This window comes from Schistocerca serialis, chromosome 2 (assembly GCF_023864345.2).
Source record: "Schistocerca serialis cubense isolate TAMUIC-IGC-003099 chromosome 2, iqSchSeri2.2, whole genome shotgun sequence".
Lineage (NCBI taxonomy): Eukaryota > Metazoa > Arthropoda > Insecta > Orthoptera > Acrididae > Schistocerca > Schistocerca serialis.
In genome coordinates this window covers 83,099,551-83,243,729 of record NC_064639.1, presented here as the reverse complement: position 1 = coordinate 83,243,729, position 144,179 = coordinate 83,099,551, and the positions used below count along the sequence as shown (strand labels likewise).

The 144,179-nt window shown below is 42.5% G+C and overlaps 1 pseudogene; it reads right to left on the bottom strand.

Annotated features, from left to right (window-relative positions):
* Positions 1-26,348: 26,348 nt before the first annotated feature.
* On the bottom strand, positions 26,349-106,904 carry LOC126455740 (dehydrogenase/reductase SDR family member 11-like; annotated as a pseudogene).
* Between the last annotated feature and the right edge of the window lie 37,275 nt (positions 106,905-144,179).

Sequence of the window (144,179 nt, the reverse complement as noted above, 5' to 3'; positions counted from 1 at the left end):
AAGACGGTAAATGTCATCATCTGCAAATAATCTAAGAGGGCTACTCAGATTGTCGTTAATATAGGTCAGGAACAATAGAGGGCCTATAACACTTCTTTGGGGAACGCCGGATATTACTTCTGTTTTACTCGATGACTTTCCGTCTATTTCTACGAAATGTGACCTTTCTGACAGGAAATCACGAATCCAGTCGCACAACACAGGCCATATTTCATAGGCACACAGTTTTGTTAGAAGACGCTTGTGGAGAACGGTGTGTAAAGCCTTCTGGAAATCTAAAAATGTGGAATCAGTCTGAGATCCCCTGTCGATAGCACTCATCATTTCATGAGTAGTTGTGTTTCACAAGAACGATGTTTCCTGAATCCGTGCTGACTATGCGTCAATAGATCGTTCTCTTCGAGGTAATTCATAATGTTCGAACACAGTATATGTTCAAAACCCTACTGCAAATCGACGTTAGTGTTATGGGCCTGTAATTCAGTGGATTACTCCTATTTCCCTTTTTTTGTATTGAGCAATTTTCCAGTCTTTGGGTATGGAATTTTCTGTGAGCCATCGGCTGTGTATAATTGCTCAATATGGAGCTATTGCATCAGCATTCTCTAAAGGTACCTGACTGGTATACAATCTGGGCCGGAGACCTTGCCTTTATTAAGTGATTTAAGCTGCTTTGCTACACCGAGGATATCTACTTCTACGTTTCTCATCTTCGCAGTTATTCTTGATTGGAACTCTGGAATATTTACTTCGTCTTCTTTGGTGAAGGAGTTTCGGAAAACGGTGCCTTAATAACTCCGCTTTAGTGGCACTGTCATCAGGGACCTCACTATTGTTATCGCGCAAAGGAGGTATTGATTGCGTCTTGCCACTGGCGTACTTTATGAATTACCAGAATCTCTTTGGGTTTTATGCCAGATTCCGAGACTGAGTTTCATTGTGGAAATTATTAAAAGCATCTAGCATTGAAGTACGCGCTATATTTCTAACTTATGGAAAACTTTGCCAATCTTGGAGATTTGGCGTTCTTTTAAATTTGGCATGCTTTTCTGGTTGCTTCTGCAACAGCGATCTGACCCGTTTTGTGTGTCATGGGGGATCATTACCATCACTTATTAATCCATGTGGTCTATGTTTCTCAATTACCGTCGATACTATATCTTTGAAATCATTCCACATCTTTTCTATGCTTACGTGATCAGATCGTAAGGAGTTGAGAATGTCTCTTAAAAAGGCGTTAAGAGCATTACTATCAGATTTTTTTAAATAGATGTACTTTGCGATTCATTTTTTTTTGTTAATGGGTGTTATGGTATTCAGCCTTGCAGTAACTGCCAGTATTCGCCATGACACTCCGTATTTGTCCAGGATTATTTGTTGCTACGAGATCAAGTACGCTTTCGCAACCATTTACGCTTCGATTGGTCTCATGAACTAGTTGTACAAAATAATTTTCTGAGAAAGCATTCAGTACAATTTCGGATGACGTTTTATGCCTGCTGCCAGCTTTCAACGTATAATTTTTCCAGCATATCGAGGGTAGATTCAAGTCACCGCCGAATGTAATTGTATGAGTGGGTTACCTATTTGAAATGAGACTTGGCCACCCTCCAAAGGAGTATAAACAGCGGATTCGGTAACTGTGCGAGACTACTAAAGACTTATGACTGTATTTGTACCTCTCTGGAATACCCAGTAACACTAAACTCACTGGCTTGCATATCAGTACACAAATCACTCATATGTGGGACACCCATCTTGTTTAACAGCTACTCCGCCGTCTTCCCATACTCCACTATTTAGTTTTCTAACTCCTTTATTTGGAATAATTCTCCGGCTTCCAACTAAAGGGCTTAATACCCTTAACACGATTACTGTAATCAATCATCTGCGCCTCCACACGATTAATCTGTCTTCTAGATGGTTCTGCCGATTCTAAGATGACCAGCAAGCAGTTTAACACAGAGACAATAGCAGTTATGGTATTGACAGCCTTATTGACCTCGGTGAACTGCGCCGGGCCGAAAGAAGCGGCTGGGCAAACGATCTGCGCAGCATGCGTCTGTAGTCACGTGAACTCCGTTCTATGGACCGCCCACGAACAGCCAGTTCGTATTGTGCTTGCTGTTTCCGGGGGTCGCTCACTCCCGATATATCCCTTGGTCCATACTCGCAACTGTAACATATTACACACAGAGTAAGGCTCTTACAATTGTATTTAAATCTCAATAATTTCTAATTATGTCCATCACCCATTACACCGATGCTCTACCACCAATGAAATGGCAGTGGCATGGCTATTGGAGGAGGACTGTGCTGGAGTTAGTACGGACAAGCCACAATTTTGAAAATGTAATTAAAAGAAGCAAATTCAAAATAATAAGCTTTCTTGCAAGAGCTCCTTTGCAATATTCAAGAGAGCTCAAGTTAATTAGCGGAATAATTAAACACATAAAATAACAATGCAGTTAATCTTACTCAGAACTCAAGGTATTTTTCTCCTACATGAGATTGGTTGAATACGTAAAATTAAATCTCAGTGAAATACTCTTCAGTTACATACTCGACATGTTCAAGAGATTTACACATATTAGATTTCAATCATCCTGACAAAAAGGAAACTTGTTTACTGAAGCAACACGAATAAATTAAATCTTATTTCGACTTGGCAGAAAGCAGACAAGGAACAACCTATTAATCTTAGCCAAGCGGTAAAGCAGAAAACTCAGCGGTGTGACCAAACCAACGTATCTGGGAAACAGCGACGTCAAAACACTACTTCAACACATTCCTGTGCCTCACCACAGCAAAAGAGAAACATTTTGAAGCCACGATTGTCAAGATTTCGATTCCACAGAGCCATTCACTCAGCAGCTGTGCCGCTGCAGCTAGCCGTGACTGTCAGTTTCGTAAGGACCCTTATCGAAAGTCCCCGATGCAGCTCATGCATTGTGTATTCGGTATACAGCCCAGCAGCTCAGCGGAAGAGAGAGAGAGAGAGAGAGAGAGAGAGAGAGAGAGAGTCTTCTAGCCCTGTAATGTTGATTAATGTTGGCCCTCCGTTGACTACTTCCTCCTGGTCGGCGTGCAAGCCTTACTTACCTGAGAGTCAATGAGGCTGCTCATCGATCCTAGTACTAGCCTTGAGACCTCTCTGACATCGACAGTTGCATGTGTTACAGTAACAGCTCGGTTTATACGCCTGTGGAGTGTGTCGATTATCATTTTATTCTTATGCGATTTTACTCTCAGTAGTTTCAGTAGAGAAGACTACCATTTCTTCAGATGAATGGTGTGAGTAAATGATGGCTATTGTGTGTCTTTAAACTTACTGGAGCCGGCCGCTGTGGCCGAGCGGTTCTAGGCCCTTCAGTCAGGAACCGCGCTGCTGCTGCTGTCGCAGGTTCGAATCCTATCTTGGGCATGGATGTGTGTGATGTCCTTAGGTTAGTTAGGTTTAAATAGTTCTAAGTCCAGGGGACTGATGACCTCAGATGTTAAGTCCCATAGTGCTCAGAGCCATTTGAACCATTTGAAACTTACTGGACATTTTCAAGTACATATTGCACGCAGTATGCCCATGGTATGAGCACTTGCAGCTTATCGCCACCGTTCGGACGTTGAGAATGGTCTAATCATGAGCATGAGCGACATGACGGAATCGTAGTGACACACACGGCACAGGCAGCTGGCTGGACGGCAGTGCCTGCAGAACGATTGCTCCGAGACGGACTCAGGAAAATATTGTAGCTGTAAGAACTGCCACGATACCATAAAAAAAAAAAAAAAAAAAAAAAAAAAAAAAAAAAAAAAACGACAGCACGAAAATATTGTAGGATTGTGCGAGTGGTTCCGGTGAACAGGCAGATGACAACAGGTAAAGTGCAGACAGAGGTCACAGATAGAGCGTCACCACGTACCACCAACACAGATTTCTGGAACCTTGGTCGAGACCTCGAGTCGCCAAGTGCTGTAAACAGCTGACACCACAGCTCGGGCAACGGGGCTTGCACGACGTTGAGCCAGAGTCAACTGGAATACTTTGTGGTATTCCATGGTGTTCACAATGACTCTCACTTTTATATGAGGCACTCAGGATGACGTCAGAAACCAGGTGAAAAGAAATAGCAATTCTTGACACTTAACACCAATCCCAGGGATCGTGGTGTGGGGACCTACCCGATTTTACAACACAACTAATTTGGTAATTATGGAACAGAATCAGAATACTGTCAGTATGTGACGAGAACGGTAAAACTCGTTATCACACATGTCCTGATCGAGGTACCAAATGGGGTATTGTAGCAGGACAATGCGAGAAACCAAACAGCAGTTTACACTAGAAACGCCAAATGAAATGTACAGATCCGTGACTGTCTTGATATGTCACCAGCGCAAATGTCTGAATGTAATGGGAAGACGTATACTTTCACAGAACACTGCAACCAGCTATATTCATGGACTGACACAGCTGGTGTGCCAAGATTTGCAAGAAATTCCTTCACATGACAATCAGAGCCAGTTTGAGTCCATGCCACATATACAGAGTATGATACACGAGTAGCGCTGGCAGTCTTTAAAATGAAAGCGTTTTTCGTTGCGGGGAGGTCTTTACACCAATTTCAACCACGAACTTTCTCCTCCAAATGATGAACATAAGGGACAGTGAAATGAAAACGAGACAGATGGGAAAAAAGTAAGTAAACTGCTTACCATTTCAAAGGTAATTGCCATAACTGTTAATACATTAATGGCACTTGGAGACCGGACCGCCAATGCCTTCATAGAGAAATGTTTGGGACTGCCTACGTGCACTTCTTCGTCTGAAGCAAACAGACGGCCAGGATTCGGCTCCCTTCAGGGCTCCAGACACTGTGTCGTGGACGTGTAAGGGCTTCCCAGCGAAACTTCTGCAGTTTAGTCGAAGTAACAGGAAACTCACGATGAACTATTCCTTTGACTGCAGGGGCCCGCTGTTGATTGACTTTCTGAAACACGACGCCAGAATTAACGTCCACCGGGAGGTAGATACTTCGCAAAAATTGAAGCCTGTCATCAACTCCAAACGCCCAGGAATATTGTCACACTGCGTAACTCTATTGCAGAATAATGGCCGACCACATGTCGTCGTTGTAGGTTCGATTACTCTTCAGAAGTTTCACAGGAAGCCCCTACTCATCCTTGGGTGGGCAACTGTGAAACAGTCACCTTAAGGCCTGATCTGATACCGTGTGTTTACCACATCTTCAGTAAACTGAACGGATCCCTTCGCGAAACGAGATCTCAGGCGATGATTCCCTTGTGAAAGCTGCTAAACAGTGGCTCAGACGCACTGCTCCAGTCTTCAGTCGTGCGGTTATACAGGCCTTAGTTCCATGGTTGTGTAATACGACTGAAACGAACGGAGATTATGTCGCAAAATTACATTTTGTCTGTCAAGAATATGTCAAGACGAATAAAACTTTTAGAGGTATGGAAAATAACATGCATGACGAAAAGATACATTATGCATTTATTTTGGAGTGAGCAACGAAAAAATATGGCCACCCTAGGCTACACGGCAAAGAAAGCATGAGAAATTTACACAATAATTTTGTACGAGAGGGTTGCCAACGGGCGGTTCGTAGAAGCGCACTCACTGCGGAATTATTGCTACCCACGGAATTATTGCTACCCACGCGCCTGACGTAACAAGCGAATGTAGACGCAGTCGTGCGGCCGGCTTTTTCAGCGCCCGTGGGTCAGTGTGCCGATAAATCCCGCTCTCTCGTTGACAGTCGCCGTCCATCACTAAGCGAACGTCATTTCGCAGAACGATTGACGTTAATCGCGATCAGCCATAGATAACAGTCACCTGCAGCGATCGCACCCCGGGGGCGAAACGGAACGGCAGCCGCTGCAAAGTTGCTACCCGGAATGTGACCAGCACTGTATGTGTAACTTGTCATTATTCCACTTGTGTACATAGACACGCGTACCGTCAAAATACGCCGACGAAAATGAAAAGTCTAGCTCCATGAAACAGCAGTCGATATTTATCACACTTTGTGGAGGTGTTCGTTACGTAACGACCATTGAATGATTAAACTTTCTCTGCGTTTGAAGGTGATGTCCGTCATCAGTAACAGTACGATGTATGGCAATAAGGGCAGAAGAGGACGGAGAAGTGTTGTTAGGCAGTTTCTGTAATACATTTGTTGCATTTTTCCATGTGTCTTGGTGAAAAACGGCAGTTTTTCGTTCGTATGTCGCACAGCATTTTCTACTTGATCGTTCCAAATTAAGTTATTCGTAGATAATATTCTTCTCGGGTATGCAGCCGGATCATAACGTCTTCATGACACAATATTTCCGCGGTCCATCTGTCCGCCATCTTCAGGTGAGAGTGCTGGTGCACGAACTCGCCGGAACTCACTACCTAGCGCAAGCTGCGGCCTTATATAGGCCAGCAGAAGACCCACAACACGTGCGCGTGAAGGTGCCGTAACTGCCCTCTAGCGCAGTAAGCATACCGCGCCGCCAGTGGTGGAAATAGGCGAAATCGAGATATCGCTGTCAAAAATTAAAAAAATTTTATTCCGACGATCGAAACACAGACCGTTGTTTTTTGATGTAAGATAACACCGAGTCCCAAGTCTTACTTAAAAGATAGCCCTTGTCTCTATTAAGAAGATTGTCAGATAAACGAATCTCTATGGATTCTTTTAAAACACAGTCCCAATAGCGAGATGAAGGGGCAACCATTTGTGTCTTGTCATAGAGCATTCTGTGTCCTTCGGTGAGACAGTGCTCCACCACTGCAGATTTCTCAGGTTGAAGCAGCCGTGTGTGCCGCTGATGCTCAACACATCGGTCCTGAATGGTCCGGATTGTCTGCCCTATATAAGCCTTCCCACAGTGGCAAGGGATCTTGTACACACCGGGTTTCCTCAAACCCAAGTCATCCTTTACAGAGCCAAGGAGCGCTCTAATCTTGGGTGGCGGACGAAAAATAGTTTTGATATGGTATCTTTTCAGAATTCTTTCTATCTTCGAGGAAATGCTCCCAGCAAAAGGCAGAAAGCCCATCGATTTGCAGGTATCTTCTGGTGGTTCAGGCGAAGGTCCATACTGGAAAGCACGACGGATCTGTTTATCTGTATTTGTCCATTAGAGAAGACGAAGATCTGATAGTTCTACCAGCAGACAACGGCAACGCAACGGTTCTTCTGCCACGTGATTACTATCTGGGAAAGATGGATCTCTTACTTAAAGACTCAGCATACAGGACATTGCAGGACGACCCAACTGAACGGATAAAACGGAAGACGCTTTCACTGCTGAAAAAAAGATCTTTACCTGACGACGTTCTTAAAAAACTTCGTCCTGGTGCTGCCGTGCCACCGAGATTATACGGTCTACCCAAGATTCATAAGAAAGGGGTCCCGCTTCGTCCGATCGTGAGTAATTTGGGTGCTCCTACCTACAATCTAGCCAAGTATTTAGCATCTGTTCTTGGCCCACACGTCGGTAAATGCGAACATCACATTTCCAATTCTATGGTGTTTATTCAGAGATTGAAGTCCTTGTCTCTTAGTCCCTCGGATTTACTTGTCAGCTTTGATGTCGTGTCACTTTTTACCCGGGTTCCTCTGGAAGAATCCTTGCAATTAATTGGTGAGAAACTGGATGAGGAAACAATCAGGCTTTGTCGCCACGTGCTGGCGTCGACGTACTTTTTATTTAATGACAAATATTTTGAACAGACTGACGGAGTGGCTATGGGGAGCCCATTGTCCCCAATAGTCGCCAATCTTTTTATGGAAGATTTTGAGGACATGGCTCTGAAGACGGCGTCCTTAAAACCAACTTGTTTTTCGAGGTACGTTGACGACACGATTATGGTGTGGCCTCATGGGAGAGAAGCTCTTGACCGCCTCCTAGATCATTTTAATTCCCTGCATCCTAGCGTCAAGTTTACCATGGAGGTGGAAAGTGATGGGAAGCTTCCGTTTCTGGATGTTCTGGTGTACAGAAAGGATGATGGGACACTGGGACACAGTGTTTATCGAAAGCCTACGCACACGGACCGTTACCTGCATGCTTCTAGCTGTCATCCATCGTTCTAGCGTATGGGGGTCCTGCGGACGTTGGCGAGAAGAGCTTATGCCATTTCAGATGGAGAAAGCTTGACACAAGAATTGGACCATCTTAAGGTTGTGTTCAAGCAGAATGGCTATACAGATAAACAGATCAGTCGTGCTTTCCAGTATGGACCTTCGCCTGAACCAATAGAAGATACCTGCAAATCGGTGGCCTTTCTGCCTTTTGCTGGGAGCATTTCCTCGAAGATAGGAAGAATTCTGAAAAGATACCATATCAAAAGTATTTTTCGTCCGCCACCCAAGATTAGAGCGCTCCTTGGCTCTGTAAAGGATGACTTGGGTTTGAGGAAGCCCGGTGTGTACAAGATCCCTTGCCACTGTGGGAAGGCTTATATTGGGCAGACAATCCGGACCATTCAGGACCGATGTGTTGAGCATCAGCGGCACACACGGCTGCTTCAACCTGAGAAATCTGCAGTGGCGGAGCACTGTCTCACCGAAGGACACAGAATGCTCTATGATAAGACACAAATGGTTGCCCCTGCATCTCGCTATTGGGACTGTGTTTTAAAAGAATCCATAGAGATTCGTTTATCTGACAATCTTCTTAATAGAGACAAGGGGTATCTTTTAAGTAAGACTTGGGACCCGGTGTTATCTGACACCAAAAAACAACGGTCTGTAGTTCGATCGTCGGAATAAAAATTATTTTAATTTTTGACAGCGATATCTCGATTTCGCCTATCTCCACCACTGGGTGCGCGGTATGTTTACTGTGCTAGAGGGCAGTTACGGCACCTTCTCGCGCACGCGTTGTGGGTCTTCTGCTGGCCTAAATAGGGGCCACAGCTTGCGCTAGGAAGTCAGTTCCGGCGAGTTCGTGCACCAGCACTCTCACCTGAAGATGGCGGCCAGATGGACCACGGAAATATTGTGTCATGAAGACGTTATGATCCGGCTGCATACCCGAAAAGAATATTATCAATTATTACGCCGGGAAAGCCTTCGTAGCCACTTCAGAAGCCTCTACGGGGAGGAGATGGTGGAACGTGTGAAGAAGTTTGATAAACTTCGTAAGAAGAAAGGCAAGTTGCTGAGTGCTCTCGCCTTTTTGCTGAGATGCCGCGATGGAAGAGTAATACCTAAGTTTGCTAGATTTGTGCATTTTATTGATACGAAAACGGCCAACAACATCAAGAAGCGTGCCAGTTTCGCCTTAGTCAAGGAGCGCATTCGCTTCACTCGAAGGCAACTGGATCTCATATCTAAGGATTTACTTTTCTTGCACTTGGAGTTATCGTCGCTGCTGTCGGACGCATCCTGGGAATGGGTGGATAGTTCTTCTTGGGCACTATCAGATTGGACGCATAGGAGCGCCGTCATGAAACAGTCTTCGATGTTTCAACGGCTTACTTCTCAACCCACGACATCTGATGACGACACCCATCGACGGACAGTGTTTAAACCGCACGAGTAAAGAACTGGACGACGCCACGCTGTCAGTGTTGGAGAAAGGTCTGAATTTTGCCCCTACACCGAGGAATGTGCCTATTACCGAAATCATCTGCGCAGTCGAACAAGCAGTGTCCAGCTTTTCGGAGGTCCAAGCTGAAGAGATTAGGCAAGAGGTCACACATACATTGCGGCGGGCGCCGCCTCCACGGAGTAACATCTCCTCTCTCGAAAGGGCAGCCGTCCGGTCCATTACAGAAGACGAAGATCTGATAGTTCTACCAGCAGACAAAGGCAACGTAACGGTTCTTCTGTCACGTGATGACTATCTGGGAAAGATGGATCTCTTACTTAAAGACTCAGCATACAGAACATTGCAGGACGACCCAACTGAACGGATAAAACGGAAGACGCTTTCACTGCTGAAGAAGAGTTCTTTACGTGACGACGTTCTTAAAAAACTTCGTCCTGGTGCTGCCGTGCCACCGAGTTTATACGGTCTACCCAAGATTCTTAAGAAAGGGGTCCCGCTTCGTCCGATCGTGAGTAATTTGGGTGCTCCTACCTACAATCTAGCCAAGTATTTAGCATCTGTTCTTGGCCCTCACGTCGGTAAATGCGAACATCACACATGGACCTTCGCCTGAACCACCAGAAGATACCTGCAAATCGGTGGCCTTTCTGCCTATTGCTGGGAGCATTTCCTCGAAGATAGAAAGAATTCTGAAAAGATACCATATCAAAACTATTTTTCGTCCGCCACCCAAGATTAGAGCGCTCCTTGGCTCTGTAAAGGATGACTTGGGTTTGAGGAAACCCGGTGTGTACAAGATCCCTTGCCACTGTGGGAAGGCTTATATAGGGCAGACAATCCGGACCATTCAGGACCGATGTGTTGAGCATCAGCGGCACACACGGCTGCTTGAACATGAGAAATCTGCAGTGGCGGAGCACTGTCTCACCGAAGGACACAGAATGCTCTATGACAAGACACAAATGGTTGCCCCTGCATCTCGCTATTGGGACTGTGTTTTAAAAGAATCCATATAGATTCGTTTATCTGACAATCTTCTTAATAGAGATAAGGGCTATCATTTAAGTAAGACTAGGGACCCGGTGTTATCTGACATCAAAAATCAACGGTCTGTGTTTCGATCGTCGGAATAAAAATTTTTTTAATTTTTGACAGCGATATCTCGATTTCGCCTATTTCCACCACTGGCGGCGTGGTATGCTTACTGCGCTAGAGGGCAGTTACGGCACCTTCTCGCGCACGCGTTGTGGGTCTTCTGCTGGCCTATATAGGGGCCACAGCTTGCGCTAGGAACTCAGTTCCGGCGAGTTCGTGCACCAGCACTCTCAGCTGAAGATGGCGGCCACATGGACCGCGGAAATATTGTTTCATGAAGACGTTATGATCCGGCTGCATACCCGAGAAGAATATTATCAATTATTACGCCGGGAAAGCCGTCGTAGCCACTAAGTTATTCGTAACTGTAGGCCTAGGTATTTAGTTGCACTGAAGTCCCGAGATTCTGAGTGGTTTATCAGCCAACCAAAATTTAACGAACTCCTTTTAGAACGCATGTGGATGACCTCACAGTTTGAATCATTCAGATGAAATAGATAGTTTTCGCATCATACTCGTATCTTACCTAAATAGTTTTGCAATTAGTCTGGAACTTCTGATGAAATTACTAGACGGTCAGTGAAATCATCATCTTCTGTTTTAGTTGATGACTTTCCAAATTATTTCGAACTGTCACCTCGCTGACGGGAAATTCTCGACAGCCGCAAGTGCTATTTATACTCATGATTTGTATGAAAGAAATGTGAAAGTAGTAACATAATTAAACAGGTAATTAGTTTTTTCGTGATGTTACATTCGAATATTGCTCATTTCCAAACAAATTATAAATGCGTAACTCCCGGGCATATAACCTGGTCTAATTCTAATCGCACCCCAACCTGCACAATATCAGGAATACAACTTGTGGTGTCACCGCCAGACTCCACACTTGCTAGGTTGTAGCCTTTAAATCGGCCGCGGTCTGTTAGTATACGTCGGACCCGCGTGTCGCCACTATCAGTGATTGCAGACCGAGCACCGCCACACGGCAGGTCTAGAGAGACTTCCTTGCACTCGCCCCAGTTGTACAACCGACTTTGCTAGCGATGGTTCACTGACAAAATACGCTCTCATTTGCCGAGACGATAGTTGGCATAGCCTTCAGCTACGTCATTTACTACGACCTAGCAAGGCGCCATTACCTTTTACTATTGATATTATGAATAATGTACCGTCAAGAGCGACGTTCACCATTTATGGATTGAAGTTAAGGATTCCACCAGCCACGTCCGTTTTTTCTAAATTCTAATTTCCTTGACCTGTTCCAGACCTCACGCCAGCATGCGTGAGCTAAAACTCGTGCCTTTCGGCTTCCTCTAGTAACGGTGTTGGCTCTCCTGCCAACCCACAACACAACTTGTACACGGTCTGCTTCTGTCGCTCATTCCTTTTCCATCCGAATTTTGTAGCCCGAACTTATGACTGTCTTGTGTTGGCTGAAGAGCCAACACCGTTTTACGAGGGGAGGCCGAAATGCACGCGTTTTAGCTCACGCCGGCTGGCGTGAGGAGGGAAGTACTATACTGACGTGAGGTCTGGAACATGACAAGGAATTAGAATTCAGAAAGCGCACGTAATTAGTTTGATACTTAACCGTAATCCATTAATGACGAACGTCGCTCGTGACGGTACATGATTCACAATATCTGTTCAGAATACATTCGTAGTAACTGAATATGGCGCCTTGCTAGGTCGTAGCAAATGACGTTGCTGAAGGCTATGCTAAACTGTCGTCTCGACAAACGAGAACGTATGTAGACAGTGAACCATCGCTAGCAAAGTCGGCTGTACAACTGGGGCGAGTGCTAGGGAGTCTCTCTAGACTAGACCAGCCGTGCTCGTTGTGCAATCACAGATAGTGGCGACACGCGGGTCCGACGTATACTAACGGACCGCGGCCGACTTAAAGGCTACCACCTAGCAAGTGTGGTGTCTGGCGGTGAAACCACAGACTGATCACCAGTCAAGCTACAGCAGCTTCAGTGTCAGGACCATTATCAACATTATACTTCTACATTACCATCACCATCACATTCATACATCGCCACATCAACATAACTCGCCCCAATTGATCAAACTTTCAATTTTTTACCAACCTATGACACTACCTGGCGGAATGTTACATATCAATTGTGTTCTACTCGATGATTTACCGTCTATCACTACGAAATGTGACCTCTCTGAGAGGAAATCACGAATCCAGTCACACAACTGAGACGATACTCCATATGCACGCAAATTGATTAATAGTCGCTTGTGAGGAACGGTATCAAAAGCCTTCTGGAAATCTAAGAATATGGAATCGATCTGAGATTCCTTGTCGACAGCACTCATTACTTCATGGGAATAAAGAGGTAGCTGCGTTGCTCAAGAACGTTATTTTCTGAGTCCGTGTTGGTTATGTATCAATAAGTCATTTTCTGCAAGGTGATTCATAATGTTCGAGTACAGTATATGCTCCCAAATACTACTGCAAATAGAGGTCAGTGTTATGGGTCTGTAATTCAATGGGTTACTCCTATTTACTTTCTTGAATATTTGTGTGACCTATGCTACTTTCCAGTCCTTAGGTAAAAACTTTTCGTCGAGTGAGCGGTTGTATATGATTGTTAAGAAAGGCGGTATTGTGTTTCCATACTCTGAAAGGAACCTGATTGGTATACCATCTGGACCAGAAGACCTGCCTTTCTTAAGTGATTCGAGTTGTTTCGCAACACCCAAGCCAGCCAGTCATGCTTTTTTCGTTCCTTCTGCAACAGTGTTCTGACATGTTTTGCGTACCATGGTGGATCAGGCCCGTCTCTTATTTTGTCGGATAGTAACCATTTCGAGTCGTAATGGCGGAAGGAATTTTCAGTGGCAAAGAGAGGACCGGTGGTGTCGTACAGTTCTTGATCACCAGATGTTGCGCCAGTGTTGTGAAATAAATTCCAAACCTCTTTCCAGTGTCTCACGAAACGAGGACATGTGACGCTTATGATGGCGATCTGTGCGTCGCCCAGAGACATTAGCTCGGCATGTGTAGTAGGTCTTCTCACACCGTCATACAACGCAAACATGACGCATCGTTACGTACACACATCCTTTAAAACAACCTATATTCGACAGACACAATTTACACACAAGTTTCACACTTTGCAAAGGAAAGGTGCCACCGCACTTCAAGTAAGAAAAACTTACAAATTAGCAGCTCAGCCTACCCCTCGGGGTCTCCCAGCCAGCCATGCTGTACAGTTTTACTCTTGTCTGTTCCCTGTTTGTAATGTTCATCTTCCACGTTGTAACATCATATAAACAGATACTCTATAAGATTTACTTATATACTCGATGTTAAAATAATTCTCTTTTTCTTCGGGAAATTTTTATCGCTATTGATAACCTACATTTTATATCAACAAATACCGTGCTGCGGTAAGCATAGGATGGGGTTGAAACTCTTGAAACCAGAATCGGGCATGCTGCTGATGTCAGTAGCGAAAGCCGATCTATGGTAAGTGACGGACGGGATTTGAACTCTTGGAACCGCCGGCCGGTGTGGCCGAGCGGTTCTAGGTGCTACAGTCTGGAACCGCGTGACTACTACGGTCGCAGGTTCGAATCCTGCCTCGGGCATGGATGTGTGTGATATCCTTAGGTTAGTTAGGTTTAAGTAGTTCTAAGTTCTAGCGGACTGATGATCTCAGATGTTAAGTCCCACAGTGCTCAGAGCCACCACTCTTGGAACCATTCTAACTGCACATGTCAACAACGTAAGTTGTTCTACGGCATAGAATGGGCGGGATCAAACCTCTTCGCCAGTGACATGTGCAGCAAGCACGAATCTAGTTTCAAGAGACTGAATCCGATCCGTTACTTACCGGTGGTGTCTGTGACAAATGATGACAAGAGCGTTAGAGATTCACATTCTTTTCACTCGTTTTACTAATGTTGATATTTGCTGTATTTCCAGCACATTTAAGTATTTGAAAATAACATAAAATCGAAATTGCAATCGTTGGAAATTGTCATAAACAACACAGTCGACGGTGAGTATGATGTTATTTAAAATATTAAGTGGGCTGTGTTCTTACAACTGCAGCAGAGGAAAATTTGTTTGTTGTAGTATTTTGTATTAGTGCAGTTTGTCAATTGGGAAGCAGAAACAGAGGTAGAATAAACAAACTTTTAGTGTTCACTTTTATTGTTGGTATACTTCAGCAAGTATCCTGATTCTTGCAAAAGGAGACGTAGACCTGTCCAGCGATCGAGATACTGAAACAACAGCGCTACGCAGCTCCTGCGTTCTTTGGAATTGGAATTCTTACTTGCTGCTAGAATTCTGAGAATACTCTTCGTGTCTTACAGGTCCTGTAAATCACGTAGGACACTTCTATTATGTTTCATTCTCCAAAGGAATGTAATAATTCTGGAGAAATTTCTTTTATTCCAGCAGCGTGGTTTAGACTTATGTACTAAAGTACTTGGTTAAATTCTTCCCGCAGTATTGCGCCGACCATTTCAACTTCATCTTCTCACTTTTCTCGTTTCATAACGGAGCTATGTGTCCTTTATGTAACGCTTCTACGTATTCCTTCCACCCTTCAACCATCGTTTCTTTGGTTGTTGTCGGCTTGTCATGGCGGTGCACGATCAGTCTGCCGCTGCTTGTCTTTTCTTTAATTTCTCCCTAGCGACAATTACGTTTCCTGTTGTGATGCAAGGTGTCAACTTTCCAGCTAGCAATATCAGCTTTACTTATTTTCAGTGGTTTTAGGCAGTTGAACTTTCCTTTGTATTTCTATTTACATGATTTTTTTATTGTCTTCTTCCATTATTCAATTTGACAACTGTGTTACAAGGATTTTTAATCGGACTTGTCTTTTTGCTTAATTTTTGCCTTGCAACCTTCAGTAATTCATCTATGAAATAACAGTTCCTCATTTATTATAGACATTATCACTATTTCATTTTACTACTACATAACGCTTTGTTGGAACTCACAACAAGTACTGGTTGTTTGAATTTCTGCATCTCCTACATTACCTAAAACATTTCAATTTCTTCAACTTCATTTTGCCTTTGATGATCAATAGACTGTGATTTAGGACAACATTTGCTAGCTGAAAAATTTTACAGTTTAAAATCAATTTTTAAAACTATATCTTAAAATTATCTGAGTTATGTGTAGATTCTTGTCTCGTTTCCACATACAAAGTATGTTTAGTGATGATTAAGTTGATGTCAGTGCAAAATTCCACCAGATTCTCGTTTCCTTTTCCCTAGTCCATATTGCCCTATCATTTTGTCCTCCCCTTTCGTTTCCTACTATCGAAATAAAGTCCTCCACTTCAAATTTTGGTCTCATACGGTATACTGAATGTTTTGGTTTCTCACTCTACGGAGCTACTAGATTAGTTCATCTGTACTGCCGTGGTCACTGCTGGCTTTGGGTCTACCTTGGCTACCACAATGCGTTCACTCTGCTGTTGATAATAACTCACACTCATGTCTAGTTTCTTATTCACTGTTATATATTCTCCTATCCCTATATGATTATGTTTTGCTAATACTGTAGTCACCTGACAAGGAATCCTGTTCTTCCAACCATCCAGATTCACTCATCCCCTTATATCTCACCTCAACCACCCATTTCTCTTTCCTAGTTCTCTAAGCTACCTTTTCGATTGAGTTATCTAAATGTCCACGCCCCATACCGTAGAAAAATTTTGGAAATTTGCGGCAAATCCTATGAGACGAAACTGATGAGGTCATCGGTCCCTAAGCTCACACATTACTTAATCTAACTTAAACTAACCTACGCTAAGGACTACAAACACACCCATGCCCGAGGGAGGACTCGAACCTCCGACGGGGCATACCGCAGAACGTCAGATTTGTTTCTTCATATGTCAGAATCACTCTGATCAGTACTTATGGGGGATAGCTTTACCTCAGGAACATTCCACTCAACAGGATACCGTAACTGAACAACGCAGGAGAGCTGAAAGGTCTTGAGAAGTACGAAGGCTACAGTTTCCCACAGCTTCCGGCTGTTCGCAATACATCAGCGCCCTCACAAATTCCCAGTCTTTCCATTTCCAATCTCGCCTCTTTCCGAAATGATGTTGAGGTGATGGGGACAACACAAACACTCAGTACCCAGGCGGAAAAAACTTTCGACCCGGTTGGGAATCGAACCGGGAACATCATATTCCACAGCTGGCAACGCAAGCCACTTTTTTTCTTTTTTTTCATTTTGTTCATTGTTGATCGTTGTGTTTGGTCGTTGCGGACGTCACATAACATCCGTACGAGGTCGTTGTTGATCCTTTCACTCAGTTTTTTATTACTGCGGCCAACCAGCTTTCTGACCCAACACGCTGAGCTACCGTGCAAGCGCCACTAGACCACGAGATGTAGACAGGAATAGTGATAGCACTCGTATATGTCAAGCAGAGAGAGTCAATATGTGTGTGTGTGTGTGTGTGTGTGTGTGTGTGTGTGTGTGTGTGTGTGTGTGTGCAGTGGCGTGTACATAGGGGTACGCTGTGTAAAGTGGTAGTGCCGCGCCCGACAAAAGCGCACGCAAAAGTTGTGGATGAGCTCTTGTGCTTCAGACACGTTTGGACTGGACATTAATGTGAACGTTATAAAAGATGCTTCGGGGGGTGCTATCAACAGCAGTAGTTATTTACATCTAAGGGAGTTACACAAATTAAATTCCCGTTAAATTTGCAATTTAATGAAGTTTTGCACTCGTTAAAACATTAACGGTGTTTATGGAAACTTCTGTTGTTTAATGTATATGAAACAATCTCGCCATATTGGATGTACACTGCAACAATTATTTCTGGCAGTCTGTGACGAAAGGAATACGGCAGAGGGTAATATTACGGCCAGGAGGGTCACATGCTCATCAGCAGGGTGTAACCACTGCAACACGGAACTGGTGGAAGTACTTTAGCTACACCGCAACAGCTATCGAACTGTAATTGACGCACGAACTCACCGATCTCACACAGATAAGCTGCAAAACAATGCGCTGTCTCGCTCTATAAAGTCTCCAAACTATCAAATTGTAATTTTGTTTTGCTGTAATGAATCTTCGCCCCCGTTGCTCTTTCTGTAAATAAATGTAATTTCAGTCAAGGCTGTTTTCAGTCAGTGTTGACATTGTTGATACCAATGTTAGTAGTAATCATTGTCATTTACCAACTCCATCTTTCTCTTTCATTTTTATTGTTGTTGTTATTGCATGTGCTTCTTTTACGTACCTTTTGGAGGGATGGGTTTTCATTAACGTGCGGAGTAGTCCCATTAGGCAGATTTACGTATTTGAGTGTGGTATGTAGTAAGCTGTGGCCTTCGCCATTACTTTGCGAGCTCTGACCAATAGAAGCAAGGCTACTCGCTCACGACTGGGAACTTTAAATTTGATAGCTGTCTAACTACAGTAACTATGTTTAGATTGTGTAGATCGTACTATTTCAGAATTTTCAAAGCCATGGGTAGCGTTACGTGCTTTTGTAGAAATAACTCAGCAATATTGCAATTTGTTCCGTCATTATTTTAGAAATTCATTGATGAGATTTTTGCAATTTATATTCATTTGGTGTTTTGTTTACTTAATTCTGACACAGTTATTTTTAGTAACTTTACGAGTGACATGAGTTGTTTTGAGACTAAATAATCAGATAAAACTGTATGGTTCCAGAGACTTTTTAAGTCTCGAACATCAGTCATGTATATATGCAGACTGAAGGGCTCAATGGAAATTTGTACCAAGTGTGGTATTCGAAACCATGTTTCTTACACGTCAGGTAGATGCGCTAAGTACTCCGACACCCTGACACAGCACCTTTCCACTATCTTAGCACGCCTCCTTTCTCAATTCAAATACCCACTCACGCCTCAGCCCTCTTGGTATACGTCCTAAATTCGAACAGCGTTACAGAGAGTCTTCAGCTCTGCCGTATTAGCACCTCAACTTCGAACGAGATCTGGGATCCTGCCCCACATTAAGTGCTTCAGGGTGATGTAGTCGTTAGAACATCTGCCTAATGACCAGGAGACCTGGGTGCGAATTCCACACTTGATACTAATTTTCATTCAGTACTCAATCCTGCATGATGTTGTTGTTGTTGTTGTTGTCTTCAGTCCTGAGACTGGTTTGATGCAGCTCTCCATTCTATTCTATCCTGTGCAAGCTTCTTCATCTCCCAGTACTTACTGCAACCTACTTCTTTCTGAATCTGCTTAGTGTATTTATCTCTTGGTCTCCATCTGCGATTTTTGCCCTCCACGCTGCCCTCCAATGCTAAATTTGTGATCCCTTGATGCCTCATAACATGTCCTACCAACCGGTCCCTTCTTCTTGTCAAGTTGTGCCATAAACTCCTATTCTCCCGAATTCTATTCAATACCTCCTCGTTAGTTATGTGATCTACCCATCTAATCTTCAACATTCTTCTGTAGCACCACATTTCGAAAGCTTCTATTCTCTTCTTGTCCAAACTATTTATCGTCCATGTTTCACTTCCATACATGGCTACACTCCATACAAATACTTTCAGAAACGACTTCCTGACACTTAAATCTATACTCGATATTAACAAATATCTCTTCTTCAGAAACGCTTTCCCTGCCATTGCCAGTCTACATTTTATATCCTCTCTACTTCGACTATCAACAGTTATTTTGCTCTCCAAATACCAACCTCCTTTACTACTTTAAGCGTCTCATTTCATAATCTAATTCCCTCAGCATCACTCGATTTAATTCGACTACATTCCATTATCGTCGATTTGCTTTTGTTGATGTACGTCTTGTATCCTCCTTTCAAGACACTGTCCACTCCGTTCAACTGCTCTTCCAAGTCCTTTGCTGTCTCTGACAGAATTACAATGTCATCAACGAACCTCAACATTTTTATTTCTTCTCCATGGACTTTAATACCTACTCCGAATTTATCTTTTGTTGCCTTTACTGCTTGCTCAATATGCAGATTGAATGACATAGGAGACAGGCTACAACCCTGTCTCACTCCCTCCCAACCGCTACTTCCCTTTCATGCCCCTCGACTCTTATAACTGCCATCTGGTTTCTGTACAAATTGTAAATAGCCGTTTGCTCCCTGTATTTTATCCCTGCCACCTTTAGAATTTGAAAGAGAGTATGCCAGTCAAAATTCCCACCTTTTTGCAGTTTCTTCAGTTTTAATCTACAGTCCATGACCAATAGATTGTGATCAGAGTCCACATCTGCCCCTGGGAACGTCTTACAATTTAAAACATGATTCCTAAATCGCTGTCTTACCATTATATAATCGATCTGATACCTTCTAGTATCTCCAGGATTCTTCCATGTACACAACCTTCTTTTATGATTCTTGAACCAAGTGTTAGTATGATTTAGTTATGCTTTGTGCAAAATTCTACCAGACGGCTTCCTCTTTCTTTTCTTACCCCCAATCCATATTCATCTACTATGTTTCCTTTTCTCCCTTTTCCTACTCTCGAATTCCAGTCACCCATGACTATTAAATTTTCGTCTCCCTTCACTACCTGAATAATTTCTTTTATCTCATCATACATTTCAACAATTTCTTCATCATCTGCAGAGCTATTTGGCATATAAACTTGTACTACTGTAGTAGGCATGGGCTTCGTGTCTATCTTGGCCGCAATAATGCGTTCACTATGCTGTTGGTAGTAGCTTACCTGCACTCCTATTTTTTATTCATTATTAAACCTACTCCTGCATTACCCCTTTTTGATTTTGTATTTATAGCCCTGTATTCACCTGACCAGAAGTCTTGTTCCTCCTGCCACCGAACTTCACTAATTCCCACTATATCTAACTTCAACCTATCCATTTCCCTTTTTAAATTTTATAACCTACCAGCCCGATTAAGGGATCTGACAATCCACGCTCCGATCCGTAGAACTCCATCCTGAATGTGTAAAAATTATCAGAATCAAAGTTTTCTCGATTACATTTTCCCAAAACAATTTTCAGATAACTTCGCGGTCTTAATACCTCAAATTAGATCTCTTGGAACCGATTGCTTCAGAAGACCTGCTCTCAGTGACGTCACGCAGTGCTGCGGACTGCACCCCCACGTTCCGTTGAGCCAGCAGGTCTGCTTCTGCCCACCTCCTGAAGTTAATTAAACCTCTAATTGGCCGCGCTCTCTTGCCCGCCCACTTCCTTGGAAGCTTCTTTGTCCCCTGCGGATGACCCTCCGTTTCACAGCCAATGCTCCGTCCCCCTCCCACATAAGGATCTCCGGCGTTGTCTTCCAATATCACCACTTATAACACGATTGCGCACGTAAACTAAGAAATATGAAAATTATCTGCCGTATTTTAATATTGAAATGGACATCTAATTAGCTGTTTTAGTGGCTTGAAAATATTCCTACGTGTGATGGAAAAAAATGGAAATTTGTGTTAAAGTCTTATGGAACCAAACTGCTGATGTCATCGGTCGCTAAGCTTACATACTATTCAATCTAACTTAAATTAACTTACGCTAAGGACGACACATTCACCCATGGCAGAGGGAGGACTCGAACCTCCGTCGGGGATAGCCTTGCGGGGAACGACAAGACGCCTAAGACCACGCGGCTACCCCGTGTGGCGGCTGTGGGATGCCTGACACGATTAACCCGAATAGCGACACAATTAACGGACCTGGAAGAGGTTTAAATAAGGCTCGATCCCCTGGGAACGAAATACTCCTGCTATATAAAATTGTAAGCATTTGGTACTCGTTACCATTTCTTCATTTCTATCACTCTCAACAGTAGTGGTTGGTAACTGCTCACAACGGCAACATATCACGCTGTAGCAAACATACCAGAAATCTAACTGATTATTATTTAATACGCACATAACCAGCTGGAAATACAACTCAGGTCGGGAATACAAAAACTTAATTTAACCTGAAGTGAACAACTACCAATGAGACCCTCAGAGTAGTTTCTGAAAACTGTTGCAAACAAAAATAAAATCACTCTAAACACTGTGGAAAGAGCGCAGGAAGCCTATGTACACTCTGTGATCAAAATTATCCAGACACATGGCTAAAAATGACTTAGAAGTTCGTGGCACCCTCCACCGGTAATGTTGGAATTCAGTATGGTGTTGGCCCATCCTTAGCCATAATGATAGCTTTCACTCTCGCGGGTATTACTTCAATCAGATGCTGGAAGGTGTCTTGAGGAATGGCAGCTGATTCTTCATGGAGTGCTGCACTAAGGAGAGGTATCAATGTCGCATGGTGAGGCCTGTCACAAAGTCGGCGTTCCAAAACATCTCAAAGGTGTTCTATAGCAGTGGTTCCCAGCAGGTGGTCCGCGGACCTCCAGGGGTCCGCGAGTTATGTCAGAGGGGTCCGCAAGATGCTATTAGAATAAAAAATATATCAAATATATTTCGTATGACAATAAATTTTTTGTTTTGGCCGCTCAATATTTTTTCAATAATGAATATGTCAACGATTTTTCGGTGTACCAAAAATAGAAAACGTATAAAAAGACTCTTAATTTGACCTTTTTAGGTACTTAATATTGTGATATGACAAGGTACGAATCATGCTCGATGAGGGGGTCCTCGAGAAATTTTTGTTGGGAACCCCTGTTCTATAGGATTCAGGTCAGGACTCTGTGCAGGTCAGTCCATAACAGGAATGTTATTGTCGAGTAATCACTCCACCACAGGCCGTGCATTATGAATAGGTGCTCGACGGTGTTGAAAGATTCAATAACCATTCCCGAATTGCTCTTCAACAGTGGGAAGCAAGAAGGTGCTCAAAACATCAATGTAGGCCTGTGCAGTTATAGTGCCACGCAAAACAAGGGGTACAAGTCCCCTCCATAAAGAAGCACGACCACATCATAAAACCACCGCCTTCTAATTTTACTGTTGACACTACTACACACGCCGGCAGATGACGTTCGCCGACCGCGGTGGCCGAGCGGTTCTGGGCGCAACAGTATGGAACCGTGCGACTACTACGGTCGTAGGTTCGAATCCTGCCTCGGGCATGGATGTGTGTGATGTCCTTAGGTTACTTAGGTTTAAGTAGTTCTAAGATCTAGGGGACTGGTGACCACAGCAGTTAAGTCCCACAGTGCTCAGAGCCATTTGAACCATTTTTTATAATCTGATATAGGTATTACTCCCAAGTAAATTATCCACTTCACAAAAACGCCAGCCGTGGGGGCCAAGCGGTTACAGCCACTTCAGTCCGGAACCGCGCTGCTGATACGGGCGCAGGTTCGAATCCTGCCTCGGGAATGGACGTGTGTGCTGTCCTTACGTTAGTTAGGTTTAAGTAGTTCTAAAGCTAGGGGACTGATGACCTCAGATGTTAAGTCCCATAGCGCTCAAAGCCATTTGTGCCTACAAATTTGAAGAAGAATTGAACAAAAGCAAAAATTGACGTAACAAACACAAAACCAGAGATAAATCAGAAGCACAATTGACAAGTGGAAGTTTCTTCCCGAAATGGAAGCAAGACCATACCGATCAAAGTGGTCTGAAGAAAGAAGGAAAGCCTCAAGGAGAAAATGAAGAAATATTGGGAAAATAAGAGGAACCCTAAGAAACATTGAAAATCATTTGATTACCGTTATCCAGAGAGGACATTCGCCAGTAATAATCATAATATTGAAAACAAACTCTAAATTTGAAAACTGTAAAGTAAGTATGCTCATAAACAGTTTTGCACTTTTTTTCCTTATACACATCTCATTGCTGCCAATCTCTCATCATTTATCAATGTTGGTGAATACGTTCAAATGAAAGTTCTAAACGAACTATCCCTTTCAGCTTGCCAAGATATCACTTCGATAATACGCATAAATATTCATTAATGGATTTGACATTTTCCCGTAACATCACTGGAGGCCGCAGGTATTATCCATCAGTGTCATTCGCGAATTTACTAAATGCTGTGTCGGATTTTATGGGAAGTCCTCTGTCGCACTTGTAAGCCTTTTGTGTGAGAAAAGAGTTGGAAATGTATATAGTGTCAGAAATAGAAATCCGCCTCGTTTTTGTTGTAACAGCGGGGAAAACCATTGAAGACTGATGAGTGCTCTTATGTACGAATATTTATCCCCAGTTGTGCTCAATATGTAGCTTCCTATGCTGCAGAAGCATAAGAAAAACAAAAGATTTTGAAGTCCAAACCGCTGAATCAGAAGATGCTGCTTGTTTAAGATGAGGCTCTCCTCTTAGTAGCAGTTCGAAACTGTCAGCTGTCAGTGCTTTGCGGCTACAGGTTGAACTTCACAACCTAAGAAGTTCCTGTAAGAAGTGTCGAGGCTAGCAGGGCTTACTAGCGGGCTGTGGTTGAATTTTCGAGGGTGATGTGGAATTCCACCCTTAGAACAAGTGATCAGCCGTCTTAGCCCCCTCTCTCCTAGCATCTTGGATTCTGACGCCATAGACACTGCCGACATAAAAGACAGACCGTGGCACGCACGTCACGAAGGTAGATCTGAGCAACTGGTAATCATTTGGCATAATTTTCATTTTATTGTACCACATTACAGTGGTAACAAATTATTAATAGGTCTATGGACTTCACATTCTTATGAGACTACTAAACAATACAACTATATAATAGAGGATTCCAGTAGAAGATGCAATTCTCGTTTGTAGATGCACACCCAGTTACGAGTCAACAGGTGTAGAAACGCAGTTTGTTCCTGAGCTGAGCGAGCTAGCAGGGGAGCTCGGCCTACCTTCGTGGCGTATGTGCCTCGGCCTGTCTTTCTCGCAGGCCTCGATCGCACCAGCCTTCTAGAGGATTCTATACTTAGGACTAAATCCCCTCTTCCTCAGTGACATGGGAGATAAACACAGTGGCCATCTTGAAATCTGTATTTAGTTAAACTGGCCTATTTCACACTATTTCTGCAGTGCATAAAAGTCGTTGTTCAAGCATTACGGATAATTATGCGAACAGCATTGATAAGCAGCCATCTCTGAACAGGATCGGGAGTGATAGCAACAGTCCTGTGAAAGAAACACAAAGAAATAATCTTGAGAATTTTTCTGTATTTCTCATGGAAGTAATAGCTCAGTAACTCTACCTGTATTGCTCGTAGTAGTTGCGATAGTTAGTTTATGAGCTTGTCATACTGCTGTAAGTGGAGCACTAAACAGGTGTGTTACGGTATTTGTAACTAGGTCCAGGCGAAGAAGAGCTGCATTGAGGCAACTCGCTGCCGATTTTGCTTTAGGAAGGGCAGTGACATGTTTGTGGAGTGGAACAATGAAAAACGGAGGTATTTCTCGATAGCTCCGGCAACCTGAAGAACAATATTTTCGGCCACACTCCTGTTATTGTGAGGGATAAAAACTTTAAATGAAAGTTAAGCGTGTATAAATTTTTTATTCCCCATCTGATCTCTTAAACAGCTTCCAACATGTATTTGTAAATACACTAATATTAATGTTTTACCTACATCGATAAAATACGCAGGATAACGGATGCAACTACAGGTTTGTTAGATATTACTTATTGCTTCCATACTGATAAGTTACATTTAGTTTGGACATGAACCATCACATGAAAGGTTTTTCTTCTTTCTTTACAAGGGAGTGTCAAAATTTAATTCACGAAAAAGTCCCTCGGTATCGACTTCTGCTTGGACCTGCCATGGTCTTTCTTCTTTTGAAAACAGTGACAGTTTCCCATTCTTCTGTGTCAGAGTAAAAATTTTTAATAACTGTTTGACATGGGTGAGGATCAGACACCTTGAAGAGAGAGCATTTCGAGATCTTACCGCCTGCACTGACAATGTTTCAGCAGCGTCTTTAAGTTCACAGTAGTCAGTTGTATGCATCTGAATCGCTGGAACGAGTTCGTAATTTCAGCTGATGGAACTGCTGAGGTATGCACTGCTTCTCACAAAGACCATGTAGCTTCTGGTAATGATGTTGCAAAGATGTATTCCGTGATTTGACATTTGGAACAAGTCCAATGTCATGACACGAAGTACTAAAATCACAAGAGCTCTGAAAACGCATTTTGAAAACAAAATATGTTTAGAACGTTGACATTTTCCACTCTTCATATATTTCTTGTCATAATTTCTCTGGTCTTGAATACCTCTGAAATTGGGAATCACATCCATTTATGTGACTTGTTTCGTAAGTCACTCACATTGGATGGCACCGACATTTCATACATATTTTAATTTTTAATCTTCCACTGTGACAGAAGAACCTTACGATCGTAGACGCAGAACAAAAGACTGATGTTAATGAAGTTTGTTAATATACGAGTTATTAACCCATGATCTTCAGAAAATTGACAGGGCTGCTTCACATGCATAGATTGATTCAGTTTATCTCTGTTGTAGCGTGTGTCACGTTTATTTTCCACTGTGTATTTTTTTACTGTATTACTGATGATGTCACAGGTGTAGTCTCCCGGTTCGAGGCTCTCTGAGCTGTTTCCAATCTGAACATCGCTGTTCATGAAAGCTGAAGGTTTAACAACAAGCTATAATCTGAAGAATTTAGTTACCAAATACTATACAGAGAAAGTGTTTTCGTGGTTATTTACACTTATATTATGCATTCAGATTTTCTATTGCATTTTGCGTCGTATACTAGGGTACTGCTGCTGTAAGAGGATTCGCAGCGTCTTTGGCGAATTTTATGAAGCACTTTAATATTTCGTCAGCAATATAAATCTCCTGTTGGACGAATGATAATATCGTAGACCTGCAACAGAAAAAGGAAAATTATTCGCTGTTATACAAGAACACAGAAGAGAAGACACCCACGTAAACATTTGATAAATCGAAATGCACCAAAGCAAAGACATAACACATTTTCTTAAAGCCATTTTACAGTATGATATTCACCAACTGTAGTAGCAGTGTGCAACTGGACTCAATGACTCTAATATACAAAGATATACATCTAAATTCGTGACAGGTATTTTATTAAGTCGCAGTGCGTTTCGGATACGGTGAGTCCATCATCAGTAGATAATGTTGCTTCGTCTTTAGCCTATGATTCAGTATTTCGTCACTCTACCTTGTTGTCTGTCAGTTACGGGTTTTGTATATTTTGTGTTTGGGAAAGTTAAAATCTTAGAATAAGATTACTCCTAATTAGACCTTGGCCTGAGTCAGTTATAAGATGGCAGGTCATGTCATGTCACTCCCGATGCCGAGACGTTCATATCGTTGTAGCAGTATATTATGTAATAATTTTTTAATATATAAGAGTAATAAAATGTGTTTCTGGCGTTTGTTACTACAACTGTACGCATCATGAAAAATCTGCAGACAGTGTTAGAAAGATTACTGTCGTTTATAAATTTTAATTCTGTTTAAGTCTGTGGAGTGTACACATATTAAGCAAGTTAGTAAATACATAAATATAGTATATACTGTAACTATCAAATATGTCTGTCACAGGCAGTAAGAAATCAAGAAACAGAGCTTTAAAATGCTGCATTAGAAACAAATATGTATTATAGTACGAACACAGATTCCCAAAAGCACTTCCAATTTTGTAAACAACATTTCTGCTTTAAGATGCTATCTGTTGTGTCAGCTGACATACAAGTTTTCAGGGTACAGAGCACTTATTGTTGTTAATTGTCGCTAGACAACTAAATCCGATCCGTTCTCAGGGCATGGTCGCAGCAACCTTGGCTGAAACATCAGTTTGCCTTCCAGCGAGAGCGGCCTGAGCTAGCCATTGCGCGCGCGCTACGCTTACTAGGCCGTTGAGAGCTGTGGGCGCCGCGGAAAGCAAGTTTTCGTGTGTTGTTTTTACAACGCCTGCAGATTGTCGTGTTCCGCGCCTCGAAGCATGGGAGTGAAGGGTGCGCAGAGGAAACCTGCCGCTACGAAGGGTCCTTCGGTTGTGCAACTCACTGTGCCTGCCGACCATGCAAGGAATTCCCGAAAAGACGAGTCGCGGCCTGTCCCCCCTTTGTACGTCAAGTGCAAAGGCGGGTGGACAGCGCTGTTAGACACCATGACGCATTGCGCTAGGAACGAGGTAGTCTACGAGTCTGTCGATACAGACTCGCCGATCTGCGTTCGAGCTGCAAACGTGGCCGACCACAGGGCGATCGAGGTCGCAGTGGCCGACCACATCGTCGACGTGCCGCCGGCGCGCGAGAAGGCACCTTCCGTAGGAAGGACGAAGACGACCGAGGCACTCCTCAGGGGGTTACCTCGGTGCTGCGATGAGGCAGCGGTCCCGTAAGGGCTGCTGCGAGCCGGGTTTGGTAATGGAACCGCAGGGTTGCACAACCGGACCAATAGGAAGAGGGCGCCGCTATATGCCGTGACCGTGCAACGGGTCGACGGTGGGAGCGACATCATCGACTTGCGGGAGTTGCTGGGCTCCGCGGTTACGGCAGAGGCTCTCCCGACCGCCGTGGACCCCCAGCCCCAGTGCTTCAGGTGCCAGGGCGAGGGCCATGTTGCGAAGTATTGCCGCAACGCGGCGCGGTGCGTCAAGTGCTCAGGTGAGCACGACAGCCGCGCCTGCGACCGCGGAAGCAACGCTCTGCCGACTTTTGTCCGGTGTGGCGGGCCCCGCACGTCGCCAGTTGGTGCAGTTGCCCGGCTTTCTCGTGCCGCAGGCGTGCCGAGGGCGGCGAGGCGGCCGCGGCCGCACCGACGCAGCGGCAGAAGCGAAGACGACGTGGGAAACGGCCTAGGGCGCAGAGCAGCCCGGCGCAGCCGAGGGACGGCGCATAGCAGCTCCACCCACCAGGGGCAGGGACGACCGCCCGGAAACGGGCAGTCAGGATGCAGCTCGCGCTCCCGAGAAGAAATGTGACCTCGAACTCGGCACCGCCGTGAAGGAGGCCACTGCAGCCCTCAAAGCCGCCATGGCGGCAGAGAGGGCAGCCTTCGCAGCCGCCGTGGCTGCAGAGCAGGAAGAGGCCTCGAGGCAACTGCGAGCAGTCTTCGCCCGAGGCCTCAGCGCAGCAGTACCTGCGAACACTCTTGCGACCTCGCAGAGGGACGTTCGCGCGCCTGTCCCAGCGGTTGCCCCAGCAGCGCCGCAGGTGAAAGGTGCAAAGAAGAAAACCGCCGCCCCAGCGGAACCGGTGGCGACGCCGACCACTGCGGGAGCGGCCCCCGCAAGGGATCGAGAAGACAACAAGGAATACTCCATCGCACGAGCGCGAGCGAACGGTTTGCATTTGGCTCAAATGTCTCTGAGCACTATGGGACTTAACATCTGTGGTCATCAGTCCCCTAGAACTTAGAATTACTTAAACCTAACTAACCTAAGGACATCACACAACACCCAGTCATCACGAGGCAGAGAAAATGGTGTGAATTTCTCCGACGCAGAATTGGTGCAGTTCTCTGAACAAGCGGAGCTCCTCGAAGCTACAATACAGAAGGCCTGCGCCGTGCAGTAGAGGAGGACCCTGAACGGAGGCAGGTCGCCTGATGAAGCTGTACCAAGTCACTGACGACAAGGCGCAGCAGAGGGCCTAACAGCAACGCATGCGTTGCCGCGCCGAATTCCTTTGTTACAGGGAAGAAGCCACTGCAGCCGGCCCAGGAGACTACAAGCGAGCCCAGCCGTAGCACCAGGACGGACCCAGTTAACGACCACGCAGCACATAGGTAACGATACACGATTCCTCACACTAACCTTACCTCACCTTGCATGTTCTGTCGCACCTAGCAAGTCGCTACTGCCCTTACTACCCGTCCTACTGTCGCAAAGGTTTTATTTCCCTTGGCGCTTGCCTTGGCACTTGCCTTGGCACTTTTTTTCCTCTGCCCTTACAACCGCTACCCTTCAATCGTTTTGGACCACTTCTATTTCCTGAGGGACCATGTTAATGAGTAATCTTACCCAGCCCGCATCCTGTGACGCCTGATTCAAAAACTAACATGTTATACAGAGGTGACAGTAGAACTTTTGGTTCGGTCACCACGTTGGTGAGGGTGTGGACGGGCCCCATCCTGCACCTTCCAGCGGCAGTTATAATACATTGGACAAAAAAAAAAAAAAAGAATGGACGCCCCCAGAAGCCATGGTGACGGTTATACCGAGTAACGCTTCCTACGGCCTCAATAACAGCCTCACTTTCCTTGACATGGATGCATGCACAGATACGATTAGGAAGTGTGTCATAAGGACGTTGTGTCCTCTCCTGAGTCATGCTGGCCCTCAGTGACGGCTCCTTGACACCCTGGAAACTCAAACAGAACGGAGTTTACGACCGATCTGGCCATACACATTCTTTGTCCAGGAGAGATCTAGCTATCTTGCTGGCCACAAGAGTAACTCTGTATAGCCCAAGCAGTTCACAGAATCACTACCAAGTGCGGAAGTACAGTGTCCCATTAAAAAATTACAACAAGATATTGTTGCATGAGTGGTAACGCTTGAGGACGCACGACGTCTGCTACGTACCACTCTGCCGTCAGAGTTTCGTCAACGACGACCAGCCTTGACCTGAACTCACACGCGATGGCTCCTCACACGGAGAGTTTGCTGCAAACCACTTTGCCTCTCCGAAACACCGGAGGAACGGGACCTCTCCCCAGATCGCCGCCATATTCGCCGTCGATGGTCATCCAGGGTCGTGCAGAAATACGTTTCATCCTCAACACTGTGCGACACCATTCGTCAGCACTCCATGCTTTGTAGTCACGGCACCACTCCAAACGCACCCACATGGGTCGTGTTGGTAACTTTATCCTACGCAGGGGATGGCAATTCCCTAGTCTGCTTGCTGCTGGTTTTTGACCGCGGGTGCGAGATTAAACACAATGTTCAGTACTTTCTCTCTGATGACAGGTGAGGATGTGTGCACGATTCGGCGATCCTCCCTTTCCGTGGTCTGTTGTAGAGGCCCGGAACGTTGATAAAAAGTATGCCTGCCCTCATATGTGAGGCAACATCACAAATATACACGTTGCACTATTCGCCCTAGCGGCCAAATGGAGACATTTCGTAATTTTGTGATTCCTGTTTATGTTCTCCAATAGCATGTGAACAGTGCAGGTCTGTGAAGAAACAGCTTTCAGAATAGAGATCATATTACCAGAACTGTGTCACCGTAACTGACGTAGTAGTAACCAATCTAAAAATGGCTCTGAGCACTATGGGACTTAACTTCTGAGGTCATCAGTCCCCTAGAACTTAGAACTACTTAAACCTAACTAACCTAAGGACATCACACACATCCAGGCCCGAGGCAGGATTCGAACCTGCGACCGTAGCAGTCGTGCGGTTCCAGACTGCAGCGTCTAGAACCGCTCGGCCACTCTGGCCGGTCAGTAACCAATCTCTCTGTGTCCAATGTTTGCATTGTTATGAGACATTTCAGCATTTCTGCAAATGATAATGGCACGGAGTAAGGAACAGATCTTACTGAAGCTTCAGGAAGGCGATTTCGGCTGCGGTCGTTAACGAACTTCTCTGAGGCCTATCGAAGCTGTATTGACAGACGAATAGGGAACAGACTATAAAATAATACCAGCAGCGGAGGTGCTTCCTTTCATTATTACAGCCCTGGTAGCTTGCAAAGTTAGCCTTAACTCCTCTCCACTCGAAGTGCGAAGACTTCACAGGAAGAACAACTGTCAAAGAATAAAGACTGTTGTAACATGAACGTGTGAAAGATATTCGTTCTACAAGACTTAGCTTTTCCATAGTACAGCCGAAAGGAAGTTTTCTACTGCTCATGCAACAGAATCAGCATGAAGCAGCAAGCATTTTAACTGAAAGAGCAACAGTAACCATCACCTGGCAGTCCACAAGAAAGAATATCATTTAACGTTGTTACTATCACGTCCCTTCAAGATTGTTTACTTAGCAACAAGAGTTCGCCAGCGTGTCTATCAAACTATATTTTATACAGCCATCCTTTTAGGTTGCGTACTTTTAATATTATTTTTCAGTATTAGCTAGTGTTAAATTCCTGTCCTCTTTTTTTCAGTAAGCCTCGCACTCAAGCAACAATTTCTCATTTTAATTAAAATTGTTGCTGTCTGACTAAGTATCCGTGCTGTTTTTCTGGGACAGTATTTGTCGCACACTGGCGGCTAGCCATCCAGAGAGCACCGCTGGGTGTCCCTGCTGCTCACAAATGCCCATTCAAAAATAGTTCAAAGGCTCTGTGCACTATGGGACCTAACACCTCATGCCATCATTCCCCAGAACTTACAACTACTGAAACCTAAATAACCTAAGGACATCACACAGACAACCATGCCCGAGGCAGGATTCGAACCTACGACCGTAGCGCCTAGAACCACTCGGCCACTACGGCCGGCAATGGCCATTCGCTCCCACATTCTGGCCACCCGCCTGGCAGCTGCTGAGAATATGTGCGATGTCTTTGATGTGAAAGAACTACGGCTCGGACGCAACTACAACCCTGCCTTGCTCAGAGTCAAATCAATGTCCAGAATCCAAATCACAATAACTTTATTTTTAACAAATACGTATAACAATTGTAATGAAGCTGGGGCAAGTAATGCATTTCAATGTCACAGCACTTTCCTTTATTGAGAGTGAGACAGAACTGTATCTCCATCTGTTCTCTTCTCGCACTTCTAAGTCTTGGCCGGTAAGATGAAAAGAGGACGGGAATAATCGAGCATGGACTGAGAACGGCTCAATAATTCATGTAATTCCCGTAAATCCCGAACAGCGTTCATAGAAACACCTACACTAATGAGGCGTAATATTAGAACCTGCTGCTTAGCTGCGTATTGGTCCACCTTTGAAGCCCAATGCAGAAGCCATTTAGCGTTCCATGGAATTTTGAAGTTCTTGGTAGTTTCTGCAGGTATGTGGCGCTACATAGCAACGCACAGGTCAGGCAATTGCCACAAATTACAAACCAACTGTTTCTGGGAACGAATCTGGGCCCAATGTCCTATATGTTTCAGATCAGTTGAAATGGATGATAAAGACAGGGGAGTCATGTGAATGCACTGTAACACCCCTCAGACAACTTTAGCACGGTTCGGGACTTGTGACACGGACAGTTATCCTACTGCCCTGCCAGATGTCACCGCCGTCGAGGAGTACGTCAGGCAAGGAGGGATGCAGGTGATCCACAAAAACGTTCACGCTGTTCACAGCTGTGAAGGTGCCTTCAATAACTTCCACAGTCCCATGGAAGCTGAGATAAATGTCCCTCACAGAACAATACTACCCCAACCGGCCTCTATCCATAGCGAAGAGGTCGTCACGACCAATAACCTAGTGACGCAAAAAATTTTGATTCATCCCACTAGGCTACACTTCTCCATTGATCCAAGGTCCAGTCACGACGATCCAGTGCCCGCTGCAATCGTAATTACTTCGGTTAATGAGGGAATGCCTGGGAGTTGCCTGCTGTTGAGGCTCTTGTTGAAGGATGCAGACACTTGTTCGTGCACCAGCATTGTGCTCCGTCGTCGCATCTGCCACACATCGCGCCTAGCCTGCTTCACGAAGTGGGCAAGCCTCGGGCTTCACCATTCTGTGATGAGGCGTGAGGTCCACCACGTTGCGGCCCATTCGTGGTTCACCGTCGTTCTACCACATTCTGCATCTATGTATGAACTCAGCAAACCACCGTAATATACATTTCCTTTCCTACTTATTTCCTCTCGTTCCACTCGCATAAAGGGTGAGGGAACAACAACTGCCTATAAGCCTCGTTACGACCCTGAATTTCTCTCATTTTATCTTTGTGGCCCTTAAGCAAAATGTACGTTGGTGACAGACTTGATCTGCAGTAGACGAAAACAGGGTCGTCGTACCTCCAGGTATTCCCATTTCAGTTCCGTAATAGTTGCGTGCTGATCGAACCTAAGGGTCACAAATCTAGCATCACGCCCTGAACTGGTACCATGTCTTATTTTAATCCGGCCTGTTGGGCATCCCAAACACTTGAGCAGTAGTCACACTAGCATTCTGTACGCCGTCTGCTTTACAGATGAACAACTTTTCTCAGAATTCTCCAATTGAAATGAAGTCGATTGTTCGTCTTTCCTACTACCAGTCTGAGCTACTGAATCCATTTCAACTCCAACTGCACTGTTACGCCAAGATATTTAATTGATGTGACTGTATTAAGCAGCACATTACTAATGCCGTATTCGCATTTACAGGATTATCCCTGCTATGCATCAGCATTAGAATAAATTTTTCCACATTCAGAGCAAGCTGCCACCCATCACCAACTAGAAATTTTGTCTAAGTCAGATCATTTATTTATGTGGAGATTAAGTGTGGCCCTGTCTTAATTCCCTGGGGAACGCCTATTACTTAAAAATTCTTCGGGGCAGTCACATAACTGTGTACATTGTTGACGAACGTCTGAGCATACGGTTTAGGTTCAATCGGTACCCGAGTGAAACGGTTACCAGAAATCTAGGAAAGAAATCTAGGAATATGCAATCTGCCTCTTGTGCTCCGTCCATGGCTCCTACGATATAATGTGAGAAAGGGGCAAACTGAATTACGTAGAAATGATGCTTTCTAATTCTGTGCTGATTTGTGTCCAGAAGATTTTCTGTTTCAAAAAACTTTATTATGTTCGACCTCCGTATGTTTTCAAGAATTCTGCAGCACATCGATGTCACGTATATTTGTCTGTAATTCTGCTGGTCAGTTTTTTACCTTACGTGAATGCAGGAGTCCCCTGCACTTTTTTTTCCAGTCGCTTTGGACTTTGTCCTCGGAGATAAATTCGCTATAAATGTAAGCTCAGTAAGAGGCCAATACCATGGAGCACTCGCTTTAAAACCGAATCTGAATCTCTTTCAAATTTGTTCAGTTGCTTTCCTACGCCAGGCATGTCTATTTCTACGGTCTTCATGCAGGAGTCTGTGCGACATTCAAATGATGCTGTGTTTGTACGATCCCCCTGAGTGAACGATTTCTTAAAAGCGAAATCTGAAACTTCATCCTTCCTTTTGTTTTCAGCTTCCGCCACACAAAACTGGATGCAGTAAGCACGCCAACATGGAATAGCGACAGCGTTGTCGAGATGCTCCTTTCCAAGCGCCACGACATATCAGAGTTTCTTATTTCTGTAGATTTCCTCAACAGCGGCCCATATTGGCGCTGGAGTGATTCCCCTTTCGCCTCTGGTCCACTTATATAATTTAGTTACCGCATCGCTTGCTCGTAACAACAACGGACGGCACCTATTCTCGCATTGGGCTGTCGTCATATATTTTGACCCATGAGTGCCATTTACTATAGAGATGGCGGACTATGAGGGGCTATCATTCGTTGACATTTTCATGCGGAAGAATCCGTGCTTTATTGTGGATATTGTATCTACAAGATGAAACACACAGCACCGTACCTAATAGTCAGCAGTTGGCACCATCCACTGTAACCTAACATTCCATTCGTAATCGTGATGCCTTTGGTCGGATCCATCTGCGACAAGAAGAGACTATTCGCGAAATTGCGACATATGTGTGTAACCTTCTACAACAAAGGCTGCTGGAAGAAGCTTCAGACGGTCAACATTACCTATCAAGTACTCTTAACCGTGTCCACAACTACCTGCGATATATTATCATTACTTTGAACATATATAGGGTGACAGGTATTGAACTACGTGAAAAACAGAAACGTTAACTATTTACAAACTACGATATGCATACACTTTACTCAACATAGAAACGTCTCTACAAATATTCTGATGTTATGACATGTTCGACATGCCTGCCATCATTGGCGATGATGTGGCGCAACCAAATAGCGAAATTCTGAGTGACCCGCTTATTTGTTGGATCACTGATGTTGTCGAAGACCTCCTGAATGGCTGTTTTCAGCTCATCAGTGGTTTTGGGGTTGTTGCTGTACACCTTATCTTTAATACAGTCCACAATATGGAGTCGCAGAGTCGAATGTGTTCAGATCCGGAGAACATGGCGGCCAATCGAGACCCACGCCAGTGGCCTCTGGGTACTCCAGAGCCAGAATGCGGTCCCCAAAGTGCTCCTCCAGGACATGAAACGTTCTCCCGCTTCGATGGGATCGAGCTCCATCTTGCATGAATCATATCATCTTCTAGAAATTATTATCACCTTGGGTTGTGGGGATGAAGTCATCTTCCAAAATCATCACGTGGGCTTCGATAGTCACCGTAACATCAAGGAATATTGCACCACACAGTCACCAATTCAGGGTGAAGAGACTTCCCGATCGCGGAATGCGGATTCTCAATCCCCCAAATGTGCCAATTTTGCTTATTGACGATCCCATCCAAATGGATGTGGAATTCGCCGCTAAACCAAACCATAAAATTGCCACCATATCCTGCGGCCAATCGCGCCATTTGTTTTCTTCTGTGGATATCATGTTCGATATTAGAAACAAACCTATCCTAGTGCTCCTGGTGTGCTTTCGTTATTACGCATTTAGCGTTATTCCATGTCCCCTTATAGTATTGTTTCTTCTCAATAGTTGGTTTGCTTAAGTATTTTATATTGCATCCTGTTTTTCTTTGACAGCTTTCATTATATCCTCATTCCAAATTTTTAGGCCTTTTCTTACTATAGGCTTTCTCCTGTTTGGGTCTGGGATGTCTTCAAAATTATGAAAGAAAAAGTTCTACATTGATTCACACTGTTGGTTAAGGATTCATTGAGGTGATTTTATCTTGTGAATGTAAATCCCTCCTGTAACCCTTTGTTTATAATATGTGGGCCACAAATTGTTATTGATATTACCAAAAGAGTATTCATGATGAGCAATATGCGATGCAAATCTGGTCTTATTTAATATCTTGCGTCCTGTACAGAAGCAAGAAGAGGAGCATGTTATTTTGCATCTGCCAGGCTTTCGATGCCACTCTTCACCGGAATAATGTGAAAAAAATTTATTCTGTAGTTTAATGTCTATGTGGAACGGTATTTCATATAGTTCAACAGTTGTCACCATGTACTATATCCCGACTAACTGTCAACTAAGAAGAGTGAGTGTGGCTACAAGTACATCGGGCAAACGAAAGACTGTATCAAGTGGGATACATAATCAGTTTACACTTTGATCGGAAGGACAAGTCGACAGCGAAAACATCAGAGGCGGGCACAAGTTCTCCTTTAATAAATGATATTTTGATTTATTTGGATATAAATATGCAATCAGTTGTTTTTTTGGAGTTCTGATACGACTTATTGTACCAAAAGCTAGTTTTCGAGCCACTGCAGGTTCATCACTTGGTGTAAATGTTACACCAACATTATGTCGTACACCAAATGTATCTAGACGCTGTGGTGATAGTGCTGGATAAGTCAACGGAAATTTTGTAATTGGTAACGAAACGCAAAGGCTGTTATGTTATGGGTACTTACAGGGCACTGCATGCTGATATTAAGGGTAAATCCGTTCCCACAATGCACATTATCGAATATACACAGTAGTTAACTACACCTGGTTGATACTTATTCACAGGAGGAAAACGCTGGATGTAACTACAAAGAATATGAAATCGGTAGATGTCTGTCTTTCCTACCCATGGTCTTCGGCGCAAAGGGCTCTGCATGAGAGAATACAAGCACAGATAACATATTTAAGTCAGTTTTCCTAGCTGCAGGTATGTTCTTATATTGGCAATGTACATCTAATATGGATTAAAAAGTCACACAAGAGACAAACAAAGTGAAATATTAAGTATGTAATTAAAGAGCAAATGGGTTATAGTACACCATATTTGTTACGTGACTATGAGAATATAATTTATGCAAGAGGATGAATATTTCTTATCACCTCCATTTCTCTTTAAGTATTAGGCAGGAATTGCCTGTTATGGCACCCATCTCTGTCGGGGTATTCCTCGCTCTCTTCTCCCATGGCACTTATAATTCCTTGTCTTTTAGGGAAGTCTCTCACTCTCCATTCTTTGTTGATGTTCGTTCCATTTTCTTCTGTAACCTCGAATTTTATCATTGAGTCTAAAGATTTGCAGTTCTTCTCTAATATCTTAATTTCTTAGCGTGCCTTCTCTTGTTCAACCTTTAACTCCTCTAAGGAATTTGATTTCTTGTGCCTCAACCCGGCTTTCTTGCTTCTTGGTAATCATCCAGGTCTCACTTCTATAGAGCAGTGTGGGAACTGCAACAGTTTTGTAAAATTTAATTTGAGTGTCTTTCCTGGTTTTGTTTTTTAGGTACCTGTTGACTGTTCCACATACCCAACTGAATTTATTTAGCTTAATTTCAATATCTCTGCTGTAGCCATGTGTCATTTTACATCCAAGGCAACTGAAATGGTTCACTTGTGGTAAAATCTTCTGATCTATCAGTATTTTGGTCCCAATTGGTTCTTTCCCCATGAAGGCCATTGTCTTAGTTTTTTCTTTTGAAAGTTCCATGGTAAATTTTTCACTTATTTGTTTAAGCAAGTAGATTCCTTTCTGCAGGTCATCTTCCTTATCTTCTAGGATCACTGCCTCATCAGCATATAGTAAATCATTTAAAAGAATGTTTCTGTCTAGGTAGATGCCTTTATGAAATACTGATTTCCATATATGTATTATTTCATTAATGCTGGTGTTGGACAAAGTTGGAAAGATGCAGAACTTTGTTGTACCCCTCTGTTAGTTGGTATCTCCTTACTTGTTTCACCATTGAGATCTAGGCTGATATTTGTGTCTTGATATAAACTTTTTATCACATTTACTAGATGCTTTGGATATCCGCGATTCATCATTATTCCCCAAAGTTTCTGTCGATTGATATTGACAAAAGATTTTTGAAAGTCAATAAAAGCAATGTATTTTGTCTTATTACACTCTCTTCGTTTTTATATTATTTGCTGTAGAATAAAAGCCGCATCTATTGAGGAGTGTCCTTTTCTAAAACCCATTTGTTCCTCATGCAGTCAGTACTGATTCTGCTATGTTTTAACGTCTTGTATTTAAAATCTTAGCACACACCTTGTATGCTGAGTCCAGTAAACTTATTCCTCTGTAATTATTGCATAGGCTATTATCTCCTTTTTTAAAAATTGATATCACTGTAGCTGTTGTCCAGTCGTTGGGAATACTCTTGTTCTTCCAACATTGGTTGAAGAGATGTAGCAGTCGTTGGTGTAGCATCATTCCTCCAAATTATAATAATTCAGCTTTAATGCCGTCTTTTCCTGTTGCTTTTCTGTTCTTAAGTGATGTTAGTGCAGATGATAATTCGTCAGACTGCATTTCATCTAATCCTTTCTATTCTAGTTGTTCAATTTCCGTTTCTTGTGCTTTATGATCATACCACAATTCGCTGTACAGATTTATCCACTCTTCTTCTTCAACACAATTTATTTGTATTTTCTCTCTTTCTGGTGTGTTTCATGCTTTTAAAAACCTTATTTGGCATTTATTGTCTTCTGTGGATATAATGTTCGATATTAGAAATAAACCTATCCCACTGTTCCTGATGTACTTTCTTTACTACGCGTTTAGCGTTATTTCCTTTCTCCATATAGTACTGTTTCTTCTCAATAGTAGAGTTGCTTAAGTATTTTATATATGCATCCTGTTTTTCTTTGACAGCTTTCATTATATCCTCATTCCAAATTTTTAAGCCTTTTCTTATTCTAGTCCTTTTCTGTTTTGGTCTGGGATGTCTTCAAAATACTGAAAGAAAAATTTCTACATTAATTCACATTGTTGGTTAAGGATTCTGTGAGATGATTTCAGCTTGTGAATGTAAATCTCTCCTATAATCCTTTGTCTATAATATGTGGGGTACAAATTGTTATTGATACTACCAATAGAGTGTTCATGATGAGCAATATGTGATGCAAATCTGGGCTTATTTATGTTTTTGCATCCAAAGTCCTCTTTATATTCTTTGTAGCACGTTGCAAAATTTTTCCCGTTTGTCCTGTACAGTAGCAAGAACAAGAGCATGTCACGCTTTCGATGCCACTCTCCATTGTATTAATGTGAACAACTCTTATTCTGTAGTTTAATGTCTGTGTGGAACGGTATTTGTTATAATATCTGGTCTGAAAACATTTGTAAGTTTGTATGACACTTTGTCAAGAAATGTAAGGCGGGCAAATTTTGTCGTTTATTTCTTGGCTTCTGATGCTGGTAGTTGCTTAAGTTAACTTTAGATTTTTCAACTAGGGTGTTTATGAGGGAACTGTTATATATTTTTGGCTATAGTTTTAAGTATGTTCATTTATTTACATTCATCTGCTTCACTGATGGTGTTGCATAGCGTGCACTTCCAAGATTACCTGAATAGATTTTGTGTTGGTCAGGATGGTATGCGTTATTGGTAATTGTAACATCAGCAGTGGTCGATTTTCTATGTGTTTGGGAGGTATGCTTGTTCTGGTGACGACAAATACTGAAAATAGTCATATGAATCAAATTAATTCCTTCATGTCCCCGACGTTCAATTATGATGCTGATATTTAAGTACATTTCATTCATGTCATCAACTGAACTATTTACTTCTTCCTTTGGACCAGTGAAAAGTGCCATTGTGTAACTCACATATCTTTTATACCACATAATTTTGGCGGGATATTGTGGATGAATTAATAGTATTTGTTGTAGGTTGTGTACAAATAAGCCTGCAAGCAAACACACCAGGTTATTATACATTGCCAGACTAGTATCTTGTGTATAATACTTACCACTGAATAAAAACATATGTTACAACATTAAATCAAGCGATATCCTGAGTTCATAAATTTCTCCATTGATTAGCAGTTTTCTGTACCTGATAAAAATCTTTTATATTACTGACAGGTTGTATTTGAAGAATATATTTTTGTAGACATTTACTATGTCAATGGAGGCAAATATTGCAGTGTCTAGCGTTATTAGATACTTAATGTTGCTGATTAACACAAAAATATTGTTAATTGAAAAGCTGTTTTCGATAGTTTAATATTTCTTCAGCGTATTATTAAGATTTGTGGTATTTTGTGTCGTAGCTTGCTTATAACATTTACAATTGGATATATAGGATAACCACTTTTGTGTATCCTAGGTTGAGAACTTAGCCTCAAGGACTGTTTATTCATTACAACACAGAACTGGGCTTCATTAACGGTTAGTAACAAATTTAAAATTTAAGAATTTTTTCAGCTGACCGTTATAATTTAGGGGCGTGGCCTCTTTTTAGTTCAGTGATAATGTTAGATACAAAAAATTCGATTGGGTTGGAATTGTAGTCACTTCGATACACAATAACTGCTGTGTTTGGTTCTTTAGAATCAGGTGTAGTCTAGTGTGGACTTTATTACTTTAGTCTTTGTTCAATGGCTGTACTTGGGAAAACCCCTAAACACTGTGTTTTTGGGCACCAAAAGTATGCTACTAGTTGTGCTGCTGGCCGCTTCTGTAATGGTAAATCGTTGAAAATTTTACCATATGTCCTTAACATGATGTTCTCTGGGAATTTCTAAACCTTTTTTCGATTTTAACATGTGTTACAGGAATCCAGATGTTCAAATTCACCGTACATAAGTAAAACATCAGAACTGAGGCGTAAATGTAGTTTTAACTGACGTAGAGACCGCATGGCAAGGGTTCTGACGTCACTATCTTGAGCTGGAAGGTATTCGTTGGTGCTTCTTAACACCGTAAGCACCTTTCAAAAAATTGTACGAAATTTTTTGCACTTTCAAACGCCGCATGACTTGGTATACTGTAGGCGTAGCCTAAAAATATTGAGCTCTTCTGTGTAAAGGACTGTAAAGTGAACTTATATTGGACGGAAGACGATTCTGTTTTAACGTTACGAATGTGTATTTATTTTTCGTTTATATGTGTGGTAGTATGTAAATACGTCGAAGTATATAAGTAAAATGTCAAGACTTTACTGAGATACAGACTTCATCTTATACAAGCAGCACACCCTGCTGTAACAGGGCAAAGAAGGGAATTAGTTGAAGAATTCTTCTGTCAGAGCACAGAAAAGACAAATACGCCTACTCTGTAAAAGATTCAGAGAGAAGTGGGGAACCAGCTGCCTCAGTCCCCTTTCCGCCTTCCCCACCAAAAGTTTTTGGCATGAGACCATATTCACGCTTTCTTGTGCAGCAAGACAGTAGCAGAGAGACACTCACATTAGAAAAGAGAGAGAGGGAGAGGAGTTGGGGGATGTGGCAGCGAAAGAGGAGGAGATGGATGAATGTTATAATAGTGGGAACTAAAGAGAGAGGAGACAATGGAAAGCAGAAAGAGAGATGAGTGGAACCACACATAGGCGTAGAGGTCTGGAACGTTCCCATCCTCCCTCCCAATCAACAAAAGTTAACAAGAAAAGCCCGCCCACTTTCTCCCACACCACCCACGCTTTTAAGTTTCCTAATCTAGAGACCAAAGCCTCAGGGAAACCATCCCCAAGGACACAAGTGGAGAGGAGACAATAGTGGCTGAAAAGAAAGATAACAATGGCAGTGTGTCACAGAGAGACAATGAAAGTGAAAGAAGGAGACAGTCGTAAAGAAGAGCGAGAGAAGGGTATGATGACAATGACAATGGGAGAGAGACAGACAGGAGAATGACCAATGGGAGAAAAAGTAGACATGGGAAGGATATGTAGCAGTGAGAGGGAGATGATGAATACAATGACATCGGTACTAAGAGGGACTGGGTAAAAGGAAATAGAATGTTGTGTTTTGAAAGAGTGCGAATATTTCACATGCCAGAATCATTGATGAGTTGGTCAAAATGAGGACTGACACAGTTGGTTACCCACTTTTCAGTTAAAGTCCTTTATAGAGCAGTCCATTTGCATTCTTTGTGCTCAAATAGTGGTATTTTACTGCTGGTATATACTGCTACATTTAACAATAAGTCGCAGGCTTTCCTAAGTGATCATAGTAATGTTGCCGACCAAAGTTTCTTTTCTTTTTGACTGGTAAACAGAAGAAAATTCTGTCTTATTGTTCTCATCCTTTTCATACACTCCTTTATTTTCTTTTGAATCAGCAGAACTAAATATGCTACTTTGTTTCTTACCCAATAACTTGTTTCCACTTATGTCAATTTCATCTGTGTCTCATAAATTCCTCATAAGCGCTATTACACTGTCAACATTCTACATCCTGTTATCGTATCTCGAGGTGGATCTTCAATTATTATTGTTATTATTATTATTACTATTATTATTGGCCCTTGATGTAAGTTTAATATTTATCTGAAATGGGCTGTGTGCGTTAGTAGCAACCAATGTTTTATTTATTAACATTATAAAACTTAATGAACCTTTTATCAAATTTCGAACAACTATCTCTTTAGTGTAAAGAACCTGTGCAAGATGTCGATTACCTATGATAGTCTGTAATTTTCGTAGGAAGAAGAAATGCCTAATTAAATAAATGTTTTATACACAGAAAAGGTTATCTGCATCTTTTATGACCATTATCAATACGTACTTGAACATGTGGAGGTTGCGATAACATATAGATAACTGCATCCGCTATATCTTCACGTTCCTTCATAGGCGTATGCATATTTTCCAGTGCTTCAAGCGAATACTTCTTTAAGTTATTATATATAGCTGTTTTCACAATTCCTGGCGATATTTCCATAAAAGAAATCAAAGGTTAACAAACAGAAGACAATACTTAGTTTTAAAAACTGTTTTATTTGCCCTTGAAATTTATTATTTATCTAAGGATCATTTATATATTTCTCAAACTTATTATCCTAGTTCAAGTATATTAAAAGTACGACGGTTATTGAGCAAGTAACAAACAATCGGTCACAAAGTGGTAGCCACAGTGAAAATCAAAAATGTTTTGCAACAGTTGCTTACAACTTCCACCTCCTTCTCTACATAGTCGCCGCTCCGACTTAGACGTCTGTTCTAGCATTGTACGAACTTTAGAATACACTCATCAAGAAGGCAGCTTACTGTGTTTTCCGACAATTTTCTACTCTGGTCTGCAGCTCGTTGTTTGTGTCAAAATGTTGTCTTCATAGCCGGCAGTTCATCTGAGCAGGGAAGAAAATATTTGGGAGCAAATTGCGGGCTGTATGGTGGGTGATCAAACACTTCCCATGGAAAACGCTGCAGGAGAGTCCTCACTGTCCTTGAAGTGTGCGGTCGGAAACTTTCATGAAGAAGATAATGCATGGCAGTTACGTCACGTGGAGTTGCATGAAACCAGGCCAAAAACTCCCGGCACACATCGTATTTTGTGGAAGTCACCATTCTCTGGGCGTCGTTATGCACTCATTGTGCGCTCAGAACTAGAAAGAGCAACTTGACACTATCTACTGGCATACTAGAGACACTGCCCAACATATTTGTGGAAAGTCTGATCGGATTTTCACTGTGGTTTCCATTTCGCGACCAATCATTCCTTACTTTCCAAATTAGCCCTCATACATTGTGAAATAAAGGTTTTACAACAGGTTTTACCAATAAATTACATGACTTGTTCAGTCTAGAAAACATAAAGAAGAGTTGTTAGGTCAGATTCACTTTTCACAAAGTGTTAAACTCATAGACAGAGAATAATTTTAATTACATAATTTAATTAGTGTTGCCTAAACGTCGTATTTTAGACGCCATCGAAAGTATGAAGTTGATTTAAGTATACGTCTTTATTTTTTCATGGCGTCTGTCTCGAGAATTCAGTGGTTCAGTTTCATTAGTATATTGTGTGAATTCATCTTCGACAATCCAAATAGATGCGTATGTTTGGCTTATGTACACTAAAGCTCAAGCCTGATCTTACTCAGTCTGATTAAAGAGCTACTATTTTCCAATCGTATATAAGTATTGTGAGACAGATGCTTTCGAGTAAGTGTTTAGTGCATCCACAGAATGGAGTGTGTTCTTAGCTAATGAAAGAACTTATACATGCATTACTCGGCCAAATGTCTTGAGAAATCCATAGCTGTTAGTAAGTTATGTTACGTAAGTAAAATAACATAAAGACTCGTTGCACTACTTTTAGGCACTCTTTCTGAAACACGGGTAAAATTATTTCTATGTGTGTCTTTAGGTAGCTGATCTGGCAAGAGAGTGAAACGGAAGTATAGGGCCAAAGCTTTATGTTCGTGGGTACACACACACACACACACACACACACACACACACACACACACACACAGTATCCCAGGAATACTGCAACCAACTTTGGTGGGCGGGGGTTGTTGAATGTGTCTGGGGGAACAAATCTAGAATAGCAACCCGCGCTCAGAAAGATCAGTAGTAGAAGAATGCGGTAGTTTAGAAACTAAGTCAGTATTTTCCAAAATCCTAATGTGGAATACAAGAGGCAGGACAAACTCAAATGTCTCCATCCATTAACAAATTAAAAGTTACTTCTATCCCTTCTTTCGTTGCTCCCCGAAATTGTACTGGATAGGCATTGCAAAATGTGTATGAAATTCTGTTTAGCAGGAATGAATCAAATTTGGAAGTCCATCTAGTTGGGCACAGTTTCCTCAGAGCCTAACACGTCTGTTAGTTCATCAGTTTCTTTTATACGTCATCTCCGAAACATGTAATCACTGAAGAACACATACATTCATGGCCCTTTGTCGTAAAACTGTTGCAGTTCCTACATATTCATGACGGAATCATTTCGTAGCAAATTTTGTTGCGCAATGAACAACATGTAAACTCAGTATCTAGGTAAAATGCTTTACTTCCTGATTGTAAACCTGTGGATTTGTCATTCATAGATACAGCGTAATTGTATTATTGACTACTGCATTTATCCAGCTGTATTTTCATCTTCTCTACATAATTTTATTATTTACTTTTAAAAATTCTCAGTATCATAGCCACTTACACCACTGCTTTCCTCATTTCATTCTCATTTCCATTTGAGTTAGTAAAATTTAAGTGCATATATCTTATAACACAAAGTTGGTCCATTCTGGAAGTAGTAGGGCAAGGAGAGAAAGAGACAACCTTGAGCCCAACCTAGAGGTCATTCTGGGAAATATCACGCAGTTGAGCTTCTCATATTTTGCTGATGTCAACATCAGTATTTCCTTATCTCCAGTCATTCGAGGAATTGTGTCATGCTGTTCGTACCAAGGTCAAGGAGGAGGGGGCCTGTGCACACCTACTGCCACTGTGGAAATTTTACATTAAGCACCCCCCGCCCAGGCACACACACACACACACACACACACACACACACACACACACACACACACACACACGTTGAGCACCCCCTGCATTCGTGGGAGCGAGTTTCGACTGCTGTTCACATGCATTACTAACTTCCAAAAACTCGTTTAAGGACTGCCTATGCCTGTCCTCACGTTGGTAGCTAAGTATCATTCGCTGTGGTATACTGGAACGAGTAAATTGCATACTTCTTAATTCACAAATAAAAACCGACATTTGATCTAAAATATAAGTAAGAAATTAGGAATTCTTATTCACTGAAAATGAGATTTTTACCTTAAATACTATCCCACAAGGTCTGAAAACATAAATAAGAGTAAGTCCATTTTCACATCTTACGAGGGCAGTTCAATAAGTAATGCAACACATTTTTTTTCTGAAACAGGGGTTGTTTTATTCAGCATTGTAATACACCAGGTTATACCCCAATCTTTTAGCTACACAACACTATTTTTCAACGTAATCTCCATTCAATGCTACGGCCTTACGCCACCTTGAAATGAGGGCCTGTATGCCTGCACGGTACCATTCCACTGGTCGATGTCGGAGCCAACGTCGTACTGCATCAATAACTTCTTCATCATCCACGTAGTGCCTCCCACGGATTGCGTCCTTCATTGGACCAAACATACGGAAATCCGACGGTGCGAGATCAGGGCTGTAGGGTGCATGAAGAAGAACAGTCCACTGAAGTTTTGTGAGCTCCTCTCGGGTGCGAAGACTTGTGTGAGGTCTTGCGTTGTCATGAAGAAGGAGAAGTTCGTTCAGATTTTTGTGCGTACGAACACGCTGAAGTCGCTTCTTCAATTTCTGAAGAGTAGCACAATACACTTCAGAGTTGATCGTTTGACCATGGGGAAGGACATCGAACAGAATAACCCCTTCAGCGTCCCAGAAGACTGTAACCATGACTTTACCGGCTGAGGGTATGGCTTTAAACTTTTCCTTGGTAGGGGAGTGGGTGGGGCGCCACTCCTTTGATTGCCGTTTTGTTTCAGGTTCGAAGTGATGAACCCATGTTTCATTGCCTGTAACAATCTTTGACATGAAATTGTCACCCTCAGCCACATGACGAGCAAGCAATTCCGCACAGATGGTTCTCCTTTGCTCTTTATGGTGTTCGGTTAGACAACGAGGGACCCAGCGGGAACAAACCTTTGAATATCCCAACTGGTGAACAATTGTGACAGCACTACCAACAGAGATGTCAAGTTGAGCACTGAGTTGTGTGATGGTGATCCGTCGATCATCTCGAATGAGTGTGTTCGCACGCTCCGCCATTGCAGGAGTCACAGCTGTGCACGGCCAGCCCGCACGCGGGAGATCAGAAAGTCTTGCTTCACCTTGCGGCGATGATGACACACGCTTTGCCCAACAACTCACCGTGCTTTTTCCACTGCCAGATCACCGTAGACATTCTGGAAGCGCCTATGAATATCTGAGATGCCCTGGTTTTCCGCCAAAAGAAACTCGATCACTGCCCGTTGTTTGCAACGCACATCCGTTACAGACGCCATTTTAACAGCTCCGTACAGCGCTGCCACCTGTCGGAAGTCAATGAAACTATACGAGACGAAGCGGGAATGTTTGAAAATATTCCACAAGAAATTTCCGGTTTTTTCAACCAAAATTGGCCGAGAAAAATAATGTGTTGCATTACTTATTGAACTGCCCTCGTACTTGCTCCTGTTACTTAGCAGATGGATGCATGAAAAATCGATATTTCTCTGTAAATAATTAAAAATCAGCATTTGCTTCGAAAATGTAAATAAAAAATTAAAAATTCGTATTTGTTGAAAGTGATCTGTAGCTTAAATGCGACTCCACAAACCCAGAAAACGGGAAACAATTGCAAATCCCAATTCCTCCAATCACCAGCAGAATACTGCACTGTAAAGTCGAGTCCATAGTTAGATCTTTGTACCACGACAATAGATGGCTCCAGTATCAATTAAAAAACAGCAGCAGCACGAAAAATTCAAAAATTTACATTTCTATTAGAGGTTAAAACGCTGTCTGATGTTGTAACATTGCAACACTGCAGTGCAAAAGAAAGTGTGAGTTAATTTCCACATATATACAGTCGTTAAATTAGTGACCAAAGTCTGAAGTATGCACGCCAAGGCAAAGATCAACAGTCGTCATTTTAGAAATTAGGCCTGAAAATTCGATGTCGTAAAACTACCCTTTCCAGGCCTATAGCTGCAGAAAAATATGTGCTACGTTGGCATTCAAATAGACACTGGATCTAATTATTCACAACATACCCTCAAAGTATGTGTTTCAAAGTGTTTAAATAGTCTGAAGCACCAATTTAGGAGGGACATCGATGATGCGTCGTGTTGTTCACTATAAAAAATATAAACGAAGCTTTCCAGTGGCAATTATTACTATTATTACAAATAGCACAGCACGTAAATAACTGCAGCTTGCAGTCAGAAGGCCCTGTAAAAGCTTTGTAGACTGTATTTGACCGATATTAACGCTCTCAATACCAAAGGGTTGGGGGGATACGTTACTTTATGCCTTCCTTTTGGAAATATTGATATCTAGTCAGGTGTTTTATTTCTCAAAATTTTGTAAAAATATATTTATTGTCTTTAATGAAGTCTCCCCCAGATTCTATGATTCTTCCACATTTCTCGTTTAAGTTTAATCGGAAAATTTAAGTTTAAGTGAGATGTTCATAAAGTCTTCCGCTCTTGATAGTAATGCGAATTCCCACGACAGTCGCCTTACTCCACAAATAATAGCATGGCGTGACCTTAGAACGCACGGAAATTATATTTCTATGGGTTGATAACAACAGTGGTCTCAACAATGATTCATTTCCGTTTGGGTCTTTATTGTTTCCTGTTCAAGGGTTCAAATGGCTCTGAGCACTATGGGACTCAACTGCTGAGGTCATTAGTCCCCTAGAACTTAGAACTAGTTAAACCTAACTAACCTAAGGACATCACAAACATCCATGCCCGAGGCAGGATTCGAACCTGCGACCGTAGCGGTCTTGCGGTTCCAGACTGCAGCGCCTTTAACCGCACGGCCACTTCGGCGAGCTCCTGTTCAAGGGCACTTAGTTCAGTGTTAGATACAACTGTGATTGAAAATGTAGCGACAGTCACTTAGTGACAGAGGAATACCATAGATCATGGAAGAATCTACAGATTCTCAAATTGAATTTGATGAAACTGACGACTAGTTAGTGAACCTGAAGAAGTAGGTGTTGTGCGCGAGGATATGGACAGTGAGAGAGAACCTAAGACGGCACCTGAAACTGATGACGAGGCAGCTTGCGAGTTAGTGACAAGTACATTACAAGCACTGGAAAAATTTATAGCACCAAACCTCCTCACATTAGAAGACCAGTGGCACAAAACATAGTCAGAATGAGAAGGCATAAAGGCGAAGGTAAAGTAGGAACAACAAGAGAATCATTCGAAAAGTTTTTATCTCCAGAAATTGTCAACATCATAATAAAGCGTACCAATGAAGAGGCACTGAGGCAGAAAATACCCAAGACAGACAGTATTGAACTCATGACGTATATAGGACTTCTTTTTATTATGGGGAAGGAGAATGACAGTAAGTCATCTGTTACGGATTAATGGTCCTACACTTCAGAAAGGTTTGTTTATACTGTTACCATGAGCCGAATCACTTTCCAGCAGCTTACTAAAATAATAAGATCTGATAGTAGAGAGTCGAGAAGCGATCGCAGGAAACCTGATAACTTTGCTGCAATACGAGTAATTGTTCATAAAATAAATTGACTGCGAAAATATTATTTTGTTGGGATGCACATTGTTATTGATGAAATTTTTTCATTGTTCCACGGCAAGCGTCCGTTCAAGATCTTCATGAAGGGAAAACCTGGTAAATACGGTATACTTATACGCATGCTCACAGACGCTAAAACCAGAAATGTTCTCAGCATGGAGCCTTATGCTGGGAAAAGAAATGATGGTGCAAAACAACAAAATTCCGCTGCAGCTGTGGTCAAACGCCTGGTGGTTCCTCTACATAAATCAGGGTGACATGTCACCACAGACAGGTATTACAATTCAATTGATTTGGCCGAAGATCTATGGAGGAATCACAAGCAAACTCTCTTGGGAACATTACAAGCTAATAAGAAGCATATACCTCAAGAACTGAAAGATATCTCATGACGAGAATTACATTCTAGTGAATTTGCTTTCAGTGATACTAGTACTGGAAATATTCCAATTGTTTCTTATACTCTCCGTGAAAAATCTTAAAGAAATTTACTGTTTCTATCATCTCAACGTTATGACGCCGCAGTTGGTTCACCTACTAACACTAGGAAGAAAACAATTACAAATTTACATTACGGATTCCTCCAAATTGCTTAACATCTAAGGATTATTATGGAGGAGTACGAGACCAGCTGACGAACCCTTTGGTTAATGGTAATTAATAGCGAACCCTCAGTATTACGTGATGGATAGAAGATCAGCACCGTCATGCCTTTCACTGTTGCATGGACAGCGAATCCTGTATTTTAAAAAAAAAGGAAAAAAAGTTTAATTAGCAAATATCAGTCTGACAAGTAATATGAACAGGCAAACTGCTGCGCACTGATTTATTTCAGCTCATCATTTTTGCAGTCCAGTCAGAGCAAAGCCGAGTAACCCGTTGCGAAATAAGGAACAACTGTAGGGCCTAAACGAACATTTTGAGAGAAATTAAGATGAGTTTTGATTTACAGTGTATCACATAAATTCAGAAGCTGCATTTTTCTGATAGGGGCACATTTACATTACGTAACGGTTAACCATTGTGTAAGACAGATTATTCACGATAAAGCCACCCTGAGTATTCCTGTGAATCATTATTCACATACATTCTAATTTACAGACGGTCAGGTGTGTTGTAGATTAATCAGAATCTCATACATAAGAAAAGTAATTTGCAAGGATCTATATGCGTTCAGAAGTAGGGAAGCAATAGATGATTCTATATCAGAGATGGTAACCAGAATTTTAGAACCTTTCTTTCAGATAGTTAGCGAGAGATTCACTCACACACACACACATACAGAGCAGTTTGCCAATTACGAAACAAAAGCATTTAAAACACCAACTGTAGAGAATAGATGGGAGCAGAAAGGGAAAAGGGCCTTGGAACACAGCGAAGTGGGATGTAAAATACGCGAATCTATGCTGTTTACAATTAGACACAACGTGATGTGGAATAGAAAGAACGCAACATACCAGGCTTCATTTGCTAAAAGTGTTCAATGATTATCATCCGACGAAGCATACAGCTATGAAGATAAGTTGATAAAATATTGACAACAATGTGGTTCCTTTTATTCCATGTAAGATATTACGGATGTGATTACAGAGAAGTACATTTGAATAGCGATGAAGTGACGACCTCTTGTGTGTACTAAAAAGTATGCAACGCTCTGAGCAATAGGGTTCCTGTTAAGCCACACTTTAATATTAGGACTATCCCGGCAGCCTCTGAAAATTGGTGACTGTGTTTCACTTCACTCTGAAATGAGAGTCCCATTAAAAGGCTGAGACAGTTAATGGACGACACCGAATTTCCAAGTACCTGATATACCTGAGTGGGAACCTCAAAGGCCTTCCCAGTAGAAACTAACGGACCTTCTGTTGAGCTGGTGCCATCTTGGCGACTCTGCAATGCACAGAACAGAAACCAGAACCCATTCACGAAAAGCTGGCGTGTGAGTATGTAGGGAACTTGATGCAGACAGTGACTGGTGCATCGAGTTGTGTGAGACTGCCGTGGGAACATCTTATCTCAATACTGGTCGCCGTGGAGTGATTCTCTGGAGTGGGATCGAAGTGGTTGGCAGCCTGTAACGTCGAATGATAGGGTGGAGCTACCTAATTTCTGCCCTTTATTTTGCTACAGTGGAAACTGAGCCCACCATTAACATGGTGACACTATGGGAAATTCAGCGCCATCAATAACAGGATTAGGGGGGAAGAAGAAGAAAACTCTTGAGCACGGTCCTTCGAGGGGATGGAATTGGTTGATTTGAGCGCACTCTATGTGAAGAGGTGACAGTGTTTCGGAGTGGGCACTCTGACTTGGCATTCATGCGACATTTCAACCTGTCTCGTAATCAGTTTCCAGACTGATTGAGCCGTGCATTCATCCAAAGATCTACTGTCATTTTGTGACATCCACAGCTTCCGTTCATTGTCGAACGGTTCTTCTTTCAGTCCACTTTCGCGATTGTGTTCTTGTTACGTGACCTACAACTGCAAAAATATAGCTTGGATGTCACCCTTGCAGGTAAATTACTGCAGATAAAATTCATCACATGCAATCGATTTGCATGGGACAGCAGCTCTGTGCCAAATGTTGAGTGACCGTTTCTCCTGCAGAACGATTACTGAGAAAACATCGCCCATGACGCGTATTGAACTGTTATCAGTGTCGCTTGTAAAGCCGCGGCCGGCTACAGAGAAATGCGAAGATAAAAGCCACCGGCTGTCTGTCAACAGCCACGCGGCACCACGCAACCTCAACTGCAAACTGACAAGTCATGTGGGCCCACCTTCGCCTTCATCCACCGCTGATTTCAGCATGGCAGATAAAATGGTCAACTCCTTGCTGCAAGTCTAATTGCTGAGAAGTGTCTTCTTCGTACTAGTCCTGATAATTCCGATTATTTGTGGAATCCATGCACGGAATAAACAATTACTGTTACATGACTTTAATATTTGATAGCCGTATTTACTAGATGAATGCGACAACAGGGGGTTACTTCATTGCATTTCTTCCCTTATTCATTCTTTCGGGAAGGCCAGTGGACCAGGGTGCCCATGGAGAGCTTCTGTGAAGGTTGGAGAGCAGGAGGGGGTGGAGGAAGGCAGTGGGACTGCGGGAGTAAGGAGACGGTTTCTGTGTGGGTAAGTCAGTCAGTAGGAGTCTTGCTACCGAAGTCAAGGCTTCAGGTTGGAGTCAAAAACTCGGAGCATTGGATCAGACAGACAGCAAGTTTCAGATTGGCACACAGTCTGATCCATAGTGGCAGATTCGTCTGTGAGATTGTGTTAGCAATGGTTTATTTAATTAACTTCCTATGTCTATAACGAAGCCTGGATGCTTATAATGAGCTTTTTAAGTTTCTGTTTAGTCCATTTCCTTTCCTGCAATTTATGTGCACTTGTTTCTACTGTCTATTTACCAGGTTAGGAAATTCTGTATGACTGAAAAGTATATTTACGTAACCATAAAATTAAGAAACACCAGTCCTGTTCGGAGACCTTGAAATGTAACAATATAAGGCATTTGAAACTCACCCCGCACCGTATGTTGCTCTTCCTGGCAACCAGATCCTTCCTCAGTCCTTCAAGCAGAGCCTTGACAGCATGCTTGCTGGCCTAGTACATCGAGTACAATGGATCGAATGGCATGATGTGACCAGCTATACTGAAAACAAGAAAAAGAAACAAACTTGTATTGCCTGTACTATGTGGATAAAAATTATATACTGTGAAACTTGGCAGGATGTAACCACCAAACATGAATAATTTTGACAATTCGTATTTCATTTACTTAATAGGGGATCGCATTTTTTAGGGGGGCGGGAGCTATCGAATTATTAATCGTTCCTTGGTTGGTGCTGGGTAGCCTTATACTAACATTTCTGTGGAGATGCAAACTGAGAGTGTAATTTTCTGACAGGAAGGCCACAGTGGGACTTCACGGTCCCTGTGATCGACATGGAACAAGGGCTGCTGGGAAGCCAGTTTCATGGATCTGAAAGGAGAATTCTGGTACTTTTACAGCCAAGACAGTCGCCTCGTCGTGAGGCCGGTGGAAAGGACTTCTCTTGATTGACCTGTGGTCGCTACGGAGGCTTAGGCGAGATGACGCTGAAACCATGAGATTGTAGACATAGAATCTTACAAGTGCCACGAACAGCGTTTTTCAGCATAAGGAATGTACGTGGGATGCCTGCCGCAAATGCGTGCTAACGGCCGAGAGAAGTTCTTATGCGAAGTGCCATCCCGCATTTCTGCCAAAAGACACAGAAACGTATTCGGTTAGTTCAATTGCAGATGGAGGAGGGGTCATAATTTGTTCTAGAAGCTTCTATTGACCTGATCATGAGCTGAAAGAGGTTGACTGATAGCCTCATGACGTGTAGAGAGGAAGACACTCCAATTGTAACGGGGGCTGTGATTGGCTGTAAGGAGAATTCATACTAATGACGCGAGGTTTGTTCTAAACTCGGCGCTTCACGGCGGGGGGGCTCTCTTGGTGGTGTCGGTAGGACATAATTGGCTAGATAGCGATTTTGAGAGCACTCTGGTGAGTGTCAGTGAGTGATAAACTTAGGTGGATAGCGTTTTGAGACATGGCTGGCGGGGTGTCAGAGAACTGTCTCAGCATCAGATTCGTATGTGCTGATGTTGTCACTAGGAACTGCATCATTCGTCTCTCTATGAACAGAGATACGAACCTGCGCTTCTTCGTGGAGATGGAGGCATTATGAAGTGCTTCTTTACGAGCTCACACTTAAAAAAAGTCTCTGATCCTGTTTTATAAGTAAGTAGAATTCTTAATTCGTCATTACACGGAAGTGGCCTCGACCCCAGGAGGTTGCAGACGCCATTTGACGTCCTCTGTGTAGTCAGAATTTTCAGCTACGCAAAGCACTTTGTCTCTACGACCACTGGCAGCAGTTTACAGATTATCGCTCCAGAATTGTTCTTCACAGAATTGAATTCGGCGATATACGCACCACGGCTCGGCAGATAGGCACTCTTTCAGAATACGTGCGTTCCATTTCTTTGATCTCAGTGCCTTTTACTGCCAATGCTAGTAAGGGTAGAGGCTTTCTTAACTTAGATGTTAAACAGTGTCAACCACTTAAGTGTTTCAGTCGAATAAAATCTCAAATTAAGATTAATGAGTAGCAGCTACCGTCCTAGGCCAATGAATGGTCATTTCGCATTGTTTCTTCGAGAGTTGTTTTTATAATAAAAGTATTATCAGTACGCGGATGATCTACTCTTGCTAGAATTAGACTCCAAACACCGATCTTGATCAAGTTAGAGTGGAGACTTGGGGACTAAGCTAGACGGTACTCCCAGTTGGAGATTGTCAGTGGTAAGGCTAATTTAGTTCACTTATTAAGCGTGATCATGCCACTGCCATCACATCATTTACTGCCATACACATAATCACACGCAATTAGAAGGGGTAGTATTGGCACTGAAGTGACAGCACCCTTATGAACACGTCTGTATTTCTCATTGTTTTCTATCCTTAAAATACATAAACTTCAGTGTGATACTGAAGAAGTTGCAGATTTCTCCCTACCAACCATGGGAGAGAAACAGAGGGTTAGGTGTGAGGAGTGTGTTTGATAGATTCGACAGGTGCAGGAACTGATACACCAGATGTGCTGTACATTGAGCTCCTCTGTGGAGTTTTTGGTTGATGGGTGTTACGAATGTTAGTTTCAACACTTCACCATGTTGTTGGTCGCAACAGTGAGCAAGTTGGTTGGTTGGTTTTGGGGAAGGAGACCAGACAGCGTGGTCATCGGTCTCATCGGATTAGGGAAGGATGGGGTAGGAAGTCGGCCGTGCCCTTTCAGAGGAACCATCCCGGCATTTGCCTGGAGTGATTTAGGGAAATCACGGAAAACCTAAATCAGGATGGCCGGACGCGGGATTGAACCGTCGTCCTCCCGAATGCGAGTCCAGTGTCTTACCACTGCGCCACCTCGCTCGGTCAGTGAGCAAGTCATAGTATTTAGCACTACTCGGCAATGGTTTTGGCACATGATGGATTAGCACACAAGTATATGAAAACGTTTGGTGCTCTACAGAGAGTAGGTTATGAAGATCTGTAGGTTACAATAATTGTAGGCCTTCTTTTCTATAGTTCAAGTGAACACAAAAAAAGCACACCGCACTTCGTCAGGTCTAAGCGAAGAAGTTTTGATGTCCCGTCGACATCGGGGTTACTAGGGACAAACACTAGTCCTGTTTAAAATGATCACGTTAAGAAATCAATGATGGCTTTGAAAGAATTATTCTGGCTTAGGTCTTAAAATGAACAAAGACACCACAGGAAATTTTCATGGGGATCGCTGGACGGGGGTCTAAAATCCACACCTGCACCTTTTTTATCCACCATACCGTCTCGCGCAATTCTAATTTTCCTGTTTCCTTAGATGCATGAGAATTCTACATGGTATCAGAATGCTACATTACTTTCACAGACGCTGTCTTTTAAGGAGAAGCGAAAGTAGATCCGTTGTAACGACTCCTTCATTCGAGAAAACCGTGTATAATGCAAATATTTTTTTCTGAGAATCAAACGTCTTATGTACTCTGGTGTCCAAAATCCAAGCAACAAACAGAAATCATGCAAGGTTGCGTTAATTTTGCAACAAAATGATATAAACAGATGGCAGTAAAGTAGAAACAATATAAAAAATTCAGAACGTAAACAACTGCACCATTTTCTCTTCGTTTTTTTTTCAGCTTAACGCATTTTCACACACATTCCGACAACTGGTTAATGTGACTGTCCCGCTTCCATTCTCTTCACTGCAGAGAATCTGATAGGCGACTCCTCTGTGCCACACGGCACCGTCTGTGACAGTGTACACCACGACCGCGGTTGTCACACTGCTCGACAAATACTGCCTCGTTTCATGGGTGCTCTGACGCCATCGTTGGCGTTATAGGAATGTCATCGTTCATGCCGATCACGATTGTATGGACATCTGTTGACATTTTCTATGATTATATCGTGAATTATACAGACAACGGGGGAATAGTGGTTTGTTGCTTTAATTTTGGACACCAGTGCAGACTGTGGAGATAAGAGTCAGCTTTAATGTTCGTTAATAAACACGAAAAAATACAATAACTTCTAGAAATTCTCGAAACATGAGACGTTGATTGGAAATTGAGCAATGAAAACGCCTAACAACAACAAAACATAATCGTAGTAGTTGTTTTGCAAATTGCGCAGTTGTTAAATTTCGCATCAAGTGCAGATAAAACTAAAGTTCAGACGAGGTCGACTGTCATAGGACATTAGCGACTGTCAATCATTCAGACACACACGCACACATACGTACACGTACACACACACACACACACATATATATATATATATATATATATATATATATATATATATATATATATACATATAGGGCCGCCGCTCGAGCCACCACCACGACCACCACCATCACCATCGTCACATCAGCACTACCACCAACAGTAACAGCACCAGATTAACAGTAATGATTAACAGTGGTGTCAATAGTTAAGTGAAAACGAACGCTATAAACTCTAAAAGTAAAACACCAATTGCAAATCTTCAAGTGTTATCTTAACATAGGTAAACACTACACAGTTTGTAAAAAGGTGACCTAATGTTTGTTCTTTTGGCAGCTATAAACACGTACCAATACTTCGTGAACCAGGTATTCGGACAACGGAAATCGTTTTATTATTCTTAAACGACAATACACAGTGATATCATCACCTGTAATTCTACTGTCTGAATTGTAAACAAAGTAGCTAGTCTTGTAATAATGAAAGCTAAACGCTGTGTATAGCTAAGCCTAACAGGAAAAGTATCAGCCACGTGTACATAACCCTGTATGAAAATTTGCAAGAGTGTATTTTCGAGATGATATTACTTGTGGTTTTTCAAATCAAGATTCAATTTGTATATCACGAAAAATCATTTCTAGTTTTGTAGCTGGGTAGATTATCCACATATCCTGAAAAAAGTGTACTTAAAGATGTTCATCATTTTTCTGCTCTGAGAATTTGGTGAACGTGCCAACCGAAATAGTTACGATAGCTCACCACAAAATAAGAGTGAAAAAACAGAGTTCAAGATTACCAAATAACTGCAACCTAACAACTAGCGTCAAACCAGGGGTAATGCAACAATATATTTTAAGCTGTGTGGCAATACGAGGTGGTATACTAAGTGCAGTAAGAAATCAAGGAAAAAAGTTTGATCGGTAAACAACTCACCTTACTTCTCGACATTCTCTCCTATAAGGGGCTCACACTTCGTCCAGTTTTTTCGTCCCATCAATAGAACGAGGTTTTGTCAGACTCTGCGAAAATACTCGTTGACTGCGGCTGTCACTTTTTCATTTGTTGAAAATTTCTTCAAAGCAAGCAAAAATTTCAATTTAGTGAACAGGAAAAAGTAACTTGGAGCTGAGATTGGTGAACAACGCGAATGAGGAAGCAGTTCAAAGCCCAGTTCACACCATTATCGCTGATGCGTGGTATGGAACATTATGCTTGTGAAAGAGCACTTCTTTGTGTGCTAGTCTATGCTTTTCTTCAGCCAACTCAAGTCTCAAACGATCCAGGAATGAAGCATAATAGGGTTCATGTTCGGTTGTACGTTTTCCAAAGTAATGTATGAGGATTATTCCTTGAGAATCGCAATAGACAGTTGGACACTGGAGAATTCTGAACCGATCTCACTTTACATTGCAACATGTATTTGCTACATGATGAAGAGCAGTACTGTAATCCAAGAACTGTCAAGAAACTTATTAGTTCCTCCCTAAGGTATCTCATGAAACGTTCTTCATGTCAGATCTATCGCAGGTGTCAGTGCAGAATTCAAGCTTAGGGCGGTTTTGAGATACCAGAGACAATGATTCTCACGCGGTACCTGATATCGACGTTTATTGGAAGCTAAATGCTGAATGGCTCTATGTTTAAGAATACCTCTATACAGTCTCACAAGACGAAAATACATCGCTATAAACGCTTTGAGGTCTACCTGCATATGTGGATGACGAAGCCGTCGTCGACTCCCCTGTCCAGCATGCTCTGGACGGCCTCCCACGTGCAGACGGACAGCCCCAGGACGTTGACGTCCAGTGTGTGCTGCCACTCGGCTGTCTGTTCAGCTGGGAACACAGCATGCCGCCATCATCAGTCAGCAATAAAGCGAAGGACGAGGCCTGCAGTGAAACCGTGTGTACCGACACATCATTCGAAATGCTTATGCTGTTAAAGTTAGTGATCCTGTATACAATGAAGCTACTCAGAACAGCCACTTTTTTTAATGTAGTGACAGGGCATCGTCGTTTAAGCCGATTCTGTAATCCTCGTCACAAGAAGTCGAGTGCATACTGTCGTATCTACGTCTTCACAGCCACTTTATGTCACCAGTATCGTCAATTTGAGACGCTGAAGACTGTCTTCCAAAGGGTCCAACCTGTAAAAGTCGGAGGGTCACTTCTGAACTGTGCAGTGGGTAAGGGATGTTGGTCCAGTCTAAGAAGGTGCCAGATTAGCTGCCAAAGATTCGTGCGGTTTGGGATTACTATTGCGAATTTGGATCGCTTCCGTGTACTTGTGTAATCTCTTCGTGGTAGAGACGACTTTATGCTTGTAAAAGGTGAACGGGTCTCTCGCTAATTGTGAACAGCGGCATTACAGAGAATCAAGAACCGCGTTCTTATTATTCCAAAAATAGAAATAATGAATTTTTTTTTCTTTCTTTCTTTTTTTTTCTGCTGGCTGCGTCTTACATTTGTTTAGTATTCGGAAGGAGATACGTCGCTTGTACCTGGACATTTTTCATTCTGGATTATATACAGTATGGTCGGAAACAATCTGAAAAGCTTTTGAGGGTGTTGGAGAGTAGGCTGAGTTCAGAAATAGTTGTTAAGAAAAGAACTCGATACGTTGCTCCGTTTCCTAAATAGTAAGCACTGAATGTCCGTGAGTGCGCAAATTCAAGCGGCCCGCCAGATTCAATTAGTATCAGTTGTTATAGCATGGATGCCAACTTTCGAGACTGTTCAGCCTTCGGCTCTGGTTCTATCCTTACTACCGTCCCATGATTATTTAGTCCGTCGCTCTCTTGCTCGGTATTCGGGAAACAAACGAACATGTTTGGCGTCACTGTCTCTGGCAAGCCTCTTGAATTTGCGCGCTCAAGACGCAACGGCCTGATTGGCTAACTTCCATTGTCTTTTATTCGGACACGGCGCAAAGTACTGCATTATTTCTCAGCACAACTTACCCTGCAACAGCATTAAGTGCTATTCAGACTGTTTCTGGCAACTCTGTACATTCACGTTTCATCACCGGGCAGTAGATGGGATGCAACGGTAACTTTGTTGGCTTCCAATACTTGCAAACTTCTCTTTACCAGTCGCAATCCAATAGATTCACACATTCTGATAGTAAAAATTTTCTTCCATTCTGCGTAATGCTTTTGGAACGCAAACCATGTTCTTTGAAAGCTCTCAGTTTTTTAAACAATTGTCTGCGTAAATAGACTGGTCGCCTCGCTGAGGATTTGTGTCCATGATTTTAGTTTAAAGTGTCCCACTTTTGACACTTTGAAACAGTACGTAACACTGTAATTCCTTTACTAACAAAAAAATTTATTTCATTATATTTAATGAATCTGATATTTTATTTTTCAATTTCAGTATTGCTTAAATTTTTTAAGGAATTATCATAAATCATTTGTAACTGATGTTTTATCAGAAAGGTGCCTCAAAACGAACATGCAATAAATTTATTAATTTAAACTACAAAGAACACAGTTAAAACAAAACAAGTCGCCTGTAGTTGGTAAAATAAATCAATCGTACTGTGGAGATGGAATCTGTTGCCTAACTGAAAAACGACTCAACTTAAACAAAAATTATTGAAACGAGTTCTGTAGGTTAGAAATATCTATAATACCAAAGATATGCGTAACTTTGTGTTACAAAATCAAGGTGGTTGTGCCAAACTTACACTAATGATGCGGCAAGGAATGATTCCATCGTGTAACACTGGTTAAAAATGGATAAAGGTAAGAGGGTAGATGGACAAGCGTTAGCTCGTCCTCTCGGATCAATCCAACGAGTAAAACGATGTTAACTTGGTATGTAGTGTCTCTTTCTCTCTCTCTCTCTCTCTCTCTCTCTCTCTCTCTCTCTCTCTCTCACTCACTCTCTCTATTTGTTTGTTAAGTCGATTCCCACTATCCATGACCCCATGAACTAAGGCACGCTAATTTCTTCTGTGCTGCATTTTCTCCTGCAGACGTTCCAGGTTCGAATCCATTACTGCTATGACCCCGTCGATCCATCTCATCCTTGGCCGCCTATTTCTTCTGCCTCCGATCTTGCCCAGTATTACCGTCTTTTCCATCGGATGGTGTCTTCTAGTAATTTCCCCAAAGTAGGACTGTTTTTTTTTGTTTGTTTGAGTATTATACCGTCGAAGCAACAGTCTGGTTTTATCTGCTGTATTCGTACTCTTTGCAGTCCATGGAACTCTTAAGAATTTTCTTCCAATACCACAATTCAGAGGTATATATTCCACGCCGTCCTGCCTTCTTGCGACTCAGGTCTTACATCCGTATATCACAATTTACTATAAGGTTTTTTGTTTTAAAGTTACGTCTCTACTCCTTAAAACACTGTCAAAGTTGTACCTCCCCTATCCTCAAAGCAACAACGGTTTCTTGATTTAGTGGCTGCATTCACCAACACAGAAAATACCTCCATTTCTTCTCCTCCTGCATGCCATGCAGTGATACATGCAGTTGCACAATTTTCGTTTCCTTGACGTTCTCCCTCGGACCAGCAGGATGTTTAACTCTCTTTCACCTTCTGCAACCAGTATGGTGTCATCTACATATGTAAGATTACTTATATCAATCACAGCTAATTTAATTCCCGTTTATTCTTCATCATGCCCAGCATTCCTCATAGTGTCCACTGTTGAGCCAACTGACTTTCATCCTTTCCTGTCGCAAGGTTGAACTGCCCTTGGTAGCGTTGCTGGCATGTGTCATTGTAGGGGGGGGGGGGGGGGGGGAAGAGGGTGTAGGGGCGGAGCAGGGAACAATGGAAGAAAATCATTCTATGGGGGGCGGGGGCGGGGGGCTACCAACGAAGATGGGACCAAGATTTATTCTGACCCACTCCTGACGAAGGTGCGTCTTAACATGATAACATTAAAGGCCGGCTGTATGAATAAGCACCATCCACCCTTACACAAGCAATTGACCAAAATAACTAAAATCTTACATGACATTTTAATTATTCTTCAAAAAAAGTGTTCAGATGCGTGTGAAATCTTATGGGACGTAACTGCTAATGTCACCAGTCCCTAAGCTTACACACTACATGTTGTTGTTGTTGTTGTTGTTGTTGTGGTCTTTAGTCCTGAGACTGGTTTGATGCAGCTCTTCACGCTACTCTATCTTGTGCAAGCTTCTTCATCTCCCAGTACTTACTGCAACCTAAATCCTTCTGAATCTACTTAGTGTATACATCTCTTGGTATCCCTCTACGATTTTTACTCTCCATGCTGACCTCTAATGCTAAATTTGTGATCCCTTGATGCCTCAGTACATGTCCTACCAACCAGTCCCTTCTTATAGTCAAGTTGTGCCACGCACTCCTCCCCAATTCTATTCAATGCCTCCTCATTAGTAATGTGATCTACCCATCTAATCTACAGCATTCTTCTCTAGCACCACATTTCGAGCCGGCAGAAGTGGCCGTGCGGTTAAAGGCGCTGCAGTCTGGAACCGCAAGACCGCTATGGTCGCAGGTTCGAATCCTGCCTCGGGCATGGCTGTTTGTGATGTCCTTAGGTTAGTTAGGTTTAACTAGTTCTAAGTTCTAGGGGACGAATGACCTCAGCAGTTGAGTCCCATAGTTCTCAGAGCCATTTGAACCATTTTTGAACCACATTTCGAAAGCTTCCATTCTCTTCTTGTCCAAGCTACTCGTATTTATCGTCCATGTTTCACTTCCATGCAAGGCTACACTACATGAAAATACTTTCAGAAACGACTTCCTGACACTTAAATCTATACTCGATGTTAACAAATTTCTCTCCTTCAGAAACGCTTTCCTTGCCATTGCCAATCTACATTTTATACCCTCTCTACTTCGACCATCATCAGTTATTTTGCTCCCCAAATCGCAAAAATCATTTAATACTTTAAGTGTCTCATTCCCTAATCTAATTCCTTCAGCATCATCCGACTTAATTCGACTACATTCCATTGTCCTCGTTTTGCTTTTGTTGATGTTCATCTTATATCCTCCTTTCAAGACACTGTCCATTCCGTTCACCTGCTCTTCCAAGTCCTTTGCTGTCTCTGACAGAATTACAATGTCATCGGCGAACCTCAAAGTTTTTATTTCTTCTCCATGGATTTTAATTCCTTCTCCGAACTTTTCGTTTGTTTCGTTTGTTGCTTGCTCAATAAACAGATTGAATAACATCGGGGATAGGCTACAACCCTGTCTCACTTCCTTCCCAACCACTGCTTCCCTTTCATATCCCTCGACTCTTATTACTGCCATCTGGTTTCTGTACAAATTGTAAATAGCCTTTCGCTCCCTGTATTTTACCCCTGCCACCTTCAGAATTTGAAAGGGAGTACTCCAATCAACATTGTCAAAAGCCCTCTCTAAGTCTGCAAATGCTAGAAACGTAGGTTTGCCTCTCCTTAATTTATTTTCTAAGATAAGTCGTAGGGTCAGTATTGCCTCACGTGTTCCAACATTTCTACGGAATCCAAACTGATCTTCCCCGAGGTCGGCTTCTACCAGTTTTTGCATTCGTCTGTAAAGAGTTCGCGTTAGTATTTTGCAGCTGTGACTTATTAAACTGATAGTTCGGTAATTTTCACATCTGTTAACACCTGCTTTCTTTGGGATTGGAATTATTGTATTCTTCTTGAGGTCTGAGGATATTTCGCCTGTCTCATACATCTTGCTCACCAGATGGTAGAGTTTTGTCAGGACTGGCTCTGGCAAGGCCGTCAGTAGTTCTAATGGAATGTTGTCTACTCCCAGGGCCTTGTTTCTACTCAGGTCTTTCAGTGCTCTGTCAAAGTCTTCACGCAGTATCGTATCTCCCATTTCATCTACATCTTCTTCCATTTCCATAATATTCTCCTCAAGTACATCGCCTTTGTATAGACCTTCTAAATACTTCTACCACCTTTCAGCTTTCCCTTCTTTGCTTAGAACTGGGTTTCCATCTGAGCTCTTGATATTCATAGAAGTAGTTCTCTTTTCTCCAAACGTCTCTTTAATTTTCCTGTAGGCAGTATCTATCTTACCCCCAGTGAGATAAGCCTCTACAGCCTTACATTTGTCCTCTAGCCATCCGTGCTTAGCCATTTTGCACTTCCTGTCGATCTCATTTTTGAGACGTTTGTATTCCGTTTTGCGTGCTTCATTTACTGCATTTTTATATTTTCTCCTTTTATCAATTAAATTCAATATTTCTTCTGTTTCCCAAGGGTTTCTACTAGCCCTCGTCTTTTTATCTACTTAATCCTCTCCTGCCTTCACTATTTCATCCCTCAGAGCTACCCATTCTTCGTCTACTGTATTTCTTTCCCCCATTCGTGACAATCGTTCCATTATGCTCTCCCTGAAACTCTGTACATCCTCTGGTTCTTTCAGTTTATCCAGGTCCCATCTCCTTAAATTCCCACCTTTTTGCAGTTTCTTCAGTTTTAATCTACAGTTCATAACCAATAGATTGTGGTCAGAGTCCACATCTGCCCCTAGAAATGTCTTACAATTTAAAACCTGGTTCCTAAATCTCTATCTTACCGTTATATAATCTATATGATACCTTCTAGTATCTCCAAGATTCTTCCATGTGTACAACCTTCTTTTATGATTCTTGAACCAAGTGTTAGCTATGATTAAGTTATGCTCTGTGCAACATTCTACCAGACGGCTTCCTCTTTCATTTCTTACCCCCAATCCATATTCATCTACTATGTTTCCTTCTCTCCCTTTTCCTACTCTCGAATTCCAGTCACCCATGACTATTAAATTTTTCGTCTCCCTTCACTACCTGAATAATTTCTTTTATCTCATCATACATTTCATCAATATTTTCATCATCTGCAGAGCTAGTTGGCATATAAAGTTGTACTACTGTAGTAGGCGTGGTCTTCGTGTCTATCTTGGCCACAATAATGCGTTCACTATGCTGTTTGTAGTAGCTTACCCGCAATCCTATTTTTTTTATTCATTATTAAACCTATTCCAGCATTACCCCTATTTGATTTTGTATTTACAACTCTGTATTCATCTGACCAAAAGTCTTCTTCCCCCTGCCACCGAACTTCACTAATTCCCACTAAATCTAACTTTAACCTATCCATTTCCCTTTTTAAATTTTCTAACCTACCTGCTCGATTAAGGGATCTGACATTCCACGCTCCGATCCATAGAACGCCAGTTTTCTTTCTTTTGATAACGACGTCCTCTTGAGTAGTCCCCGCCCGGAGATCCGAATGGGGGGACTATTTTACCTCCCGAATATTTTACCCAAGAGGACGCCATCATCATTTAACCATAGAGTAAAGCTGCATGCCCTACACACTACATAACCTAAATCATCCTAAGTACAAACATACACACCCATGTCCGAGGGAGGACTCGAACCTCCGCCGGGTCCAGCCGCACAGTCTATGACTGCAGCGCCTGAGGCCGCGCGGGATTAGCCGAAGCCACTTCAGCTGGATGTATAAAACATTAGATGCGCCCAGGAAGATCATAAACGCTAATGCAAACATTTGTGGAGGATGCAGTGTCTGTCGAACGTTCGCCAAAAGAAGTCCATTCGTAAACGGTCAGCGGAATTGGGAGTTCCAAACTCTACATTACAAAATAATATCAGGAATGATTGCAAGCTAAAGGCATTTAAACCTTCGTTCGCAAACGAACTGCATGGTAACGACATCTGAAAAGTCATTAGGCTTGATTGGGTGAATGCTTGATGTCTTAGCAACTCTTCCTTCAAGAGACAAATGGTTTTTCTTTGACAAGTGTGCAATATGTCGCAGTGCAAGAAACAGAAAGGTTTCTGGAGTAAAGAAAACCAATATTTTTATGACGAACTAGAACACAACCCAACACATGTCCTGACGTTGGCTGCAATGTCTGCAACCCACTTGGTAGCTCTATATTTCTTCAACTCTTCTGTGAATCACACTGCTTATGTCACCATGCAACGCGATTGGTTTATTCCGCATCTGCAAAATCGGGAACTGCTCGGGCGTATGTGGTTTCAGTAGGATAGGGCACCAGTCCATACTGTTATCGCCATTAGAGAATGCTTCAATGAGATATTTTATTATAAACAGACTGGATTTTTTTCTGTCCATTCGCTTGTACCTTTGGAGTGGCTGCTTCGAAGTTGTGATCTGTCATCCTGTGTACAATGCGTTTTAAGGGGTTCATAAAATGGAAGGTTTCTGTCACACGTTGCGAGACGGATGTACTTAAGAATTTTGTTCGGCGTACGTTTACTGCCATCATGCCAGAAATTTGGAGGAGAATTTCGCATCTTACATGTAAGAGAATCGTACTGTGTTGTGAAAACGGTGGCGTACCCAGACACTCCGGAATAAATAATTAAGAACAGTCACACAACCTCAAAGATGTCCTCTGTCATGTTGCCATATGAACACAGTGTCAACATCTAAGTATATACGGACACACCATAGAGGGTAATGCGACTTTGTGATCACTCGTTGGTCTTCCGGATAATCCACGTTCCAAAATTCGAATCTCAATGACGGCTCGGAAGTTCTGAACTGCCGAGAACATAAAACAAATTTTTTCCACAAATTATTAGTAAAAAGGATTTTTCTTCACTTGTGAAGATTTCGAATCACACATTAACCATTTGGAATTAACATCATTCCTCACGTATGTTTAAAAATAATAATTGAGCGGGGAAAACATCTGAAAACCTACCACAAGCTCCTAGAATCCATTTTACGCAGAGTCGCCGCTGTATTGCTTTCCAAATGTGGACCAACAGGCTTTTAAGCAATTGATCATTATGTTTTATCTCATCAGTGTGTATAAAATACGTGATATATTTTTAATAAGATTTTACCATTTGTTGAACGGCAGTCTATTCTGGTTATAGTAACGCATTATTAGTCTGTGTCGCCTACCAGGATAACTGTTTAGGCCTGTACAGCACACGTCTTGGAGACTCATTCAAACCCCAGACAGGTCAGTCCAATGTTGTGCCGCTACTGCCGCTGTTAATCAACGGACGAGAGCCTTCAGTGACATGAAATGTATTCGCAGTTGCGATTATGGGCAACCATCAGCTGTATAATGGACAGATTGTAACTGTCGTACTGAAATTACTACAGACCAGAACGAAACAGACTAGCAGATGGGCGTTATCTGAAGCTAATTCCACAGAGTCGAATTCTGTAATACGCTGATATCTCCCTCATACTGCACTACTACAGTTACTGTAAATGTCAGCCTGTAGCCCAGTTGGAGGTAGTTCCTGTTTATACGTATATAGGACGAAATTAAGTCTCCCTCGTGTGTGTGTGTGTGTGTGTGTGTGTGTGTGTGTGTGTGTGTGTGTGTGTGTGTGCTAAGAGATTCCTCCTGCTTATTTTTGATTCAAATTACATGAGCTGTGAACAACAGCTAAGCGTCCTATCGCTAGTCCCAACAACTGGTTTATCTCGCAGTGTGTTTGCCGTTTCACCATTGCATTGCCTTATCTGCCCGCCTGTGAACGCCTAATACTATTAGTTTTCTTTGGCTGCGTGGTCTATAGCTGGGCTCATGATATGGCTTACCACCACAGACTGCCTTTGCTAATTCATCATGGAACTGCTTCATCTGCCATCTTAGAACGTCGTAGACGGCTGGTTTGCTTTCGGCATTTTCCCAGAGTAGCTTATGATTCTTTCCTTTGTTGTACCTGCTGCCTCTTTTCCCCTTTCATTGACTAAGCGTATCAAACTTAGTGAACTGAACGATGCTTTATCGAAAATTGTATCAATAATATGTGACAACTTTGCTTCTTATGCTATACGAAGTTTGTACAACAAAAATGAACAGTGGTGGCTTCTGTGAGGGCGCGCTCGCACGCGATCGTACTGGCGCCACTTCTGCACGCGTTCCATGGATTCTGGCCCTCGTCGTATCATCTTTGGTTGGTTGTGTGTTACCTCTGGGGCTGTGTAGTAAGGAGTGGTGTATGGAAGACGGATCTGGACGGGTGTGTCTGATTACCCGGCGTAATGACCGATGCAGAGAGTTGAAACCGTTGACAGTCTGTAGGTGCCCTCCTTTACCTGCAGCGTTTACCGTTGGTTCGGGTGAGCTGAGAGGGCAAAAAGCGGCTCTCGTCGCATGTATCCTGGTTACGAAATGCATCAGTTACTTGTGGTGGCCTAAATACGCCGAGGTGTACTGAACCTCTTGTTAGCAGCTACGAGCAGGAAGGCAGTATTATCCAGTGCCTACTTGAAGTCCTGAAGCTATTGACCTCCTTGGCATTTATGTGAAATCATGTACGAAGACTATTCAGTAACTGCTCTACTTAAAGACTGTTAATTCTCTTACGGTGCTAGCTGGCCAGGTATCCGGTTCTTTTATGCCTTTCAGTAACACATTTTGGACCTGTGTGTGTCAGTCTGCAGGTTTCTTTACGCGCCAAGCTAGTATTTTGCAATGGTAATCTGGTTCCTGAAATCACTGTTATCATTATTTGATACTACTGAGTGTGATTTTTCTTTGTTGTAGACGTTATGGCCTTCTTTCAAATGACTTTTTACATTTTTCCTTGTTATTTCTAGGAAGGTTAACTTGCAATGTTTATGAGCGGGGTGCTCCTGTGCTGAAGTTTTAGTAGTTTGTATCCTTGCGAATAATTTTAATTGTCCGTTTAAATACTACTGTGTATATTAATTTCTGTCAAACGTGTCTGCTTTTTGACGTTTGGTACATGCCGACAGCTTTGTATAGGCAGCGGTTGACGCATTGCTGTTCTGCTGGTCCGATGCAGGAACGCGTCTTCCTTCTGCTTCGGCGGCTTTCCCGTCAGCGCACGAGGCATAGGTGTTCTCAGGTCACACACGCTTCTGCGGATTCCTCATTTCCACCTCAAGCTGAGCAGTTTATTGCCATTCTTTTGGTATCATGGCTTTGGTAATTTTGAGAAAGTAATTTTGTCAGTGTTTCTGTTATTGTAAAATCATTGTAATTCACATGGTTCAAATGGCTCTGAGCACTATGCGACTTAACCAACATTATACGTACTTGTGACCAGTGTTTGCCTCGGAGCAGGTCTCGAGCTTACTGTTGCAGTGGAGAAATGGTTCAAATGGCTCTGAGCACTATGGGACTTAACTGCTGAGGTCATCAAAAAAATGGTTCAAATGGCTCTGAGCACTATGGGACTCAACATCTTAGGTCATAAGTCCCCTAGAACTTAGAACTACTTAAACCTAACTAACCTAAGGACATCACACACACCCATGCCCGAGGCAGGATTTGAACCTGCGACCGCAGCAGTCCCGCGGTTCCGGACTGCAGCGCCAGAACCGCACGGCCACCGCAGCCGGCGAGGTCATCAGTCCCCTAGACTTAAACTCTACTTAAACCTAACTATGGACATCAAACACATCCATGCCCGAGACTGAATTTGAACCTGCTTCCGTAGCGGTCGCGAGGTTGCTGACTGTAGCGTCTAGAACCGTTCGGCCACCCCGGCCGGCTGCAGTGGAGATGTACGCAATTTTACGTCATTTACTTGTCGTTTGTTGAACTTAATTTCAAGTCCTGTTGTGGGGTTAGCCCACAGTTGTGCTGCTAGACGCGCAGACGCAGCCCTGCCGCCCGTTTGTTTCATCAATTGTTTCTAATCGGTGCGTGTGAATTCCTAAGGAACCAAACTGCTTAGGTCATCGGCCCCTAGACTTAAACTTTTGTGGCGGCGTTCGTAGGGACAAACAATTCGCTGTAGAAACGGCTTACGAAGTCACCGCCACACTTTTAATAGCGGGCCGACCGGTCCGCTGGAACAGTGAACAGAAAGATGAAAACCAAAACACTCTGATTAAATAAAAGTCGGTACTTATCTTTATTAACGAAGATACAGAAACACAGTAGTGAACTCTGTGTCTACAGAGATCTGTCTAGTTCGAGTCGGAGCGGCTAGGTCAGCGTCGGCTGACGACAAACAACAACTCTGCTGCGATGAACACACCACTGACTAGCAAGTACACAATTCAGTGGCGAGTATACAACTCAGCGGCGAATACAGAACTGTCCTAGCGCTCGCGACTCCAGCGCTTAAGAAACCAGAAGCCAGCGGTGGCGCGCGCAGACTTGGGGCGATTTCCTGTCTCGCTGGCGCTGCTTATGCGGACGGCGTCCGGACTTTGATGCTGCCAACCTTTTGGCAGCGGGCTCGGGTGGCATTACTGGCTAGGATATAACACTCCTCCCCCCCAAATCGCCGCACCGTCGTTGAGTAATGACGTGGCGGGCAACGACGGCGGGGGAGGGGTCTGGCCGTAGGCGTAGCAGAAGAGACCGGGGCGGAGACTGTTGTCGGTGGCAGTCCCCGGTCCGCACCCCAGCATTGGCTGCGCGGGGCCTCGGGAAACACCGACTGAAAACCGAGGTCAGGGTGCACGCCTGTGACCACGGGCGCAGCTTCTGGTATTGGACGCGACGGGGCGTCGGGACCCACGGAGAGAGGCAGCGTCTCCTGACGCTGCGTCGACGGCTGCTGAGTGGGCGCCGGACAAGGCGCTGCGGTGTCAGACTCCTTGGGGGTGCCCAAGGAAAGCGGCTGCAGGACAGGCTGCACAGCTACCGCTTGGGAAGGCGGCCCGGCTGAGGGGTCGACGTCCGTCAGCTCCGAAGGCGGTGGGGACTGAAGAGGGACCGCAGGCGCCGGAGCGACCACCTGGGGCGCTCCCGGATGAGGCTGCGCGGGAGGCATCAACGGGACGGGCTGTCGGCGTGGTAGCGGCGACGGCTGCTGCTGCTGCCCTGGGGGCGGCAGCGAAGTCGGAAGGCGCGGCTGGAACCCGCCGCGGACCAAATCTGTGGACAAAGAACGAGCGGCAGAATCCGGGCGGCCAGCGCGGCGCAACTGGTTCTGATGCCTCCTGTGCACTCCAGTAGCACCTTGAACAGTATAAAAACCGCGACCCTGGACACTTATCACGGTACCACGTTCCCAACGACGGCGACCGTGATAAACTCTGAAAAAAAACGGCGTCGTTGCGCTGAAAACGCGTGCGACGCTCAGAAGCGGCGGGTCGATCCGGGGGGTGCAACAACCTTAGTAGGGTGCGATGACGACGGCCGTGGAGAAGCTCCGCAGGCGAAGGGCCATCGCGTGGCGTGGTCCGGTACGACGACAGGAACGTGATGAGGGCCTGCCGACGAGAGTACGTAGCACGAAGGCGGTCCATATGATCCTTGAATGTGCGTACAAAACGTTCCGCTGCACCATTCGATTGAGGGTGGAACGGCGGAGTAAGAACATGGCGAATGCCATTGGCAGAACAAAAACTTTCAAATTCAGCAGAGGTAAATTGTGGACCATTGTCAGACACTAAGACTTCTGGAAGACCCTCAATACAAAAAATTGAAGTCAACGCCTGTATAGTTTGTGCAGACGTTGTAGACTGCATGGGCACAACAAACGGAAAATTACTAAATGCATCTATCACGATGAGCCAACGAGAATTCCAATATGGACCAGCGAAATCAATATGTACTCGCTACCAGGGACCGGCAGGGCGTGCCCACTCAAAATAGCTGCTTATCAATGCCGATCCATGTACAATGACGGCGGGAAAGCTGCTTGGTGCGGACCACTCCCCAATGACCTTGATGCAACAAGTCGAGGACCTTGGATTGGAGCACTTGGGAAACCACTACACGAAGCTGGTCATTCTCGGTGCGTAACAGCAAAACTCCGTGCGAAACAGACAACAGATGACGTTGCGGATAATAGCGACGAACCACAGGATCCGATATGTCCTTTGCCTTGGACGGCCAACCACGTTGAACAAAACGTAATAGTAAACTCAGATGAGGATCCGTAGCTGTCTCACGTGCCACCTGACGATAATCAATCGGAAAATCCCGGAGGGATTGATGCTCATCGGCGTCAATCTGATGGCAAGAGTCGTCAGAGGAATCGAAGACATCATCCGCAGCAATCGGCAATCTAGAAAGCGCGTCAGCGTTTGCATGCTGAGCTGTAGGGCGATACAGTATCTCATACTGGTATTGTGATAACAAAAGAGCCCAACGTTGTAGTCTCTGAGCTGCCCGCTGAGGAACTGGTTTAGACGGATGAAACAGTGACGTCAGGGGCTTGTGACCTGTTACTAAATAGAATGGTCTACCATAGAGGTAGTGATGGAATTTTGTGACACCGAACACAATAGCCAACGCTTCCTTGTCCAATTGGCTATAATTACACTGAGCTTCGTTTAGCAATTTAGATGCGAACGCAATAGGACGTTCGGTGTTACCGACTCGGTGAGACAACACAGCACCGAGGCCGAAAGAAGAGGCATCACAAGCTAACACCAGAGGCTTGTTAGGGTCGTAATGGACCAGACAACGATCATTCAATAAAGCCTCTTTAAGCTGCTGAAAGGCTGATTGGCAATCAGCTGACCACATAAACGGAACATTCTTACGGCGGAGACGATGCAACAGTGCAGCAATCTGTGATGCATTAGGTATAAACCTAATATAATATGTCAATTTGCCAAGAACTGCTTGCAATTCCTGCAGATTGCGAGGGGCGGGCAAATCACGAATAGCTGCTAAATGTGACTGGGAGGGATGAATGCCTTGAGCATTAATAACATGTCCCAGATACTCCAACTCCGTAAGGAAAAATGAACATTTATCGATGTTGCAACGTAGGCCTGCCTGAGACAACACTGTAAACAAACACTCCAAATTACGGAAATGTTCAGCAGGCGTCCGACCGGACACAACAATATCGTCTAAATAGTTGCAACACGATGGCACATTAACCAGAAGTTGTGACAAAAAACGCTGAAAAATAGCAGGAGCTGACGCACAACCAAAAGGCAAACGCAGAAAACGGAAGAACCCCAACGACGTGTTGATGACAAAATACTGTTGTGATTGCTCGTCGAGGGGCAATTGCAAATATGCTTCACGGAGATCAATTTTGGAAAAGAAACGAGCTTCCCCTAACTTATCCATCAGCTCTTCCGGTCTAGGCAAAGGAAAAGAATCAATGACAGTCTGAGGATTAACTGTCGACTTAAAATCAGCACACAAACGTAACTTGCCAGACGGTTTCTTTATAATAACTAAGGGAGAAGCCCACTGGCTCGCTGAAACGGGTTGAATAACACCGTTGTTTTGCCAACGACGAAGTTCAGCTGCTACAGGTGCCCGGAGGGCGTGAGGCACTGGACGAGCACGAAAAAATCGAGGCTGAGCATTATCTTTTAACGTAATATGAGCGGCAAAGTTCGCAGCACAACCCAGTTCGTCTTTAAATATGTCACTGTATTGTTTACACAAATCGGTTATGCTGTCTTGAGGAACAACAACAGAATTAATTTGCAACACATTGTCTTGGATAGACAGGCCAAACAAGTCAAAACAGTCTAATCCGAAAATGTTTACACTGTCTGTAGCGCGGAGCACTGTGAATGAAACTGTTTTTGTATTGCCACGGAATGTGGCTGGCACGCTACATACACCTAACACAGGAATTTGTTCTCCACTATAAGTAGCCAAAGAATGTTTTGCCGCTGAAAGTTTAGGGCGGCCGATAGCCGCATACGTAGCACTATTTATGAGAGTCACAGACGCACCAGTGGCTAATTGAAAATTGAAGGTCTTATCCTGGATGCGTAGCTTCACAAATAGTTTATTACACTGTCTCTGGATCGGTGCAGTGGAGGCGGAAGACACAAAATCAGCGCGTTTAGCGCGTGTTCGCTGCTTACGACAACTCGTGGGTTGGGCAAGTGGAACAACAACTCCCGCTTCATTTGCAGTCTGTACATTACTTTTTACAGCGTTTGAATTACGCCTGGGTCGCAGAGCAGAGGGCTGGATGGGTGGCTTATTGCGAACAAGTTTATTACCCACACGAACCGTGGAAGAGTCTTTAAATGCGACCTTCTGGGCGGGCTGGCTTTGAAGAACATGAATATCCATGGGCTGGGCAGCACTAGAATTGTTCTTGCGTTTACGCAAACAAACAGTCTGGATGTGTCCTTTCCTTTGACAAAAGTGACAAACCGCGTTTCTCAACGGGCAACGTTCACGAGGATGAGCAAGAACACACTTAGGGCAAGACTTAACTCTATCATTTTGCACACACGGCTGACGAATGTGTTTAACATGTCGCGGCCGGCTAGTGTTTACAGTCTGACTCTGCCGGTGGGGCCGCAGGCGTGACATAACTTCCTTAGCACAGGCAATTTGAGAAATACATGGCTGATCTAACTCACACTCAGCATAGTCAAAAGTATCTTGGGCTTCAATGATGTTCATCACAGTCTCTAATGACGGGTCAGGCAACTTTAAGATAGCAGCACGAATACGAGAATCTGCAATGTTTTGAGTAATAGCGTGTCGTAACATGACATCACTGTAGGAAGCTCCACACTCACAATTAAATCGGCACTGACGGGTGAGGCCCCGTAAATCTGTTAACCACTGTTTATTAGATTGATGTGGCAGTTTCTTTAATCTGAAGAACTTGAATCTGGCTGCTGCCACATGAACTCGCGACTCGAAATACTCAGCAAGCTTGTTAACAACAACGTCATAGTCTAAAGCTTCTGGCTTGGATTCCGGGAACAACTTACAAAGTAGTCTATAGACTTCCACGCCTGCAGTGGAAATTAAATAAAGCTGCCGCTCAGTACCCGTGATTTTGTAGACTGTCATGTGCGCCTGCAACTGCGCGAAATATTCTCGCCATTCTTCTCTTGATGCATCAAAAGCACGGAAAGGTGGTGCTGCCTGTGCTTGTTCCTTTTGTGTTGGAGGATTAGCCGCTTGTTTGGCGATTGCTTCCACCAGACTTTGTATTTGCTGACTCTGTAACAAGATCAACTGTTGTAATTCGGCAGACATAGTGAACACAAATTAAACCAGCCCCCAAAATTTTATCGCTACAATTAGTATAACCAGAAACAAGTTGAACCAGCCCTGCACACGAGTTCGGAAGCCCTCGTCGACAGTTTTGTGGCGGCGTTCGTAGGAACAAACAATTCGCTGTAGAAACGGCTTACGAAGTCACCGCCACACTTTTAATAGCGGGCTGACCGGTCCGCTGGAACAGTGAACAGAAAGATGAAAACCCAAACACTCTGATTAAATAAAAGTCGGTACACTTACACAGTAGTGAACTCCGTGTCTACAGAGATCTGTCTAGTTCGAGTCGGAGCGGCTAGGTCAGCGTCGGCTGACGACAAACAACAACTCTGCTGCGATGAACACACAACTGACAACAAGTACACAATTTGGTGGCGAGTATACAACTCAGCGGCGAATAAAGAACTGTCCTAGCGCTCGCGACTCCAGCGCTTAAGAAACCAGAAGCCAGCGGTGGCGCGCGCAGACTTGGGGCGATTTCCTGTCTCGCTGGCGCTGCTTATGCGGACGGCGTCCGGACTTTGATGCTGCCAACCTTTTGGCAGCGGGCTCGGGTGGCATTACTGGCTAGGATATAACATAAACTCTACTTAAACTAACTTACGCTAAGAACAACACACACACCCATGCCCGAGGGAGGACTCGAACCTCCGGCGGGAGGGGCCCCGCACTCCGTGACATGACGCCTCAAACCGCGCGGCCACTCCACGCGGCTTTGAAATCGGGCCATCACGGTGTTGCATGGTTGATGTGTTATTAATCACTTGTAATTTTACGTGTAGTGCAAATCTCATTATGCATTGCGATATTACTTTAAAAACCTCAGTTATCTGTATTAATTTAACGAGATTCTTGGTAACTGTTAGTTGGGTTATGACAGAATTGCTATTATTTTTTTTATTTTTTTTTTTTGAGGTAAATGATAAATGACGCACGGAGTTGGCCCACCATTGCACATGTTTTCCTTAAGTTAATCCCGATCCTTGCTCTGCGTCTCTAACATATCACACGACATGAATAAGACATCCAGCCGTGGGCCAGGGAGAAACAAGACAAACAGTAAGCGTACAAGAATCCTTTTCAGCACCGGTTCTGTGCGTAATTTACCACCTGTCCATATTAACCGTAAATCTCATTCCAGATTCTTTGCAGCATCATGACGTCTCAAGATTCTTACTTGAATGGAGACGAACTGTGGCTCACTTACTTGTTGGAAGGTTTTCTCTGCAAACGCCGGCGTTGTTGATAAGAACATCGACCCCTCCTAAATTCTCGTTGATCCATTTGAAGGCGCGTAGAACATTCTCCTCGCAGCTGACGTCACATTGCAACGGATAGAGCGTACCCTTCTCGAGCCTGCAAGAAATAAACTATAGATTTGTCGAATCTGCACGAGACAGAAGAAAAAAAATCATTAGGAGATAGATCTAGTGTGCCATTTAACAAACTTCCATTCTACTCAAGTGAGTGTCGTAACTACATGAACAAAGAAGCTGTAGCCAAGAAGGATGATAATATTTTTGTTTCTCTCCCCAGAACCTCGGAATTCGTGAAGACAGGTAGCCTCACTTAACTTGATCATATGTGTAAAGAAACTTAACATAGTCATTCAGTGTTAAGCTTTTACCACTGACTAATCGAATTAAAGCACCAAACAGGTAACAACCAAAAACTTACATTTTCATAATTCTTCAAAGAACTTAAAGCTAATCAGTATGAGAAATAAACAATCTTTAGGACTTCAGTTGGTGTTGTGTTCACTGTTGTACTTAGTGCACCAGAAACTTAAAGACAAGCTCTTCAACTGAATAGTAACCACAATTCAGATAGGATATCTCGCCGGCAGCTAAGACCGAACGGTTCTCGGCACTTCATTCAGGATCCACGCGATAGCTATGGTCGCAGGTTCGAATCCTGCCTCGGGCATGGATGTGTGTGATGTCCTTAGGTTAGTTAGGTTTAAGTAGTTCTAAGTTCTAGGGGCCTGATGACCTCAGATGCTAAGTGCCATAGTCCTCAGAGGCATTTGAACCATTTTTCAAATAGGATATCGACTATATCAGGTGTGCCGCTCTACTGGAAGCCACATGCCCTGCTCTTAATCTATTGATGGTGGAAATCTTCCGCCTTAGACCAGAATTGTGGGGAAACAAGGATGATGTGGTATGTGCTGTTAGATACTTCGGCCCCAGGTACTCTGAAGTTGATGTCGCAACGTAACGGCTCTCTTTCAGGAATTTATTCATAACCTTCCATAAAAGGAAGACGTATGGACAACTTATTACAAAATATAACAACGTAACAACATATCAGTATCACGTGCAGTTCCTGATTTTGTTCTGTTCATTGTGAATGCATTATAAAAGAAAGACAGACACAGCCATAACACAAAAACAGACATAAAGCGAAGTAGCAACGGAAGTAATAGTGGGTTCTTCACTGAGGGACACCGCTAATAAATATGGACTAAATTTCATGACACTATCACCTTTTCTATCGAACAATGAAAACTGGTTAGCCCAATGTAGCTACATCTACTGTTTACAACTACACTGACGGGAAAAATCGCAATATCAAAAAGTGATTAATGTAGAGTAATGAAATTTACGGAATACATTTGTCTAGTTAACATATTTAATTGATTAACATTAGGAGGTCATAGGTTAATGTAAGCGCGAGATAAACCATTCTAAATGTGAAATTTTTGTACATTAAGAACCCGTGTAGCCACCAGCCTGTCGAATGCAAGCATGCAAACGCGCATCCATTGTGTTACACAGGTGCCGGACGTCAGTTTGTGGGAAGGAGTTCAATGCCTATTGCACTTGGTCGGTCAATAAGGGGCGGTTAAACCTGTTAGTTGATGACTCTGGAGTTTTTGTTCGATGACGTCCCATATGTGCTCGATTGGAGACAGATTTGCTGCTCGAATTGGACAAGGCAACATGTCGAGTCTTTGCAGAGCACGTAAGAGTAAAACAGCGGTATGTGGGCGATTATCCTGTTGGAAAACAACCCTGGTCTGTTATTCATGAATGGCGGCACAACAAGTCGAATCACCAGACTGACGTACAAATTTGCACTCAGGATGCGTGGGCTGTTCACGAGAGAGCTCTTGCTGTCGTACGAAATATCACCCCACACCATAACTCCAAGTATAGGTCCATGTGTCAAGCATGCAGACAGGATGGTTGCAGGCCTTTAGCTGGATTCCTTCTTACAAACACACTAAGGCAGAACCAACATTCATCAGAAAACACAACAGACCTCCACTCAGCCCTCCAACGAGCTCTCGCTTGATACCACTGAATTCGCAAACGGCAGTAGTTTAGGGTCAGTGGAATTCACGCTATAAAATGTCTGGCTCGGAGCTGTCCTTGGGGTTATCCATTTGTAACGGTTTGTTGTGTCATCGTGGTTCAGACTGCTGCTCAAATGACTGCTGAAGATGCAGTGCGATGTGTCGGAGCCATACTTCCAAACAGATGGTGTTCCCTCTCGGTAGTGCCCCGTGGTCGTCCAGAGCCCGATCTTCTTGCGACCGTACATTCACGTAACCACCGCTCCCAGCTGTCATGTACTGTGGTTATATCCCTGCAAGTCCTTCTGCAGTATTGCAGAAAGAACCTCCAGCTCCTCGTAACCCTATTACAGGACCTCGTTAAAACCCAGTGAGGTGTTGATAAAGGCGTCTTTGTCCCTGCAAGGGCAACGTTCACTAACATCAACTCACCGCGTATAATCTCAAAGATAACTAACCATTACGACCGCACGTATTTGAAGCCAACCCATTTTGGCTTCTCATAATAGTACTACTAGCGCAAATCTTAAGTGACAAGGATGAATTGTGAATCGACATCATCTTTAATATAAAGACACACGCTTACCATCTTTCGTTTACGTCGCAAAACTCCTTGGTGTTGAGATTTCCGTCACTGTATAGGACCGCCTCTTCATCTGAGTAATAATCGCAATTTGGATAGGATTTTAATTATATCCGTTTTATTGGAATCCAAGTGGGTGCTCTTAACCTATTAATGGTGAAAATTTTCTTCCCCTTCAGGCTAGAATCTTGGGGAAGCAGGGCTGTTGTCATACGTGCTAATACACTCCTGGAAATTGAAATAAGAACACCGTGAATTCATTGTCCCAGGAAGCGGAAACTTTATTGACACATTCCTGGGGTCAGATACATCACATGATCACACTGACAGAACCACAGGCACATAGACACAGGCAACAGAGCATGCACAATGTCGGCACTAGTACAGTGTATATCCACCTTTCGCAGCAATGCAGGCTGCTATTTTCCCATGGAGACGATCGTAGAGATGCTGGATGTAGTCCTGTGAAACGGCTTGCCATGCCATTTCCACCTGGCGCCTCAGTTGGACCAGCGTTCGTGCTGGACGTGCAGACCGCGTGAGACGACGCTTCATCCAGTCCCAAACATGCTCAATGGGGGACAGATCCGGAGATCTTGCTGGCCAGGGTAGTTGACTTACACCTTCTAGAGCACGTTGGGTGGCACGGGATACATGCGGACGTGCATTGTCCTGTTGGAGCAGCAAGTTCCCTTGCCGGTCTAGGAATGGTAGAACGATGGGTTCGATGACGGTTTGGATGTACCGTGCACTATTCAGTGTCCCCTCGACGATCACCAGTGGTGTAAGGCCAGTGTAGGAGATCGCTCCCCACACCATGATGCCGGGTGTTGGCCCTGTGTGCCTCGGTCGAATGCAGTCCTGATTGTGGCGCTCACCTGCACGGCGCCAAACACGCATACGACCATCATTGGCACCAAGGCAGAAGCGACTCTCATCGCTGAAGACGACACGTCTCCATTCGTCCCTCCATTCACGCCTGTCGCGACACCACTGGAGGCGGGCTGCAAGATGTTGGGGCGTGAGCGGAAGACGGCCTAACGGTGTGCGGGACCGTAGCCCAGCTTCATGGAGACGGTTGCGAATAGTCCTCGCCGATACCCCAGGAGCAACAGTGTCCCTAATTTGCTGGGAAGTGGCGGTGCGGTCCCCTACGGCACTGCGTAGGATCCTACGGTCTTGGCGTGCATCCGTGCGTCGCTGCGGTCTGGTTCCAGGTCGACGGGCACGTGCACCTTCCGCCGACCACTGGCGACAACATCGATGTACTGTGGAGACCTCACGCCCCACGTGTTGAGCAATTCGGCGGTACGTCCACCCGGCCTCCCGCATGGCCACTATACGCCCTCGTTCAAAGTCCGTCAACTGCACATACGGTTCACGTCCACGCTGTCGCGGCATGCTACCAGTGTTAAAGACTGCGATGGAGCTCCGTATGCCACGGCAAACTGGCTGATACTGGCGGCGGCGGTGCACAAATGCTGCGCAGCTAGCGCCATTCGACGGCCAACACCGCGGTTCCAGGTGTGTCCACTGTGCCGTGCGTGTGATCATTGCTTGTACAGCCCTCTCGCAGTGTCCGGAGCAAGTATGGTGGGTCTGACACACCGGTGTCAATGTGTTCTTTTTTCCATTTCCAGGAGTGTAGATAGTTCTGTACCCAGATTCGTTGAAGCTGATGTCGCAACATAACGTTCACCATTCTGCCGTTGTCTCGGCTAACTGCAGTTGGTATTTGTCATAGTGAAGATGAAATATTAAAGTCTGTAGCAGTTGTTGCTGCTGTCGGGCAATCAGAGCAGCGCGATATTCACTGAGTCTTCGATTTATGGAGTTCTTGCGATGTAGCAAGATATCTTAGGACGTCCTGCGCCAGATAGTTCGCAGTTTTTTCTCCAAACAGACCTGGCAACGGGCAAGAGAGTAATTATGGAATCGGTTCATATTAAGAGTCCGCCGATTTGTTTCATATTGTATGATCTGTCAGAAAGGAGGTAACATAGGTGTTAGCCCGGATTTTTCTGTGGGTCGCAGACAGAAGCGGCTCATATTTATCTTTGCAAAGTACACAGCTTCTGCAAGGATGCCTCATGTCGTCGAGCCACCTGTGAACAACTTTTTACCAGGCTTTCCAAAAGCAGTATCATTTGGACATGGTTGAGTCTCAAGTCGCTTGTGGATATCGCCGCTTTGCTAACTTTATTATCTTGAACTGGATAACGAACGCGAACTGCGATATCTATTGCTTGACATAAAGTTTCATCAGTTCAGAGTATATTCATATTGGATATATGTATATCACGAATGTACAATAAAAGACCATGTATAGTCCCAGCATTTTGCTGTGGACTGGAGCCAAGTGGACTGTCTAAAGCAAAAACTTCATCAGTTTGGTGCAGGGCTTACCTGAAGAATCCACGAGCTACGGAAACTAGTACAGCTACCCCAGTGTCCACCAAAGACCAGAAGCGGCCAAGAGGGAAGAGAAAGCATGTGGAACACATACTTTTGAGTGTGAATCGAAATTCCCGAAGATCTCCATGTAAAATTTTGTAATCTGTAAACCCAATAACTGAAACCGGTATAATATCAAATACGGGACGTGCGGTTCTAGAAGTGTTAGTTGTCATCTGCCGGAGTGAGAGCTTCAAATAACTTTCACATAACACTAGAATCTCCGTTCAACAGCGAAGGGAATGCATATCGCAAAGTTGGGACAGAAACTCTCCTCGTGGTTGGGTGCGCAAAATTATTAGGTTAGGTGAAATGCAAATCAAACGTAACTGCTAGTACACACAGATGAAAGTAACTAACGGTGGTCCAGTTAGCCTGATAACTGCATGCTTGCACAAGGTGTCAGAAATAGACGCGCCGTTCTTAAAGTCATTCAGCATAGCCTAAATTGAATTACACGGATGCAGCTCAACTATACCTTAGCGGAAAGGGGCTGGTTTCATACAGCTAGTACAAACCAGGAAATGTTCACTTACATTATCGACTGTGAGAACAAGCATTCTTGTAAAGTAATGTTAAACCGATCATCAGATAACTGCTCCGAAAAATTTGTTTCACAACAATCACGTGAGAGATACAGTTTAGCGCTGCTGACAACAAGTAAAGTAGATGACCCTGAGTCCGCCGACAAAGAGACAGTGATTGGCGAACATGGTTAGCGATGTTGGTCACCAAGAGAAAACATTTATAAAGAAATCAAGGGGATCATTCGCAAATATTGGAACCGATAGACAGTTCTACATAAAAGACGCAATAGAACACTTACTCCAAATTCCAGAATCATAGACGAGTTGTGGCTGATGTTCAAACTCACTATAGATCTCTATGTAGCTAATAAAAATACGATGATGCCCTGTTTTGGTTAAATAGTAAGCCTACATTTTGAAATTGCTGCAAATTGAATTTTGTTACACCCTTGCTAAGGAACAAATACAGTATCACTTAATACAGTCTCTGACTCGTTGGCTCTCCATGTTCTTGCACTGCTTAGCATGATACAGTCGTACATCTTCTCATTCGTTGCCAGTTCCCGTCAAAGTTTACAGTATACTGGTCACGTAGACTCTACCGATAAGATGTTTCGGTTTGGAGGGAAATGATCGATTCAGTAATTCAGTTTGCAGTAACTGGACAGCTCACTCTTGTTTTCACATCATGCAGGGGCTTTTGACGTAATTGCTGAAAATTTAACAGAACTTCATGGTCGATTATTCTTAGAGTTCATGTTTCCAACCTATTAGTCACGTGGAATGTAATGCTGTTAATATTCCAAGTAAGAAATGTTATTTCCAGCGCATGACATACATTGTCCCTCCAAATTTCTCTCCGATAAACTACCGTAGTTAAACTGTAAGGTCATAAAACAAAACATCGGTTCTTTGTAACACAAATATTACATAGCTTACCAGAGATGTATGGCGCCTGCTTTTTACGAAGTTCAAGCCTGATTACGGTTTGGAAATTGTAGTATATTCCTAACAGTCCTATAAAATGATCGTCGGCAGCTGAAAATGCATACGAAGAAACAGCGACATCTTACGAAGAAATAAACACCACTATCAGTAGCCAGAGGAGATGTAACAGTCTTATCGCAGCTTATCACTGCCCCTTGTAACGTTCTTCTTGCAAACTGAAGTCATGGTCCAATCAATGTTAGGTTGTACTGCTCATGTGCAGGATGCTATGACCGATTCACCTTGAGACCACCTCTTTCCACTATTAAGGTGTTCATATGTAGCATCAGTCTACTTTCCTCCAGAACACACAGTTTCATTGATTTCTGTCTGTGCACGTTTCATGGTATTCATTCGTAATATTTCTTAATATTTCTAGGTTTCACAATTTTACATATTCCATATAGGTAAGAAAAGGGGGTCGCTACACTTTCACCTCCGTAATTACAGCTACTTTTCAAGATCATCCAACCACCCGCTTCCCCCATCCGAAATACAAACACATGGATCATTGTATATAGGAAATGTCTTAGGATTTTTGATAGGTTAGCGATTACTAAATGTTTTTGTACTAAATCTGTAGTACCCTTTGCATATACGTTCACACCAAGAAAATAACTCATTCCTTATTATTTTTAGGTGTAGTTTTAATAATTCCCAATTTAATTTTTAGCTTATAACTCAGATCTGCATCTGCATCATCTATTTCTTTCTCCAGCATGTAACTTGACAAATACAGAGAAGTACTTTCTGGAATTCTAATACATACCAAAATTTCTTCCTGTAAAATAATTATTTTGCGCTTTCAACTATTAGCTCCGTTTCTTTCTGCAGTTCCTCTAGGCGAGAGGATTCGAAGACTTTAATTATTCCTCTTATTTTTTCCATTATGCTTTTGGTAATGCATACTACATCTTCAGTGTGTGTGCCGGCATCTCCTCGGTTCCACATTCTTGGGGGAATTGAGTATAGAACTTCAGTGGTAGGACAACCTTCGTTCTGGAGCACATTAACTGATATCAAATTGATAGGCAAATTAATTAAGTAGTGACAGTTGACTTATTTATGACATAAGCCTATTGTTCTGCTAGGTTGGTTTTTCATGTAATCTCTCCCCCTTCCCCACCCTCTCCCTATTGTCCTGTTAATTGTTTTATGGAGGTTGATTTATGACTCCCTGAGGGTAATTCATCCTTCTGAGAAATCTCTCACACCTTCCCCTCCTCGTCCTCAACCGCTCCAGGAAATCCCCTCAGGATACAAACACTTTCGATATCTAACTAAGGGATTAATAAATTAAATTGAACAATTAATTAACCTCTCCTCCTCTGGGAAAACTACCAGGTGCCTTTCCCTCTCCCAGATCCCTTCGCCTCCCCCACCTGGAATTAGGAGAAAAAGACTTAGTTGATTGTCCACTTGTAAGGAATCGATTGGGGCGTATCGAACATTTTTAAATAATTGATGGCACGCAAGGGAGTATGTGTAATATAGTTATTTATTCCTTTAAAGAATCTGTCAGAAAATTTACTGTAGTGTATGTAATACTGGTTCTTTAAACAGTTTCTAGATGACAAGGCAGTATGGAATTTTTAAACATTTATGGCGCAATTTTATTGTGGTCATACATACATACATACATACATACTGTCTTAAAACACTCATCACACATAGGGGCAGATTGTCCTGAACATTTATGGCGAAAAAGCCCTCGATCACGTCACTGAAGCGGGACCAATCTCACTGCACAGTGCATGCCACAAGTCAGGGATCGTCGCAACTGTGAGACCGCACTAATCCTCTGCAAACAAAGAATCAGGCAGTGGCATCCCTTTCAAAATTGATATCAGACTCATTTCTTGCCTCTCTCTCCCTCCTCCCCCCCCCCCCCTCCCCACGTCTCTCTCTCCTACAGCATCTGTTTCAAGTAATTACTTTGTGTGAACTAAAATATGCAAGCACACACAGACCAAAATGTCCTCCGCCGACCCCATCTCATCCATCCCTCGATGGCCCCCACACCTACCTGGCGCTGGTGGTCGCTATATCTACTTGTCCTGACACTTCCATAGCTAGGGAAACCGGTAACAGATGGAACAAAGGCATTTGAGACAGAGTTGTTAGTGTGTGTTGTGTGCTGCACTAATCCCTTCTTTCTCTTGAACAGATTAGTAGATACCTGGAAATCACCCATCTGTGGATGTCTTGAAAGTATTCCCTTCCTCTACTGGATTGATTTACTAATTAATTAAATCAATACGAGTTTTACCTTGTACCCGATTGGTGGATACTAGGAATGCTACATTTAGTGCGATTCGACCGCATAAGGGCCCGGTTTCCAAACTATTCCGGTTTTTTTTCCCTTGGCTCCTGTTGGTGGGTACTGGGATAGTTGGGTCATTTGGTAGGAAATCTGCTACATTGGAGGTAGCTGAAAATTTCTAATTTCTGCTGAATTGCATGCCATGTCATTAAACCATGTGCGGAGGGGTTCAATCAGTATCTATGCTCATAATACCACTATCAGGAACAATAAATTTTTCAATCGGGAATTTGATGGTGTGGTTGGGTTTTTGAAGCACTATATAATCCCTAAGTTGGTTTTTGTCAGCTGCAGCGACATGAAGAAGGAGAAGGAATGGTCTACGATGTGGCAGGACAGTAACAACAACGAATACCATCTTTCCACTGCAAGACAGAGTCCACTGGACGCTACTGAGGAGCAGTATATATCACATAGTTAAACCGTGTTCCATTCTGCAGTAGTAGTTACCACAGCTAGGGGTCGGAGATCGCTGGAACAGTAGTAAATCCGACGCTCTCACTTCGGGAAGTCCACATGCAGCGCCCCAGGCCAGAAACCGCGCAGCACTTGTTGCCACCGTGTACTCACGTCTCAGCTACCGCGCCATGTCAGCAGCCTGACTAGACCTATCACACAGGAATGCCCAGCTGTGGAGGCGTCTGGGGACGATTGGAAAGGCAGAAATTTGGAATTTATCAATACCACCAGCGCCACTTGTTAGTGATTGATATTGAATCTTCTCAAATATGAACATAAAAGTGGGATAATAGAATGAATACGATCATGAATGCTGCCCAACACATACTGAGTACTAGTTGGTTATTCACCCACCTAGAGGGCGACACGGTTTACCCCACATGACTGGTTCATGAGGCTTAGCGATGATTTGCACATGAATCCAGAAATGTCAATTCATTCTGACCACCGGCTACCTCTGCCAACACCCAGAATACAGGCAGAGTCGTCCTAAGAGACCAGCCTCATATTTATCAGTGTAATTACAATTAAATATTACAATGACATTTGACAATGAACAAAGTATTGGAAATGGCTCCTGCTGTCGGCTTTGGCTATACAATTCTTATGAGTCGAAATAATTTTCCACAAGAAACCTTTCATCCCCTTTATGGCAATCAAAGCATTTAAATCGAATTTTTCCGGATCAGTTCTATATCTCCCTTACAACCAGACTTAGTTACTTTCGTTGGTCATGTCGGAACACTGACCACAGTACTCTTAGACTCTAAAACATACACATCTGTGATTGTAGTTTACATGTGTACATGTGTGGTGCGAATGTGGACATCAGAAAAAATTATTTGATGTGCACACTCGCACCAGCTTGCTGTCATTTCGCACTGCACAGCAAAGTGGCAAGCGCCCCCCACCTCCCCCCCCCCCCCGTCCCTTCGCCACATCGTCGTTATCACATACCTTTTGTGGAATAAAGGGTCTAGTTACAATTAAATAAGTCCTCGTACCTTTTTCATAAGGGGCATTCAAATGAAACCCGGTCACTTGTGTAAAGAAACGGTAACGATTTTATTAACTCAAAAATGTAGTTATACACAGCAAACATACTCAAAAGTAGTCGCCAAAACTATTGGCACATTTATCCCTTTCGATTACATCCTTGAAGAAGCTGTCGGATCCAGGCCTGGACCCAGTCACGTATATCGTCGTCCGTTGCGAATCGATGTCCGCGAATAGCTTGTTTTAGAGGTCCAGACACATGAAAACCACACCGTGAAAGGTCGGGACTGTAAGGAGGAGGATCCAGCGTTTCCCACCGAAACTGCTGCAATGTCGTCTTCACCGCGTTGGCCGTGTGTGGGCGGGCATTGTCATGCTGGAGGATAAACGCCATTGGAAAACATGCTTCGGCGTTTCGACTAAATGTTTCGTCTAAGGTTCTATAAAGTGTCTTGATAATGCTGGGCATTGATGGTGGTTCGCTGTTCCAGGAACTCGACAAGCAGTAAGCCCTTGTGGTCACATAAGGACATCATGACCTTACCAGAACTGTTGTTCACGGCCTTTGATTTCTTTGGAGGTGCGTGCTCTGACGCTTTCCGGTTCAAAATGGTGACACCATGTTTCGTCACCTGTGACAATACGCGAAAGAAAGCCGTATTTCGTATATTGATAACGTTACAGATGACTCAAAGACAGCGCCATTCCAGTACTGCGCAGTTCGGCGGTCACTTGGTGGGGAACCCACTGCGCACTGATTTTTGGAAAGTTCAAGTGTTGATGCATTATGCTGTGGGCGGTGCCCACGCTAATACCCTGTGACCGATAGAGCTCGTCCACGGTGATTCTGCAGTTGTCCCAAAACAAAGCATTCACTTCCGCAACCGTTTCCGGTGTGATGACACGGTGAGCCTGTCCAAGACGAGCGTCGTCTTCCAGTGACACGCGCCACTCAAGGAATCGTTTGCGCCGTTCCACGACACTTGAACGACTCATCTTACACAGCCTTCATTTGTCGATACATTTCGATAGTGGACGATAATATTTGTGACCACCTTCTCTTTGGCGAGCAACCACGCTGGCACTATGCAACATCAAACGGTGACCACGCGTCATTTGAATAAACCTCATATTTCCTCGTCTTCGCCACTTCCATGAAACCGTTTCGTGCTTTTGATACTTGTAAATCAAACCAACACAGTGGCGTGTTATGTATTCGGACCGCCATGTTGAAGTTCGTGTTAGTGCATTTGAACCTTATATCATGTTTAAACGCATAACAATCGTAGACCCAACACCCAGATCACACAAGTTTCTCGACTAAGACATCATTGCAAGTGCTGTATACTACAGTGCGTCCATTCGGGGCTAATTTTCAAGGGCCAAGTAAACCGCTAGAGAAATGTTTGCATACAATAATGTTATCGCAAAAGTGTTTGGTATCGGCTCTAAGCACACTTTCCCTTGCGAAACACTGCACCTGTTTAACACTTTGGAGGAGGTACACGCCGAGACAGATCTGATGCAGCTGGCAAAAATTAGTTTGTTACGAAAAAAAAAGAACCCAGCGTACAGTATGCTTCGTATAATTTCAATATTGATCGAAGTAATTGTAATCTCGCACATGTAACAAACAAAATCTTTATATGGCGCTGTAACAGGTTATTTTTTTTCCGAAACAAAACTTATTGCTGCCCGCGGTGGCCGAGCGGTTCTAGGCGCTTCAGTCCGGAACCGCGCGACTGCTGCAGTTGCAGGTTCGAATCCTGCCTCGGGCATGGATGTGTGTGATGTCCTTAGGTTAGTTAGGTTTAAGAAGTTCTAAATTCTAGGCGACTGATGACCTAAGATGTTAAGTCCCGTAGTTCTCAGAGCCATTTGAACCAAAACTTATTTTTGCCAGCAAAATCAGTTCCGTCTCGAGGTGTTCCGCCTCGAAAGTGTTAAACTGGTGCAGTTTTTAGCAATAGAAAATTAAATATCGAACAGTTTTACGATAACATTATGGTGTGCAAATGTGTCTCTACCCGTTTACTCGGCTCTTGGAAATTAACGCCGAATAGAGGTACTGTAGTATATTGGACTCACAATGATGCCTTGGGCAAGAAATTTGTATGATATGGGTGTTAGGTGTACGATAGTTATGCGTTTAAACATGATATACGGCTGAAATCCGCTAACACAAACTCCAACATGGGGGTCCGAACGTGTAAGACGCCACTGTGATAGCTGGATATACAAGTATAAAAAATACGAAAGGGTTTCGTGGAAGTGGCGAAATCTAGAAAATAAAAAATTTGTGGCAGCTTTTTAATTGTAATTACATCCTTTATTCCTCGACAAAGATGTGATAATGACAATGTGGCGTGGGATGGGGGCAGGGGAGGGGGAGTCTGCTATTTGGCACAACGACGCCCAACTGGTGCGAGTGTGGACATATAATTTTTTCCGACGCTAAACAACTATAAATGATACTGCTGCTTGAACGTAAAGTTACTGTGGCTTATATTCCAACATGTCACCAGACTTTAGTGGGAAGTGCTCAGACTACTATGCACGTAAGAAAATTACATATGTGCATTTGTAAAGGCCTGATAGATTTGACATCGGTAATTGTAACTTCAATTCACGGGAGAGTATAGCCGACATAGGGAGGTGATAAACTCGTAAACAGTTACATAATACAGCAAATGCAGGGGTTCAACTGGATCTGATATAGTGTACAAACAGGGCGGGCAATATGGCTGCAACTAAATGGATCACAGAACGTCCTCTCATTGGCTCCCCTAAGCAGATCCTGGGATGTTCTTTGTGGCACTATCGGTGATGACTTTCTATTCATTTCGTCACTGGGAGCACTGTTGATCATCACATATTGCCGGAGGCCTGTGTTTTACAACACTTGTTTCAGAGAGTCTTGGAGGGGATGCAGCACGTCCCAGAAACGCTGACTCAAAATACCTACAGTCTATTCCCGAAATTGACTGGCCAGGAGACTTCAAATCAAATATTTTTTTAGAAATGAGGAGAATCGAGACGCCTAGTCTCTGTGTGTGTGTGTGTGTGTGTGTGTGTGTGTGTGTGTGTGTGTGTGTGGACAAAATTTTTCATTTCACCGATTGCTGTAAGGGACAGGAAAGGTTTTATGAGGAAAATTACGTCCACTCATAATAGTGGTATAGATATTGAAATTTCCAGAGCCGAAGCCGTCAACAGGAGCCATTTCCAATACTTTGTTCATTGGCAAATGTTATCAGACTGGTACGATGATCGTAATATTTAATTGTAATTACACTGATAAATATGTGGCTAGGACGAGTCTGCTAGCTGTCCAGTTGTTTGGCAGAGGTATCCAGTGACAGGAACTAACTGACATTTCTGGTTTAAGGCGCAAGCCGTCGCTAAGCCTCACAAACCAGTCCGGCGAGATAAAATCATGCCGCACTCTAGGAGGGTGAAGAGCGAACTAGCAAATATGTGCTGGGCAGCCTTCGTGATCATATTTGAGAAAATTCAGTATGAATCAATGACAAGTGTTGCCACTAGAGATATTGATAAAGTCCAAATTCCTACCATTCCTGTCGTCCCTAGACGCCTCCACACCTGGACATTCCTGTCTGGTATGCCAGGTCTGGCTGCAGACCTGGAGCGATCGCTGAGACGCGCGTACACGGCGGTAGCCAGTGCTGCGTGAGTCTCTGGCCTGCTGGGGCACTGCGTGTGGACATCCGAACATGAGGGCGCGCCGGCTTAACGCTTGTTTCAGCGATCTCCGACGTCTAACCGTGACAACTGCCACTATGAAGTGGAACGTGGTTCAACTATGTGATATATACTGCTCCTCAGTAACGTCCAATGGTAGGCCGTGTCTCCTACTTCTTCGTGCCGGTGTAGCTGAGAGAACCAACTTAGGGATTGGAATGCAGTATTTGGTGTTACGGAGAGTACTCTTTGTCACTGGTCCGTTACCTAGCTTGCATAATCTGTCGCCCAGAGCGAAGTCTCAACTGAGAGGAAAAAAGTGCAGGTGACCCCTGTGCATAAGAAGAGTGAAAGAACGGATCCGTAACGCTATGGAGCGAAATTATAAATCTCCTTTGGACAGAAAAGTTCCTGTCCGCAAATCAGCGCATATGTAGAATGCACCGCTCGTGAAAAATTCAACTTATCCTTTTCTTGTATGATAACCTGCGAACCATTGATGAAAGGCAACAGGCAAATTCAATTTTTTTAGATTTCCAGAATGCATTCCAAACATTGCCACACAGCGCTATGTTGTGGTTTAATGAAGGTCCGACAGTATGGACCAGTACCTAATACGTTGTTCCAGACGGCAAATGAGACGAGGTTATTATATGGAGTATGCCAGGGACGAGTGATGGAACCAATCTTATTCTCTAAATATGGACAAACGGTGTGATGGCCAAGGCAACTGTTTGCTGACTACACTGCAGTCTAAGGGACAGTGTTTTCGTAGAGTGTGTTGGAGGCTACAGGATGAGTCGGAGATCATTCCAATTTGGTATGATGAATGACAGCTTCCTACAAATGTCGAAAAGTGTCTGTTAATGCGGATGAGTAGGAAAAACACTCCTATATTGTTGGGTACATTGGTAGTGTTGTGCTGAAGGACAAAGACACGGCGATTATCCAGTCTGTAACATCTGTAAGTGCGGACACTCTTACGCATGAGACCTTTATGTGTACACACATCAGCGTGCTGGTTGTTGTTTCTCTGCGTGGAACAGTCTTCCTACAAACACATCAGACACTTTAGGACCTGAGGCTTTCTGCATGATCATACTGCACCACTAGGAGGATTATGGCTGTCAGTGTACACTATGCGTTTTGCGACCATACGTCAAGACTTCACACCCGACTTACTGCCCAAGGGAAAGACCGTCATTCACTGTTTTCTCTTGCAACATCTACTTAGAGATACTAACCAACTAAAAGATATGATTTGTAATGACTACGACTTTTAGACTGCAGTGACATAAATAAAGATGTAACATTCTTCCGTACGCTGTCCTCAGCCACCAGTAGAAATACCTGCACTTACATAAAGCAAGTCCGTCTAACTAAGGGCTTACGTTCAAAGGACGTCATTTTTCCAAGTAGAGAAGGAATTAGAATATTTGTTCAAAATATAAGAGGTATTAGAGACAAAATTAGAGAACTGCTTGTAGATTATTGGTATATCAGAGCACCACTTAAATAATTTAACACTTCAGAGGCTTCATTTACCAGGACACAGATTAGCTGGATGTTTTTCAAGGAGTTCCTTGCGGGGTGGAGGAGTGGCTATGTATGTATAGAACAGTATTCCATGTGAGTCCATAGACGTATCACAGCACTACACTGAACACATATTTGAATGATGTGCAGGGGCAGTTGAATTTAGTGACACTAAACTCCAAATTGTGGTTGTTTTTAGTTCCCCTAACTCTGGCTTCAGATTATTTCTGCTCAAGCTAGACAGGGTTTTTGGTTAACTTTGTAGGAAGTACGAGAAATTAATTACATGTGGTGACTTCAATATAAATTTTGTGTATGATGGTGCAAGAAAAGGATGATCATAGTCTCCTAAATTCGTATATTCTGATGCAGGCGGCGTTTTTTTTTTTTTTTTTTTTTCAACTACTTTGCAGGGGAACAGTAGCACAGCCATAGGCAATATTTTTATTCATTCTTCATTACTAGATGGGCATTCTGTTAGTAAAAGGGTGAATGGCCTTTCAGACGATGATGCACAAATTTTAACACAAAAGGGCTTTTGTACTCAAACAAAAGTCACGTATACTTACAAACTATCTGGGAAAGATAATCCTACAGCAATAGACAGTTTCTTAAACCTCGTTAAGGAACAAGAGAGGCAGGATGTTTATTGTGCCGATAAAATAGATCACAAATATGATACATTCCTTAACAGATTTCTCATGCTCTTTGAGAGCTGCTTTCCATTGGAACGTCCTAAACGTGGTACTAGCAGTAAAAGGCTGCCCGAGTGGCTGACTGGTATGATAAGGATATCATGTAAAACAAAGCGGGATTCACATCAAAATGCTAGAAGCGGTCACTATCAAGCTGCAGTAGCCCATTACAAACAGTAGTGTAAGGTGGTTAAAAATGTGATTAGGAAGGCAAAAACTATGTGGTATGCAAATAGAATAGCTAATTCACAGGATAAAATTAAAACCATATGGTCGGTTGTGAAGCAAGTGCCTGGTCAGCAGCACAAGGTCGACGATGAAAAGTCAGTTCGTAGTAAAAATATTTCTGTTACTGATAAATCAGATATATGTACAGCATTTAACAATCATTTTCTCTGGAATTGCTGATGAATTAAATAAAAATTTAGTTTCTAAAGGGAATCATATAATTTTCTTGACAAATGTCTTTCCGAGATTGGTGTCTGAAACACTCCTCTGTGATATAGACAAGAGGGATATTGAGTCAATTATTAAATCGCTGAAGACTAAGGTCTTTCATGGTTATGATGGAGTGTCTAGCAGAATATTAAAGAACCGTGCTGCACATGTTAGCCCTGTATTTAGCCATATTTGTAATTTTTCCTTTAGGAATGGACAGTTTCCTGACCCACAAAAGTACTCAGTAGTAAAGCCACTTTAGATAAAGGGAGGAAGGGATAATGTAGATAATTTTAGACTTATTTCTATGCCATCAGTGTTTGTAAAATTTATTGATTTGCTATCAAATGTACAGTTCGGCTTTAGAAGTCGTTTAACAACTGAAAATGCTAATTCTCTTTTCTTTGTGACGTACTGGATGGGTTAAACACAAGCTTTCGAACGCTAGGCACATTATTTTATTTAACTAAGGCGTTTGATTGTGTTGATCACAAAATATTGCTGCAGAATTTGGACCATTACGGAATAAGGGGAGAAGCTCACAGTTGGTTCACCTCTTTCTTTAGCAACAAGCAGGAAAACGTTATTATTATCAATGTTGAGAATGGCTGTGATGTGGGGTTTGAGCGGGGTACGTTCAGGTGGGGGATGGCCCACTTATGAGTGTTGGGGCAACTCCTGTTCCTTATTTATATAAATGACATGCTATCTAGTAAAACGGGTAGCTCAAAACATTTCTGTTTGCTGATGACTCTAGCTTGGTAGTAAAGGATGTTGTGTCCAACACTGGAACGGTTTCACATAGTGCAGTTTATGACCTAAGTTCATGGCTTGTAGAAAATAAACTAACGCTAAATCACAGGAAGACCCAGTTTTTACTGTTTCTGACACACAATTCAGCAAAACCCGACGTTTTAATTTTACAGAATGGGCATATGATTACTGAAACGGAGCAGTTCAAATTGCTAGGTGTTCAGATAGTTAGTAAACTGTGAAGGAAACCCCACGTTCAGGACCTTGTTCAGAGACTTAAAGCTGCCATTTTTACTATTCGAACGGTATCTGAAGTGAGTGATCGTTCGACACGAAAATTAGTCTACTTTGCTTATATTCATTCGCTTATGTCGTATGGTATTATATTTTGGTGTAACTCTTCCCATTTTAAAAAGATATTTTTGGCTCTGAAACGAGTGGTTCGGGCAGTAAGTGGTGTAAGTTGACGAACCTTTTGTCGACCCCTGTTCACGAGTCTGGGTATTTTAACATTGGCCTCTTGGCCTCTCTCTCTCTCTCTCTCTCTCTCTCTCTCTCTATATATATATATATATATATATATATATATATATATATATATTCCTTATGTTTGGTTAATCGAGGACCTACAAACGACGGAGAGGCTCCGTCCCCGCCGCAGCCGCAGTGGTCCACAAACCCACTACGACTACCGCAGTCCACTTCACCCCTCCACCGCCCCACGTCGAACCCAGGGTTATTGTGCGGTTCGCACCCCGGTGGACCCCCCCAGGGAAAACTCACACCAGACGAGTGTAGCCCCTATGTTTGCATGGTAGAGAAATGGTGGTGTACGCGTACGTAGAGAACTTGTTTGAGCAGCAGTCGCCGACGGTGTAGCTGTGGGATTAGCCGAGCGGTCTCAGGCGCTGCAGTCACGGACTGTGCGGCTGGTCCCGGCGGAGGTTCGAGTCCTCCCTCCGGCATGGATGTGTGTGTTTGTCCTAAGGATAATTTAGGTTAAGTAGTGTGTAAGCTTAGGGACTGATGACCTTAGCAGTTAAGTCCCATAAGATTTCACACACACACCGGTGCTCTTTCCCACCCGGAAAGCCATGCGTTAGACCGCACGGCCAACCGGTCGGGCTTATATGTTCCTTACTGTCATTTCTTGTTAACAATATTAGCTTATTCCAAGGAATAGCAGCATTCACTCAGTTAATACTCGGCAGAAATCAAACCTGCATTTGGATCGGACTTCCCTGACTCTTGTGCAGAAAGATGTGCAGTATACTGCTACGTCCACTTTCAATAAGCCACCACTCGAATTAAAACATCTTAGCAGTAATACACGCGCATTCAAATCGAAACTGAAGAGTTTCCTCATGGATCACTCCTTCTATTCTGTCGACGAATTCGTTAAAAAATTAAGGTGATTCTTGTCGTATTGTTGATCGCCTTCACTTAAACTTATGGACCGACTTTTCCTGATTCATAAACGTTTGATTTTTGTCTGTTATTACCTTTATGTTGTAATTTCATGTACTGACACCTTCCATGACCATGGACATTAGCTCCTCAGTTTGGTCCTACGGAACTTGATGTGTAAATAAAAATAAAATAAATTACACCCGTTACGCTCTGTAAGTCTACGTGTAACATAGCAAAGCGATATGAAATGAAACGAGCAAGTAGTGTCGGCAGTAGTGAAGGCGATTTATCGATTTAAATTTATTGGAAGATTTCTGATGAAAATTTTGCTCAGATATGAAGGAGACCGCGAATAGAATAATTGTGCGACCCATTCTTGAGTAGTACTCCAGTACTTTGGATCTCCAGAAGTTCGGATTAAAGGAAGATATCGAAGCAACTCAGAGACGGTCTGTTTGATTTGTTACTATACACTCGAGAAACACTCAAATATAGCAAAGATGCTTCGTGAAAATAAATGGGAATCCGCGGAGGGATGACGCTTTCATTCCGGTAAACACTACTGAGAAAACCTGGACTCTACAGAAGAATCTCACTAATGTGAATATAGAAGCCAAACGTAACGTTAATGTAAGTCTTGGTCTGTTTGCTTACCGACATTAGCTAACGTGTTTTGAATCTCTGTGAACATGACAAGTTCAGACAATAGAGTTTACAGTATTACAGTCCGACAGTCGGACTTACTTGTTAGCAGCAAGAACTGTTAATACATTTTGCAAAAGACAACGTACCGCTTGTGGAAACGCTGATGAGCACTTGTTCATCAAATACCGCTCATAGGTATGAAACCAACATTACTAAGCTCACAAGTAAACCAAGTGAAAATATAGCACTTCTTTCAGGTCTTACTATAACCGTTAGTATTGTCCATAGCAGCACTGGTGATGCACAAGTGGACGAGGGGTATCGTCTTTGATTAGTAACGAAAACGGCTTCGGTCCCAAGTTCGAAACTGTTTAAATATTGATTAATAACCAGCATTGGCGGCCGAGGACTTCCGGCATAAGAATCACCCTCATTCTGGCAACGGTATTGTCAAAGAGGGCGGTGCTGCGGACGGAGGTTCAGGACACTCTCTTGACCTCGGGTTAGGAAACTGCTCCTAAGGGCGAAAGAATCAACAATATCAAATATCCAAAGTCATGCAACGTGCCAGCAGATGAAACTACAACAGAAAAGTAATAACAGATAAAGATCAAATGTTTATGAACCAGAAAAAAGTCAGTCCATAAGCTTACGTAAACGCAATCAACAATGCAGAAGGCAACGGAAATCACTGGATTAAACACACATAACGTGTATCCACAAGATATATAGCCTGTAACTGAAAAAAGTTTCATGATGATCTCTCCATTGGAAAAAGATTCCGGAATAGTCCACCATTCGGATCTCTGGTAGGGGACGGCCAAAGGGGAGGTGACCGTGAGAAGAAGGTTAGATAACCAACGAAAGGATAACGTTCTACGAGTCGGGACGTAGGTTTGTCAGGAGCTTGAACGTGGTCGGCGAACTAGAAAATCTGAAAAGATAAATTCTAAGGCTCGTTATAGAATAAGATTAAAAACAGCCGACCAGTTGCAATTGGTCGGCTGTTTTTAATCTTATTACGCGGAACCGTTGCTGTTGCGCAGCTATGTTTAAAATACTGAAATTCTTGCTCGTTATAGACATAGTAGAGGCCAGTGAAGTGAAATGGAAAGAAGAAACGGATTTATTGTCAGATGAGTATAGGGTAATATCGCACGGCATCAAATGGCTTAGCGGGAGTAGGATTCATTACGAATAGAAGGTAGGACGGAGAATGTGTTACTGTGAACAGTTCTCTGACAGGGTTGTTTCTATCCGAATCGACAGCAAACCAACACCAACGATAGTTCATGCGTCAACGCCGACTTCGCAAACTGAGTATTAAGAGATGGAGGAAGTATATGAGGATATCGAGCGGGTAATACAGTACGAATAGGGAGATAAACATGTAACAGTAATCGGTGACTAGAATACAGTTTTAAGGGAAGGAGAATATGGGCTTGAGAAAAGGAATGAGGGAGGATAACGACTGATTCATTTCTGTAATAAATTTAAGCTAGTAATAGTGAATATTCTGTACAAGAATCGCAAGAGGACGAGGTATAATTGCAAAAGTCTGTGTGATAAGGGAATATTTCAATTAGATAACGTCATACACATACAGAGATTCCGAAATCAGATACTCGATTGTAAGGCGTACCCAGGAGCAGATATAAAGTCAGATCAGAATCTAGTAGTGATGAACAGTAGGCTGAAGTGTAAGATTTTAGTCACGAAGAACCAATACGCAAAGAAGTGGGATACGCAAGTACTAAGGAACGACAAGGTACGCTTGAAGTTCTCTAAGGCTGTAGATATAGCAATAAGGAATAGCTCAGTAGGCAGTACAGTTGAAGAGGTATGGACATTTCCAAAAAGGGGCATCAGAGAAGTTGGAAAGGAAACATTGGTACAAAGAAAATAGCTCCGAAGAAACCATACTTCTGTTGATCGGTGAAAGAAGGAAATATAGAAGTGTTCAGGGAAATTCAGGAATACAGAAATACAAGTTGCTGAGGAATGAAATAAATAGGAAGTCCAGGGTTCAGGGAAATTCAGGAATACAGAAATACAAGTTGCTGAGGAATGAAATAAATAGGAAGCGCAGGGAAGCTAAGACAAAATGGCCGGATGAAAAATGTGAAGAAATCGAAAAAAAATGAAGGTCGGTAGGACTGACTCGACATATAGGAAAATCGTAACAGCCTACGGTGAAATTAATAGCAAGGGTGGTAACATTAAGAGTGCAACAGGAGTTCCACTGCCAAATGCAGAGGAGAGAGCAGATAGTTGGATAGGGTACATTGAAGGCCACTATGAAGGGGAAGATGTATCTGTTGTGATAGAAAAAGAAACAGCAGTGGATTTAGAAGAAATAGGAAATCCAGTATTAAAGTCAGAATTCAAGACAGCTTTGGAGGACTTAAGATCAAAAAAGGCCGAACGGATAGATAACATTCCAGGAGAATTTCCAAAATCCTTGGCGGAAGTGGGAACAAAACGAATATTCAGGTTGGTGTGTAGGATTTATGAGTAGGCTGGTGACATACCATTTGACTTTCGGAAGAATATCATCCACATGGTTCCGAAGACTGCAAGAGCTGACAAGCGCTAGAATTATCGCACATTCAGCTTAACAGCTCATGGCTTAAGAAAAGATAAAGTCACCAGAGAGGAAATCCTGACATGTTGGTTGAAAATGGAACCACGACTAAAGAAAAATCAAGCTACATTCATAGGATTTGTAGACCTGGAAGAAGCTTTAGAGAATGTAAAATGGTGCAAGATGCTCGAAATTCTGAGAAAAATAGGGGTAAGCTATAGGGAGGGACGGTTAATATACAATGCGTACAAGAGCCAGGAGGGAATAATAAGAGTGGACGACCAAGAACGAAGTGCTCGGATTAAAAAGGGTGTAAGTCAAGGATGCAGCCTTTCGCCTCTACTGTACCACCGAAGAATCAATGATGGAAATAAAAGAAATGTTCAGGAGATGGATTAAAATTCAAGGTGAAGGGATATAAATGATAAGATTTGCTGATGACATTGCTATCTTGAGTGGAAGTGAAGAAGAACTACATGTTCGGCTGAACTGAATTAATAGTCTAATGAGTACAGAATATGGATTGAGAGTAAATCTAAGAAAGACGAAAGTAATGAGAAGAAGCAGAAATGAGAACAGCGAGCAACCTAACATCAGGACCGATGGTCATGAAGTAGATGAAGTTAATGGATTCTGATTCCTGGGCAACAATATATCCAGTGTCGGACGGGTCTCGCGTCCGTCGGCCGTCGTAATTTAATGTATATATTATTATTGTTATTATTATTTTTTGATTGTTGCCGACTTACGTGGTGGGCCTTAATAAAAATGATATTTAAGTTGAACAATGTAATAAACTTTTCATATAAATTTCCTCGGCTAGTCAGTTGACGTTAAAGCAAAAGATCTTTAGTTATTAATTACAATTGCGGCCCACACACGCGCGAGAGTATTTTCTTACCTCCGTTAACCATTGTATTGTAGTCAGAGTCCTGGCTCTGGGTCTCGGCTATGGTACTGAAAATAAGAATCTTAAAGCTAAGTATTTCTGCAACTTCGTGCGGCTGTGGAGAAAAATTGATATTATGCTAATAGCGGGCGAGTTTTCAGCTTCCGTTAAATTTTCATAAGTTAATATCGCCACGTAATGGCGTCGTTGGCTGCATCGGCCGCTGCGATTGTTGAGCTGTAAATTACTTGAATGCAGGTTAATTCAAGGAAGGCGGACATGAAATCGGGATCACCTCTTACAAATTAAAAGTGCACAATAAATTTAAATCAGTATATTATATGCTTAACTCATACAAATATGCTTACATTCGTCAGCACACGCAAGATGTCCCTCTAGACACATTCAAGACAAGCGAAGAAGTAAGGTCGACTAAAAAATTAACAAAAGAGTGTAACTGGGCGTCTCCTTAGATCATTCTGTCATAAATTATTTCTTTGCAATCTAAACCTACACAGAGAAATTATTATTTTAAGGCTACATGAAAAAAAAATCTCTTACAAATTATGAATGTCTTCTTTATAAATAATTTAAAGTCTTTTCGTAATATGGCACTGGGGACGCTATATTGCCCCCCGAAATGTTTATGTCCTAAAAAATGTTCGTGTTTTTTGACATAAATATTTCCTCTTTCATGTCCACAGTGTCCACACGCAGATTTTTCTTTCACAGTTTACATATGTCACATCGTATATTTACACAGTAGTAATTACTGAGGTGTGTTGTTCACAAAGTGTAATACAGATGAGGTTCAAGGTATACAACCACGAGTTAGTCCGGAATATTTGAAGTCCCAGGGGTGTCAACTGCTCGCTCCCCATTTGGCGCGGCCGTAGGGAAACCTGGGGAAAACCTCGGCGGAGCGACAGACTAACTGCTTTGGTCACTTTCACTTAATTGTTTCTGGGATGTCATTGGAGTACAGGATGTGCATACAAATATTTTTGTTGCACTATGCAAAAAATGAGGTCATTATAACACTTGATGATCTACGCCGCGACGTTTGGCTCGCGACGGCGTCGGTTGGTGTGTTCGGTGCTCGGCGTTCGCGGCGGCTGCGGAGAGGTCAACGCCCGCCCGACGCCAGCGTGTGTCTCGCCGTCGCGGAACGTCAGAATCAACTGATCGGCTGCACAGTTGGCGATGCGCTTCTGTCTCGGCCAGGCGTGGCGGAGTGGGATGATATCCGCCCCCCGCTCTTGTTGGCAGGAGTCAGCTCTGCTACGCATCTCCGACGTAGTACATGAAACACACACACAACCAACGTAATATTTGTTTCCCGCTTCAGATGGTTACGCTAGTGGGAAAGAAGAATTTATTAGCGCGGCAGTTGTTGTTAAGTTTTCGCCAGTTTCCGAGTGTCAAGCTAGCACTGTCTTGCAGAATACATGACATGGATCTTCTCCCGTGAATGAAGTTTTGATGCAATACTGTTTCCATCATACGTCAGTTTTTGTCTTGACAAAATTATTTATGTTTTCGCCTCACTCGCAGGCACTGGTGAGTGTCCCAATACGAGCTTAGCACAAACATTCGCCGTTTCTGCGGTCGCTGTTTTGCAACAGTCCACGCATCGCATTCCAATCTCGCATTATTGTGCTCACTGAAACTACAGTCTGTCCCAAAAATATTGACTGTGGGTTCACTTCACGTTAACAGTTCACATTTATAAGCAAATTCACAGTTTTTCGTGCGTAATATTGGCGTTTGGCGTCCTCACCGCTGTTGAACGTTCAATACTAGCACTTCACTGTCCATATCACAGTTTCACCTTCACAGTTTTTCACACTGTTTAAAGTAGCTGTTTCGATTAGTTCACAAACACTAATGTATTTCATTCAGTCTGAACTGGATTTTGGCTAATGCTGGATTTTACCAGTCTCTCGCACTAATTATCTCTTTTTATTTTCCACTTAGAGTCGTACTTGCCTTCAGATTTTTTGACTATACAATTGTATTTCCGTCTCATCTGAGGCAAGTCCCCATGTCATGTCTGCCCACTCATTGCGTACTTGCTCTCCAGAGCCAGGCTCGACTTTACAAAACTTTGCCTCTCGCATTATTGTAGACATTTTATAATCTAGGCCTAGCGTGCAAGTTCCTAGATTAATGTTAGATTTGTGACTTTTGTTTACACTAAAAATTCGTGCAAATCTCTGCCTTAGCAGATGGCAATATATTTTAACAGTGCTTAGCGGTAGTCGCGTTTATTGATTTGCTTTGTACCTTGTCCACAACACATGAGGTACCTTGGGTGATGTACACCCTGCACTCATGTTGTTTAGTAAATTATGATTGAGCATATTTCAAGATCGGTATAGACATAAATACATGGAACAACATATACATTATAATATTAAATTTTCATAAGTTTCATTACTACTACAGTTCAAAAATATTCATGACACACTAATGAAAAATTCTTTCATCGTTACATGCTATTGAATTTCCTCTTTTTAAAATTTTTTTTTTTTGTTTTTAGCGTTTTTCAACATGAAATTTTTAACATATTCTTAAACCTACGTTCATTTTTTTCTTCAAAATGCAATTGCTTAAAAATACTATTATTCCTTAACATCTACAAAATTGAATCGCACTAATCTTGTGTGCCTCATTGTCTTTAAATATTACACTAAAATCGGAACATTTACACACAGAAAAAATACACTATAAACTTAACCTACTACACACAAATGTAAACGTTGCTCTACTGAGGGAACTTCTTTAAGTCTTTGTAAGTATTTTTTCTTATTTCCTTGGTAACTGCCTCCTTATTTGACCACGGAATGGTGTAGTTTGCGTGACAGAAAGTATCGTGAGGTACCACTTCGATGTTATAGGTGTAGCCCTCGATAACACCGGGTTTTTCCGAAAGCACATTCTCATAATCTGTAAGTAGCTGAGTCAATTCGTTTTGTTGTGCTTCAGTCAAATGTTCTGACTCCCTAACTTTCATGGCTATCAGTTTCCTTTTTTCCTCTTTGTATTCAGTAATAAAATCTTTAAAATATGCTTGTCTTGTACTTAAGTCAGAATATAAATTCATTACCTGTATTCCTTCGAATCTCGACTGAAAGCTCCGGCAATATTTACCGTGCACTTCCCGTGTCCTCAACAACGGCAAAATTACACGTCTATCCTCATTCATAAGGCTTACTTCCCCGCACAAGAGGTCGATTTTTGCGTCCCTCTGGCGTAAAAATTCCATCCCCAGGATGCAAGCAACACCTAATCCCTTAACTACTAGGAACGAGCTTTTCATTGCTTCATTTCCTACCGTAAACTCGACTTGCACCTGGTGCTTTATGAGATTGTGCACCTATTGCACCTGTAACACGACAATTCTTCACTGGCAATACTGGTATTCTATTATTTTGACTCAAGTACTTGTAAAAATTTGCGCTCATGACACTGGTTGACGCACCGGTATCGACTATTATGTGTATTGGTGCTCCATACATATCTGCTTGCAATATAGCCTGCACAACACTTTTGTCGGTTCGGTTACATGTCTGCGGTATGTCTACAAGTTCCTTTTCTATTTTTGTTCCTTCATTGTATCTCAGCATACAAAGTTTATGGCTGTCATCCGTGAATGTGCCCTCACTACACCATCCTGCAGCCAACAACGGAGAGCGTATTGTGGCTGTCTTTAGTTTAACGGATGAGCATTAGTGGGTTGACAGTTGTCTGTCACTTCCACTAACCTCACATTGTGGTTCTGGTTGTTGTTGTTGCTACTGTTGGGTTGGCCGCCCTGCCTCCCCGATGGTGTATTTTGATATTGTGTATGGCTCTGGTTTTGTGGTGGTCGGTTGTAACTCCCTGACATGTTCTGTGACGGACCTGGGTTGGCGTTCCATTGTGGCACTGTGTTTTGTTGCCACTGTGGTGTCGGTTCGTTACGACCACGCCACTGGTTTCGGTTGTTGCGCCATTGCGGATTGCCGTTACCATTATATCCATTACTCATGCGTCCATCATGATGTCTCTTTCGATTTTCACGATTATAACCGTTGCCGTTATAACCATTGCCATTGTTTGTGCCTTGATTCTGTTGCCGGTGCTCTTGCCTATTCCCGTTACCATTTGGTACTAAGTTACTACCATTACTGTGGCTGCTATTGTAATCGGCTTTGTGTTGATTATAGCCTGCATGGTTCCACTTGTTTTCGGTTTTCATATCTTCGATCAATAGGTCAACAGAATCCACTATTTCCATGAATTGTTCTATATCGTATTCCGGCACATTGATGAAATATCTTTTAATTTCACTGGGCAACTTCATTTTTATTAATCTGATTATGTCACGATCGGACATTGGCTCGTCCCAGTACCTGGTTTTGTTTATATACTTTTCTAAATATTTGCGTAACGTTCCCATCTTAGGATTGTACATTTCTGGACTGTACAACTCCTTTCGTAGTCTTTCTTGGACGCTATCGGACCAGAATTTTTGCAAGAATGCACCTTCAAACTGTTGCACCGTTAGACATTTTTCGGACACGTCGGTGGCCCACAGTGCCGCGTCACCTTGAATAAAGGAGACCACGAACTGTATTCTTTGTCTTTCCGTCCATGTCCTGGGAAACACATTCCTAAAGCTCTTAATAAATACAACAGGGTGGACATTTCGTTTTTCGCTATTGAAGGGTTGGAATGTCCTGTGTTTTATTACATTGTCCTCTTTTTTGCACGTCTGATTGCTACATTCTGGGACATTCATCACTTCGTGATGTGCGCTGCACGGTATCGCGTGTTGCTCGTGCTCATAATTCGCATTAGGTTGCGGTTGCGCACTCGCACCCTGGCTACCGTCAGCGTTATTATAGTAATCAGTACGCGGAGTCTGATTCATGATCTGTCCGCCACTGTTTACATTGCTTTCCAACGCAGACAGTCTCCGCGCGACCTCCTGTTGCCAATTTGGCAACTCCGCAGTCACACGGGACTTAATCTGTGTTAATTCGGCATGTAGTGCGGCAGCGCTAGCGTCAGTATTTACACTCGCGGCCGCAGTCGCTTGTTCTACGGCTGTTTTTACATCGCTTTCAATCTTTGCAGATATCTCGCGATCCTTTACTTCTAGCCATTCATTTAATTCTTTTTCTACTTTTTGAGCTTGCACTTCCAAATATGCGTCAATACTTTTCCGTGCATCTATCTCCACATTATCCACGCGGTTGGTTAAAGTCTGGACATTGTCTTCAAGCCTAGCCTGCGATATCTGTAATTTTTGCATCTCTCTGGCTAAGCTTTGCACAAGGTCGGGTATTTCTTTGCACGCGTCCCGCATCTCGGCAAGTTCGCTTTGGATCCTATCTAGTTTCGCTTCATTGCGCTGCTCTTGCTCACGTAGCATCTGAGCCAGTTTCTGATCTCTTTCCCTATCTCTTTCTTCTAACCTGCGCAGAAATTCTGCAAATGGGTCTGCAATCGGTGAGCATACTGGTGCCCCGCTTAATCTAGCACTCGATTGGCCCCCCTGCCCAGGCAGTGGAGTTGTTACTCTATTCCCATTCTGCTGTGGAGCGTCATTCACCGTCCACAGATCCTCGCCCCCCGCTCCGGAAATTATGTTATCCGAGGCGGTGGCTTGGGACTCGTTTACATATTGCAAATGATCCTCACTTTCCATATTAACAGAATTTTGTTCTTCTGGTACGGATGCTTTAGGTTGTCCTATCTTACCCATACTAAATTCACTTTAAGCCACTGACGAATCTTTAACACTGATACACACACGATTAATTATCCCCTCCAAAAATAAACACATAAATACACAAAACGAATAATTATCCCTCCAAAAATAAACACATAAATACACAAAACACCGAAGGTATCTCATGTGCACATGGGTTCGATATTCCGCACAGAGCTACACAGGATGCTTGCACAATAGGCCTTACCTTACTTATTTTTCTTTCTCGCAATCCTTTTTCTTTTCTACACTTTTTCCTCTCCAGATCTCCTCAGGGTGTGGTTTTGTTGTTGTACATGTAAAAGAATTCATACAAGCATTAATATTTTACAACAATTAGACACATACATAATTACATTCATTACAATAGAATCATATTAATCGGGCCCCAAAGTTGCAGCGCCAACCTCGCGTCCGTCGGCCGTCGTAATTTAATGTATATATTGTTATTGTTATTATTATTTTTTGATTGTTGCCGACTTACGTGGTGGGCCTTAATAAAAATGATATTTAAGTTGAACAATGTAATAAACTTTTCATATAAATTTCCTCGGCTAGTCAGTTGACGTTAAAGCAAAAGATCTTTAGTTATTAATTACAATTGCGGCCCACACACGCGCGAGAGTATTTTCTTACCTCCGTTAACCATTGTATTGTAGTCAGAGTCCTGGCTCTGGGTCTCGGCTATGGTACTGAAAATAAGAATCTTAAAGCTAAGTATTTCTGCAACTTCGTGCGGCTGTGGAGAAAAATTGATATTATGCTAAAGCGGGCGAGTTTTCAGCTTCCGTTAAATTTTCATAAGTTAATATCGCCACGTAATGGCGTCGTTGGCTGCATCGGCCGCTGCGATTGTTGAGCTGTAAATTACTTGAATGCAGGTTAATTCAAGGAAGGCGGACATGAAATCGGGATCACCTCTTACAAATTAAAAGTGCACAATAAATTTAAATCAGTATATTATATGCTTAACTCATACAAATATGCTTACATTCGTCAGCACACGCAAGATGTCCCTCTAGACACATTCAAGACAAGCGAAGAAGTAAGGTCGACTAAAAAATTAACAAAAGAGTGTAACTGGGCGTCTCTTTAGATCATTCTGTCATAAATTATTTCTTTGCAATCTAAACCTACACAGAGAAATTATTATTTTAAGGCTACATGAAAAAAAAATCTCTTACAAATTATGAATGTCTTCTTTATAAATAATTTAAAGTCTTTTCGTAATATGGCACTGGGGACGCTATACGGGGCAAGATGGACATCAAAAGCAGACTATCACTGGCAATAAGGGCCTCAATTTGTGGAAGGAATTTCTGAGAGGGTACATTTCGTGCACAACATCGTGTGGTAGTGAAGCATGGGCTGTGGGAAAAACGGAACCGAAGAGAATCGAAACATTTGAGATGTGGAGCTACGGACGAATGCTGAAAATTAGGTTAAATGATAAGGCAATGAAGACGAATGTCTGCACAGAATCGGAGAGCAAATGGATATGTGGAAAAAATTCACATGGTGAAGGGACAGGACGATAGGACATCTAAGACATCAGGGAATGACTTCCATAATACTAGATGGAGATGTAGAGGAGACAAACTGCAGAGGAGGACAGAGATTGGAATACATTCAAGAAATAACTGAGGACGTCGGTTGCAAGTGCTACTCTGAGATGATGAGTTTGGCACAGTAGAGGAATTCGTGGCACTCGGCATCAAACAAGTCAGAAGACTGATGACTCAAAAAAAGTAGCATTTGAGGATGACCTATGAAGGCTGAAAACCAGTTACGATTGTGTCATAAAAAAGTGATGAAGTTAAATACAGAAAAAGTAATACCTTACTCTTAATACATCACATTCATTTCTATATGACACTGAAACCAACGCAATTTCTGTTTCAGAATTTCTGGGACAGATTTTGAACCTGTCCAGTTTTGAGATGCTGTACCGAGGCTGCTGGTTAATTAATTACCTGGACCCTGTCGATCCTCTTGTCGAGGCCGACGACCTTGAGCCCCCTCCTGAGCAGCGCCCGTGCGGTGGCGGCGCCGATGCCGGAGTTGGCGCCCGTCACCAGGGCGACGCGACCTGCGCACCGCTCCATCCTGACAGCAAGTGGCGCGCCTCAGCGGCTGTTCGCCTCCAGAGGACAGGCGGCCCGCGTACGTCCGGCAGGGCAGCTCGTTATCGCCAGATCGCAGTCCATTCTACTCTCCGCCGGCGCGCAAACAGATCTGTCTGTCCGATGGACGACTTCAGTGGAACGCTTCAACGAGTAGCTTCTAGAACCTGTAACAGGTACAAGAGCAGTTTTTGCCTTATTCAAACCGACATTCGGTTTCACCGCAACTGTATGTAAATAAATAAATACGTAGCAGCATTTGTTCCAAACAATTTCTTTTCCGACGACCGGTCTGTAAAGCTACACAACGTCGACGGAGTAAGGTACACATTCGAAATGAAAGCATCGTTCTACGAGGGGCGTTCAACAAGTAATGTAACATAGTTTTTTCTCTGTCCCTTTCTGTTGAAAACATCAAGAATCTGGAATATCACGCTTCAGCTTCTGTAGTTTTATGAAGTTTCAATATGTGGCGGCGCTATATGTCGCCTTCCAAATGACATCTGCAATGCAGGTGCGTTCAAAGCACAGCGCTGTCATTAAGTTTCATTTGTTGGAAATCCAAAGTATCGCAGATATTCATAAGTGCTTGCAGAATGTCTACCGAGGGCTGGGAGGGCGTGTGTCATCTCTGCAACAGAGTCGCGCTAACCTGACCGATCTCCCTCGTGCCGGTTCGTTGCACAGGGCTGTGAATCTTGCAGTTTTGGAACGTGTGGACATTTTCATTCGAAGTGACTGACGGATCACAAACAGACACCTCTCTCCAGAGCTGGACATCTCTGTTCGTAGTGTGGACACTCTGAAGTTTACCCTGCTGCCATCATGAAACTGAAGGATCGACTTCAGCGTGTTCGTTGCCACGAAAATGTGAACGACTGTCTCCTTCTCCATAACAACACAACACCCCACACATGTCTGCGTATCCAACAGGATCTCACAACACTTCACTGGAATGGTCTTCCTCATTCACCCTACAGCCTGTATCTCGCACTTTCCGAGTTCCATGTCTCTGGTCGAAAGAAGAATAGACTCCACAGGAATCAGTACGTGGATGATGCTACAAGACGTTGGCTCTGACATGGACCAGCAGGTGGTACCATGCGGGCATACAGGTCAGCGTAGTAGGGAGGCGTAAGGCCCTCTCATCGGACGGAGATTATGCTGAAAATAGAGTTTCGTATCCAAAAGAGAGGGAAACAATATCCTGCACTGGAATGGCAAACCAAACCAAACTGCCTTCAGAAATATCTGTTGCATTGCACACTGAACGTCCCTCATATTATTATTTCTTCAAATAGCTTCAGGCATTGGTCCACACAACCAAGTACTAAATGTGTAAACACGAAAAAAATTAAACTGCAAACCCCTTGGGTACAGGTTTTCTCGGCAGGTATGTTGACTTTTCAGGGATATCAGAAGAACGATCATTTGAAGGGGAAATATTGATATGGACATATTCTCGAATAGTTTCCGAGATAGTATAATTTCATATTCAGCTTCAGTGTTGTTCAGTAAAATATCGGGTTTACACATGTACAGATATATAACAGGTAGTAAATGTTACAACATATTTTACAAAGTGTCAATTGAAAAATATCATTTTTTGTAACAGATTCACTTTAAGCCCTCTTATGCATGTCACATTACAAGTGTTTTATAGTTGACAATAAATTCTAGAGTATCTCACCGCAGCTTCATTGCATATGCGGAATCTTTGGAGGACATGTACTGTTGGTTGTGTGAGTGCTTCTGTACGTTCCCTAATGAGAGCAGCAGCTTCAATGATTACACCAAGCAGTTCATCTCTCGTATGCTCGTTTCGTTTCTACACCCCACATTTCATCTAACACCATAAACAAAGACAATTCCCAATATACTTGAATCTTTACCATTTTATATGGGACACTAAAAAGTGGTTCTTGTAAAACTAATCTGTACATACTTTACTTCTTCTGTTTCGTCTTCTACTTCTTCTTCATCTTAGTCGTTTCCTATTTCTCTGTACTGCAGGTTTACGCAACGTTGCTTTTTCTTCGTCATTCCTGTCACGTGCTCGTGACAGTTGTTTTAAACAGTAAATATTATAATTCTTACGCTAGGAACATCGCGTCAGGGAGTCATTTTCAAACCTTTCGTTTTCCTTAAATGCGCAGTTGATTTGCTGTCTTAAATATAACATTCCCTTTGTTTCTTCATTTAAGATTACGTAGAGTAGATGCTGATTTAGGTTTTCCGTGAATTCCCTAAATCGATCCAGGCAAATGCCGGGATGGTTCCTTTGAAAGGGAACGGCCGACTTCCTTCCCCGCCTTCCCTAATCCGATGAGACCAGTTACCTTGCTGTTTGGTCTCTTCTCCCAAAGAAATCAACCCCAACCCAAGAATTGATGCCTATGACATAAAAATATGCTGTCGTAAGCTAATTAAATCCTCCTTTACTGCATTTGCGTCGATAGCTGATGAAGCTAGAACCTCTGCTACTGATTCTTACTCGGCGCGTTTTCAACTTTCAAATCATATGCACACTGTTTTTAGTGTTCACGTATGCAAAAAACTTACCCACGTCTCCTTCGTTAGCCTATAAATGTGTGTCTCCTCAACGGCCGTTCAGCGAATGTCGCTGCTTTATGCGCCTCCGCAGCAGGCGCCTCCTTCCTGCACCCATGCTGACTGCCGTTCATAGGCGACGGAGGCTGGGATTCTCACTCCAGAACCGCAACTGAACGTTCACTGAGCGCCTACGGGTGGCCTTTCCAGGTGAATCACGTTTTCTGCAGCATCGTACAGATTTCCGTTGACGCGTACGGCCATGAGACGTTCGTCGGAAGCTTCGAAGCTGGATGAGCGAGCGTCATGGTCTGGGCAACGTTTTCGTGTGATTCCGTGGATGACATTATTCTCGAACGTAAAATGGATCAACACAAGTACGCATCTATCGCTGAGCCCATGACCACTCCTACATGCAGTCTGGATTTTACTCGGCACGACTGCATCTACCAGCAAGACAATGCAAAGCATCACACAGCTCGGAGTGTGCACGTGAAATTCGAAGAGCACCTGCATGAGTTTTCTTTCTCCCTTGGTCACCAAACTCTTCTTATTTGAGATCAATCAAGTTCTGTGGGCCCACCTCGATCGGGCTGTTCGCGCCGTTGATCCTCAAGGAAAGTACACAGGGCAGCTGGCCACGCCACTGGAGTAGGCACGGCTCCACGTCCTTGTTGGTACCTTCCAGAGCCTCACTGACTGGCTACCTGCAGGTCTGCGTTACAGATGGTGTTTGTTGAGCCTTCTGACACGTGTTCACGTAAATGTGACTGGATCGTCTATAGTTAACAGTGTGATATCTGTGTCATTCAGAGTTAGGCTTTACAATAAAGTTATAAAATGAAAGAAAAAGGTAATAAGTATAAACATATATTATCGTGAAAGATACCTTTGGCGATAACTAATTTACAGATTCGATGATTCAGAGAAATTTGAACTTAATGGAGTGAGAAGAAATAAATTCCATCGAGAATTAGGTTTCAGTGATCTCCCGAAATCGCTCCAGAGAAATGCCGGGGTAGTTCCTTCGAAAGGGCACGGCCGATTTCGTTCCCCACCCTTAACAGAATGTGAGCTTGTGCTCCATCTCTAATGCCCTCGATATGGACGGGGCGTTAATTCCAATCTTCCTTTTTTCCTTTTGTTTTCTCCTTTTTATGTTTTACACACTCCAATAAAATGCAGACTGTCATCTTCAACTACAATTTGCATATGCCTTAACTGCAAGCCTTTGACACTTATCTCAATACGGGAGGGGTATTAGTGTGAGTGCGTGCTGTTGTATGGGAGTTGAGTAAAAACAAGGAAACACCGCAAAAAATGCAGGCGTGAACATAAATTCAGATCCTAGCGAAGTGTGCGCCGTTCTATTTAGCCACGAACGCCATCTGTGCAACGATCACATTACGTTGAAAATGTCAGTTGTAGATAAAAGAGTTTTCTGCTTGGTTGTGACAGCATTATGTCGGACTTAAGCGTTTTCCGCGGCTGTTGCGCGTAATAGTATATCTAACAGACAGTGTGTGTCAGTTGTTCACTTGCATTCGGGAGGACGACGGTTCAATCCCGTCTCCAGCAATCCTGGTTTAGGTTTTCCGTGATTTCCCTAAATCGTTTCAGGCAAATGCCGGGATGGTTCCTTTGAAAGGGCACGGCCGATTTCCTTCCCAGTCCTTCCCTAACCCGAGCTTGCGCTCCGTCTCTAATGACCTCGTTGTCGACGGGACGTTAAACACTAACCACCACCACCACCACCATCAGTTGTTCACATTTCTTTTGATTATACTCGTCGTATACTCACTGGTGATTGTAGCAGTTACGCGGACCGATTAATTCCACAACATTGTATCCAGTCACTGCAGACGTCCTTCAAGATACTTCTATATTAATTATCTCTTCTGAGTACAGTTCGAAGAAATCGACTTGCGTTCCAGCATGCTGCTGGCTCATTACAGACTGCAATAACAGTTCGTTTCTGCGTGCTCCCCTGCAGAGATGTGCTGCCACATGTTTTCAAACTTCAAGCGTAATTGTCCATTGTCGATTACTGCATTCGCTATCATATCGCCCCATGATAACACAACAGTACTCATCTTCTATACCAGCGGAATAAAGATACCCTTCAGTTTCACAATCAGCTTCATCCCATTAAACTATAGGTATGTTTAATAACCTCTACCGTGTGGTTCAAATGGCTCTGAGCACTATGGGACTTAACATCTTAGGTCATCAGTCCCCTAGAACCTAGAACTACTTAAACCTAACTAACCTAAGGACAGCACACAACACCCAGCCATCACGAGGCAGAGAAAATCCCTGACCCCGCCGGGAATCGAACCCGGGAACCCGGGCGTGGGAAGCGAGAACGCTACCGCACGACCACGAGATGCGGGCCCTCTACCGTGTCCCTGCTTATCGCATGATAATACAGGCGCGTGACTTCCAGGCCAAGAGTTTTACCAAACAGAATGTGATGCTCTCCTGATCACATGAAATGTTTCGGAACAGCTCATATATGCCAGTTTCTCCACTTTAAAGTTGGGTTGCTTCACAAAAATTCAGCTAACAAACCCAGTAATAACCCAGAATATTTTAACAAGTGTGATGTTTTCGGCGATGGAAGCCACATCCACAAACTGATCAAAAAGACAGAAACTCGTTAAAAAACCATCGAGAGTATTTGTATTTGTCCAAAATAGAAAACAGTCACTGTCATCCTGTCTCAAAAAAGACCTGCGAAGTTACATCCTCACAACATAACACAATCTCTGGAGAAAGATGAAAACTATCACATTTCATGTATCGGTGACGATACATGAATGAGAGAACATAGCAAAAGATATGCCAAGAAATATTAGGTCGTACAGATCAGATGAGGTTGAGATCCACATCCGTGGATGGTCTTGCATTGAAATTCAGTGCAACAGGAAGTAAACCAAAATATCAAATTGGGTGTGACGGTTATCAAAAAATTTGCAACAAGTACTGAGGACAACAGAGAAAACAAAGAACTCAGCCTTTGTTTTGCTAGATTTTGCGAAGAATGCTTTTCTCAATCATCGGCTTTCCTAGCTGAGTACCATCTGTAAATAATTTAGCGTTCGACATGTGTGTGTCGTTGTGGAGATCAGTCGAAGACTGCTTCGTGTAGTCCTCTGCACTATTCTGTTCTATGTAAAGCTCTTCAGCTCTACGTAACTACCGAAATTTACATAAATTTGAACCTGATTACTGTACTCTAGCCCTGGTCTTCTACTGTACTTTTAACTCTCCGCACTTCCTCCATTTCGAAACTGTCATTCCTCGATTCCTTTTGGCGTGTCTTATCAAAATGAAATTTGCTTGTTATATTTGCACATTGCCAACCTTCAGTTACTTATGTGTCGCTTATTCGCAACGAACTTTTGTTGTTATCGCAGAACCCACTGACAAACTTTCACTGCAGCGTCTGTTACGGTAGTTTCTCTGTTTGAGTTATTTAGGACTTGAATAACCTAAGCCAACCAAGGGAAAGAGAGCTGAGACGTTAGGCATTCATTCACAAATTACGAAGGAAAACAGAGCCTACGTTTTCTTTCTTTTCTGTTCGAGGCTGTGATAGAGAAAGGTATACTTTCTTACGGTGTAAAATGGTGTACCGTTGAGACCGACAACTGTACAGCTGGTCCCGGCAGAGGTTCGAGTCCTCCCTCGGGCATGGGTGTGTGTGTGTGTGTGTGTGTGTCCTTAAGATAATTTAGGTTAAGTAGTGTGTAAGCTTTGGAACTGATGACCTTAGCAGTTAAGTCCCATAAGATTACACACACATTTGAACATTTGAGACCGACTGTATATACGTGAGGGGCGTTCAGAAAGTAAAGCAACGATTTTTTTTCCCTGAGAGCGTATTATGGATTCAAATACGCCATACTATTCCCCACAGCCATTGCCTAAAATATCCTATTTTTCAACATCACCTCCGTTCAGTGTGACAGCCTTATGCCATCCTACTGGGAGGGGCTGTAGCCTCGCATGGTACCATTATACTGGCCAACGTCTGAGCCATCGTCCTGCTGTATCAGTAAGCTCTCCATCACCCACGTACTACTTCCCACAGAGTGCATTGTTCATTGGGCAAGCAGATGGAAGTCTGAAGGTGCGAAATGTTAGCACATGACTTTGAGTGAGTCAGCACCACCAACAGAGAAACACAGCTGTGCAGCCTGGCGTCTGATTGTGACTCATCGGTCACTTGGAGAGAGAGAATCCACACATTGCAACACTGCAGGAGTGACAACTGTGTGCGGCCGGCCGGCCAGCCTGCAGACTTACGCGACCTTGTTGCGACGATGCCAGACACCTCGCCCAGTGACTCACCGTGATTTTGTTCGCTGCCAGATCTCCGTAGACATTCTGCAAGCGGCCTGAATATCTGTGATACTCCAGTTTTCCGCCAGAAGAAACTCAGTGACAGCTCTTTGCATGTAATGCACATCCGTTACAGGCGCCATTTCGAAGGTTACGTATAGCGCCCACACCTGTCGGAATTCCATGAAACTGGAGGGCGTGAAGCAGGAATATATCACGATGCCTCACAATAAAATATGCATCTTTTAACAAAGATGGTGGAGCAAAAAAAAACAAAAAAAATGCTTTTCATTACTTATTGACTGCCCCTCGTATATGACGAGAAGACTGTGAGAGTTGTAATATCCACGCCTATATTTTATTCAGAATAACATTCACGACAGCACTGTGTGTAGAAAGTGAATGAACATGCTCGTGATGTTAATAAAAAGGACTTCGTCGTTAATAAAATAATAAATAATTATTGTCAATAGCATAATTTAATATCTTGTAAAAAACTATATCTTAGGAAATACTTATAGAAAAACATAAAGGAAAACTCTTTGTTATCTATGATTCTTCTAGAATAATCCTTCTTCTTGTCCGAAGTGTTGTACTGATAGGATGTGACTGATGTCTGGTAACACAGAGGTCAGTAAAAAACCGTATTATGTTGCTAATTTAATATTTGGTAGAAACACGTTATGTGTCACTGAAATAAATCTTCTGTGATTGGAGTTTTACTTCAGTTTGATTCTTGTCATATGCAAATGTTAAATTTTCTGATCAGCTACAAAGCAGCTATTAATCTACAGCGTGGTTCATTGGTAAACGCTGAATAATGAGCGATTAACACTAAGAAATATTTTCAAATGTTAATGCATATAGTGAAGGTACAAAAAGGTTTAATATATATAATTTTTTAGTATTAAAACAGGGGTTGGAGCATAACTGATAACTCATTGTCTTACGTTAGCCGCCATACTGCAGCGATAGATTTTAATTGACTTTATACACAGACATAAATGTTGTTGCTCATAATAGCGATAGTAAATCTGTATTGGTGGCCCAGAACCTAATCTGAGGTACTAAATTCCAATTAGACTGTGAATAATCTCTAAATATAGTGAACTTCCATGAAAGGAAACAGCATCTTATGTGATACAAATTCGTATAAGCTGATGTATGAAGCTTGATTATTGCTTAAAAACTTTAATGAAATATTTTTACACGAAAAAATACATTAGTGTTGTGTGCGTGAGGTTTTGTGCGACAAAACTGTTCATTTTGCTTAGGGAAAAGTGTTGCCGCCTCGAATAACAGTACCGTTAAATTCGATAAACGATCTGTAACTAGTAAAAAGAGTATTATGCAATAGCACTGAAAATTACTAAAAATCATTACTCTTGTTTAGTTCAGATTACACATCATACATTTAGCTTGTTTGCTTGAATGTATATGATTACTTTTGTGCGTGAACTTAGCGCCATTTACAATGCTTGGCAGACAACATTGCTTCACATTCCGAGGTGGAGATTTGCTTAACAAAATTACGATCACTCGCCGTGAAAAACAGTTATTTAATGAAACCTCATGTTACATTGATAACACTGGGCAACAAAAAATGATTTTTTAAAAAAAATCTAGGGTTTTCCCGCTGAATTAGACTAATTTTGATGCCCTGAGTCCGAAAATGACCTTAGTTTTTTCTATCAGGTCAGGATTTTTTGCTACAGAAATTTTTAAAAATCGATTTTTCGTAAAAAAAAAAAACAAATTTCTTTGTATCATCTGCTGAGAAACCCCGGAAGATTTTTTCCGTTTTCCTCAAGAAATAAAAGTCAACGTATGCAAATTCATTAAGTTTTTATTTACTCCATCAAATTAAATAAGCATATTTATCATAATATTAGTATAACAATGAGCGTTACGTGACACAAAAGTTCAGAGTTCACGGCATCAATTGGCGTTTCTTCGATTCCCGTTTGTGAGCAGCTGCTGGGTTGTCTATCTTCAGCATCCAGCGGTAGTCCGCCATCATGACTGCGTCCCACCTCCCCTGGTACCTATCCTCCATTTGGCGCATGTCCTGATGGAACCTTTCTCCCTGCTCGTCGCTCATCGCCCCAAGGTTTTCAGGAAACTTCTCCATGTGTGAGTACAGGAAGTGCATCTTTATACTCATCAAACACCCGAGATTTTGAAAGGCCTCTATCATGCTGCTGATGAGTCTGGCGTGGTTTGCTGCCTTCGTGTTCCCCAGGAAGTTGTTCACCACCTGCACAAACGATTTCCACGCGGCGCACTCTAACGTGTTCATGGAGTTTTCGAACTCTGTGTCCTTTATGAGCTGCCGTATCTGCGGCCCATCGAAAATGCCGGCCTTCAGCTTCTCAATGGTCAGTCGCGGAAAGGCTCGGCACAGGTAGTGGAAGCACCTCCCATCCTTGTCCAGAGCACGCGTGAACTGTTTCATTAACCCAAGCTTCATGTGTAGCGGTGGGATCAATATCTTCTCCCGGTCAATAAGAGGTTCGTTTATGATGTTTCTCGCACCAGGTACTAACTGCCCTCGTGGCGGCCACACTTTCTTTACATAGTGCTGGGCTCTGTCTCGACTGTCCCACATACATATAAAGCATGGGTATTTCGTGAACCCGGACTGCTGACCAAGTAGAAAGTTCACCATCTTGAAGTCGACGCAGATGATCCATTGGTGCTGCTCATATTGGATTTTGTCGAGCACGTACTTCATTGCTTCATATTTCTCTACGAGAGTTGTGGAGTGAGCAAGAGGGATTGAGGCGAACTCGTTCCCGTTGTGGAGGAGCACACACTTCAAAGAGCGCTTGCAGCTGTCAATAAAGAGTCGCCAGTCTCTCGGATCGTATGTAGGAGCCCCGAGTTTAACAAGAAGACCAGCGACATCTCGGCAGTACACTAGGTCTTCCTCCTGGCAGAAGTAGCCCATGTAGTCCTCATGCCTTCTACGAAAGAAAGTGATACGCGCGTCCTCGCCAAGTAGATTTTTCTCTTTGAGTCTGGAGGCCAACAGCTCGGATGAAGTCTTCGACAAGCTGAGATCCCGAACAAGATCATTAAGCTCACATTGTGAAAAGAGCTGCCGACCATCTTGTGCTTCATACTCCTCGTCTGCTATATATCCTCCCTCGTCTGCAGTGGTGGCCTCGTCGTCGATGTTAGGAAGCTCTGTGAACGCTGGTACAGGAATTTCTTCGCAGTGAGCAACTGGACGGCGGGCAGATGGAAGGTCGGGGTACTGGAGGCTGTGCCGATTTTTCCGGTTGATGCCAGTAGTATTGATGGCGCAGAAGTAACAATCCGATGCATGGTCCAAGGGCTCCCTCCAAACCATCGGAATCCCAAACTTCAGTGAAGTTTTCGTGCCCTTCGTCCACCGCCGGAGGTATTCCACGCACTTCTTGCAGACCGTGTGCGGTGCCCAGGGCTTATCTTGGTCACCCAGCTTGACTTGAAAGTAAGCCTGGTAGGCGTTCTTCACAAATCCCGTGATGTTCTTCCTGACTACTGAAAGCGTGTATTCTCCGCAGATGTAGCAGAAAACGTCTGGATTATTCATGCATGAACGTCGCGCAGAAGCCATATCAATCTGAAATAGTAATAGAAATATGCAGTTGACTGTCAGACAATAAAAATTAGAATAAATTTTATACTATAGTAAGAAAAAAAGGCATCTATTGGAATGATTAACTGTTACAATCTTAAAGGCTTCTTTTGTTTTCATATGTCCTGAATAATCCCCTTAAAACCCCTAATATTAGCATATTGAAGCCTATAAAAAGGGTTACATTTCAGGGAAAAATGGCCATGTAGGCCTATGGCTGTATCTCAAAAAGTTGACCTGATAGAGCAAAATCAATGTGATATTCGGACTCAGAACACCAAAATTAGTCTAAATCAGCTGAGAAACCCATGACATTTTTTTGGTTGTTGCCCAGCGTAATAAGTAACTAGTTTTATTGCAATCTTGCTGAAACTGTACAACACGCAGTCAAATCACAGAGTAAGCAATATATGAAAGCAGCAGTGGGTTTGTGTGTGTGAAGTCCTTGTGTGATATTAGAGATCCTCTTATACGACTATTCTGCAATCAGAGATGACCATTGTTTTCTTTACTAACTATTTGGCGAGAAATGTTGGGCTGTCGACTTGATAAATAGAGTTTGTGTCACCGGAATAAATCTTCTATGATTGGAATTTTATTTCATTTTGATTCTCATCATATGTAAATGTTAGGTTTCCTGATCAGGTACAAAGGAGCGCATTCTACAGAATGCCATGGGAGAGTGCCTTTCTGCGGTTATAGTTCACTTTTCCAGTTTTCGTTTATAAACTGCGTTTAATTAGCCATCAGGGTAAGCAAGTCGGTATTTCATCCACCACATACGTTCTGCATCGTCTATTCCTTTCCAAACTTTGTGAAATAACTGGTCTTTCTATGCTGTGCTGAGACGAGGAATTGTTTCAACTAACCTTAATTAGAATCTTCTAGGTTAAAACATGCCCATTGCTGAAAAAAATACTGATATTGTCTAAATTTTCATAACTGAGTATTCTGCGGGCCGAGCTTTCGGCATGTAACGTGAACATTTTCGAAGTTCCATGTTTATTTCTGCACAATGTTGTCCTGGCCAGAACGGAGCTGAAGAACGCAAGAGAAGAGAAGGCGGTGAAACAACGTCAGCCAGTGGTGCGCTGATTAGGACCGCACCACGACAGCAGCGGCCTCTAGATGAGGAGAACATAAGCGCCGTTCTTGCCAACCATGGCCGCTCAGTATTCTGACAGCATCAGCACGGCCCAGCAGAGACTGTTATGATACCAGTGAAGTGTGATCCATATCAACTGCGTGCATTAACACTGTATATAGCAAAGGTCACTTATTTGCATATCGCCCCTCGCTTCCGACCACTTATTGTAAATACAAGTTAAGTTTTGTCATTCTTCTTAATTGTAATAATAACTATTAATGTGATTTTGCTTGAATTGTTGTACAACAATCCGAGAACGCACCATCCTGTAGGCATTCTATGCGAGACGAGTGGGCAGGACCCCACAAATATCTATCATTCTCGGACACCCACTGCGCCGAACTGGCTGAAGTCACACGATATCTTAATTTAATTTGGTCGTCATTTCTTTTTTTTTGTTTTTTTTTTGTTTTTATTAATGTGTGCAAAGGAAATTCTAACGCAAACTTAAGAACGGCCGATGAGGGATAAAATTTAAATATGTGTCTTCTCATAGATTTTAATTACAGGGCAGTTGGGGTTAATGAGCGCAGGAATATTGGATGGTGTGCTGGAATGCATGTTAGGGAGAAGTTTAGCTTAGTAGTTGACTCCAGGCTACATTTATTCATGAAACAGAATGAAATACTCTACTCATGTAAACACTTATAATGTGGAAAGTACTTTCACTATCGATCAGTGAGGGGTGTCTGCTTTAACTATTTTAGTCAACAGTATTCCGTAAGGATTAGGTCAAGTAAAAAATTCAAACTGGACACTCAAATGAAACAAAAATCCAGACACTTAAAGAGAGCAGACGACAAGTTCACCATCTCTAGGGCAGACGATCTGCGAAAACTGGCTTGAAGCCGACAATGGAAAGGCATCAAGAAACTTAATAAGGATCCCGATGCAAGAAGTAAATCATGACTGGATGAGGAACAAGGCCTTCCCTAACTGAATCTAGTTAAACGACCAGATATTTATCACTCAGGAAGGGTCCAAAACGTGCTTCCGACAAATTAATTAAAAGTCTCAGATACTTCCTAACGTGGAAATACTTACTATCTCACAAGTAAAATCACATTTCTAGTGAGCACAGCAGTGGCAATGACACTAAACAGACCCCGAACAGCGTCTGCTGACTTTGAACATCTTTCAGCCTGCAGAAACTCCGAGGACAGAGACGGACAAAACCTTGGAAGTGGCGAACTGACCAGTCGACAAAGCGACTCCGCAGTGGTGCCGAGCGTCTCCTCCAATCAGGAGACAGTAGACACAGCACCTGGTTTCTCATTTCAGTATTTCCTAAGCATCAAAAATTGAAGCAATCGTTTTTCTTGCGCAGCGATCTTTAAGAAACCAACCGTGAAGCCACTCGTGAAGAATGAACAAGCAGACCGAGCTTCCCCCCTCTGCTCGTACCCGCTAGACTGCCGACACAACGTAGCCTCCGGGGAAAGATCCTACGGCCATTCCAAGGTCCAAGACGGGACCGAAGAGGGCCATCTAAATTTATCGATGTGCGTACGTTCGTATTTACACAGACATTCTCACAACCAAGCAAACATCCATGTTTAGGAAAGGTAGGTAAGGGTACGAAATATGTTGAATTTCGAGCGTAATAAAACAGAGAATAAAAGTCATATCCGTCCCCAGTGTGAATTCTTCTCCTGGTATGATAAAAAAATCTAAGAAAATGCAAGCAGAAAAGAGACAGTCTGCAGAACATAACAAAGTTACTGCGCCCTTCTTACGTAAAACATTTGTCTTCCCGAGATACAATAATAATTATAAAGGTCAAGGGAAATCTAAAATGGTTATCTCTGATACGCACCTTTCATCAATTAAATTAAGTACAAATTTTGTAGTTAAGCAGAAGTGAACAATCCTGATAGTAATGAAACAAAATATTGTCATTGTAGTATATACTGTTTTCGTATACTTGATGCGCCAAAGATAACGATTAGCGTCCTGTCTTTGAGCGCGCGTCATACATCTACATCACACTCCTCAAGCCACCAAACGGCTTGGAAGGTAATTCTGGTGCCACTAAAAGATCAGCCATTCCTTGTTACACGAACGAATAATGCGTGTGTCAGCTTCTTCTAGTTTATAAATACAAGCTCATTTCTTATCATTCTATGTTTCACAGATAGCGAACTGTTATGTGTTGCATGACACTTGTAACTTCATCTACGTTAATTAAACAGGACAAAAACCAATTCTCTATCATTGTGGACCATCTTGATTCATTAATGCTCTCACGTACTGAGCCTTGGTAATTACAACATTAGCTAAGTAACTGTACATGCCACCTGAGGCAAATTTTTGTGGATCACTAGGCTATACTGGAAACCACTTCATAATCCTTTGCAATAATATCGTTGGTGTGATAAATAATCGGATCTCGAGTATTAAGATTTGTTTCATCTTGTCTATATAGATTATCTCCATCGACTTAGTTTTTACACATTTAATGTGTCCTTCATGCGACCATGATGAAGTTGCCAAAAGAATAATCTTCTGTTTCTTGGTATATACAATTCTGCCCCAAAGAAGAGCATGAGATGGGTGCTCAGATTTATAAAATAGTTAAGATAGTACACGTAAAGTACATACCTGTAAGTTAGCTATTGAGAGTATCCTTAAGCTTCACCTTCTTAGAGTAATTCTATTGATGTGTTAGCTGTGTGTGTTTCATTTACATCGCATCCACACTCCATTTAATATCATGTTTTTGTATTTTGTATTACTTTCACATATTAGCTGTTGATGTTCACTTACATCACCACAACAGTGAGGCCATAGCTTTGGCTAAGTCATGTGCATTTTCATTCTTGTGAGGATTTACATTTGCCTATTATGCAAGAGCTTTTTCAGTCTAAGTTTTCTCCACAACTTCTGCTGTTAATTGTAAATAATTTAAATCATATTACAATCATGACTTCGATATGGGTAACATCTTTCAAGTATCATTCCTGGGAACTTCTCCCATTTTACTAGATCAGTGTTAAACGTATTACTAATGTTGTTAATCAATACCATAGAATACAATTACCCTCACACACACTGACGATAATTTCAGGAGGAACATGTTGAAATTTATCAAGACTATTTATTAAAGAAATTTTCTGCTATTTAGTGGATAGTGAAATATTTTATTTCTGATTGTACTTGCGAATAAGTACGACTTCCTAGCAGTAGAGGTTGCGAAAAGCGATCAGCTTGGAATGTGATCTTCTGTTTAGTTCATAAAGAAGTGTGAAGCCTGCTCTCCCTTTTTAAGAGTGTCTGATGAAAGTTGTCCATTGTATTTGGATATTTGCCAAATTCTATAGATTAGGTTTGTTTCATCTAAGTTATCTGCAAGGGATTATTTCTCTTACCTTTGGACCCACTGATTGTCTTTCGTTATGTGATCTGCTGTAATAGTGTACATGATAAGGTTAATAAGAGCAAGAAAGCCCCAGCCAACGAGGTAATCAGGTCCAAAGTCATTGGACATATAAAAGCAGAACAATAATGAAGGCTTCTTATTCATCTTCCCATGACTATGGTAGGGATAGGATGTTCTGTCTTATAGCGTGAAATAATTTGTTGTTGAAGGTGCTTGCATTTACACATGCTGAGAATATACACTCCTGGAAATGGAAAAAAGAACACATTGACACCGGCGTGTCAGACCCACCATACTTGCTCCGGACACTGCGAGAGGGCTGTAAAAGCAATGATCACACGCACGGCACAGCGGACACACCAGGAACCGCGGTGTTGGCCGTCGAATGGCGCTAGCTGCGCAGCATTTGTGCACCGCCGCCGTCAGTGTCAGCCAGTTTGCCGTGGCATACGGAGCTCCATCGCAGTCTTTAACACTGGTAGCATGCCGCTGGATTAATCCGAAAAAAATGACGTTTTGCCATTCGTCGTTGAGTACACCATCGCCGGCGCTCTTGTCTGTGATGCAGCGTCAAGGGTAACCGCAGCCATGGTCTCCGAGCTGATAGGCCACGCTGCTGCAAACGTCGTCGAACTGTTCGTGCAGATGGTTGTTGTTTTTCAAACGTCCCCATCCGTTGACTCATGGATCGAGACGTGCCTGCCCAATCCGGTACAGCCATGTGGATAAGATGCCTGTCATCTCGACTGCTAGTGATTCGAGGCCGTAGGGATCCAGCACGGCGTTCCGTATTACCCCCCTGAACCCGCCGATTCCATATTCTGCTAACAGACATTGGATCTCGACCAACGCGAGCAGCAATGTCGCGATACGATAAACCGCAATCGCGATATACTACAATCCGATCTTTATCAAAGTCGGAAACATGATGGTACGCATTCTTCGTCCTAACACGAGGCATCACAACAACGTTTCACCAGGCAACGACTGTCAACTGCTGTTTGTGTATGAGAAATCGGTTGGAAATTTTCCTCATGTAAGCACGTTGTAGGTATCGCCACCGGCGCCACTCTTGTGAGAATGCTCTGAAAAGCTAATCATTTGCATATCACAGCATCTTCTTCCTGTCGGCTAAGTTTCGCGTCTGTAGCACGTCATCTTTGTGGTGTAGGAATTTTAATGGTCAATAGTATATATATTTGTGTGTGTGTGCGTGCGTGCGTGTGTGTGTGTGTGTGTGTGTGTGTGTGTGTGTGTGTGTGTTTGTGTGAATCAGCAATAGTTGGTAGGTGTCAGACATTTTATTAATAACAAATCTCTCCTGGTCATATCGAACCATTATGCACTACAAAATGCTGGCAGTGTGCAGGCCATGTTTGTTGGTGCAAATTTGTCTGTCTCAGGACAGAGTGACTCTCAATGAATACGATTCTTTGATATAGCTTGCGTTCTGTTTATGATATGGCTTTATCTTGCGGTTGGCGTCAGCAAGTCGGTATTTCATTCACCGAATAAGCTGTACCTGACATCACTTCAAATATCCGTCGAAAATCTGATTTTTGTAGGGGTGTGCTAAGGACAACATGTGATACATGTTACTTTAGGTGACGTCACTATGGGGAATTTTGGGTATATGATGCACCATAATATTCAAAGTAATAAATCTTATACGTTTTATTTCAAATGCATGCCAATGTTAAATGAATCACAGTTTTTGTGAGTCAACATGTGTTGCTAAACAAGCTTTCTTCGAAGCCTTGAGTGCAAGTAACAAGTTAAATACTCTCGTGGTCAATTCAATTTATATTTCATTCAGAACTAGTTGCCCATAATGAATATTCAGAAATAAAATACTTTTTGTTTTATTAAGCTACTTTATTGAGAGGGCAGCTGCATCAATCTCATTACACGTTTTGTGGTATTACAAGCTCGCCACAGTTAGACAATCATATTATCTATTAACGCACAACTACCACTCGTATCTTACTAATCAGAGGAAAACTAGATCCTAGAAACATTCAATCTGTTTCAGTAAAAGGAAAAGTTAACCAGCAGTAAATATTTTAAATCTCTCCCTTTGTCAGAAAAATTCTAGGACAAGGTTTTTTGTTTCTGAGTTTGCAATACTAAAAAGGACAAATCTTGTTTTTATGTTACCGGGCATGTGTCCATTCCTTAAATGACCTCGGCCATGTTACCGTACAAACTAACGATGTGACAATGGTGTGCTTAGCAACACACTGTTTGGGATTTTGGCACATTATTTACGCTAACACAATGGATACTGATCATGAGCAAAGAGTGAGTGTAAAGTTCTGCATCAAGCTCTGGAAAACCTCTAATGAAACTGGGCAATAAATGCAGGCGAGGTACTTTCAAGAACACAAAGGGTTTCGTGAAGACAGAGATTCGAATCAAGACGAACACGATCTGGTCGCCCGTCTACGGCACATACCGATGGAAACAAGGAGCGTGTAAGGCTTTTATTCCAAGCGACTTGCAGCTGTGCAAGGCACATCAGGAAAACTCAATTTGAATCTTGATGTGTCTTGAGATTTTATACGAAGATTTAGGCAAACGGAAAATTACTGCAAACTCGTAACTCAAACACTAACTGACGAACAGAAAGAGGGAAGACGAAGAGATTCTGCTGAAGTACTGGATGGAATCATTCCACATTTCTGTCAAAAATTATTGTTAGTGATTAAGTTTGTTGATACCGGTAGCAAACGACAATCTTAGAGAACAAAGACAATGTTGAACACACTCTTTGATACTAAAGGATTAGTTCGCCTCTAGTATGTTCCTCCAGGTCAAACAGTGAACAAAACTGCTTACATGGAAGTCTTGAAAGGTTTGCGACAAGCAATTCGACATCGCTGCCGTAATTTGCGGCATTCACAAGATTGCTTCTTACTGAATGACAACGCAAGACACCTCACTGCTTCATCTGTTATCGAGTATCTGTTCTGTCATTCTATTATTGACATCCCACATTCACCATATTCTCCTGATCTCTCGCCTTCAAATTATTTACTTGTTTCCGTGAATGAAGAGGTGACTGAATGGAAAGTTGCATCAAGATATCGCAGACATCCTATAAGCTTTGAGTAATGAGCTTAGAAGCACCACAACTGAAAATTTCCCTGCTTGCTTCCAAGACCTCCAGCAACGTTAGTAACCGTTAGTAGGCAGCCAAGGGGACTGCTTAGTTCGGAGCTAGGATCATGACTTGCCAAGCGCCGTTTTCTATTCTTTGAAAACCCTGTCTTGAAGCTTTTCTGACAAACTGACTATTTTAAACATCAAATATAAAGTACACTGCTCGTTTTTAGTGTCGGGGTCTGAGAATCGTTACTGAGAGTAGCCCGACCTCAGTATAATAATTGAGAATTATTCATTTTCGCAGGGAGGGCAAACTTTATGCAGGACTTAACCAACACCAACTGTTGCAATTTAAAGTACAAGAGAAATATTGACTATACAGAAATCATACAGTCTCTAATAACATGAAAACAACATTTAATTGCAAGACAGATCTTTGTTTCAGTGAATATAAAAATATATCAGCTCAACAATTGTTCTTTTGGATAACATTTCCTAACCCTCAAAGTCTTTTAAATGTCTCTAACTATAATGAACGTCTGCACAAAATATGTGTTGAGGAACACTCTTCAAATAATGTTTGCTTTGGTCCTCATTACAGGTAATTTTTTAAGAGACAGTCAATTCTCAGACCAAATTCTATAAACATGGTAGGCCCCTAAACAGTCGCTTTTCACAACACCATCCACATTACTGTTGACGTTCATAGTCTTCCCTCAATCAAAATAAAGCTGATAGCTATTCAGTGTACTAAGCCTCAGCAAATTCACTGTATGCTAGCGTTCTGTGATGACTGCTAGTTCTTCTCAAACTTCTGATGGCTTGATTTTTCATTTCTCATTCATTTATTCACTGTCAAATTTTACAGTCTTGAATCGCCTTTTTTGATATTTTTTCTTTCTATCTTTTTGCTTGAAATCTTCTTGTCTTGCATATCCTCTTCCTCGTTTATAACGTTAACATCGGTGTCTACTGTTAAAACTCTGATCGTCTCTGCATGGTCAAACAGCATTCTTCTACTCGTTACGATAATTCTATGCCCCACATAAAATCTTGTGAATTTCGTCACAAAGAAACTCCCTCACTTTCCTCGAGACTATCACTCTTTCTCACTGGTTGAATTTCTTGTCCTGTCTGTTCGTCATTACGTTACCGAGCCCCATCAGCGACTGACCCCTACCATTTTTCGATTCCTCCTTATCAAAATTTTGCACAGATAATTTTCCTGCCAGACGAAAGCGATCTCTATACTTGTAAACTGCATACAGTCCAAAGTACTTGTAACATTAGAATATCTAAAATACTTCAATTTAATTTACACTTAAATACAAAATAACTAAAAAACTAGTGGTATAACTTATATCACATTATCGTTACACATTTAATGAATCATTGAAAATGCACTTCGTTATTTGGCGGAGAAAATGTCCATTAAAGTATCACCATGGAATAAGGAAAGAAGCGATCAGCAGGCATTTGTAGTTAACAGAGGAGATATAAAACAAACAGAAGAAACATACATACCCAACTGACTCGCAAATATTTCTTTACGCACTGCCTTGCTTCTTGAATGTCTTTTACACAAGAAGAATCTATTTGATGATTTCTGTAAGGGATGTCTGACACGGTAACTGTTTGCTACCTAACTATACACACATTCACTGCCAGAGTTTCAAACGTCTGTTTCAGTTTGTTCCTGTAAACATCATACGCATCACCAAGTATTGGAATCTATTGATTTTTTGATGCATTGCGTTTCATTAAAATTTCGCGCATACAACAACCAGGATTTGCTTGTAATGTTTGTCATTCTCTTTGTATGGTTGTCTGAACATACGGTGTTTTATTATGATCCATAACAGAAGGCTTTATTTCGGTTCCAATGTATTGGCTAATTGCAGGCACTTTTTCTTTAGTTGGTTGCTGAAGCACATGTCACTGTAAGACAAATAGTCAGTCTCATGACATAATTGGAGCTATTGGTTTTTTTTTTCTGAAGTAGGGCATTAATATTTACGGTGAGACAGAGACTGATTTCTTGTGATATTTGTTCTTTTATTTATTTACTGCGGTTATTTATACATTGCGAAGTGTCAGAAGCGCTTGTTATTCGTTGAGTTACTCGATAATGGCATTCAAATTGAATCGACGAATAATTTAAGAAAGCATTTAACTACCGTACTGTTTCTTGTGCTTTCAAACACTTGCGGACCGACGAAACGGCCGACTCCTTACAATTTTATCTTATGTAGCGTATTTATTTCTGTCTTCTATTCCACCAGGAAAATTATTCTTACACCACATAGATATGTAGTCTGTGTTTTGATAGCTTAGTAGTTTGTCTGCTGGATTAGTTTCGCATCAGGAATATGTTGGTACCGAAATAGTTTTTACATTCACTCTATGCATTCCATGTATTTCGAGTACCAAAAGTGAGACGAGTCTATCAACAAACCAATAGCTCAAAGAACGTTCATCGCAGTCTTCCTCCAAATTATATTTTTTATTTTTATTTCAGCGACAGAGATACTTTTGTGAACTTTGCGCTCTGCTATGGTCCATTCATACGTTCCACCGCAGTTCGGACGAAACATATCGGCTCAAGAGGCGTTGGCCTCTTCGGATGTCAAATATGCCAAGCGACATTACCTCTCCTCCGAAGGTTCTGATCGCATTCAATTGATGCTGTATCTGTAGGGTGAGGATAGCAGAACAGGTTTACGAAAATGACCTCACTCAAAGTTATGAATATGGTGAGATCAGTGCAGCTGGCGAACACAACGAATAACAAAGATCAAGCAGAGCCAGGATTAACAGAGCTAAAATCATTTTGTGCCGACCTATGACCCAGTTCTGCACTAGGGGATATTCATGGCTACATACACAGGATAAAATCGCAATTTTGGTATGATCATGGCAAGATGCAGTACAATTAATTAAACTGACGTTAAAGAGCCAACACTTTCCACGTCTATAGGGAATAAAATTTGTACTCTTACATTAACGCGTACGTATTATGCACACTAAACCATACAGCTATCCATACCTAAAAATAATGGGAGACAAACCTCTTCCCTGAGAGCTTGCCATTTACTGACAGTTTAACGTGTTGTAACTGCCTTTCCTGAAGTAGCTACCCCGTGTATCAACGGAAGATGGAAGAGAGAAATTCGTATAGAGCATGTATACAATATTCCTAAAGAAACTACGAGTAGAAAGGTAGGGTACTCTTGGAAGGCGTAAGGAGAATCACAGAGAATATATTACAAATCTCCCAATCATCAGACTGAAGGCGCAGATTTATATCGGTACGAACGCGAAATCTTCAGATATGTACTCATCTGCTACATGGAAGTAAGCTGCGTAGGAGAAAGTAGATTATGAGAGTTCTTCGCAAAGTTCCATCAATGTTGTATCCAACGGAGTCCTAAACATCTTATGGCTCATATATATCTCCCATATAAGTCGATCACAAGTGTGGACAAATTTCCAGGCCATGATTTTACCCATAGTCATTGGAGATATGGTGTTACACCTCATTACACACATTTATCGAACACATTCTAAAAAATGTAAAATTAAATTGAGCTTCTCAGCACCTTATGAAGTGTGTCATTGTGAAGTGAACGTGGTATAGTAAACTAAGCTAAAATATGCGCCACTGTCGGAGGTACGTGTTTATCCTATTTATGGCACTGTACTGAGGTTTTCAAGTGCCTTAGAGTATCTTGAACGAACATCGTAGTGGTTGGTGGTAATACAGCTGCATTTGGTGATCAATTACAAATAATGTATCCTGTGGCTGCAGGGATATATATATATATATATATATATATATATATATATATATATATATATATATATATATACACACCTTTCCATGATCGATTTTTGGGGTACTAGTCCCATCTTCACAATCGCATGAAGTACAAATCGAATCGATGTTGTATATTGTTTCTCTGAATATTATTTCTATGAATGGCATTTGGCTGTCTACGAAATGAGAAGTGTTCTATACCCACGTCTATAAGACTACATAAAATGGCCCAGCCGTGAGGTGACAATGTATTTGGTGCTGTGGACGAGGGGCTTACGTGTTTGGCATTCGGTTGACAGCAGGCTGTGTTGTTTTATTTTAAATAGCTATCTCTGATTAGTTTCCAGAATGCAAGGCGTATATTATTGTTTGCTATTAAATACAGGAAAATGAACTTCTTAGAAAGTATATTATTGATTGCTATTAAATACAGGAAAATGAACTTCTTAGAAAGTGGGTTCGTGAACTATCATTTAACAGTAACACACTTAAAGAACTAGACAACAGTTGACGAAAAACAAAAGATTTATTTTTTGTATATAAATGAGAAAAAGATTGGTAATGAAAATTCAAAACTGAACAAAAATAAACTCGAACAAAAGAACAAAGAACAAAACTGAACAAATAACTCGAAGAGAACAAAAAACTCGAAACAAACAAGAACTATTGGAACAAATAAATCTTTTCTTCAGTTTCTGGAAGCAGCAACCGAAGCATAGCTGCTGAGATCGTCGGCTGCCCCCTCCTCCACTTCTTTACGAGCTTTCTCATTATCAGCAGCGTCCACCTAGGCATACAACATAGCTATAGTTGTGACAAAATCAGTCTTCACCTAGGACTTACATAATAAAACAATAGTAGCATAGTATATCCAGACACTGTGACGAACAAACAGTTAATACGGAATACCATTCTTGTTATTACGCGTGTAGTGCAAAGAAGAGATGAAATAAAAAGAAGATTTAACGATATCCATAACAGCTGATTGCTAATAAATGATGCACTTTTACATGGCGTCTCCGGTCTGTCACAATTTATAAACTAGTAAGCTGGGGTATTTAGCAAACGATGTTGTGACAGAGTGAATGCAGCCATAGGCCGCCTTTAGAGGCAATCTGACTGTCACAGAGCACCGGACAAAATATAACATGGTGCGTCTAAGTACTGATAAGAAACGCTTAGTACTGTTCTCCACAAGAAGACCAGACCTGAGGGGCAGACAACAAATCAATAACAGACAGATACAGGGGACCAACCACGTCAAATACCTAGGTGTATTATTAGACAATAAATTTACATTCAACTTACACATACAAGTTAAGAAAGAGAAGACGATCAGACTAATTGATACCCTACATCCCTTACTAGACAGCGAAAACGTGAAAGTCAAATCAAAAATAAGACGTTATAAGGCAGTCACAATAAGGCCAAGACATACAGAAGTTCGTTTTGGGGCACAGTACTCCAGACAAATATATTCAAGTCATATGAAAGAGATGCTTAAGACACATTTTCAAATAAATCCGATGGTCTACAGCTAGAGATCTACATAATGAACTTAATGAAGTCATGATAGGTTAGTTGGCTGAACAAAACAGCATTAAACTGCTTGAGAAAATTTAAAATCTTAGACCAGCCTCACAACATTTGTAATATACGAGCACAGTCAATTGCCAAAGATGGTCTCATGTACGAGTTCCACGAGCAATGATAGAAGATTTCGAGTTGTAGCAGCAGAGTATAATCAAATCCAGGACAGGAGCACATCGTCCTGTTAACGTCAGAGAAGCGCTAAGAAGTCAAGCCTTCAGAGAGTACCGTACGGCTGCTAACCGTTAAAAAATATAAAAGAGAAGTAAATTGTTTACAAACAAGAGTCTTCGTCTATCGCACAATGTGCAATGGGATACCGCTGAAGATCTCTCTATTAGCAACGAGACTTTAACTAGATACACACTGATACGATTTCTGGCAGGTTATTAATGAAGTTGCCCTTTCAATGTAATTCCTTGCTTGTAAGTCAGTCTGATGTATGTGTCGTTACTGTTATCGAATTATCTGTTCTGAATTTATTGATGTTGATCTAAAACGGATAGTTCCACTGCTTGCGAGCAGTCTTGTAACTGGGAATTACCCAACTCGGTGGTTTACTTTTATTCAATGAAGAACTGTGTGTCAGTTATAAGCATCGTTTGATTTCAGATGTTACGAGTCCTCCAAAATTACCCATTTCCTCTCCTTCCCGTAGTGCACATTTGCTTATTCAGTGCATTTTGCGGTTTCTGGACACCGAACATAACTTAAAGTAAATACGGAAATATGTGATATTGTGCTGGGCTTCAGGGTATGAGGGAACCTGCTGCAATAAAATGATGGAATCGCGAACGAAAAGACAACTCACTGCCTGCCGGCGTATAGTGTAAAGTGCCACTGTATGCAGCTGCCTCACTGGTGAAGCCTGCTACCTGGCTGAGGCGTGCCTCATTCCAGCCAGCGGGACGAAGTAAGGTGCTCGTTGGCGTCCTGATTAGGCACTTCCCTCTGATACACGTATTCCTGCTAAAGGGAGCTAATTTAGTCAGTGTGGTGGGGTTTGTTGTGTGGGTACTTCCTACAGCTGAAAACAAAAGGAAATTTCTCAGGAGATGATTTGTTTATGAACAAGAAAATAGGAATGCGGCCGAACAACTTAGTAGCCAGATGAACATGTGTAGCCAGATAAACATCAGTCTTACACCCACATGATGTTAATATGATAGGCTGCTAGCTTGTACATCATTAGAAGGTGGAAATAAATTAAGTTTCAATAGAAAAACATATTCATTGCATGAAAAGAGAAAACAAGTAATTGTGATGCAAGGCAGGAATTCGAGAGCAGGACAATATAAAATATAACAGAGCACCATGAGCTATGGTCAAGTAATTATATAGAAAGGCGTCCAGAAAAATGTGCACAGAAATCAGTTGAATTTGGTCTTTTTTTTAAAGTGAAAGGAATCTATGTATCTTTTAGAAACCTGGAGATAGCAGAAGACTTCAGAAGACTATCGAGTGTTTCAAAGGGAGCTTTAGGCAACCGCTGATTCAGAAAGGGAGATGTATTGCAAAAGATGACGAACGGTTGGTTTCGAGAGATGTGATCATGAGAGCTGCATAGGATCAAATGGAGGAAAAGACAACTCATCAGTAAAGAATTTTATTCACGAAAGAAGAAAATACCTAAATACAGAAAATTAAGCCAGCAGATGTGAATACACAGGTTTAAAAATAATGGAGAAGAAACTCTAAACTTCACTGGGGGAATAACAGACGCCCCACACAGGAAAATTTAAGAAAACTTTGGAGAAAATCACATAAATGAATACCTATGGATCAGATTGCAAGACAGTATGAAGCAAGAAAAGAAAGACTGAAACGGGGATACAGCCTACGGACAGGTTCAACAAAGAGTACCAGCTTGAAGTAATTACTATCGAAAGGAAAGAGGAATTAGACGATGGTATGAAGGAACACATTATACTGTGAAAGGAATTTCACAGACCACTGAAAGACATATGTCGAAGAAGGACACCTAGAGTAGACAAAACTTCTTTACTGTTATTGGGATCATTGTGAGAAGCAAGAAAAAAAAAAGAGTTCACCAGACATGTAACACGAGCACGGCTGGATACATACTCCCGGTCTTCAAAAATATGTAATGATCCCACTTCGAAAGTGGAAAAATTCCAAAGGAGTGTGAATGTTAATGGAATGGTTGGAAACACGAAATTATTATTAGACTGGCAAAAGATGAGGTTAGGTTCAAGAGGGATGTAGAGATGCACGAACTATTACTGACTCAATTCTACAACTTGGGAGATACACTGAAGCAAAGCAAACGGACGTTCATACCTGCTGCATTTCTGAAGGTAACAAGGATGAAATGCGAGTCACGAATTAGACAGGCTTTTAGCCTGTTCCACATGCTATTCAGTGTGGACATTCAGCAAGTGATACGGAAAGGAAACCGAAACTTGGAATGAATATTTTAGTTCTGGAAGAAAATGAAATAAAACTTTTGTTTATTCGATGACAATGCAATTATATCAGAGACGGTACTTTACTTGAATTATTAGCTGAAAGAAATGGGTAACCTATTGAAAATATGTTGTTAGCTGAATGTTAAAAAAGCGAAAGTAAGGTAGTAAAATGCAGTAGAATAAAATCGAAATTGTGAGCTACGGAGGGAAATGGATTAGGAAATGACATTGAAAGTATCAAAAGAGTTTTGCTACTTGGGTGGAAATATATCAAATGGATGCTGAAGTGCAGAAGATGTAAAACTGAGAACGCCAATAGCAAAATTCTATGTCACATGGTCTTTTCTGAAGGTATTTGTCTGAAGTCTAGCTTTGTACATGAATGAAACGTGAACTGTAAGCAGTTCAGGGCAGAAAAGGGCAGATGGTTTTGAAGGGGAGTGTTCCAGGAGAGCGCTGAAGACGAAGTCGACCTAGGGCGTGGCTTACATGGGGCAACTCAATCGAGCTGGGGAGAAAAATATTTTTATGACAGAAAGTGAATAAAAGGTGGAATCTGTTGATAGGATGCATCATGAAGCCTCAGGGGGTTATCAAGTTGGTGGAAAAGGACTGAGGGAGTGTGTGTGATCGTGGAACGTGGGATGTTTGTAAAATTCTGCTGATAGATGAAGACTTGAGCATGTAAAGTGGACTCACATGAATGACGCTTGCCATAGTTATGAAGAAACCAAGAGGCTCTCACTCGATCGACTACTGTGGCGAGCTGCATAATGCCATTCTTCAGACAGGACACAACAAGAGCAACGGTTGTGCCTCGGGTTGATATTCTAATAGTTGCCTGTTCCGTGCGTGCCAAGGGTTATAGCTGTTCTGATGCTATTCACAGCAAAATAGTGGATGAGGCTAAACAGACGGATCCTTACACGAAAAATATTCTGTCATCGTATATTCTGGTAGCAGGGGCGACTGAACTTATGTAACATAGGAGGTGTCCTTGTACCTTCACACGCAGTAGCTTTATTAATCTTCTGACATTCAACACACTTCACCATACCATTCTCCTTTAAACTCGTCGTTGTTAATTCTTATTGTCATATCAGATGATAAAACGTTCAGCGTTATTTTGTGTGTTAGGTTATCCGCATTCTTTGGTGTAACATTCAGTGAATTATCAATCTGTCACAGCAGAAAGGCTCAGTATCACTGTTCGTCATAAATATTTCAATGAATCTTCCATCTGTTCCCGACATGTCCTTAGATGTAACTTTGGATGAAACGAAAGTCCTCGTTACCAATCTTACTGCGTTAATGTCATAATTCCGTCGGTTTCTAAAATCTGCGTTACATGGGACGTCAAATTCTCATGGGTATCAGTCACTGTAGTGATGTAATTGTTTTTGACTGCTTTATCGATGATATTCTACTTCGTAACATGGTCATCTGTGGTATTCAGGGGACATCTCATTCTGCCTCCGGTTTCATATCCTATTACACTAACATACCCTACTATGGCGCCCAGTTCAGGTAATAGGTTTTCTTAGGTCGCTTAAACATGTGAGTACATCGCGATCTTTTCCTTTGATAATGATACGTCTTCGCTTTAATGTTTCTGTTTGGTGCGTAATCGAGCAGACGAACCGATGCTACTGCTGTCAATGTTTACATTACTGTCCAGCAGGTTGGTAATTTCCTCGGTTCTTTCCAGCCAGTAGCTAAGGATGCAATCTCGTTGAAGCAAGAGGTACTTGAGATCACTTGAAACTAATAGAACAGTTCATCTCTGAAGGAGTCGACTTCGGCGAAGTCTAACATCTCCGGAAGAAACAAGCCAGATAGAGACGATATTCCAAAGAAAACTACAACGTGGAGAAGTTGTGAGTCGGCTAAGACACAGTACTCGAAATCAGTACGCGCCCTTTTAAATGTTCACCGACTATCCCGATCTAGATTGTTCACATTTCCATAAATTACGTAAAATATTGATCGTCATAGATGCGTTGAAAGTGAGTCAATCGATTTGAGTATTCGTCATTTCCCAATCAGAAATCACGCTACGTAAATAACGTCTTTGTCGCGAAATAAAAGGTAACTGCTTATCTTACACCACTACCTCGAACCTGCGATGTAGACGGAAGGATGTGACTCCAGCCAGCAGTGACATACTGTCACTTGTGACTCGCAAGAACTATGGTCTACAACTGGCACGACTCAAGTCGTTGCAGGGTGCCATGTAACCATACCGAACCCGAGACAATTTTGCAGTGGAAGCTTATACTCTCTAGTGATACCATCGCGTTAGACATTGGATTCAGTTTAGTGTCTAGTAATTGAAGGATGTGAGTACACTCTAAATAACCAAGTGATGTACATATATAGACTAACAAATTACTACAGTTTCAGTTAAACTGAATTATTTATGTAAGAGAAAGGGCTTCACAAATTGAGGGAGTCAACAATGCGCTGTTCCTCCTCTGGGCTTTATACCAGCAGTTTTTCGACGTGGCACAGATTATTGCAGTTACTGGATGTGCTCCCGGCATCGTGGCATATTCTGCCAATAGGAGTGTTTACTGCATCAAAATCTCGAACTGGACGGAGGACAACACGCATAACACTACGAACGTTCTGAATTGGGGACAGATCCGACGAACTTGATGGTCATGGTAGAATCTGCCAAGCAAAAGGGAGGCAGTATAAACTCTCGTCTTGCTGAAATATAAGCCCCAGATAGCAACAAAGGGTTGCGTGGAATACCGTCGACATACAGCTGTGCTGTAATGGAGCCACGAATGGAATCCAAGTGGTTCCAGTTGTGAAAAAGAATGGCGCCCCAGACCGTCACTCCTGGCTGTCAGACTGTACGGAGCGCAGCAGCCAGGGGCTGCCTGAGACACGTCTTCTTTGGTCACCGGTGCTCAACTCGAAGAGAGCTTCTTCGCTGAAGACAATTCTACTCGTGTCAAAGAGATACATAGCTGAAAACGCATATATACGCCCCAGACATCAGTGAGATACCAATTTGAATGTCGCCAGACGTATGGACCGACAACAAGAAATAATGCTTAGTGCACCTTTTCCTTTCATAGAAGGACTCGGTTGGTTGTCATCCGTGGCAATCTTACAGCACTGCGGTGCGTCGAAGGTATTCTGCACCCCGTTTTATTGCCCTTTATGACAAACCGTCCTCGGATTAAATTTCAGCAAGATAATGCTTTTCCGCACAGAGCGAGATTTTCTGCTGATTGTCTTCGTTCTTGCCGAAACTTAACCTCACCAGCAAAGTCGCCGGATCTCTTTCCAACTGAAAACGTCTGCAGCATTGTGGAAGGGAACCTGCAACCAACTGAGGATTTTGACCATCTAACGCAACAGTTGGACAGAATGTGGCACGATATCTCAGGAGGACATCAGACAATCATGTCAATCAATGCCAAGGCCACCAACTGCTTGGAGAAGGTCCACAGGTGTACCAACGCGTTTCTGACTTGTTCAGTTTGTTAAGATCATCCAATTTTTTTGAACGCATAATCATTTGTTTGTCTGTACCTGTACACCTGAACATCACGTCTACCGATATCCTTCCCATTCTGATAATTCGTTTGTGGTGCGTCGTTCTTTTGTCTTAGCGTGTAATATAGGATTGTAATATAGTGAACCTCTCGTTTAGTCCTTCATGTAAACGAGACAGTCGACTACATTTTATAGTCATGACAGGTAACCGGATTGTGAGAGGTACGCGAAAATTATCGTCCGACAGGTTGGCTGTTTCTGCAATACAGACAGTCTCAGATGTATTTGTCTTTTCGTCGCTCCAAACTGAGTGGCCATTTATTCCTGCTAGATCTTCATTGTACTAATAACACTAACATACCTCAGAGGGATCCTCCTTCGGCAGATCAACGAATTCCGCCTCTGCTTTCTTGCAAATAGTCTCGGCGTCCACAGTCAGTTTACAGGCGTCGTTCTCGAGCGGTGGAATATCTTGTAGCACATTGGTCACGTCGAAACGCCCAATGATGCGGACCTGTGGATGGTTTGACTTCATCAGCACTGACTCAGCTGTAAAGGCAAGCTTCTAACCTACAGGGAACCTTAGATACTGACTTAACTTTCTGAAATGTGTTATACGAGATCTCTATGTGTAGGTTGTAGTAAAGATGATGAAACAGTGCTAAAGATGTTTGTTAAAAAGTAAGATAGAGGTAGAGAACTATGTGGTACAGGAATTTAATGGAGGGGGAACATTTTTATGAGGAAGACTGATCAGGAGGGCTAACGTGAATATTCGTAAGGCAAGGAGGAATAGTTAATCGGGCGCTTGAAAGGAAGAATTGTTAAGAGATGTTCAGGTTCGAACATAAGAAGCAGGTTATTGCCCATGCAGTGCTTCGTGCACACCATGATACAAAATGACCACGCAGAAGAATGAAACTTTCTAAAAGAATGATTATCTAAAAATATCAGACATTGTCTATGGTCTATATGGCATGTATTGTTTTTGATGGTTTTTGTTTACTTCTTACATAGGACACATAAAGACGTACAGCAACTACGTAGCAAAACATACACTCAACTCTAAACAAGGGAGCTTGCTAAAGAAAATGTCGATATATATGTTTTTTATTACTACTCCGAATCATGTAGTAAAGTTAAGTAATACATCTAATTATCGTGATATCGTTTGGAATTAAATGCAGTATATTTGTCAGTTGTCCAGATAATTAATTTCATTTACAATAAGTGTTTAGTCAAGTATAAAACGTTCATACGCCTTTCACATTCATGTGTCATATACTAGAACTTGTATAATTGCTCTGAAGTTGTTAAAGCTTTATGTTTTAATTCACTCCAATAACGTTACAGCCGCTTCTCCCCAACAGATGATGTTTTTCTACTTAACTGATGTCTGTTATACGTATGATTTCATATTTTTAACCTCCAATAAGTAGAAATACTTCCTAATGAATTACTAGTATTCTTCTTGTTGAGTAATATATTTCTCACCAATGATTTCTGTGACGTTACGTATCACACATTTGTATTCATGCAGTGGTAACACTTTTATATCTAGAATTGTTACTGTGTTATCACGTGGAACTATTTTGCGCGCATTTGTGTACGTCACTATAAAAAATGGTTCAAATGGCTCTGAGCAGTATGGGACTTAACAGCTATGGTCATCAGCCCCCTAGAACTTAGAACTACTTAAACCTAACTAACCTACGGACAGCACACAACACCCAGCCATCACGAGGCAGAGAAAATCCCTGACCCCGCCGGGAATCTAACCCGGGAACACGTCACTCTCTTCGGTCAAATCATCCCAGCTAATAAGTGCGAGGAGCGTTTTTAGCCGTACAGAATCTGTCCCAGATCGAGTCGTTCAATAAAGTAATCGACTTCCTTAGGATTTCAGATAACCAGTCCAACACCATCAACGACACAGTAGTAAATTTCAAAAAGATATTATCCGACGTATCCCTAACAGCACAGCTGTGGCGAGGCAACATAACATGTAGAAAGTGCGTGCAGTGGCAGCCGCAATGACGGGAGTATGCTGATTGAGACGTAACGTACCATCGTTGACGAGGTCATTAGAAAACTTTGTCTAGATATGGGAAAGGATGATGGGTGAAAGAACATGTGTTCTTTTCCATTGGATGCATCTCGACTATGTTTTATAACAGGACCAGCGAAACCCGTAACACAGTTTGCACAAATTTCCATTTCCTACTAAATTATTCATTTACTCTGATTAAGTACCTGAAGTAACAGGTGGTCAGAGGTAATCCTCTTTTGTGACTAAGAAGCGCAGTCTTTTGGTAAATACTACTGTGTAAGTCGTATTTCGCACATCCGTTGTCTTCGGATTACATGGTTATGACGTTTGAAGTGGGACACACTTGCAGATAGACGACGAGCTAAAGGGAAGGGGCTGTTTACTAAATTCCAAAAATCCTATCTTCGTCGAGGATGTAGAGCATATATTATTACCACCAGCTTACAAATCCCGCAATGATCATCATTCAAAGATAAGGGAAATTAAAGCTCGTACTAAGCTGTTGAGACAGTTGTTTCTCTCTCGCGCGATCCACGAGTGGAACACAGGGGGTGGTTAAATATGGCTTTGGCGCGAATAGTGCCCTCCGCCACACACCGCTTGGTGGCTAGCGGAGTTATATGTAGATGTAAATGTAGAGGTAGAGTTTGCCTCTAAGATGTTGCTCAGCCTGCGACAGAAGGTGATCCAAAACATTATTACAGCCTTATTTTAAATAATTTAGCCTCGAAAGCAGCCTACTATTGCTAGTTCCAATCAAAATTCTTGCCTCATTTCTTTTTATGAATTGCTGTCCAATAAACATACTGCAGTAATTATGTATAACTTCGGTATTAACAATGATTGATAGCGGTGTGGACCTACAGATGGGATGGCATCTGTTTCAGTTCTCGTCCTACGTCTGTCAGAAGCTGTACCGAAAATGCCTGGGCAACCCTTCATCGCCCTTTCCTTACGGCTTGTGCCATTGATTCCATGTGGTCTCTGCCAACTGCTCGTATGCTCTTACAATTTTTATACTCTTACAGTCTACTTATCCAGATAGTTTTCATCAAGAACTTAATTACAAGATCATGTGAGCGTCAGCATTAGAACAACCGTTGGCAGTTCAGAATAAGGCAAAACAGACGCCACGAAAGTTTAGCTGGAGCAATTAGGTGTGAGCTATGTTAGAAGGTAGATAAAAGAGTCCCAGTAGAGCGCCTTTGTGGATGTCATAGAATATTCCATAAGTTCATTCGGAATCTTTATGTCGTCACATTTATCCTGTTGAACTTTTACAAGGGATTCAACCATCGTACCCGTTACCACGCATACTGATTTGGTGTAATAGTCATTCCGTTTCCATCATTGTCTTAGGTGGCACGTTCACCATCTAGTCGGCTACAATCACTGACATTTTGTGATTCCTTCTGCCTTCTATATTTATCCCCTACTGCCACTCAACAAGTTAATTTATGGCGTTCATAGTCATTTATTTCCAGCTCTTGGTTTCACATCCCCTGGCGTGTGGATGTCGGATTCGAGACATCAGTTCAACTAACAGGTTTGCCTAATGTCACACAATTACAGAATTGCATCGCAGCTTTTCCCTTTACTACTAATACGTCTTCGCGATGATACCTCTGTTTAGTGTGTGTTGATGACACAAGTTGGGCAACGGCGGTCTACATTTACAGAACAGTGAGGCATGTAGCCGACCTCGTGTGTTCTTCCCACAAAATGGCTGAGGACGAACTCCACTGGGAGGCACAGGCCAACTTAAGCTTAGTCGCAAGCATCAGAACAGTCCAGCTTTGATGCGGTCGTATGTTTCAGTAAAGAATTGTATCTTTCTTTAAGACACAAGGTATACAAAGTTTTATATCCGCATGAAATTGCAACGTGGTGAGTTGGTTAAGACAAAGTCTCGAAATCAGTATGTGCTATGATAATTTCACTTTTTCCCGGATTTAACTACTCCACGTTAACATAAATCGCTAAACACTATCCCCGTCGTAGTTGCGTTAATATTGAGGCAACCGGTTTCAGTCTCCCGCGGCCCACAATTCGAAATCGCACTGCGTGTATAACGTCTTCGTCGCAAACTGAAAGTCAGCTTCTAATCTTACACGTTTGCCTCGAACTTACGACACCGATGGACAGATGAGAGTCTGGCCAGCAGTAGAGCTCGACCAGCTGCGACTATCCAAGGCTGTCGTCCATAATCGGTGCATCTCAACTCCTTTTAGACCGACATGTCACGCTAGTCGCATTCCGAAGTCATGGCAATTTTACATCTGAAGCTTAGTGCAACTCAGCAAAATTAAGTTGTACCTGAAGTTAACTTTAACGTCTTCTAACCAATGGACGTTAGTATTTCTGGATTGTAATAAAAGGTAAACGTGACTCACGAGTGCATTTTTCTGTCATGAAGGCATGTCTGGAGCGTGAGAGATTCGAAATAAATAAATAAATATCGCAGAGTGGGTGATTCGGCAATGCATGCAGTCAGAGGTGTAACTGGCTTTTTTCCGCTGTCTACCTGTCAGGCCATTTCTTCCTACTAACTATTCATGGTAGTAATGCTACTGACTTACCTCAGTACGGCCCTCCTGCGGAGCATCGAACAACTCTGTCTCTGGTTTCTGCGGTAAAATTTCAGGTTGAGCACTCCGATCGCAAGTGTCGCCCTCAAAACGTGGAATCTCTCCAGCCACCTCTTCCTCTCCAAAGTCCCAAGTAAAATCAACCTGTGGGAGGTTTGAGTTTATCATCACTGATTCATCTAGAATAGCATGCGTCTAAAGGACAGAAAAGTTAAGACGTCTTTCTCAGCATTCTTAAATGGATTACATATTAAGTAACTAAGCCTTCACTGCAGACAGTAATGAAAGTGAAATACAGTGTTTTTAATGTATGTTAAAATTGTGAAGATATGGCCAGGTTAGAAAAAAAGAAGCAGACCATTGCATATACAGTGGGATAGGGCGCGTGATGATATAAAATGAGTCGGCCATACAAAAGAGTGACACCAAGCAAGACTATGATGATACAAAAAACATGACGCATCCCTTTTTAGCCGTATGATATGTGACGTCTTCGATTGTTTTCGGTTACTACTTGCAATTTTACAGCAACTACGGCGGTAGATTTAAAATAGGAAGAATACTGACGAAAATATAAGTATATTTTGACATTGCTACGCTGTATCTTCCGCCAGGATGAAATATTACGCCTGATTAACAATACATCACGTAGAGTTATTTACTCTATCTTTGTCAATATCTTGATATATTGTTTTTTACAATAAAAGTAATTAGTAACACACATTAAATTCATACTCCTTTCACACTGTCTTGCTATATTATAAGACAATGTATGATTCCTCCGAACATATTAATACCTTATTGTTTGCTTAATTTACACCAATTATACTAGAGCCACGTCTCCCTATGTATATTGTTCTTCATCTTCCGTCTTCTTCAGTCTGATGGCCTAGCATCCCTTTCCACGTTTATATCCTTGCATGCAACCTTAGTTTTACCTTAGGGTGTTGTAACAAGTTGAGGATAAAATTATTGCTCTGTAATAGAGTGAATGTCTTTCATTGCTCTTCTTGTAAATCTGAGTGTCAGCTGCGGTCTCTCATGCTTTGAAAGCACCTATGGAGCTTGAGCGATCCTCAGTAATACAATGAAGCGCCAACGAAACTGATATAGGCACGTGTATTGAAATACAGAGATATATAAACAGGCAGAATACACCTATGGAGTCCGCGACGCCTGTATAAGACAATAACTGTATGGCGCTGTTGTTAGATAGGTTGCTGCTGCTACAACGGGAGGTTATCAAGATTTAACTTAGTTTGAATGTGGTGTTGCAGTCGGTAAACGAGTGATAGGACACGGCATTTCCGAAGTAGCGATGAAGTGGGGATTTTCTCGTACAATCATTTCATGAGTGCACCGTGAATATCAGGATTCTGGTAAAACATCAAATCCCAGACATGGATGTGGCCGGGAAAACATCCTGCAAGAACGAGAACAACAACGACTGAAGAGAATCGTCCAACGTGACAGAAGAGCAACCTCTCCGCAAATTACTGAAGATTTCAACGCTGAGCCATCAAAAAGTGTCAGAGTGCGAACGGTTCAACGAAACATCATCAATATGGGCTTTCGATTCGGAAATCCCACTTGCATATCCTTGATGACTGCAGTACACAAAGCTTTAAGCATCGCCTGGGCGCGTCAACACCGACATTGGACTGTTGACGAGTGGAAACATGTTTCCTGGAAGGACGAGTCTCTATATTTAAATTGTATCGGGCGGATGGACGTGTACGGTTATGGTGACAACCTCATGAATCCATGGACCCTGCATGTCAGCAGGGGACTGGTGGAGGCTCAGTAATGGTGTGAGGCGTGTGCAGCTGGAGACAGACATGAACATTATTGAGACTTGCAATTTCTTGTTCAGAAGAGATCTCCATCCCCTCGAACTCTTACGGATTTATATACAGGCCTGCAGGATTCATGCTGTCAGTTCCCCCCAACACTACTTCAGTCGTTATTCGAGTCCGTGCTACGTTGTGTTCCGGTACTCTGGGTGCTTTGCAGGGGCCCTACATGATATCAGGCAGGTGTACCAATTTCTTTGGCTTTTCAGTGTATTACCTGGCAGTGGAGTATTCCGCAGTGCATACCATCTGAGATACCATCTGTACATTCTTTCCTCACACCCTGTCTGGCCGTTCCCTACTGCTTGTTTATCATGATAGTAATAATATTGACTTACGTCAGTGGGATCCTCCTGTTTCTTCTCTCGCCTCTTCCGGCGGTTGCGAGGTTCTACAGGAAGGCTGCAGTTGTGGGCAACAGATGGAGGAATTTCTTCGGCCACATTTATCACCTTGAAGCGCCCAAATATACGAACCTGGGGGAGTTTTGTTTTTACCATCACTAATTTAAACAAGACGTCATGTATACAGCAGATATAAAGGTTTACATATCTGAATTGCAATAATTAAACAGACTATATATTCAATAAGTGGCCCGTAATTGCAGTTTTAAGGAATTTTAGTACGGTGCTATTGATGTGTGCTGAAAGTTAAGATATCGAATAAGTTGGAGAGCTAAAAGGTACTAGAGTGAAAAGACAAAGAAAGATATTTATGGAGCACACTTAGTTACTTACCTGTAGTTTGTTGCTACTGGTGCTAAGGCATCAACAAACAGTTAACTTACGTCACTACAGCAAATAAATTTGAAGTGCCAGTACACAATAAAAAACGCAGGGAATTGCAAGTGAGAGTGCTTACTAACGAAAATGTAAATTTGTGTTTATAATTATCTTTGTGATCGCACTAATTTGTCTTAGCTTATTCTTCCCATCGTCATTTCAATTTAAGTTTTCTCTTCCTTCACACCGCCTAATGAACCTCGAATTCCGATTCTGGAACATTACAGGGGGTCTCTACGGCAGCACTGTTATCTTTTGTTTAAGAATCCCCGCCCTCTATTACCCTCTCTAACACCTCTGTGGTCTCTGTTCCGGTTATTTATTTTCTTATCAACTATTCTTAAAGTTTCTAAACTTCCTCCTGCATCGGCTCTAGGTAAGCGTCACATGGACTGGAACTGAAACACACGTTATATCGTTCTGCCATTGTGTGCATTTTTATACGGTGGATTCGTACTACTTCCTCAAATTACTGCACTCAA